The 142,842-nt window shown below is 38.7% G+C and overlaps 7 protein-coding genes and 3 non-coding genes across 20 annotated transcripts; 9 read left to right on the forward strand and 1 right to left on the reverse strand.

Moving 5' to 3' along the window:
• The first annotated feature begins 265 nt into the window (after positions 1-265).
• LOC101168808 (synaptotagmin-like protein 2) lies at positions 266-19,473 on the forward strand. Its single transcript, XM_011483540.3, has 16 exons — positions 266-458; positions 4,362-4,519; positions 6,023-6,137; positions 7,822-7,873; positions 7,970-8,066; positions 10,936-11,460; positions 13,184-14,458; positions 14,679-14,743; positions 15,279-15,383; positions 15,493-15,662; positions 16,847-16,949; positions 17,658-17,819; positions 17,901-17,994; positions 18,077-18,182; positions 18,904-19,109; positions 19,201-19,473. The coding sequence occupies exons 1-16, from the start codon at positions 358-360 to the stop codon at positions 19,350-19,352; spliced, it is 3,486 nt and encodes a 1,161-aa protein (XP_011481842.1). The 5' UTR covers positions 266-357; the 3' UTR covers positions 19,353-19,473.
• Positions 19,474-23,506: 4,033 nt separating this feature from the next.
• Positions 23,507-76,590, forward strand: LOC101168565 (disks large homolog 2). Of its 6 annotated transcripts, none has more exons than XM_020708844.2 (23): positions 23,507-23,648; positions 35,478-35,642; positions 40,595-40,648; positions 42,622-42,672; positions 43,701-43,825; positions 45,392-45,561; positions 45,880-46,016; positions 49,047-49,191; positions 50,821-50,962; positions 53,176-53,328; positions 54,891-55,047; positions 57,160-57,262; positions 57,828-57,942; positions 61,006-61,182; positions 61,340-61,415; positions 64,695-64,740; positions 68,402-68,452; positions 68,830-68,931; positions 70,548-70,571; positions 72,026-72,198; positions 73,793-73,902; positions 74,225-74,316; positions 75,665-76,590. In XM_020708844.2, the coding sequence occupies exons 1-23, from the start codon at positions 23,583-23,585 to the stop codon at positions 75,769-75,771; spliced, it is 2,541 nt and encodes an 846-aa protein (XP_020564503.1). In that variant the 5' UTR covers positions 23,507-23,582; the 3' UTR covers positions 75,772-76,590. The 6 variants fall into 6 exon arrangements, with proteins under 6 accessions (XP_020564503.1, XP_020564501.1, XP_020564502.1 ...); XM_020708842.2 differs by lacking the exon at positions 64,695-64,740 and adding an exon at positions 64,215-64,311 and having other exon boundaries at positions 23,508-23,648; XM_011483536.3 differs by lacking the exons at positions 23,507-23,648; positions 64,695-64,740 and adding exons at positions 31,225-31,503; positions 64,215-64,311.
• A 4,158-nt stretch (positions 76,591-80,748) lies between these two features.
• Positions 80,749-113,161, forward strand: bbx (BBX, HMG-box containing). Of its 4 annotated transcripts, none has more exons than XM_023962434.1 (15): positions 80,749-80,885; positions 82,110-82,186; positions 93,093-93,264; positions 93,340-93,597; positions 95,021-95,222; positions 95,296-95,363; positions 95,469-95,537; positions 95,866-95,946; positions 101,544-101,609; positions 102,770-103,589; positions 103,697-103,823; positions 105,442-105,593; positions 105,829-105,945; positions 107,474-107,663; positions 108,828-113,161. In XM_023962434.1, the coding sequence occupies exons 3-15, from the start codon at positions 93,106-93,108 to the stop codon at positions 108,904-108,906; spliced, it is 2,388 nt and encodes a 795-aa protein (XP_023818202.1). In that variant the 5' UTR covers positions 80,749-80,885; positions 82,110-82,186; positions 93,093-93,105; the 3' UTR covers positions 108,907-113,161. The 4 variants fall into 4 exon arrangements, with proteins under 4 accessions (XP_023818202.1, XP_023818205.1, XP_023818204.1 ...); XM_023962437.1 differs by having other exon boundaries at positions 93,343-93,597; XM_023962435.1 differs by lacking the exon at positions 80,749-80,885 and adding an exon at positions 80,960-81,984.
• Positions 113,162-113,832: 671 nt separating this feature from the next.
• Positions 113,833-118,463, forward strand: tiprl (TOR signaling pathway regulator). Of its 2 annotated transcripts, none has more exons than XM_004076387.4 (8): positions 113,833-113,925; positions 114,521-114,649; positions 114,766-114,945; positions 115,231-115,330; positions 115,609-115,740; positions 117,476-117,571; positions 117,656-117,718; positions 117,847-118,463. In XM_004076387.4, exons 2-8 carry the CDS (start codon positions 114,525-114,527, stop codon positions 117,976-117,978), a joined length of 828 nt encoding a protein of 275 aa, XP_004076435.1. In that variant the 5' UTR covers positions 113,833-113,925; positions 114,521-114,524; the 3' UTR covers positions 117,979-118,463. The 2 variants fall into 2 exon arrangements, with proteins under 2 accessions (XP_004076435.1, XP_020564506.1); XM_020708847.2 differs by having other exon boundaries at positions 113,851-113,925; positions 114,546-114,649.
• Positions 118,464-121,299: 2,836 nt separating this feature from the next.
• ska2 (spindle and kinetochore associated complex subunit 2) lies at positions 121,300-132,224 on the forward strand. Its single transcript, XM_004076386.4, has 6 exons — positions 121,300-121,429; positions 128,290-128,382; positions 129,551-129,727; positions 130,025-130,099; positions 131,164-131,203; positions 131,867-132,224. Exons 1-6 carry the CDS (start codon positions 121,397-121,399, stop codon positions 131,878-131,880), a joined length of 432 nt encoding a protein of 143 aa, XP_004076434.1. The 5' UTR covers positions 121,300-121,396; the 3' UTR covers positions 131,881-132,224.
• mir301a (microRNA 301a) lies at positions 127,916-128,014 on the forward strand. The gene has a single exon (NR_107162.1). It is a non-coding gene; the product is annotated as a microRNA 301a (primary transcript).
• A 2,377-nt stretch (positions 132,225-134,601) lies between the features above and the next one.
• Positions 134,602-136,567, forward strand: rpl23a (ribosomal protein L23a). Its single transcript, XM_004076385.4, has 5 exons — positions 134,602-134,729; positions 135,525-135,705; positions 135,924-136,100; positions 136,227-136,296; positions 136,505-136,567. The coding sequence occupies exons 1-5, from the start codon at positions 134,660-134,662 to the stop codon at positions 136,517-136,519; spliced, it is 513 nt and encodes a 170-aa protein (XP_004076433.4). The 5' UTR covers positions 134,602-134,659; the 3' UTR covers positions 136,520-136,567.
• LOC111948715 lies at positions 135,749-135,817 on the forward strand. The gene has a single exon (XR_002874677.1). It is a non-coding gene; the product is annotated as a small nucleolar RNA Z17 (small nucleolar RNA).
• Positions 136,367-136,433, forward strand: LOC111948714. The gene has a single exon (XR_002874676.1). It is a non-coding gene; the product is annotated as a small nucleolar RNA SNORD42 (small nucleolar RNA).
• A 697-nt stretch (positions 136,568-137,264) lies between the features above and the next one.
• Positions 137,265-142,428, reverse strand: LOC101172600 (baculoviral IAP repeat-containing protein 2). Of its 2 annotated transcripts, XM_023962826.1 has the most exons (13): positions 141,358-142,428; positions 141,063-141,180; positions 140,691-140,971; positions 140,275-140,577; positions 139,862-140,138; positions 139,378-139,477; positions 139,188-139,266; positions 139,057-139,105; positions 138,424-138,666; positions 138,235-138,333; positions 137,975-138,130; positions 137,861-137,902; positions 137,265-137,712 (listed from the first exon to the last, which is right to left on the reverse strand). In XM_023962826.1, the coding sequence occupies exons 1-13, from the start codon at positions 141,538-141,540 to the stop codon at positions 137,519-137,521; spliced, it is 2,124 nt and encodes a 707-aa protein (XP_023818594.1). In that variant the 5' UTR covers positions 141,541-142,428; the 3' UTR covers positions 137,265-137,518. The 2 variants fall into 2 exon arrangements, with proteins under 2 accessions (XP_023818594.1, XP_023818595.1); XM_023962827.1 differs by having other exon boundaries at positions 141,063-142,427.
• Between the last annotated feature and the right edge of the window lie 414 nt (positions 142,429-142,842).

Consider the following 142,842-nt stretch of genomic DNA (forward strand, 5'->3'; position numbering starts at 1 on the left):
ACGTTTTCTCCCCCTTTTCCACAAGATTTGTAAAACTTTGTAAAACTCATGGCCATGTCAAGAACATTACATTCAATGCAACAAGGTCAAAGTAGAAAAACAGGGTGATTAAACTGAAATGAATCTGCAGTGTTTGTTTTTACATGTCAATTTGGTCTAAAAGGTTACAAAATCCAGAATATTTTCATGTGTTTTAGGGAAAAATTAAAAATCTAGCTTGCCTTGACATTCTTTGCTGTTTTATTCTGTTTTTTCGCAAAGCTCAGATGATTCGGCTTGAGGAAGCAGTGATGTCCAGTTATTAGACTAAAAAGAAAAAGCAGACATTATCACCGGACAAAAAGGAAAGGAAGAATCATGATTGATTTGAGCTTCCTAACAGAAGAGGAACAAGAGTGCATCCTGGCTGTCCTGAGAAGAGATGCAGAGCTCAAACAGGCTGAAGAACGGCGCATCGAGTAAGTCCCTCAGTTTAATTTAACTTAAAGTCCACTTATCTTTTGATGTATTGTTTGTAAAAGCATTCCCAGTAGTCTTCTAAACATTATAATGCTGTTTTTTTGAAAAAAAACTGTTGTTTTCTAGGACATGTAGTCTCTGCAGAGAGGCAAGATCATTAGAAATTTACTTCTGAGTTGTGCTTAATTTTATTTAAATACACTTTATTACCAAAAGCATTCACTCACCTGCCTTGGCTCACATGTGAACTGAAGTGACATCCCATTCCTAACCCATAGAGTTCAATGTGATGTTGGTCCATCTTTTGCAGCTATTACAGCTTCAACTCTTCTGGGTGTTCATAAGAGTTTTTGACTATTCTTCCTAAAGCACGTTGGTGAGGTCACACACTGATGTTGGTGGAGAAGGCCTGGCTCTCAGTCTCCGCTCTAATTCATTCCAAAGGTGTTCTATGGGGTTCAGGTCAGGACTCTGTGGAGGCCAGTCAAGTTCATCCACACTAGACTCTGTCCTCCATGTCTTTACGGACCCTGCTCTGTGCTCTGGTGCACAGTCATGTTGGAAGAGGAAGGGGCCTGCTCCAAACTGTTCCCACAAGGTTGGGAGCATGGAATTGTCCAAAATGTTTTGGTATCCTCAAGCATTCAGAGTTCTTTTCAAAGGGAACTAAGGGGCCAAGCCCTGAAAAACAACCCCTTACCACAATTCCTTCTCCACAAAATGTCACACTCTTCACAATGCGGTCCGAAATGTACCGTTCTCCTGACAACCTCCAAACCCAGACTTGTCGATCAGATTGCCAGATGGAAAAGTGTGATTCATCACTCCAGAGAAGGCATCTCCACTGCTCTAGAGTCCAGTGGCGGCATGCTTTTCACCACTGCACTTGACGCTTTGCATTGCACTTGGTGATGTTTGGTTGGATGCAGCTGCTCAGCCATGGAAACCTATTCCATGAAGCTCCCAAGGTACTTTACTTGGACTAACCTGAAGGTCACATTTAGTTTGGAGCTCTGTAACAATTGCCTTAGCAGAAAGTCAGCGACCTCTTTGATACTACACTGACCAAAAATATAAATGCAACACTTTTGTTATTGCTCCCATTTTTTATGGTATGAACTCAAAGATGTGAAACATTTTCCACATACACAAAATAACCAGTTCTCTGAAATATTGTTAACAAATCTGTCTAAATCTGTGATATTGGGCACTTCTCCTTTGCCAAGACAATCCATCCCACCTCGCAGGTGTGCCATATCAAGATGCTGATTAGACAGCATGATTATTGCACAGGTGTGCCTTAGACTGACCACAAGAAAAGGCCACTCTGAAATCTTCCGTTTAGTTTTATTGAGGGGGTCAGCGGACTCAGACAACCAGTCAGTATCTGGTGTGACAACCATTTGCCTCATGAAGTGCGACACATCTCCTTTGCATAGAGTTGATCAGGTTGTCTATTGTGGCCTGTGTAATGTTGGTATACTCTTCCTCAATGGCTGTGCGAAGTTGCTGGATCTTGGCAGGAACTGGAACACGCTGTCGTATACGCCGATCCAGAGCATCCCAAACATGCTCAATGGGTGACATGTCCGGTGCGTATGCTGGCCATGCAAGAACTGGGATGTTTTCAGCTTCCAAGAATTGTGTACAGATCCTTGCAACATAGGGCCGTGCATTATCATGCCGCAACATCTGGTGATGTTGTTGGATGTACGGCACAACAATGGGCCCCAGGATCTCGTCACACTATCTCTGTGCATTCAAAATGCCATCAATGAAATGCACCTGTGTTCTTTGCCCATACCATATGCCTGCCCATACCATAACCCCACCACCACCATGGGCTACTCGATCCACAACATTGACATCAGAAAACCGGTCACCCACACGACACCACACACGCTGTCTGCCATCTGCCCTGAACAGTCTAAACCGGGATTCCCCCGTGAAGAGAACACCTCTCCAACGTGCCAGACGCCATCGCATGTGTGCATTTGCCCACTCAAGTCGGTTACGACGACGAACTGGAGTGAGGTCGAGACCTCGATGAGGACGACGAGCATGCAGATGAGCTTCCCTGAGACGGTTTCTGACAGTTTGTGCAGAAATTCTGTGGTTATGCAAACCGATTGTTTCAGCAGCTGTCCGAGTGGCTGGTCTCAGACGATCTTGGAGGTGGACATGCTGGATGTGGAGGTCTTGGGCTGGTGTGGTTACACGTGGTCTACGGTTGTGAGGCCGGTTGGATGTACTGCCAAATTCTCGGAAACGCCTTTGGAGACGGCTTATGGTTGAGAAATGGACATTCAATTTCCTAGCAACAGCTCTGGTGGACATTCCTGCTATCAGCATGCCAATTGCACGCTCCCTCAGAACTTGCGACATCTGTGTCATTGTGCTGTGTGATACAACTGAAGATTTCAGAGTGGACTTTTCTTGTGGCCAGTCTAAGGCACACCTGTGCAATACTCATGCTGTCTAATCAGCATCTTGATATGGCACACCTGTGAGGTGGGATGGATTGTCTTGGCAAAGGAGAAGTGCCCAATATCACAGATTTAGACAGATTTGTGAACAATATTTCAGAGAACTGGTTATTTTGTGTATGTGGAAAATGTTTCACATCTTTGAGTAAAAGATGTGAAAAAATGGGAGCAATAACAAAAGTGTTGCGTTTATATTTTTGGTCAGTGTCCGCTGACCCTTCTCCATCAGAAAACGTGGTCTACCACTATGTGGCTGAGTTGCTGTCGTTCCCAAACTCTTCTATTTTGTTATGACAGAGCTGACAGTTGACTGTGGAATATTAAGGAGAAATATGGAAATTTCATGACTGGATTTGTTGTACAGGTAACATCCCATGACAGTTCCATGCTGGAATTTACTGAGCTCCTGAGAGCGGTCCATTCTTTCACAAATGTTTGTAACAACAGTCATGCAGACTATTGTTGAATTTATACACCTGATTCTGATCATTTGGATGGGAGAGCGAATATTTTTGATAATGTACCGTAGTGTACATCCGAAAAAGAACGTGTTATAGACACCAAAAATTCAATTGTTATCAGTGTGGGTCAGAGTGTCTTTATATGATATAAGATGGATAAACCACTCAGTTGAGGACCAACATGCCTTCTTTCAACTTCAGCAAAAGTACCGGTAGTGAGATTTTGCTGACCCATTTATTCAAATGTTTCAAATGAGAATGAGAGTCTTTGTGAGGTGCTCAAAAGTTAATTTGAGCAACAAATTAACTTTTGAACAATTACTACATGGGACATATCTGAGAATCTTTTTTTGTCCAGGCGTTTTTCAGCTAGAGATTCTCCCAACAGTGCTGAAAAATACAAATAAAAGTTCCGTTTATATACGCCGTCTCTGCATTATCAACCCTACAGAAATGTTTGTCATCCATAAACTAAAAATCTGCTGTTAAAAAAACAATTGAAACAAACAATTGAATTGAGTAAAAACAATTGAGAATTTACCTTTACAATATTAATTTAGCATTTAACCCTTGTGCTATCTTAAATGACCCCACCCTTGCATTGATGTGTTCTCCCTACCATGACAAAGGTGGAAAAGGTGGAAAGATTTCATGTAATCCATGGACACCAGTGAAGATCACAAATCATTGAAGAAAAAAGGTTCAGAGCACTGTCTAGTGGGTCTAGATGACCCAACTCCCAATGTGAAAGTGCCTAGGATAGCACAAGGGTTAAATAAAACACATGGATCTAAAATCCATTACAGAGACAGTTTTGTTGCTTAAATATCACAAAAGTTGAATAAACTTCCTCTGAGTTGCAGCTTTTTGTTGATTTAAAGTTTGGTAAAATGAGATTTTAAAAAGATGTTTTGAAGAAATAAGCCTTTTTTCGATTTTGATCATTTGTTGTCAGAACGCTCCAGAAAACTGTGAGCGATAAGAGTCAGCTGAAGTTCCTGACTGGAGAATGGTTCTACGAGACCAAACAGCTTCGCCACCAGGACCGGATCCATGGTTCTGACATCATCATGGCCTCCATGGCAGACAGGCGGCATCAGCCACTGACTATAAGTGAGTCAATATACTTTTTTTGTGTTTAGAAACACTGCAACATAACATGTAAGGGGTTTGCAGACCCAAATAAAATAGTTGGATAAATGTTCACGTTTTGTAAAGAAATCAGTTCAAAAACTGAATTTCCAACACTTAAGATTCAAATGTAGATGTTGGTGCCCTACATTGCTCCTTTGATACTTTGTTCCTGTCACCTCCTATTTCTTTTTGCAATATTTCCTTAGTGACATTTCACCTGATCGATGCAAGGCAGCTTTTTGTTTTTCATAGCTCATACAATAACAAACACTGTGGTTATCCAAAGTTACCTTTGACATTTGTAACTCCCAAATATATGCACTTTTTGGCATTATAACAGGTTGGTATTACCTAAATGTCAGTAAAATAAAATAAAGGTTACTTGAAATAAATTATACATTAATCATGTTCACAGTCATGACTGTAAGCCAAAAAAACTACGGTAATTCTAAAAAATACGTTGGAGGGAAGAACTTGAAATGTAGGACTTTTTGTCAATTCTGTCTATTCATAAAGTTATTCTATTTCATCTTAAAATATTAGCTTTATTTAGTTGTGTAATTTTACTAATTCTAAGTTTTTTGTTCTTAATTATAATAGTATTATTGTTATAGGTACCATTTTCTCTTTTTGTCATAATTCATAATTTCTTACATGTATGACAAAAAACAAAAAAGTGTTACAGTTTAGGGGGTTTTATATTTAAAGAGGAGAAAAAAGTAAGACTTAAAAGTTTATTGATTTAAAGAAAGAAATAAAAAGATAAATAAAAAGGTTAATCAACATATTGGGTTAGAGAAGAACCAACACAACTCATGTGATGCTTTCAGCTCTGGAGTCTTGAGATGTCCGATAGTAAAATAGTTTGCTGAATGCAAAATTTATGAATTTAATTCATGAATTTTTTGCACAGAAAACATGACTTAGCAGTTTATAGAATTCATTTGACAATCTACATAACTCCCATGGCTTAATCTACCACTATTAACATTAAAAACAACACAGCTTTAAATGATCTGAAAGTGGCTTTAGTTTGAGACATTAAACTAATTCCTTCTTTGAGTTAGTTCTGTTTAAAGTCTAAATAAATAGAGGTCAGTTTGAAATGGCTGAAGAAAAACATCAATATTCACTGTTGGAGTGGTGAGGTTTAAGGCTTGAACCCAAAATGGCTAAATGCATTGATTGACCTTTAGCCAAATTGATTTTTGGCTAAATTCAAGAGGTCACTGTTAGAATTGCTCTGCAGACTTCTGGAGATTCTTGAAATTCTAAAATTAGTGACCTGTCAAACGTGATCTGAAACTGGTAATAAGTCTTGCTCCTCCACCCTTTGAGGCATAGATTTCAGCTAATCAAAAACACACATCTGCTGATCAAAAATATTTCATATCTTCGGTGCCTTTTGCTCGGTGGCTCTGGAAACGTTGTCTGGATATCTGTCCGATGTTTTTGACAACAACTGTGTCCTTTATGCCACAGTGAAGGCCTCCTATGTGTTGGTGAAAAGCAGCAGCTTCACAAGCTGTGAAAGTACAGAGGAAATCTTTCCTTCTGGGTTCCGTGGATCACAGGAGGCTGAGCTCTGCACTGATGGGTGAGTGAAGACGGGTTAAAGGCAGACTCTTTCCTCCTACAGCCCACATTTTTAGCTAAATATCACGAAACAAACATGTTTCCCAAAAAACTGGAGCAATAAGGCATTGAGAGGTCTTTGCAGCATTTCTGTATTATAAGTGTAGAACCATTCCTGAGACAGACTGTCCAGGGTGCACCCTTGCCTTTGCCCAACAGTAGGGGATAGGCTCCAGTAACTGTGTGACCCCAAAAAAAGGATTCAGTGGTTCAGAATTTGGATGGATGAATGGATTTGGTTAAAAAAAAAGTCAAAAACTTGACAATTTGGAATTTGTAACCAAAAGAGATGCTGCTTTCATTTAAGTGTTTTAAAGAATAGAATATTTATTTTTGTTGCGATCTCTTATTTAATTTTAGAATCACCACTTCAGAATAATGGTCAAATGTTCCAGATTATTGATATTGAGTGTCTCTGTGTGCTGTGGCGTGCTGGGTTGGGTTTTCCTTTCTTTTTTAATGTTGTTTTGAAGTTGCTTGTAAGTTGAGTAACTCCTTCTGTGAAAAAATGCACACTTTAAGGGGTTACCGAGAAAAACGGGCCCCATTGATCTTTTAATCTTCTTTCAAATGTCACATGCTCCTGTTTGCCTCCGCTGCTGAGGACGGACAGTAATCCCCTTCAAGAATGCACTGTTTCCCAAGAGTCAATGTTTCATTTAAAACGCCGTATTGAGAGCCTTTACTGGCCATCAGTGAAGCTAAAAAGTGTCTAATAAGGAAAATCTTCAAAAAAATGAACGTTCATCAAATAATAATAGACAGAAAATGATGGACAGAGACAGACAGACAGATAGATAGATAGATAGATAGATAGATAGATAGATAGATAGATAGATAGATAGATAGATAGATAGATAGATAGATAGATAGATAGATAGATAGATAGATAGATAGATAGATAGATAGATAGATAGATAGATAGATAGATAGATAGATAGATAGATAGATAGATAGATAGATAGATAGATAGATAGATAGATAGATAGATAGATAGATAGATAGATAGATAGATAGATAGATAGATAGATAGATAGATAGATAGATAGATAGATAGATAGATAGATAGATAGATGGACTGGCGACCTTCGCCCACAAGTGACCGGGATAGGCTCCGGCAGCCCTGTGACCCCGAAAGGGAACAAACAGAAGAAGATAAATGAATGAATGAAAAATGTTACTTGTATTGTTGAAAAAAAATTGTGTAAAACAATTAATTTGGGTGTGGATTAAAATTATTGAATTAATTGATTACCTTTTCAAAATAACTGTATGCTGTGAAGAAAGAACCGATTTTTAAAATGAGCAATACATTTTCAAATTATAGTTATTTTCTAAATCAGGCTTAAACAATCTCAATGTTTTCAACAGAATTTAGAAATCTTTGAAGCAACATGAGGTTCCAAAGTTACTTTACTTATATGTGCTCTGCTGATTGATATATCATAAATTTTTATTCATTTTTCTGTTGTTATTATTGTTATTACTCATTCATTCTGTTGCAATTTATAATTTCTTACATGTTGACTAGAAAAAAAATTCTTTAAATTCCCATAGATGCTATAAAAATACAATTTTGGAAGTGTTGAGGTCCAGAATTAGGATTAAATGGAAAATAGTTTTGAAAAAATCTGTTCTATCCACAGATTCCAGAACACTGAGAAGAACATTCAAGCTGGTCTAAGATCTCCTCTGAAGGTGGGATTTTTAATGGCTTACTGACAACAGTTAGTCAAATGACAGTTCGTAATAATTTAGTTTTTTTTTTTTTTTACATTACTGTCATCTGTACAGAAGAGAGAAAACCCTTTTGATGATCAACACTCTCTAAAAAAGCAGGATTGTCAGTTAGAGGATGCAGAAAAGGATCCAGGTCTGACACAGAGAGGCGGTGAGTGTAAATGTCTTCTTTGTCATGTCATATCAGGTGTTAATGTGACTTTCTTTCATGTCAATCTGAGTAACATCCAGGGTTTCCTTTCATCTGTCTGGAGTGAGTTGACAAAAATACACCAGGAACTTTCTCAAGGGCAAGTTTCAGAGCCAGAGTTTATCAGTCAAAGCATAGATTTAGAGAGAAAAACATTCCAATGTGCTAATCTGAACTGTATGACTCCTAAACAGTTAATAAGAGCTCAGAGTATGAAGTTATGTGAAAATCGTCATTCTTAAAAAAACAAAACTAGTTTTTTACTAATTAGGTATGAGACTATGTCATTTGTAAGAAAATGCTTCTTTTTAAAATGATTGTGTTTAAAAAATATTCTTTTTTATGCAAGCTTTACCAATTTTTATTTATTTTGTTTTGCATTACGTTGATCGTGTCCGTTTGAACTGACAAAAATCATTACTGTCTCAATTTGACTCACCAAAGCCCTGTAGACTTTCAATAAAAGAAGTCCAAAAAAGTAAAAATAAAAGAAAAAATTTTGTACTTATATATGAAGTCAAATTAAATTTCGAAAGCACAGATAATTATAACTAATACAAACAAACAAAAAATATGTGGCATTACACTTTTTAAAAAATGATTTTAGGATTCCTACACTTACAGTTTTTCTCAGTCGCTTTAGTACAATTCTCAGATCAGAATGAAATTCCCCAAACTATTTGTTCAATCTTCACATCATGATGTCACTTGTGCACATCATTTAAGCAGTTTCTCACTTCTTTGAACAAGTTGCAATTGCTTTGGTACATCCATGCAAGTGATTATGTACAATTCTCTGTTCTTTGCTACATTATCAATTGTTTATGTCATGTTGATCAAAATGTATTATATAGTTCACTGTGCAATAGTCTTACTCCTCAAAACAGCTAGTCATTAGTTCATCGTATAAGTCATTAACTGCAAAATGGTTGACCAAGTTGTCATAATGTGACAAACATATTTTGGTGCATTGCAAGAGAGAATATTCGCTGTGATGTGGATGAGAATTTGTGGCCTAACATACAGGAACGACAAGAGGTGTAGGAGGACCACACCAATTCCTACTGCACTGCCTGTACAGTTGGACAGAATATTGTCCTATCTTTCTTTTCCCTTTGTGTTACAGTTTTTCTCAGTCGCTTTAGTACAATTCTCAGATCAGAATTGAAGTTTGCAAATACGTGTGTGCATTTCTCAAAACAATTTGTACAAACCGAAAAACACTATGGATTTCTTGCAAAAGCCTGTAACTTGCTCAAAATCTTTAGTTCATCTCTCAAAACTAAGTCTTTATGTCATTGAACATGTCAGTGCCATCAGAATGTCAAGTCCTTCTGTCATTGTCTACGAACAAGATAGTCAAATGACTTAGTCATGTTGTCAATATAACTGTGTACTTTAGAGGGAGGTTCTGATGGAAACTATGGCTAAAGTTTGGATGACAATTATTGTAAAATGTAAGTTACACCTTTTTTGTTTGATTGCAGGAGACTGGACAAGATTCACATTTACACTTTTATTGTTCATATTGTAATTTGTTGACAGACCATGTCATACCAAAATAGAAAAAACCCACTGCAAACAGTAACACAAAGGGAAAAAAAGATAGGACAATATTCTCTACAACAGTACAGGCAGTGCAGTAGGAATTGGTGAGGTCTTCCTACACCTCTTGTCGTTCCTCTATGTTTTGCCACAAATTCTCATCCACATCACAGCGAATATCCTCTCTTGCAATGCAGCGAAATATGTTTGTCACATTATGAAACCTGGTCAACCATTTTGCAGTTAATGACTTATACGATGAACTAATGACTAGGTGTTTTGAGGAGTAAGACTATTGCACAGTGAACTATATAATACATTTTGATCAACATGACATAAACAATTGATAATGTAGCAAAGAACAGAGAATTGTACATAATCATTTGCAGGGATGTACCAAAGCAATTGCAACTTGTTCAAAGAAGTGAGAAACTGCTTATATGATGTGCACAAGTGACATCATGATGTGAAGATTGAACAAATAGTTTGGGGAATTTCATTCTGATCTGAGAATTGTACTAAAGCGACTGAGAAAAACTGTACTGTTTGCAGTGTGTTTTTTCTATGTTGGTATGACATGGTCTGTCAACAAATTACAATATGAACAATAAAAGTGTAAATGTGAATCTTGTCCAGTCTCTTGCAATCAAACAAAAAAGGTGTAACTTACATTTTACAATAATTGTCATCAAAACTTTAGCCATAGTTTACTTCAGAACCTCCCTCTAAAGTACACAGTTATATTGACAACATGACTAAGTCATTTGACTGTCTTGTTCCTAGACAATGACAGAAGGACTTGACATTCTGATGGCACTGACATGTTCAATGACATAAAGACTTAGTTTTGAGAGATGAACTAAAGATTTTGAGCAAGTTACAGGCTTTTGCAAGAAATCCACAGTGTTTTGCTGTCTGTACAAATTGTTTTGAGAAATGCACACACGTATTTGCAAACTTCAACTCTGATTTGAGAATTGTACTAAAGCGACTGAGAAAAACTGTAAGACAGCTGGCGTTCGCTCAAGAGACACCAGGGGGCAGATGTGAGCCGCAATGTCAGATTCTCCTGGCAACAACACAATCTGAAAGAGATGAAGGAATAGGAAAACAGTGGTCCTCTCATTTTATATTTAACTCATGTCTAATAGGTTAAGTAACTTCAAACTAAGTTTTTGTAATTATTTGATATTAAATTAGTGGATTTGTATTTACACACGGAAGAAAACTTAATCCTAAAGCTAATGTCCTTTATTTGTTTTTCTTTATATTTTGCTTCATTTAGAGACCAAAATATCAGCTGACAGCTTCATCTCAACTGCTGCACAGAATAAACAAAAGATCAAGGATTACACAATCACAGAGGATGCATTTGTTTCATTTCCTGTTCCTGAAAAAACCGGGTCAAATATGAATTCTCAGGATGGATCACGTGGCAGAAGTTTTACTGAAATGCACATCATCCTTCAGAACCTGTCTGCTTCCAGCTCCACGGTGGCTCCATGTTCCTACCTGGACGCTCCGACTCCAGTCAGCCAGGAAACAGACAAGAAACAGGACAGTTTTGAGTCTGGTGGCCAAAGTGCCATAAGAGACCTGCAGAATCTTCAAGAACAGAGTATGCTAGGAATCCAACCTCTCACTTCTTCAGAGACAAAAAACACCAGCACTTTTAAGATCAGTACAGTCACTGGCACACGCAGATCCTGCCTACAGCAGAGTCAGGAGGACTCACAGGAAGGTGAACTCCCCTGCAAACATGATGCGAATGTCCAGAAGCATCACATTTCCCATCATCAAAACCTTGGTGGTAAGAATTTTGTTTGCCTGCAGATCTAAAAGTTGGAAAGAACGAAATGTCTCAACAATCAGGTGTCTAACAACTATTCCTGTTTTAGTATTTGACTATTTAGCCTTTTCGTACTTCTGATGAATCTAGCTGCTTTCTGCAATTTACTTCAATAACTTTTATAACAATCAATGGATAATTGCTTTGTTTGTAATATGATAAGAATTTACTGATATCATATTGTAGTTATAGAAATCTACAGTCCTGTCTTTTAGGTTTTAAGTTATTTGAGACAGGGTGTAACATGTGAATAGTTTTTGCGGAGGGTGAAGTCCCCAAAGCAACGTCTCACCCGCAGTCAGTCAGAGGTCAGGGTGCTTTGACAGACTGAGAGCAGCCTTCTAGGACATGCTGACTACTCATTTGGCTGTTTTGCTGTAGAGGCACTCTATAGCTTTTGCACTAAAATCTTAATTTTACATGCCTTCACACTAGCTTTTGTTTTTTGTTGATACAATATTAATTATCTTTGCACTCATGATTCCTCGTCCGTGTTGAATTTAAGCCCCTTAAAATCCGTCGCTGAATTTGGAACTGATCTGAAATTATAAGATGCTGTAATTCCGTAAATGACCACTGAAAGCTGAAAACATTTTCAAATGATTCCCAGATGGCATTTAACAAAAATTGACTCAGTAGATTTAGTTTGAGCTCAAAGTTGTGTGTGTCAGTGATTGCAAGGTGGGTGTGGGTGGACTGAACAAAACTCAAGAAAGTCACACCACACTCTGCAATGCATGTTCAAGTGGCCACTTCCTGTGAAAAAAGTCTAAGTAAATGTGCGTTTTGGGCTTTCACTTTCAAAACTCTTGCATTCATGCATAGCTGTGCAACTTTCCACAACCGTTTTTGCACTCTGTAAATGAAACATGCAACCATTGAACACACGTTGAGTGTTAAATCAGGTTCAACTTTGACCAATCACGGACTTGGACGTGATGTATGCATAGCATCCCCTTTAATTCATGGAATTGCCTTCCATTTGGAAATTGATCAGGGAGGAAAAATTAATAATTGACGTTTGTTTCCTGACGGAATTCTATGACACCAAGTCTTTCATGTCTCAGAAAAGAGCTCTGAAAAGAAAACGCTTGGAGCAAAATTTGGGAAATTTATACTGGCCCAATATTTTGCACTGAGCCTCTTTCAACTATAGGTGGCGGACATGCACTAGAATCGGGTAGTGACACTTTGTGCTTAACGCACGTTCAAGAATGCAAGTTTTGCGTTTTCTTGAACAAGCATCACATGCCTGGTATGAACATAGCATTATACTTTAGTCCGCCCCAATGGCCCATATTCGGAAAAGCTTAGATCATTAAGGGGCTATAAATAATTCTGCTAATATAGGCATAACTATCTTACAGAAAATTACTTTGAAGTTTTGCAAAAGTAAAATAAAGTTAAGAAAAAACAAAATTATCCCTTATCTTGTAGTTTCATCAAACAGAACTGTTAAAACACAGACTAAAAGTGTTCATGCTTTTTCCGCAGACTCCTGGCCGGTTAAAAATACTCCTTAATTTATGAAGTCGCTCATACTTCAGATATGAAACAGTTCTGAATAGTAGAACAAATAAAATCCCAACACTGGGTCACACATGCACACAGAGAACAGTTGGTACTTCTGCTGTCAAGTATTTAAAGGGTGAAATATACACGAATAATCCGTCTTTCTTTGCAGATGTCTGTGAGCAGTGTTACTTTGAGTCGATAATCCCAGCAGCTTTCAGCTTTGTTTCTGCTTTGGAGGAGGTGGAGAAACGTCCCTTCCTCGCTAAAGCCAGGAGCAGTCCAGACGAACGCTCACCTGAGGACAGCTCAAATGCCACCTCAGGCCTCAAACACAGCTCTGAAAGGTCACCTCAGGTTCCTCCCACAACGTATGAAAGCAGACTCCACACACTGGAGCAGGAAGAGATGGCCTGTACACCAGCAGAAGATGAGATTGAGAAGAAATCTCACGAAGAAGAAGTACAGACAACTCCGATCTCCCAAGTCAGGTCACTGCAGCTTGCTGTGCTGCAGAACCGTCCATTCAAAGAAACACTGACATTATTAGATGTGGATAATCAACAAGAGGGGTCGAAGAGCCAAGCTCAGGTCATGAAGAGAAAATCCAACTTGAAAGCTTCTTGGATGACAGAAAAGACAAGTGTTGATTTATCCTCAACGGGACAGGAGGTGAAACACAAAACCAAGACCAAGATTGTTCATTTTTACAGCTTTCATAAAAACCCCAATGCGAAAAACAACAGCGTCTCACCTCAGATTGGAAATCAGGAGGACACAACAGGAAGACCCATAGAAAAGGATATGCCATCCCAGATGGAGAATGACACGATGAAAGACGATGAGACGTACAGAGCCAACCCAGTGTTCATTTATGAGGATGACGCTCTGTTGGCAACAGAGTTAAAGATTACTGAGCCAGAGGACAGCCAGGGCACGTCAGGACATTTCATGGACAAGAAACTCTCATCTCCAGAAGAAGCTTTGAGCAGCTCCATTTTCACGAACAACCCAGTTTTTTCAGAAGATACAGTAACATCTGGGGAGGAAGTGGATCAAAACAATACTAAAGAGCGTCCCCGTCCAGATGGCTCACAAGTAAGCAGCTTCAGATGTGGGGAAGTTCAAGAACGTGACGCCAAGGCTGACACTGAACAATCCCCAAATTTCAGTGAATGGCAGATTCCGAAATCAAAAGACAAGTTTGAAAAAATCAGAAAGAGTCCAAGTAAAACCTACCCCCCAAACGATTTACCTCAAGAATCCTCATGTGCCAAGGAATTTAGGCTGAGAGAGTCTCCATTGAAAACCTTTCCAATAGACATCGTTCCCGAGGTGAAAGTTGCACAAGAGCCGCAGCAGAAGATAAAGTCAGAGTCCAGACAGATGGAGAGTTTCTCTCCTGTAAGAAAGCAGAGGGAGCTACCCAACACCAACACTGATGAGGGTATGTCTTCCTCTTCACCTGTTGCTAAACAAAGTCGAGACAGGGTCACACGATGTTTACTTTAAAAGAAAATAATTGTAAAGTGAGTAGGAAATGATAAAGAATTAGTGTCGATTGGATTTAGAAGCAGTGATTTGCAATGTCTTTAAATATTGAACTTTTGTAATGTTGTAAAAAGCCTCTTTTTGTCATTTTTTTCTGTTTTATCTTCCAAAAACAGCTATAAGTTTCTCCAGGTCAAATAAAATGAAGACCAGCTATTCTCTTCCTCTTCAGCTGGATCAGGTAAATAAAGTCTAAATGTTTTTTTTCTTTGCGCACTTCCTTGTTAAGTTGTACTAACGGAAGTTATGTTGCAGTTGCCTTCATTGGATCAATTCCAATCCCACCCCCCCAGAAACTTAATTATTGACTAAACTTCAATCACTCCCAACAAAAAAGGCTGCATGAGGTTTTGTATTTAAATCTTTGACAGAAAGACTAGATTTTGTGTACAAACAGAAAAAACATCAATTCAAACAAAGTACATCTGAATAATTAAATACACAAATGTGTAAACTCACACATGTACACACTCACACACACGCTTGAATGAGCAAATGTAACATGTACTGTATGTATGGTTTGATTGTGTGAGTCTGAGCACATTGAAGTGGTTCCTTTGGGAGTTTTGTGCATACATTGTGACATAGTTCTGGGTTCAACTTGGAAGACCCTCTTTAAAAAAAAGAAAATGAAATGTTTCCTACTTGTTCATAGCACAGTTACAGGTGAAATCGTATTCTCATCTTATTCGTTTGTTGTTTTGTTTTTTTCATAGAGAGCCAATGACAACACGTTTGAGACCAGCTTTGGACACAGGAGGAACACCAACAGCTCCATCTCTGACATGAGCTTCTCCTCAGAAATGGACTCCATGTCCCCTGTGTGTTAACAAACCTCACTGAAATTCTATTTATATTTAAAAAAAAAACGAGTCAGAATGAGTTTAATTGGTTCCCAAGCATTTTTTCTGTCTTGTTATGAATAAACAGATGAGCAGCAGCCTGAACAGCATCTGCCCTGCAGACGTCAGAGACACTGAGGTCCAGGGCAGCATACAGTTTGCACTGACCTACATCCAGAAGCTCGGAGAGTTTCAGATCTTTGTGGTGCTCTGTAGGGGTCTGGCTGTGGCGGACCCCAAGAAGAACCGTACCGATCCGTAAGTGTTTCTCATAAATGTTACGCTGAAAACAGAAGAGTATCTGTGTTACATTTTTTTGGTAACATGAAGCTTGTCAAAGAAAATATGGTCTCATCTGAAGTCATCTCCTCATACATGTCAGCTGATCATTTCTGCCAAAATACTAAATTGACTGGATTTTAATTCAAATGTTTTAAATTAATATTAAGTGTGATTTGACACAATTTCATTAAATGTCAATTCACGTATGTCAATTTTTATGTCCATTTGTGCTTTTCCACTTCATCATGCTCATTTAAGTTTGTTTTGTTTTAAACAAAATTGATGTGATTCAGTTGTTTATAATGTAAGCATGTCAGTCAATGAAATCCTCCACAAATGACTTTCATACAGTAAATTCTAATATAAATGGAGAGATTCTCAAACTCACTATTTTCAGAGACCTAAAGGATGGAGGGATGGGGGGATATCTACTGTATATGGATGCATAGATGGATAAATGTAATTAATGTAGAAATTAAAATATAGCTTTATGTGTTAATAAAAATAAAGATGCTGTCCTGGCCCCTCTGTTCCAAATGCCAGAGACAAAAATCTGTCTCAACACAGAACCCAGCAACCATAAACTCAATAAAGCCGACGCACTGAATGTGGATCGGGTTAGATCCAGCTTCTCCTGAAAAGCACAAAGGTTTGTGGGATGCTGGAAAGCAGTCAATGTACGTCTTCAGCCTCACACTCAGTGGCACTCTCATAGTAGCACTCTCAATCCGGCCTGCGTAAAGGGATTAAGATTCCACTCCAACTCCACTTTGTAAAACCATCTCACTCCTTTAAGCAGCTTAACCTGCTGTATTTCCCCCAATGGGAGGGGCCGGACCATTATACACAATGTAGCAGCAGCTGTCTAACCTCCCTGCTGCAGGCAGCATACAATAATTCACACCAACAGCTGGATCCTAGCAGGTCACATGTCTATGCTGCAGGCTAAAGCAGGTGTTTATTTTGTGTATATGTCTTTGAGTGTCGATCTTTTTCTGTGTAATTGTGTCAAAATCACCTTCCTCTTTGTTTTGACCCTCGTAAATAAAGGGAACAACCAGTTTTCTTTTTTTTTTGTCATCGAATGTGCTTTAGTGGGTTGACAAAGATGGCTGATGATCATTTCTGATAATAATACTTACCCTATCGTGCTTTTGCAGATATGTGAAATGCAGCCTTCTCCCTGACAAAACAAAGCTGGGCAAGAAAAAAACCTCAGTGAAGAAGAAGACACTAAGCCCAACCTACAATGAAGTCCTAGGGGTGAGAATACGTCTCCAATTTCCTTTTAACCCCCTTGACACCTATAGATGCAATTATGGACCAAACAACTTCAGCTCCAAAATTATCTTAATTTGCATCCAGATGAAAGCAAAAGCGTTAATGTTTTGTTTTTTTTCAGAGATGGAAATAAAATTGGCGTCTCTGAGTTAAACTTCTTATAAGCCAAAAAGTCATTCTTTTGCCACCAACATTTTGCCGTCTACACAAAAGTTTCCCACTTTCTGACATGCCAAACCAGGGTCTTAATGTGCCCGTCCCAAGCCCAGATAAATACAGGGGGTTCTGTCAGGAAGGGCATCTGGCGTAACATCTTTGCCAAACCAAACATGGGAATCAGAACTATGATATTCATACCAGATCAGTTTAACTACGACCAACATCAGCACTGTTCACCGAGAGGATGCTGGTGGAAATACTGTTGGTTGAAGGAGAGCTGAAGGTGGTTTTAGCTGGTTTAAGAGTAGACTCTACTCTAACACCAGCTAGCTGGAGATATTCTATTTTAAACATTTCGGCTGTGAACTGACACTTAATCAATCAAGTAAATTAAGTTTATGTAAATTTATATTTTGTGAATTAAATTAAAAAATAGTGGAGAATTTACAAAACTCTATCAATGTTGCTACATTATAATATATGGAGGAGAGAAATACTATTAATATGTGTTGATATCTTTTGATTTCATAGTTTAAAATCCCAATGGAGGTGTTAAGAATCCAGCATTTGAACATCACTGTGAGTCACAAAGACACGTTTGGGCGGAGCAGCTTCCTGGGCGAAGTGGACCTGGATTTGTCTGTGTGGGACTTCAGCAACACTCAGATTAACGAATTTCCACTTAAAGCAAAGGTGAAAGCTTCTTGTCAGTGTATTAGTCTGCAATGTTGCAGCACATTTTAGAGTTTTACTGACCCTAGTTGCACAATTTAGGTTCCAGTGCAGGTTTTAGCGGTATCGAGCTCTACGATGAACAGCAGAGGAGAAATGAGAGTTGCTTTACGATTCCTGCAGCAGCCCCCACAGAGTGAGTCTTTGATTGATGTCATTTGGTTTCCCGTTTGTGACGTAATCAGGTCTACCTTTTTATGAGCTGTGTGTGTTCACAGGCAGTGGAGCAGCACGAATAGAGATGGGTGAGGTCCAGATTTGGGTGAAAGATTGCAAGAATCTTCTTCCAGTGAGAGGATCCATGATTAACCCGTTTGTAAAGTGGTAGGAAATGAAGACTTTCATGTGTTGGTACAAATTTGCATTGTTAAAGTAATGAATTATACAAAACTGAGAGCAACTAATACACGTTATGATGTGATGCTGATAAGCGGTCAATAGGAAGACATCTATCTAATCCAATGCATCATAAAGAAAGAAATATATAGACTAAAACAGCATCTTAATGTTACCAGAATGTGAAAATGCTGATTTTGTCATAAAACAATAAATGGCAGATGTGTTAATAACTGTTAATGTTAATTTAATCTGTGATTATTTAAATTTAAACATTGAACATTTCTGTTGAAAGACATCATTTCAAGGGCTTAGTGGAAAAAAAGCTTCAAAAAGTCAATTGCACTACATAAAAGGAATTTGTACTAAGCATCAATGAAAGACCGCAACCCTACAAAGATTACTGGATGAAACAATAGTGGACAATTACTAAGATGTACTTTCCCTTCTTATTCTTTATTTTATATTTTTCTAAAAATCATATTTTCTGAATTTCTCTGACAGTTCTGCTGGAAAAAAAATCTATCTTTATCTTGAATTACACAAAAATACAAAATTAGGGAAAATAAATACTGTTTTACAAACTTGTGGGCCAGACAGATTATTCATAAGGTCATGACAAATTATTCGACATTTGTCTTTTATGTGTTTTTTTTCTTTCCATTTCCCATGCAAGGGCCTCTGAAAAACATGTTTTGTTTTTTTCCAGCACTGTGCTTCCTGACATGAGCAGTAAAAGTCGACAGAAGACACGCGTGGTGAAGAGGACAGTCAACCCCATGTTTAACCACACTATGGTGTACGAAGGCTTCAGACTGGACGACCTCAGAGAGATCTGTGTGGAAATCACTGTGTGGGATCAAGATCACCTGAAGAACTACTACATAGGTGGACTCAGGCTTGGGCTGGGGACAGGTGATTCATTACTGTTCCTCATTCACACACAATAACACAACATTTGACATGAATGTGCAACCAAAACTATATTGTGTGTTTGTCTTTGCAGGCAGAAGCTATGAAGTCGACGTGGTTTGGATGGACTCAACAGCACATGAAGTCAACTTATGGAACCGAATGTTAAAATCTAATGCTGAATGGGTGGAGGAGGTTCTGCCTTTGAGGTTGCTGGCAGGAGCAGCAAACAGTGTGTCAAAGTGATGCATGCTGGGATTTCTGCTCATGCTCATGGGAATGGGCTGACTTAACTGACGTGCAAATCACATCAACAAATCACTTGACGCAAAAACATTTTAAAGATCACAACAACAATTAAAAAAACGAAAGAAGTAATCATTTAAAAAAGCATTGCATTTAAGAAAACAAAACAAAATTCCAGAAACCTAAACGTAAAAACCAAAAAAAATTCTGAAAACAAAAGTAATTTCCAAAAAACATAATGAAATTTTAAAAAACGAAACATGAGAAACCAGAAAGGATAGATAACATGGGACATCGCTGATTGGATGATGATACCCGTATCGCATCGTGCTGCATGTTTTGTTTTCTAAAACGCTATGCTGTTTTTTTAAATATTTGTTTGGCTTTTTAATTGTGATCTTTGTGTTCTTGCGTTGAGGGATTTGTTGATGTGATTTGCACGTCAGGGCCACCGCACTCAAATTTCAACAAATTGAATCAAATTTGTAAAAATTGAAATTTTTGTTATGATGTCATAAAATGTATCTTGAATTTGATGTCACTAAATTTAAAAAGCATATATTTTCAATAATTACTGAAACAACACAAAATGAAAACTCTCTGGTTGTGTAGAATGAGATTCATTTATTTTTATCATGTGGTGGAGCCAACCTTTATTTAATGAATACACATTGATTTTGCAAAGGACTGAATCTTGCAAGCGGCAGTTTGTTTTAACTCCTTATTGCAGTTCTGTTCATCAATTGTAGGCCCAGTAGAAACTGATGAATGATCACCATTCAAAATATTTTAAACCAGGGTTTGGTTTACTTTGATGGAGACACCCAGCAATATGTTTAGATACTATGCAAAACTCAACAGAATTCAAAGATGTCTTTTTCACCATTGAGAGATTATGTTGAAAGTAATGGCTTTTAGCTGGTTGGCAGCTGTCCTTTAAAAATGCACCTTAAAACTAAATGAAACAACTTAACAGGACATTAAAAAACACACATTGGAACAAGAAAACAACTAAAAGTGCCTGTTGTAAATTGATTATTTTCAAAAATCTGTCAAATTATTTTCTAATTTCCACCACAAACAAGTCAGAGCATTTTCAAGATAGATGCAGTAAAAATAGTAAAGCTTTAAAAAGAAGTTTAATATATTCTCCTGGTGGATTTCAAAATGTATGTATATTCACAACATATTTTTATGCACTTAGATATTTAATCTGCTCACTGAGACATGTATGCCCTAAAATGCAGCTCGTATCCCTTTTTCTTCCTAAGGATTATTTAGTTTTATTATGGATTTCATTAATAGAAGAGGATTAACAACATCTAAGTCTTTGATTTGTAATAAGTTTTGCTCTAAAACTGTAAACTCCAGTTGTTTAAGAACAAATCATGACAATTTTTGAATTAATGAGCAGCTTTTCTTTTACCTTGAGTGGCATGACAAAAACCCAGACATTTAAAAACTCCCAATTAATGGAAACCTTGGGTTTAATTGTCTCTAATGATTCCTTTGCAAGGAGCTTTGGTCAGAAATCAGGCCAAGACATTATTTATAATCAAAATTATATTTTGCCTCGTTTTTTTAACCAATTAAGCAAAATTAAAGTTTAAAGATGTTATATCTGTGCCAAATTTGATGATTCAACATATAACTTCATTATTGTTATGATTTCATGTTTTACAATAAAATAAGTTTAGTTTAAAATAAATATATGTAAATAATTTTTTACTTTTTGTGTTTACTGACTGTAAAGTATGATTATTGTAATAACATTTACCTCTAAATAAATACTTTCATTATTTTTTGTTGTTATGTCAAGTTTAATTAAAAAAATGTAAATAAGGGCGAATTATGTTCATATAATATAGCAACACTAATGCAGTTGATGTTAGTCAGGTACACCATATTACCAAAAGTATTCGCTCTCCCATCCAAATGATCAGAATCAGGTCAGAATCAGGTGTCCTGATCACTTGGCCGGGCCACAGGCGTATAAATTCAACAACAGTCATGCAGACTGTTGTTACAAACATTTGTGAAAGAATGGACCGCTCTCAGGAGCTCAGAGAATTCCAGCGTGGAACTGTCATGGGATGTTACCTGTACAACAAATCCAGTCATGAAATTTCCACATTTCTCCTAAATATTCCACAGTCAACTGTCAGCTCTGTCATAACAAAATGGAAGTTTGGGAACGACAGCAACTCAGCCACACAGTGGTAGTCCACGTTTAATGATGGAGAAGGGTCAGCGGATGCTGAAGCGCATATAGTATCAAAGAGATCACAGCGCATGCAGGATGAAAACTGCGTAGCTTTGTGTTGTTGTGGTGCAACAACAGTAAAAGCAAAGTTGTCAACAACAAAAATGGAGGTCATCCAGCAGCTCCTTTTTTCCGCTTGGCTTTTGATACATTGTTTATACAAGTCATTTAATGTTGAGAGACGAGGGGCGGCTAAGCTGAATACGCTGGCACTGGTTTGGTCGTTATGACCTTCCACCAATGGATGAGTTTTATTGTGTGATGACAGTACCTCCCCCCTAACCTACGACCTATGGGGGGCCAAAAACGGTACGATTTCGGTCCAGCTTAATGGGTCCAGACCATACCCGTTGGAGGAAACCAGGCTTTGGAGTAGCCAATCAACCCATGAGGCATGTCTTTGGGCTGTGGGAGGAAGACGAAGTGCCCGGGAAAAACCCACACATGCATTGGGAGAACATGCAAACTCCACACAGAAAGTTTTCAGCTTGGATTTGAACCTTCTTGCTGTGAGGCCAAGGCGCTAACCACTACACCACCGTGCAGCCCTATTTTACTATCAGGTTTTGTAAAAGAATTCAACAACTGTGTGTTAATGTGAGAAAGTGATGTGACAAACTCAGCGCTTACCTCTATTTCTGGTCCTTGCCTCATGTGGAAAGTCTATCTGTGACCTCCCAGGTTGTGTCAATGGGCCAAGCTCTTAAACATATACATCCCTTGGAAGTGATGTGAAGATACTCTTTAATTGGATCAGCTGCGTGTTATGCCTGAAACGCTTCCCAGTTTAATCAAGTTATCAGGGAACCTGTATTGGACACAATTTTTCTCCATCAGAGCAAGAAATAAGCCATAGAAAAGGTCAAATGACTGCAATACTTTGTGGAAAAGACTCACATATTTTCTCTATTTTCTGAGATGGCTTCACCTTCAAATCCTTGACCAATCTATGTTTTTGTTTCTGTTACTCATTTCAAAGAAACGTCACATACTAGGCACAAAAACGTTTAAACTCATTAAGATCCAGGCTTTTTGGAAGAAACTAAAATTTTTAAGAATGTCACATGCATCAAATTTGAGAAACATCATTCTATACATCTCATTCATGTTATGTTTACAGAAGAATGTTTCCATTATATGGGAAAACTGCCTATTTAACTTTATTTCTACATCACAGGTCCTCTGTTGATGTGTGTCACAGTATTTCCTGTTTTCCATAGAGAACCCCAAAAAGATCCAATGGATGAGCTGGAACAAAATGCTAGTGCTGAGAATGCCCCCCCCCCCCCCCCCACACACACACACACAAAAAAAAGTTCTACTTTTGTGTTTGTGTTATCTTAAGCAAAAAGAAGTTGTGGTGTTTTGCACGCATCCATTCTGGTTAACCTCCCTTTGCGTTGCTTATTGGACACTGCACCACGTGGCATATCTTCTCCAGACAGGAGCAATTCTTAGCTCCATAATCTGAACAACAATGAGGTCACCAAACTTAAATGAGATTAACAGATGCAAAGAAACGTTAACCAGCGCTATCTCCACTGAGATGTGTGTTTTTGTGGTGTTTTAATCGCACAAAATGAATTTTAAAAAGCAGAAATTTAACAAACTATATGACAAATGTCTATGATGAGATGAGAGTTCTCATTCATAAGGATTTTAGAGCTTGTAAAGAATTAACTTGGCAAGTCCGGACAAAGTTACATAAAATCAATTAGGAAACATGTCTGTGTTGGTCCTCCTAGGTAAGTTAAAATGATCTCACACTGGCTACGTAAACCTGTACGAGTGGCAGCCCCTACAGAGGAGTGTATGTCATTCATTCACTTTAACGAGTTGAGACTGCCTGAGCTGCATCACTTGAAAAGATTAGCCCTGTTGCTCCGGTGAAGGAAATCCAAGCTGGTAACTGTACTCAGTTAGAGCACCTACTCACTGGGAATACAAGCAGGCCTCTTTGCACACAAATGAAGGCAGTCATCAAGGTCAAAATCTGCAACACAGATCTACACCAGGGTGGCTCTGGCAAGCAGGTACCAGGAGATTTCTAGAGGAAAACTGTTTAAACATTTTTCCCAACTTATCCTAAAAAGCAAGGGTTGTGTTATCCGAGTAGCTGAGGATCTTAAAGGTGATTGTGTAGCAGGTATTTTGATGCTTGGTTTGTAGTGCATTTTTAAAGACAGTGATGCTCGATATCTATTTGTGAGCTGCAGCTGACAGAAAATCTTTGTGCGGATTGTCGTGCTAACTGCTGTTACTTTTTAATCCCTGGTCTACTATGCAGTGGAGGTGATTTACAAAACACACTTAAATTGGACTTTACATGTAATTTTCTACCATTTTTCCTGTTCCAGAGACACAATAACATTCAGTGTTAGCTCCCCCTTCAACTGGGAGACAGAGTTCATGGGGCTAATATACTTTAGATTTTTGTTTTTTCACACAATGGGGACTGACTTCTTCTATTTGAGCCAGGTTCCGGCGTTGCCTGATAGTATCACAGTTTTCCAGCCCAGAAGTCATCAAATAATCACCTGACCTCACAAAAACCTGTTAGCTGTAATTAGCAACTTTGTTAGTACAACTTTGAGACCATTTTTAATATTACATTCACCCTTTTCCAGTCAATCAAACCAAACATTAAATAATGAACTGGTATTGTACTTTATAAATGACCGCACAATCTGGCAACACTGAAAGGGAGAAACGGGACCGGGTCAGTAGGTGGCCTATCTGTGGTCAATTTAAAAATCCATGACTACTATTCATTTTTTTAACGTATTAACTTAATGAACATTTATGGGTCGTAGACTTTTGACTGAGATGTAGTTGCTGAATTATTAGCTTTAGAACAGTCAAATTTAGATGTGTTTCAATGACAATTGGGTTTTTCGCTCTGCCTATTTGGCAAGTTTGGGACAGGTCCATAGTTTTGGGACGTATCTAGCCAAACACAAAGCTGAGAAACTGGCTTCTAATGCGACAGTGAAACACTGTGAGCTGTAGTCACCCCATGCTTTGTCTGTCCCTGTGGTGCAGTCTTAGCTTTCACGGTGACATAGATTGCTGCTGTGTGAAAAACTGATACAAGTGCATGTGTCTAAAGTTGGAAGCATCTTGGTTTGAAATGTCTCAAAAATCTGTCTCCAGGCGTTTTCTTTCACAGCTCTATTCCGATAAATAAAAAACTTGGTGTCACATAAATCCATCCGGGCGTAGAATGCAGAAGCACAAAGCATTGGTTCACGTGCGTTTACAAAGTCTTTTCATTAAAAGTGGTCGCTTAAACTTGTGTGGCATTCAGCACATCACACATGTTCTACAGCACCAGAGTTTCTGCAAAATATTTCTTCTATAAATCTATCCATGATCTTTCCCCCTATACCTTTCTGACCTTGTTTATGTTGCTACACTGGCCCATTCCCTCAGACCGTCCTCCTTCCTCTAATAGTTGGTTCTCCCCTCTGTTTGTCTCATCACTGTGGGGAGCATTTACCTGTTTTGCCCCCCAGTTTTGGAACTCCCTTTCTCCCAACCTCTGAAACGTTGGTTTGTTCTTCACTAGCAAGCTTGAAGACCCACTCTGATGAAAATTGTGTTTTTGGTGTTTTCAACGTGTTTTTGCAGCATTTTCCTCATGATTCAGGACATATGTTAAGAAAACTAAGCTTAAAATTGTATTTCTGAGTTTAATATTTATTGAAATCATTGTCGATCAGCAGCAGACGAAAAACTGTGTTTGAAAAAGTCTATGACGTATTTACTGGGCGGGCCACAAGCTTCCACTCCACAATGGTGAAGGGAAGGGGGGTGGGCTTACTCTGCGTCAACAGTCCACAACTCAGAAGCAAATTTCGAATGAAGTCCTGCTGTTCTGCAGAAACTAGGTCTTGGAAAACGACACAGTTTTTGATTTTGGCTAATGATGGCCAAAATCAAGAACAAAAGATGATCATCTGAGTCTTTGAATTTCACCTTTTCTGACTTGTATACTGTCCTGAAACTAGAATACACTTGCCTCTTTTAAAACTGCATATTTTTAACTGATCCTGTGTTTTTTAAGTCTTTATTTTATTGTACTCCAAACAAATGAAATATATTAATATTGTTATTTATAAATAATTGATCTCTTACCCAACACTGGGATCATGTTGCAGACGTTTTCTAGATTGAATTTTGACATATTGTTATTATCGTCTGACAATCAGTTCCCCCAAAAGTCATATTCTAGAATTAGATAAAAGCCGATTTTATTTGCCCTGGAAATAAAATCTTGCTGTTTCAGAGTCTGGTCAGTAAGAAGATGACTCCACAACCTGCTTATTTTTTGTTTTTGACTCTTTTAATGTATTTGTGCTCTAAGCACAAATCTGCAGGCTTTAGACATTTCCACCTTTAACCTTGGATGATATGCAGCTTAATGCAGCCTGCTAAGTAGGCTCAGTGTAAGCTTTGATCACACACTGCACAAGACTTCAATGGCAGACAAGTTGCCTGACAGCGGCTTATGAATTACTGTTCCATAATACATTGCAGGCACGTACAGCTGCTGTCCCGACCAAGGGAATCTAAAAATGGACTAGAAAAGTTAGAATCTCCTCTTTTAATCCTGTTGCGTATGCAATAAAAACATCGTGATGGGCCTTAATTCAAGCTATATTAGGTACAAACATAATGTTGTGGGCTATAATTGATCACAGAAGGCTTTTAGATTATTTATCTGTAAAAAGAAACCAGTGTTACTTGATATTTAATACTTCAGTAGTTGTGAAAAACTTGATTGTGGTTTGCATTCAGCTCACTTAAAGGTTTGAGAGGAAATAATGTGCACATCAAAGTTCAGCCCTTAAATGCGTTATGAGTGTGTACAGAGTTTAGCATCACAGTCACAACAGTGGAAAATTTCTGCTCTGCGTTCTTGTGGCTACCTCATGGGGGATAAATTTAGACTTTGGGGTAGGAGACAGAGACTGATGGGTTACTTGTCAAATGCTTTCATATTGTTCTTTAAAAATCTGCTTTTAGTGAGAAAAACTTGTTTCTACGACAGAAAACTCTAATTATCATTTTCAGCCTGCAAATGTTTCAAACGGTTCAAACGTTTGATGCAAGGCCACCAACTTTTATTAAGACATCTGATTGGTTAGTTAATATAATTTAAATAACTTGAGCTATAGCAAAAATATCATGAAAAAAATAGGATTTCCCAGAACATGTTAATGAATGTAGCAGAGCACGAATGGTTATTCTGACGGATGTAATGACTGAGTAACAGCTGTTAATTTTCTCTATAGAAGTCTATGGAATTTCAGCTTTTTGGAACCAGCAGATACTTCCTATTCGGAATGCGGGGGGAGGGGTTGTTCAGTCCAGTCCTTATTTAACTATCACTGGCTGTAAGCCAGCTGGAGAGAGTGTAAACAGATGGATAACAGGAAGTGGGGACAGGCTTACTTTATGCCAGCATTTCTGCCCACAGCTCAAAGGCAATGTCTAATGAAGTACTGCCGCTCTGCAGAAACTATGTCCTAGAAAACGACACAGGTTTTTGATTTAGCCTACAAAGAGCATAATCATATTTAAAAGACCCTTGGGAATGCTTTTACAATAGTTTAAAAGGGTTTAAGGTGGGACTTTAAGGCCATTCTGGGAATTGTCTGTACCTTTTTGTCTACATGCATGATAATTTTGAATGGTAAGTTCTTGGTATCCACCATTTATGTGTAAAAAAATGTGAACTGGTACCTTTTAAATTTAGATCATTGATTTTTTATTTTTTTTGTTGTAGTTGAAAAACTAAAAAATTTTAGTGTTTTTTTCTGCCATTAGAAGATTAATAATAGTTTGATAGAAATCTTTTTTTGTCTTATCATTTTAGTACGTGAAACAAAAACAAGACATGATTATAGCAAACATTGGCATTTCACAAGTGTGCTTAAAATGTGAAAATGAAAATTATTCTACATTGTTAAACTGTCATAATTGAAGCAAAATATACTATTGCCTTCAATGTTTTCTGCTGTGTGCTTCTAACTGTGTGTAAATATTCACTTGCAGATGCTCAAAATGCACTAACAAAAAATGGATTTTGATCCATTTTTTCATCTATTTATGGCACTTCTTTAGTGCCATCACTTTAACTCCAGTAGCATGTTGAATGAGGATTTATGGTTTTGTTTTGTTTGAGGACATGTCTAAAATATTCCTCCTTTGAGCCGTCCAGAACCTGCACAAATCAGAGGGGTAAACCATCTGATATTTAGGAACAGCAATATATTCCAAAGTCAAAATGAGCAATCTCCCTTTTTGCAACAGCAGCAGGTCATGGCCCTAAGACTTTAAAGGACTCATTATTATTCATCCAGCTGCAAACTGCTTAAGGTCTCTATTTGATTGAGTCAGGGTGAATGCTGTAGCATGACTAAGCTTCTCCATGGAGATTTTTCCCAAGCCTCTGCTGCTGCTATAGCATCTTTTTGCGGCTGTGATTAATCTGGATCCGTGCTTATGCGCAGGTGTTCAGAGCTGCAGTCACAGCAGCAGATTGAGTTTGAGCATGCTCATAATTGTGTCTCCTGCAGATGAGGAGGGGAAGCAAAAATGAATCAGGCTACAAGTCCACTACATGGACTGGAAAATCAGGGTGCTGTATGAATAGGAAGTTATGCAAATATCAGCAAAACCCAGCTAAAACTTGAGTAGGACTTTCATCTCTTTTGTCGGTGCAGCTGCTGAGCAGGAACATGTTTAAAATAGGTTTCGGTTATAAGACAAACAAATGTCTCTGGATAAATGCTCTTGTGCCAGCAGATGACATGAATTGAAAACTATCAAACAACAAAGCAAATTTATCTATGAATAATAATTAACATGCAAAAAACGTACATTTACATACAGAAGCTTGTGCAACACAAAAGTCATACATGACATGCAAAACAACATATCTTTAAAGTGCAATTTTTGGCAATTATTTTTACAGCTTTTGCATTTTTCTATTTAGTAATGGCCTAATAAGATTAAATATAAGGAAAAAATAGGTCTTAAAATCGCTAAAACATTTATAGAATGGTATAAAAAAATAGGTTTTAGATATTAAGATGAAAAAACGTTTTTTTAAAGCAAATAACATATTCTGTTACAACATAATACTTTAAGAAAGTTAAAAAACTTAACATTTGAATTATCTTTTTGGTGGAGAGCTATTAGCTAACAAATAGCATTTTTTTAAGTATTCCAAGCTTTTTTCTATTTATTTTAATTTACATGCAAAACTTTCAGATTAAAAAACAAAACATAATTAATATCAGGACTCCCCGAAAGGACCCGAATCTTTTAATATCAGAATTAATGAAAAAGGAAAAGTGTGCAGAAGTTTTTGCAAGCCAGAAAAGAACATAATGAAAAAAAATCTCATTTATGCTATAAAGTTTTCAGGCTATTGAGTATCTTGAAAACAAATATCACAATTAGTCAAAAGATCTTGCGACAAATGAAACCCAAAGGAGACGCGACGTGCAAAGCATGTGCAGTGTTTTCAGTAGGTTGTGTAATTTGTACAACCCTCTTCTGCACAGTCAGCCAAAGATTATTATTAGAACACATTATCACATCAAACCAGTAATTATTGCTGCACATTGCAGTCTGAGTAAAGAAAATCAACAGTTTATTAATTTTAATTTAAAACATTTCAGTAATCATTATTGCACATTACATGATGTGATACTGAGTGATGAGTTGTAATTAAAAGAGCTTTGATTATTTCACCACAATCAAGTTCACGCATGTATTTGGACTTATTAAAAAAACCTGTTGATCTTTACCGCCTCTTCATATCATGAAATCAGAGTTTCTTTATACATTGAATAGTTGAACATTGTTTAAGCTCATTGCTCAGCCTGTTCCAAATTTTAGTGCTGCACACAGACACACAGAAACTTGTCTTTGTTTTTCTTTTCATTTGATCTTGAAGTTTCTACATCCCCTCAGTTTGTAGCCTCCTTCATTTCCTAAGAACTGTTTTTGGATATTGCATGGTAACGATTTCCCACTAGCTCTGCATAGAAGTTGTGAGATGTAAAACCAACAAGGTCATACCGGTTTGAAAACTTTCTGATGGCTTGTTTTTAGAGTAAAAAGAGAGGATTTAGTGAACTCTTATAATTATCCCCCCAAATCTTTATACAGAAGGTGAAATGTAGTTATAATAAGGAGCAGTACTCTACTTTTGTCTTCTAATATATGTTTAGATTTATTTATGATTGAAATATTATTTTAGACTTTAGTTTGTGTTGGATGTGTAGCTTCCAACTTAGTTTGTCATCAATAACAACCCCTAAGAATGTGATTTCTTTAAAACTTTCAATTGAGACATTATTTATTTTAATTGAGAGCTCAGTATTGGCATTATAAATACCAAAATATCACTTTGGTTTTATTGAGGCTCAAAGATAATTTGTTGTAATCCATTCATGATTTTATTTTGCTTTGTTCACCACATTGATAAGTTCCCGATTGTCTGTAGAACAGATTATATTTTTATTATTGGGAAATACTATTTGTAATGAACTGGCACGCTGTTGGAGTTTTGTCTTTTTCCTCATAGATGGGTAGACTCCTGGCAGTAAAAATGTTGATATCAAAACTGATTCAAGAACTACGATTTCCATAGGTCCAAAGTTTTGTCAATGCAAATGCTCTAAGATCATGGATTTAACACTGCAATCAAGCCCCAACATCTGAACCCCACCTGGAAATGATCAAAAGCTGCATTTCTTCATATGACAATTGCAGGGTTGTTTCATAAGGCAGTCTTCCAGTTTTGAATCTTTTTATATGTTTATTACTTTCTAACTTCATTCTTTATTTTTGCCACACAAAATCCTCCAGGTGATGTAAACTAGTGTCTTGGCATACAGATCTTAGTTTTGGTCGACCTTTTAAAAGTTCCTGTTGAGTCAAACAATTTATAGTTATATGACATAATAACTTTTTAAAATTATAGGTTGAGTGCCCATGCCTTCAATAATGTCAAGGAAAATTGTTTCTAAAAAACCATAGCTATTGGCCAATATTGTACTCCGCACTGATAAAAAAAAAAAAAAAAGTTAGTTGAATTTCTGGGGTGACTATATGAATAGAAAAAAAAGCTGAACCATTTTGTCAGAAAAAAATCTATTACTAACCCTGAAATTTGTCTTTGATTAAAAAAAATACTCTATTTTGTGTATTAGTACATTTATGATTTTTCGGTGGATTAAAATGTCAACAATAGAAATGACTACTAATAAGAAGCTTAAAAAATGTTTTAACAAAAAGTTGATATAAATGAATTTGTGGTTAGTTTCAGAACTCTTTTTGTATCCTCCACATTACCTTACATTGAAATGAGGGAATATAACATTGAAAAAAATATATGTTTAATGCTTTTAACAAGAATTAGTGAATTAAACCTTAAATTAGGCTCAGAGACTATATATTATTTCAAATGTTGATAAGATTAAAGTAAATTACATGTTTTGTTCTTTCAACTTCTATTTCCCGCGCTTGTGTAACTCTGTGAAACGTCCGGGCTAAACGACTACAACCAAGAATATGGTTCCTACTTGGCTGGGGGAAAAAAACGCTACAGTGGGGCGGGGTGTCGGGGTTTTGTCGCAGTTGGCGATGCAGCATTATAGAAATAGTTCTAACACAACACTGCCTGTGTTTCCACACACATTTTTACTCCGTAGACTTTATGCTGCAACACGGTGGGCGGTAGTTTTCATGTGAGTACTTTTTTTCCTAGTACCGGGCAGAATTTTCCGCACGCAGCCCCCCCGGCGTACCCACACAAAAAAAGCTTGATGTACGAGCATGCAGGAGGAGAGGGGGAAAAGCGTGGGGGTGAGTAAACACTTTTAACAGTTCGGTGAATTTCGGTTCGTGTTGTCCACGTTTTTGCTGGGGAAGTGGCTCGGCGGCTGGGTTTGAGTTGAAACTGCAGAAACTAAAGTCTCTTTCTTCCAGTCTCTTCTCCAGCGCATCAGCCCCCTCCCCTCCCTGCTCCTGTCAGCTGAACATCCATTCACTGATAAGTGCGTGGAAGCCGTTCATGTATGAGGGGGGGCTGCTTTGTGATGCGGTTGGGATGAAACGGGAACTCCTGTGTGGATGAGACTGTGGGAAACAGGTGACGGGGAGAGGGATGCTCTGTTGGAACATCGCTGTTGTGTAATTGACTGAAGCGACTGCAAGAAAAGACCATAAAAACATTGGGATGACAATATGGCTCTTGATTATATAGAATCATATATATAAACAAAAATGCTCATTAGTACTTTGAATAAAACCGGTGATGCACTTCCTGCTTCTTTAAACCATTTATTAACTGGATTGTTTTATTAATAATGTGACAATAAATATATTATTTAGGTTATTTTCATTTTTCAAGACTCACTCCAGTGAAAATTTGTGTTTTTGTGGTGTTTTGAACATAGTCTTGTAGCATTTTTCTCATGGAGGACATACATAAAGAAAATTGAATTTCTGAGTATTTCTTCGTTGTGAATCAGGAGCAGATGAAAAAAATGCAGTTGGACAAAGCTTGTGGTTGTAGGCCACAAGCTCCTTGCTCCGCTGCATTCCGCTGCATCCACTTGCAGGTGAATAGATCCATGTAGGTCTTTGTTTTCGTGGTCCGAACTGGCATCTGGCTCAAAACTGTGGGGCTGGATAGCTGATGAGGAAGACGTAAGCTAGCGGGAGAGAGTGCAAACAGATGGATGACGGGAAGTGGAGACAGGCTTACTCGATGCCATCAGTGTCGCAATCAGAGGTGAATTTCTATTGGACTCCTGCCGCTTTGCAGAAACTATGTCGTAGGAACACGACACAGGTTTATTTTGCCTACAAAGATCTTAATCATAGTTAATAGACTGCTGGGAACACTTTTAAAGTAGATAAACTGATGATTGGATTTGGCCTTTAATGGGATGTTTCTTTAAAATGTGAAAATTAACTAAAAAATTGAAGTTTTCTCATTTTTAAGTAGGTGATTGTGGTTTAAGAGGTGGGGTGTTTCCCCGAACAACAGACTAGATTGGAAATGTAACCCTGAAGTTGTTTATGAACTAGAACAAAGCACGCTCTATGATGTAACAAAGGTTTTGACCCTTCCGTGTTTCCAGAGAGGTATTGCATTTCTTTCACAACAATCATAAAGAGGCCATGCAGTCTTCTGCCACACTCAGTGATCCTAAGAAACTGACTGTTCCTCAGTAGCATCTTTGGCTGATTGTGCAGAAGAGGGTTGTACAAATTACACAACCTACTGAAAACACTGCACATGCTTTGCACGTCGCGTCTCCTTTGGGTTTCATTTGTCGCACGATCTTTTGACTAATTGTGATATTTTTTGTCAGGATACTAAAAAGCCTGAAAGCTTTATAGCATAAATGAGATTTTTTTTCATTATGTTCTTTTCTGGCTTGCAAAAAAATCTGCATACTTTTCCTTCTTCATTAATTCTGATATTAAAAAATTAAAATGTTAACTTTTTTAACTTTCTTAATTTATTATGTACTAACAGAATATGTTATTTGCTTAAAAAAATATTTTTTAACTTAACATCTGAAACCTATATTTTTCTATAAATATTTTAGCAATTTTTAAACATTTTATTCCCTTATATTTAATCTTATTAGGCCATTACTAAATAAAAAAATGCAAAAGCTGTAAAAATGATTGCCAAAATATATTTTAAATTTGATATATTTAACTAATTTATAAAATTTTCATTTTTTAGCATATCATCGTTAAAGCTTTTGCCCTTTTTTTCCCAGTGGCCAGTAAATTAATTGTCTGTCTTTAACTTTGTTTGGGATATTCACAACTTTTTTGTGGCTTATTCAACTTTAAGCAAACAGTTTTCAAATTTCCTCAAACGTAGCGTAAATGTGCTCACTTCTATTCTGATGCATTCAGATTCACAGTTGCATTTGATTGAGGCTTCCTTCTTAAAAATAGCAGAACTCGTGAGCTGGTTTGGTTTTAAAAAAAAAAGCGTATGAAATGCATGGAGGGAAATTGCGAGATGACAGATGCAGGCTTGTCTGTGCTCCTCTTAAAAAAAGTGTAGAGTTCTGCATTACTACACTGCTTCTGTGACTTAGAAGAAGTTACTTTTACTGAATGATTTCAAAACATGAAGTCTGACTGATGTTTTTGTAAACTCATAACATTCTTCTGGCTTTCAAAAGTGCACAAATGTGACCTCAAACGAGCCCTAAAGTGAACCCTTTTCTTAGTTTAGTGTGTACTAAGCTTCTTTTTTACACCCTTTATGATGGACCCTTTTAAAAAAATAAAGATTTAACACAGTGCAAAGTAGGGCTGCACGATAGGAAAACTATGGAAGCATATGTGTCCCATATTTCAAAATAAAAGTCTATACTGGAAATGCTTCTACATTTTCTCAATGCAACTGCATCAATTGACTCAAAAATTAAATAAAAAATGCAATCCCCTCTTTGCATTATCGCTTGAATTACGTCACAGAGTGAGTGGTTTTGAAGTTGAAAATGAAAAGGGGAGGATTGATTTTTAATTTGATTTTCGAGTCAATTGATGCAGTTACATTATGAAAATGAAAAAGCATTTCTGGTCATTCATTTTAACTGTCAATTCAGATATTTCTAATTGAATATTGCTACACATTTACTAGAGAACTTTTAGAAAATCAAAGATCAAATACCATTTTCTTATCATTTTATTTAAGTGACAGAAGGAGGGGCGTTGAAGAAGAAAAAGCCGATTGGCGGATTTATTTTTAATTTTATTTTTGAGTCAGCAGAGATAGCTTTATTGTGAAAATGAAAAAGGTATTTCCGGTATTGACTTTTATTTTGAAATATGAGTCAACTGTGCTTCCGTAGAAAGTAGCGATATTAGTGATCAATATTTTGATATATGAATGAATGGTGAATAAAAAAAACAACAACTAACATAAATTGTACTCCAAATGACCCGTCTTTATAGGAGGCAGGGGTCTAACATCTAACATAAAAGAAATCTGCTTGCTAATATGTAGGGAGTTTTATTTGATATGTTGGATACTTCAAGCTGGCATGAAATTGTATTTGCATGTCACATTTCAATTGACCATTTACCACAGTTTGTGTTGTCTGTTACGATATGCCTGTCGCACAGGGTTAGTCACAAGCATGAGTCAAATCACAATGATGTTTAATGCAAGTTAAGAAAATGTACTAAGTTAATCGCCAACAATTTGGACAGAAAAACTCAAATGAATAGCAGTAAATACAAATGCTTTTCAGTATCTCCGCATTCGACGCACAAGAAAAGGGTCAGAAAAGTCAGGAGCTCGGTTAAAAATCTTAAATATTTACTGAGCAAGTTATTTCTTAAAGTCTATGACAGGACAAAAGGAAGTGAACAGAGCAAAGATAAATAATAAAGTGAATAATACAATAATGATTTTCTGAAAATAGCACATTGTAGTTTAAATGAACTTTTTAAAAATTATAATCTGACTTGTAACTTTCTGGAAAATATTATTTATAAAACAAAATAAATTCTTTGTTGTATTGTTAACTTAAATTATTAAAAATTTCCATTATTAATAGTAATGATTATGTAGTTCTAGTATTAATATTAGAAGTATACACTTTCCAAATAATACTACTTTCATCACAGCAAGTGATCAGATAAAATGTACAGCCCAATAATAAGTCGATATGGGTTAGTGTTTTTTTGCCTGAGATTTATTGTGTCAAATTCAAAGCAAGGGTATTTTATGCGTTACCAGCATTGAGATCCTATTTTTTGTTCTTCTCCCTTCTCTCCCTTTGTATTCATAGCAACTCCACTGCCAAGAAGAGGACCCTCTTAGTCCTGGTCAGGGGTTTCCAGGACTCATCAACGAGTCGCACGCTCCAGAGCTTGTGCACGTTTCAGAGAAAAGTCTCTCTGAGATTGAGAATGTTCACGGATACGTGTCCCACTCACACATCTCCCCTCTCAAGGTCAGAACTCACTCTAAATCTGTCTTTTTTATTGTACTGTACAATCACTGTAGAGACACTGCTCTCTATCCTGCTATCATCCTGCTAAGAAGGTTTCCCACACATAAGTTATCCTTTTTATTCATCGTCTTTGTAGTTTCGGGGCAGATAAAACAAGTTTGAACATGTGCGCTTTAATGCGCCTTCATGCATCTTGGCTTTGTTTTTCTTTAATCAATGAGATGCCAGAGTGGATTTCTAGGTTTCAGCTCTAAAGGCTTTGTTTGCTCATATCTGCAAAATAACAGCTCCACAAACGCGTTAAAGATTTTTGTATGTGAAACCGAAGGCACAGATCACAGGCCTGCATATTCAGTGTACATAGTCAAACAGTAAAATAAAGAGATCTAAAAACCGTTTTTACTCACATGAATTTTATCACTACAACAGTTAATATCACTAAAAAAGAGAGAAAAAGGAAACCTACAAATCCATCAAATCCCAATCTTCCAAATACTGAGCAGACACAATGCAGTGGAGAACTGTGGAGTGGAACGCCTCCTTTCCAAAGTCCCACTCCGATCATCCTTTGATCTATTTCAAAAGGGTTGCCAGTGGACCTTTAATTAATATGATGTTGTTTTTAGGCAAAATCAAAAAGCCTGTATTGTTTCTAGAACAGGGTTTCTGCAGAACGGCAGTACTTCATTTAAAATAATGACCGTTCAGGGGTTGACATAGCCCAGAAATTTGCACTGGCCCACAGGGCCAGTAGTTTTTGAAACTTACTGGCCCTGCCTGAAAGTTACTGGCCCGACACCGCGCATAGCGGGACCCGCCGCTCCGCAGGTGCTTGCAACTTTAGGGGGGTCCGGGGGCATCCCCCCCCCGGAAACTTTTAATATGGTGCAATTTGGTGCATTCTGGTGACATCACTTATTACTACACTTTTCAATGACTGAAAATAGACCATATCAAACTTAAATCTGCTCTAGTCTGTTTCAGATGTTTTGAAGAGAGCACTGCAGTGTAGTAGGTAACACTAGTTCAGAAGTTTTCATGGTGCTTCTAATGGCAAATATCGCAATAAATCATAAACCTTAAATGTGTTAAAACAATCTAATGGCAGCTTGAACCATTTAACGAATCAAATAAATCCCTTAATGCATTTGACCAATCGGATGGACGCCTTCACATTGTTGACCAATCAGATGGAGCCCTGTTATGTTAGATGTTTGTAACCTATGTCAACGTGGGTCATTTGGAGTATAATTTTTAAACTGGGAATGGTTATTTGGTTATTTTGCTGTTTGTTTATATACCGCAAATTATATCGTTATCGCAATTTTAATCTCTGATATCGCATATCGCGAGTTTTCCTCATATTGTGCAGGTCTAACTGAGATCATTCAGCTAACTAGAAATACTTACTGCTTACAGTGTTGTAAAGAAAAACAAAATTAAGTAGTTTAACATTCTACTGCATTTGAGTCTGAGATTCAGGTATTTGGAGTTGCCTTTAATTCTTTGACATTCAGCTTAAAGCTTAGTGCATACAGTTTCATCTTCAATGCATTCATTAAATATCTTGCTGTCCATACTACTAATTATACCCACTACTCCATCCAACATATTCCTATCTATTCCTGCCATGTCTTCCACATCTCTGACATGCTTCAGTCTCTCTTCAGTGACGGTGTCGGATTTATAATCAAATGTAATAATAACCCACTGGCTTGTGCCTTCGTTGTTGCTGTTTAACATTGTTTTGTATTGAATTGTTACATTCAATAAAGTTTGAAAAAAAAAAGTAGTGAGCGTGTGCCGCGTGGTGCTCGGCAGTGAAAGCCGCGCGCGCGCAGGCGGGAGAGAAGGAGAAGTGATCAAAGGTTTCCCATAGAAACCCTTGAAGTCTGAACACAGGACTAGCAGAAAAACTAAACTATGAAGACGAGGTAAATCTACACGTTTTCGCAAAATTTACTTTATTGAAAAAGGTGAAGAATGTATAAACCGTTAGATATTTTAGTGGCCCGAGCGGACAAGTGAAAAGTAAAGTCTTGTGGTCCGCACTGCTCGAAAAACAGGACCGGGCCAGCGGACAAATGGCTATGTCGAGCCCTGCCGTTGTAGAGGTGCAACCCTTCTGTTTACATGATCTCCTGCTAGCTTACAGCCCCTCACACCCCCAACCAATCAAAAATTATACAGTGGAGGACAAAATTGTTGGTACCCTTCAGTTAAAGAAAGATAGTCCACAATGCTCACTGAAATGACTTGAAACGTTAAAAAGTAACAATAAATTAAAATTTATTGAAAATTAAATAATCAAAATTAGTCATTAATTTTGAGTTGTTGATTAACAGAATTATTTAAAAAAACAAACTAATGAAATAGGGCTGGACAAAAATGATGGTGCCTCCAGAAAAGACTGAGAACTAATTGCCCAGGGGGTCATGATGAACTCAGGTATGTCCTTTAATTGACATCACAGCTGTATTCAAACCCATAATCAGTCAGTCTGCCTATTTAAAGGGAGACAAAGAGTCATGTTGCTGTTTGGTGAAAAGGTGTGAACCACACTGAACATGGACAACAGAAAGCGAAGGAGAGAATTGTCCCAGGAAATTAGAAACAAAATTATAGACAAACATCGTACAGGTAAAGGCTATAAAACCATCTCTAAGCAGCTTGAAGTTCCTGTGACGACAGTGGCACACATTATTCAGAAGACCACGGGAATGTAGCCAACCGCCCTGGACGTGGCCAGAAGAGGAAAATTGATGACAAATTGAGGAGACGGATAGTTCAAACTGTATCCAAAGAGCCCAGAACAACCTCCAAATACATTAAAGGTGAACTCCTAGATCAAGGTACATCAGTGTCAGATCGCACCATTCGTCGTTGTTTGAGCCAAAGTGGACTTCATGGGAGACGACCAAGCAGGACACCACTGTTGAAAGGAAACCATAAAAAAGCGAGACTGGAATTTGCACAAATGCATGTTGACAAACCACAAAGCTTCTGGGAAAATGTCCTTTGAACAGATGGGACAAAACTGATGCTTTTTGGTAAGGCACATCAGCTCTATGTTTGTAGACTCAAAAATGAAGCATACAATGAAAAGAACACTGTCCCTACTGTGAAACATGGAGGAGGCTCAGTTCTGTTTTGGGGCTGTTCTGCTTTGCTGCATCTGCCACAGGGTGCCTTGGAGTTGTGCAAGGTAAAATGAAATCTCTAGATTGTCAAGACATTCTGGATAGAAATGTGCTGCCTAGTGTCAGAAAGCTTGGCATGAGTCGCAGGTCATGGGTCTTCCAACAGGACAACGATCCAAAACACACAGCCAAAAAACCCCCAAGAATGGCTCAGAGAAAAGCGTTAGACTATTCTGAAGTGGCCTTCTATGAGCCCAGATTTGAATCCCATTGAACATCTGTGGAAGGAGCTGAAACATGTCATTTAGAGAAGACACCAGTCAAACCTGAGACAACTGGAGCAGTTTGCTCATGAGGAGTGGGCCAAAATACCTGTGGACAGGTGCAGAAGGCTCATTGACAAATACAGAAACAGTTTAATTGCAGTGATTGCCTCAAAAGGTTGTGCAACAAAGTATTAAGTTATGGGTACCATCATTTTTGTCCAGCCCTATTTCATTAGGTTTTTTTTTTTTAAATAATTATTTTAATCAACAACTCAAAAGTAATGCTGGATTTTGATTATTTAATTGTCAATAAATTTTAATTTATTTTTACTTTTAATCGTTTCAAGTCATTTCAGTGAGCATTGTGGACTTTCTTTCTTTAACTGAGGGTTACCAACAATGTTGTCCTCCACTGTAGCTCTGCAGAAACAGGAGTTTTCTACATAACAAAACTTCATCTTGATACACGCCTTAAGCTGAAAAATCCTACTTTGCTTTTGTTATTTCTTGAAAAAAGTTCTCCAAACTGCTTAGTCTTCTCCATACAGTTTTAAGTGTATTAATATTCTTTAAAAAGAAAATGTACATTAAAAGAATTGGTGGATGGGGGTACTTTCCTGATACTGTTGTTTACATGGCAGTATTGCCGTCAACTGCTAAATATACAAAGGTTGTCTGATGATATGGTACAAAAAATAGTCACGTACAAGTTCAATCGTATGAACGTAATTCTAATGTGTGACCACAAAAAAGTCAACAAACAAAACTCTTATTTAAGGCCACAAAAATGGTAAAATTGTACAAAGGAAATACTAATGTGTTGTTTCTACTTTACTTTAATAAGACAATATAACATTGGACAGTACATTCTGAGATAAGCCTGCTTTATGACTTGGACTGAATGTCTCGCATTACACTACCATAAACCACGGCAACATTTGTGCCCACCCAAAACATTCATTACAGACACATTCCTTAAACAACTCAGAATCTTAGTTTTTCTGGGAGTCCCTCCTTTTTATCATCAGCCACTGTGCCAGGTTACATCAGCTCTACTTTGATAGAAGTTAATTAAGGAGGCTTCACGTTGAGATTCTCCACCATTTACACCAATGTTTCTGTACATGCATGATGCAAATGTCTTTTTAAAGCATAAACATATAGAGTTACAGTTGATTTTCATCATATTTTAAGTCAAGCTACCAGTCAGAATGTAAAGGGAAGATAGGTGGTTACAGAAAGAGCTTGAGAACAGAGGAGAATGACAGAAACACATTGTTTTTAAAAAGACATACTATGACCATGAAACATGAACCCAAAGACTTCAGTAGATCTAAGAGGAGGCAGGTGAGTGAAAACCAAATAAAGCTATGTTTGAACAAAATAGGGAAAACCAATAAATAAGTGCAATTAACGCAACCAAAATCCCAGATACATTCTCAATTTTAAATTTCCTTTTTGATTGATCTGCAGAAGTTGCTTCCCATGCTCTTATATTTTTGTATCAACAACCACAGCAACTGCGGTGTTTCTGTCTCTCTTACAGGCCAGCCCAGCTCCAATAATTGTCAACACAGAAAACTTGGAGGCACTTCCTACTGTGAGTGTGTTTCCACAACACTTTAATCTCTTCAGGCGCTCAGCCAACGCCTCCATTTGATGGAAACAAAGTCCCAAACAGTAGAAATGTAACTACAAATTAAGTGAGGTCACTTTTGTAAGATATTTTTTTTTTACTGTTTAGACTTCAGTGGTCACGCTGTGTTTATTAACAAAGTTCAGGGCTGCTGTCGAAATACCAGGTTTTTTTTTTTCTCTTGGGATGAGTCTCTAATATTAAAGACAAGAAAATACCGTAATTTCCGGATTATAAGCCGCTACTTTTGTCACACGCTTTCAACCCTGCGGCTTATTCAATGATGCGGCTAATTTATGCATTTAGTTCTTTCTATTTTTTTAATGCCTTTTTTCTAACGACCGCAAGGGGCGCTCGAGCAGAAAGGGTAAGAATGAGCCTGGGGGAATACGGTATACAGTAATCCCCCGCCCATTCGCGGTTTAATATTCACGCCCTGCCCATTCGCGGGTGGCCGCAGATGACGTGACGTCACAAGCGTGAGGCGCAGAACAGCGCTCATTCCGGAATTTTGAAAAACTCTGTACTTTACTGTAAAGTATTGTTTACCCGTTTAAAATGCCATCCAAACACCTTGCATCATCTCCAGCTTCTGGAAATGAACCCAAACGGCAGATAAAGGTTCTGACTCTGCAGAGGCTCTGGCTCTGGGAGTTTTAAAACAGCGTCAATTATTCGTGGATTTTAGTTATTCGCGGGGGGGGGGGGGGGGGGACGTAACCCCCGCGAATACGCGAATACGTGAATGTGTCAAGGAAGACGCAAGTTTAATGTAAATTCTTGCTTTGTGAATGAATAGCAAGAACAGACCCTCATCATGGAAAATGCAAGAAGAAAAGCAATCGTTAAAAACAGTGTGAAAAAATCCACCATCACCGACGGGTTTGGAAAAGCCGGTCTGCTGTGTGACGGAGAGGACAGTGCAAGCTCAGGAGTGAATTTATCTCAGGATGAGAGTGACACTGATAGCCACAACAAAGAAGAGACCGAGAGAGAGTGTGGCGAAGAATATCTGACGCTATTCCAATCCGACACTGAGGAGGAAGACTTCCATGGTTTCAGTGCACAGGAGGAAGATGAAGAAAGCTCTCAGTGACTTTTACGTTTATGTTCTTTAAAACAGCCCTGTTAGTGCTGTGTTACGGAGTGTCACTGTTGTGGAAGAAAACTTCTGGCGCACGCGCTGCGCAGCGCTTGCCTCTGTGCAGAGGTGCTTGCCTATCAGTTACTGCTGCTCTCAGTGACTTTTTTTTTCTTTTTTTCTCAGTGACTTTTACCAGTATGTTTTTTAAACTACCCCTGTTAGTGCTCTTACTACATATTGCTGCCGTGTTACTGCCGCTCACAGGCACTGTTTGGAAAGAAAAACTTAGGTATATTATTAAAACTTTGAAAACTCTTTCTGTGTACCGTTTTTCTTTGTAAATATATCATGTGTTGAACCTTTCCTGCGATTGTTTTTTTTTCTTTCTGACGGTGGTCAGAAATTGCAGGGGAGATCCTCTCCGCTAAAGGCGGATCTTCCTTCGGTTGTTCACTTCCCTGTTCGGACCCTCAGAGCCTCCAGAGCGGGTTAATAAAGAATTATTCATCTTCTTCTGGTGGAAACCTTCTTTTATTACAGTTCTCCTTCACTCTGTCTATCAAACATGAACGCGCACCCCCAACACACTTCCGCTGCACGCGTTCCCTCCTTTTTCTTACACACAGGCGTGGTTTCAGCACATACACATCCTCATTCTACAGCACATGTTTCAATGTGGGCACATGCGGCTTGTAGACAGGTGCGGCTTATGTATGTACAAAATGGTTTATCCTTTAAACATGTAATGGGTGCCGCTTCTAATCAGGTGCGCTCTATAGTCCGGAAATTACGGTAATTCAAGTTTTGCCATATGCTGTATGTCAGTCCTGATTGTCTTTCCTTCTTTTGTCAGGTCAATGGCATAGAAACACAGTATGATTTTGAAGAGATCACTTTAGAAAGGGTGAGTATTTCAGATTCACAGTTTCTCATGAAGAAATTTCCAAGAACACAAGAACGGGAAGACATCCCAAGTCACTCGTGAATAATTCTGTATACATTTTTCAAGCTAATATTGTAAACAGGTGTTTAGACCATCTCAGTATTAATCAACCAATGATCAATTTCCTTTTATTTATCTTACCTTGTGGAAAAGGTGGATGAAGTTTAAATTTTCCATTGCATCTTTATGGAAAACTCTTTCAAAAAAGTTGCTGTTACTTTGAGACCTTTCCAGCAATATCATGTTTTCCCCTGTCGACTTCGAGATTCAGCAACAATTTAGACCCAACAGGAACACCATCAATAGGTCTTAAGGGTGCTGCAGGGCCACACAAGGAGACAATCACACTCACTTGCATTAAAGCACCAATTCACACAGTGTATTATTGCAAAATTTAAGAACAATCAAACTGGGCAAAAGTTAAACCATTCATTATAATCCTGTTTGGTCCAAATAGGACCAATAAGGCCAGCCCTTTTAAACTGCATGTTAATATTTGCCAAAGTTAGCAACATTTGACATCAAAGATGTTTCAGTGAAATTCCTGTACTGAGCAAGCAGCAGCTGACTGTAAGGAGAAAAACTCTTTAAGGATGGATGAATCCAAGCAAGAATTTAATTCATGGATTTGCAGTTGAAAACCTGGACCCCAGACTTTGGCTGCAAATTAGCCCAACAATTTACAACTTCCTCTTGATTTCTAAGAGGAGCTGACTCTGATTGGTTAAATTCTGTTTTCTTTGTTTTTTTGGTGAGTTTATTTAATTATTAGTTTATATACAACTTACACTGCTTCACAAAATAGCTCTTTGGCCCATTTGAGATATCTGGATTCTTATGTAAATGCTGGAGATTCATATGCAGGTTAAGTAGATCAACTAATATTTGCAGTTTTACGCTTAGGGTTTTCTCTGTTTGATCACTTTTGACACGTATAATTCAGCTTCTGCAGCAAAGTTGTTGTAATTACTAAGCGTTTGTATCTGCAGAGTAACTCAGGGCTGGGCTTCAGCATAGCCGGAGGGACTGACAACCCCCACTTTGGGGAAGACCCTGGCATCTACATAACCAAGATCATCCCCGGTGGAGCTGCAGCTGAGGATGGACGCCTCAAGTCAGTCTTGCTCATTTCTCTGTCAACATTACGTGCAGCACATGTTTTATCACATGTTGGTCCATGTGGGCTGGTGTTTTGTTCAAAGCATATGTATGTGAGAAATGTTTCCAAAACTTAAAAAAAAAAAATTTCCATCAATAATTGTGTCATGTACAGCCTGCAGCCTGTAAAAGAATACACTAAAAGGCAGAGAGTTATGGCTCAGAATCACAACACAATGAGGAGCAAAGTACATAAATAAATGCAAGATAATTATTATTATTATTATTATTTTTACTTCTAACTGTCCAACAGCTGAGCAAACAGATGAGAGCTGAAGGCCTCTTGTGTTGGACATATTTCACTGTTACAACAGGGGTTATGAATCTTCTGACAAACCAGAGGCATATCTGAAAAAAACCTTTTGTAATTTAGCCTAAGCTTTATTCATCTTAATTATATTTATAACATGTTATAATGTTAGGGTAGAAGATGTCCATGATAGAGTGAGGTGGAAAACGATGATTCGCTGTGGCGACCCCTGATGGGAAAAGCCGAAAGAGAAAGAAGAATTATATTTATAACAGATTTTTGTTGGACCGGACGGAAAAGAAAAGGAAGGAAGAAGAGGGGGGGATAGGAGGGTGACTATGGGGGGGGGGGGGGTAAAACCATGAAGCAGCATAAAGCAACAAGTTGCTGGATGGTTATAATCATTACAGTCAGGTTCAGATGTAATAGAAGGCTAAAAGGGGCGGGGCCTGTACACAATACAACTAACGATCACACACATATTTATGCATTCAGACCAACACACATGAAACATTTAATTCAGTTACGCAAACTATTTGAACACAAGAGCATGGGAAGGAGCCTCTTCTAAAAGCTCAAAGATTGTTACAGATTCCATCAGTCTTTATTGGAGCAGCATCCTTAGACCCGGTTTATACTCCATAGCGATTTGTAATCGCTCAAGTTATATTGGTCGCAAGGCCATCGGAATAGAATCGCCCCAATCACTGCAAGATGTGACACAAGCTGATGACATCATCCATGACTGTAATTTTACACCTGTAGAACAGTCGCATATGGCGCCATTAACCTAAACTTATTAAGAGCGTTTAAAAGACGCTACGGTGGAACAAACTTTAAAATTTTAAGTAAAAAAAAATAAATAGAATCTTTGAGATCTCTTTATATCACTATAAATAAAATACCTCTGAAACGCTGGAAACAATCGCATCATAAGGCTTAAAATGTATAAACGCCTATTAGAAATTGATCAGTTATCATGGACAGTCCCCAGCAAAACCAGCCAACCTTGGTATGAACTAGACTGGATGATTGTGGTAGGTTTGCGATGCAATTGATGCAATGGCCAATCGCTATGAGATATAAACCGGTCTTTAACTTAAAGTAAACGTGTATAAAACGAGTCAACAAAAATGATGCAATGACACACAGTATAACAAGTGTGTTTACAAGCTTTTGTTTCTATTTATTTTATACACAATTACAGTTAGACCTCTAAATAAGATGTTCTCAGTCATGGTTGCTTTGTAACATATGACGCTGCTGTTGCAGAGTAAATGACTGCATCCTTCGGGTGAACGACGCAGACGTAGCCATCGTGTCCCACGGCAAAGCCGTAGAGGCTCTGAAGGTTGCAGGTTCTGTGGTGCATCTGTACGTACGTCGACGCAGGCCGGCTCCAGAAACTGTCGTCGAGATCAAAATCACCAAAGGGCCGAAAGGTGAGTTCATTCATAAAAACTGAATTTCTTATAATAATAATGAAGTAAAGACACTCTTTTTGTCTAATTACAACACTTTAAAGAGAAAATTTGATTTAAGGAAATAGTAAATATTTAAAGAAACATCAATATTAACTACTTGTAACTTTTTACAGTTAGCCTCTTTTTTACTCCCCTAACTTCCCTTATATACAAGCTTTGATTATTTAATTTTGACAAAAAAAATTAACATGCACCTTCAGCATTTCCTGTATGCAGTGAGACACATCATGGTTGCTAAAACTAACAATCTGTCCTCATGTGTACAACTGCGCACAGGACTTGGTTTCAGTATTGCAGGGGGAGTTGGAAACCAACACCTCCCTGGAGACAACAGCATATTTATCACCAAAATCATCGACGGGGGGGCGGCACAGAAAGATGGCCGTCTGCATGTTGGCGACAGGTTATTGATGGTGAGCAATGTGACTTTTTTTTTTCTTTATGACATTAAAACAGCTGTACTTAGTCTTTGTGCATCCCAGAAAAAGTTCAACCCTCTGGTTATAAAAAGAAGAATAAAACTACAGTCTGAACAAAAACCTATAAAAGGTTGTTGAAAGACAGGTAGATTTTTAAGTTGCAGATAGACTGCAGTCAAAAGCTTCAAACAACATCAGGGATAAGACCGTCTTTGGATTGTTGGATATTTTTAAAGACTCAAGTTTAAATGCAGCGACATCAGACTCTCCTGCTGCAAAAAATAAATAATTGGATGGTGAAAAACAGACAATCTCATCCAAATCTTTCTTTGTCTGACTCAGATATTCCTTTTGGATGGTCTTTTATTGATAAAATTGAGCACAAAAAATTAAGAGAAAACCAGTTATGAGATTAGCTAATTTAATACAGGATCAAATACAAACATTTAGGCTATACAGATCAATAGTTTACCACTAACCTGCAAGTCCAATGTCTGCAATGCCTCTTAATGCTTTAGTCACAATTAGTGATGGGCTGATATAATTTCTTCCAGCCAATACTGATAACTGATATTTCCCCTGCAACTGCGGCTGATAGCCAATATTTGGCGATACCAATACTTAGGTGTCTACAGTAACACAAAGTTTAGATTTCCTTTTTGTTTCTTTATTATAAATGCACAAATTTTCTTAGACTGGACAATCACACTGTACTTGACCTTTTTAACATACAGCAAAGGTTCTCATGGGAATAAGTATCACCTTAATACTTTCATATACAGTAAATAGATCTGAAAGTATTTAGGCCATTTATTGAATATTGGACATAGCTGTAAACCATAAGCTCCCCATTGCCAGGGATCTATTAGGAACTACTTGTATCCCTATCAAAAATGACATTTACCTAAAAAAACAGTCAATTACTGACTATAACTGTAAATGTAATCTTTCCAATCTGTCAGAAAGAAGTATACATTTCAAAACTAAAGTGTTTCTGAAAACAGTCGGTGGAATGTTTATTATCGGACTGATACGATAAACTTAAATTATGCAAATATCGGCCGATACCGAAACTGCCACAGATATATCGCCCACTAGGGTTGGGCGATGTCCCTTAAATTGGCCGTTGACGATGTTTGCTGTCAACCATCGGGATGGACGATGACATCGTCGGGGGGGGGGGGTATTTTTACATTTTTCGTTCGTATATAACTGCTATTCGTTTTTTTGCTTTTTTCATTTTATTTCCCAACTAATGACTAATCCGCGATGATCCAGTATAAACTGAGGGAAGTGACTTTAACAAAAAAAGTAACAGACAAAATAGAAAAGAAGTAGTCCGCTCCCGCACTTCACTAGTGAAGTGGACCGGCGGAGTGCGGACTTAAAGCTTTGTGTTTTATGGGAAGGGGGGGGGTTGTACATGAGCGGCATGTGTGGGAGATTTAAGACTGCGATCCGTCCCGCAGCTCTAGGGGTACAAGCAACTTCCCTTACAGGTGGAGACGGGCTGTGTGTGAGCAAAATAGGAAAATGCACACAGGTGGCCCACACAGGTGACCCATCAATGAGCTATTAAAGATACGGTCATGCTGCTGACGACGGGTGGCAGCAACACTTATCATGCAGCCGGTGAGACGCAGACGTGTCATGTAAACGTTTCATTTTTTCAAAAGGACGGAAGAAGAGTGAGGGAAACCTGGGCACTGTGGCTGTTAGTGCTGTTCACATGATAAGTGTGATTTGGACGCGTGTGGCAATTGCACGCGATCAGGAGCTGGTCAGGAGATCCTACTAATGACTAGAGCAAGGGTCGGGAACCTTTTTGGCCGAGAGAGCCATGAACATCACATATATACACATATATAATTTCGTGAGAGCCATACAATATTGTAGCGACTCCTGGTGCTGCATGGTTTTGCTGATGGTCTTGTCTGGTTAATACTTGGTGAGTTTTAGCTTCATGCAGGCGTAGTGACTTTCATCCGTTAAATGTAGGTTGGTCTTAATGTGTCTTAATGTTCTTTAGATGTGGGAAAGACTGCTCACATGCATACGTGGAGCCAAACATTGTCAGTACAGCAATACTCGCACGCTGCAGTGTGTGTGACGGGAAGCGTGTTCTAAGTTTTGACAATCCGTGCGCAGTTTCACCTTGCTGCCAGTGCCCACTACCCCTCCCCTTTTCCTACATCCCGTCCCTGCAGCTGCGTGCTCCTTCTCAAAGACGGGAGCGCTCAGCTGCAGGCACAGCAATTTGCAGGTTTCAGGCTGTTAAAACTCTGTGATACACCAGACAATAGTAAACCGATAGTGGCGCAGATTTTTCTCTCTCCAAGCACCGCTACTACTGCATGCCCCCTCTGGCATTGCATCACCCCCAAGAAGGACTGGTCTAATGAAACATTCTTTTTATAATTAAAGATTTGTCTGTGAGCCAGATGTGACCATCAAAAGAGCCAGATATGGCTCGCGAGCCATGGGTTTGTGACCCCTGTAAGTGCGTGTAACTTACATTATCCTATACTTCACGATACACTTACCACACACGACAACAGTATGTTCCATTTTCATGATGTCCCTTTAAGTGTCCCACAAGGGAACAACTGCAAGACACACCTGCGCTCCCTTGAAGATGCAGCCGCTCCTGTCCATGATCCTCCACGGGCCCCGGAGAAGCCAAAAACCGACAGCAACCGTGTAGCTAAGGCAAAAGGAACAGACACAGAGTGGCCTGAACGTGAATTAGATTTCCCTTTTTCTTCTCTCGAGCGGCTTACTACACCCCTTAGGTCGTCTTCATGTATGGATCAGTTGTCAGTGTGTTCGAACCCTGCTGGAAACTAAGGGTCTGATTCTAATTGGTTTATCAGGTATGTAAGATACCTATAATGGTAGATCTGAACCTGGATCCAGAAAAGCATTAGGGAGAGGATAAAAATACATTATTTTAGTCATAAAATAATACATTCTATAACATTCCCTTTGAGAAGCATGTTTGTACAGTTTGAACTGTGTCCGCAGGTGAATAACTGCAGTGTGGAGGACGTTTCTCATGAAGACGCTGTGACCATTTTGAAGAGCACATCAAATGAAGTCTTTCTAAAAGTGGCAAAACCCACCCAAGTCTACCTGTCAGATTCATATGGGCTTTCCAATGTCAAACGATGTAAGTCTTTACTTCTGTTGGAAGTGACCTCTCTTTATCCACCAGCTTTTTTAATCTAGTTTAGACATTTTACTGTTGAGCGTTTTGAGTGTCTTCCAGATAACTAGAGCTATGACTGGATGGAGATGCTAATTTTTTTTTAATATCTCACATTTTTAAGCAGCTAAATGAAATGGGGCAGGCTGGAGATTTTTACATTTTACTCATTGGTTGTGTCCGAATTCTTTCTATATTCACTACAGAGTGCACTAAATAGTCCGTTGGCCATTTAGCAGTGCTATCCAAATCTACAATTCCAAAATCGAGTGTCCTAGAAATTTCCCAGAAGTCTCTACGAAAAACCAGTGTGCATCGATGCTCACTAGATTGGCGAATATAGACCTTAATGCATTGCATCGGAACAATTTTTGCCCCAAAAAATGTACTTAAGCCTATGTCTGAATTCCCACCCTAACCCCTATTGACTAAAAAACTATATAGTGTGGCACTATGTACTGCCCTGTATTTTAAAAGCAATTCGGACACCATGCTCACTATTCTTTTTTAATATGACGTCATCGATTTAACAAAGTTGAAATCTAATTTATATGAGCGCTTTGCAACAATCATTTATGAGTCCACTGTCTTCTGAAGATAAAAACTTTGATGGTTTATCAAAAAAAATTCATTTAAATAAAAATGTTGGCAAAAATTGTTCTGACGCAATGAATTGTGGTCTATATTCGCCGATCTAGTGAGCATCGATGCACAATGGTGCAGAGACTTTAAGGAAAATTCCATCGCACTCAATTTTGGAATTGTAGATTTGGACAGCTCTACAAAAGGCGAACGCACTATATAGTGCACTATGTAGTGAATAGTGAAGAAATTCGGACACAACTACAATTCCAAAATCGAGTGCCCTTGAAATTTCCCAGAAGTCTCTGCAAAAAATCTGTGTGCATCGATGCTCACTAGATTGGTGAATATAGACCACAATGCATTGCGTTTGAACAATGTGCGCCAAAACATTTGATCAATGACGATTTATCGTATTTCGGGCAGATACTCGCTGCAGTGTTTTACAGGTAAATACCCTAGGGCGGTTCAGTCAATTAACTCACCTGCTCAGCGTCCTATTTAAGCCCAGGTGCGCAGTCGTTCATTCTCTTTCTTACCTTCAGCGCTCATTCTTCGCCCCACCCTCCTCCCCGGCTTCCACCTGTGGGCTCCGTAAAGGGGGGGTTTTGTTACCCGAAAGTGTTATGGAAATTTCTCATGGAATTGAACGGAGCCTTATGCCAAACGAAAATATGTGAATGCCAACTTAAAGAATGTGGAAAATGTCAAATAAATATTTCTTACTGCAAGAGTTGTCTGACTGAAATTAGATTTTACTTAGTGAAATCGATGACAACATATTCGCTGTTAAAAAAAAAAGTAGTGAGCATGGTGTCTGAATTTCTTTTAATATCTAGGACACATCTAATTACTAACAAAAAAGAGGCTTAAAAATGCAACAAAAAAATTAATAAGTCAGAACAAAACAAAGTCCCGCAGCAATAGATAATAAAGTTATCGTCCTCACCTGCGCTGATTTTCTTTTTCTCCTTTTTTTCTTTTTTTTACAATTTTCCCGATGTTCCTTAGCGTTTTCTCCTACAATGGAAAGTCTCACCTCCTCCCCCATCATCTTCCGCACACCAGACTTCAGATCTGATCTTTGCTCCGCCTCCCCCACAAGTCACTCCCACCTCAATATGCGCCTGCAGGATGAAGATGAGATAAGCAGGTTAGATTGTTTTTTCAATTTTTTCTACTGTTGAGTTGGAGGATCTATAGTTAGAAATGTGCACCTGCTGTTTCGATGCATGCTTTTAAGAGCTTTCATATTTTCAAAAATTATTTTTGTAAAACACAAATATTCCTTAAGTACAGAAACCTATTCTTGTCTCTAATACTTAGTCTGACAAAGAAACCAGAGGAAAAATAAAATCACATTTTATCTCAATTTTTGTTTGGATATTTGACATTGATAAAGAAACAAATTAGGGTGTGACCTTTTGAGTGACAGGTGAAACGGGGGCGTGCTCTAATGATTTTCAGGCTTGCTTTTTAAGCATATTTGTTCATTTTTACTCAAATATGAATATTGGTGTCATATGCAGTAGATTTTTCAGTTGATCCAACCCTGAGCTTTTCTGTCCGGTCTTTGTTAAGTGTTCACCTAACATAACTTTATTTTTGAAGTTCTTTAACTCAACAGAAGCTGCAGCAAATGTTGTACACTAAAATTATAACAAAAAAGAGGCTTAAAAAATGCTCCAAAATAATGAAATAAATCAGAACAAAACAAAGGCCACAGAGAAAATTTGATTTTGTTTGGATGTTTTGAAAATGGACAGTGAAGAACCTGTTTTGTTATCAGTATCAGTGGTAGATGACTATGACTCATCTGTTGCTGGGGTAAGATGTAATTGAATTTATTTACCATTAATCACTTTACCAAGGTAACATTGACGGACAGGACATCGAAAATACATGAGGATCCCAGAGAGTTATTTTTTATTTCAAAAAGGCAACATAATAAAAGCGGGCAGCAAATATCAAACTGTGCACATTTTTGTCTTTCTTCTATCCCAGGCCTAACAAAGAATAAAATAAAATGGATTAAAAAAGCAAAAAGTAACTGTGGGGCAGAAAAGTATTTAGTCAGCCACCAATTGAGCAAGTTCTGCCCAGGTAACGAAGGATGTTGCCCATCGACGGCCCCAAGCCATTACTGCTCTAGAGGAGATCTGCATGGAGAAATGGGCCAAAATACCAGCAACAGTTTGTGAAAAGTTTGGAAGACTTTCAGAAAATGTTTGAATGCTGTCATTGCCAGCAAAAGGTGTACAACAAACTTTGAGTTGAACTTTTGTTATTGACCAAATACTTATTTTCCACCACACTTTACAAATAAATTCTTTAAAAATCAGGCAATGTAATTTACTGGATTTTTTTTCTCATTTTGTCTCTCATCGCTGTGGTTTGCCTATGATGAAAATTACAAGCCTCTTTCATCTTTTTAAGCGGGAGAACTTGCAGTTTGTGGCTGACGAAATACTTTTTTTTGCCAAAAAGTGCTCCTCCTCCTCAGACAGAAACATCACAAACGTAGACATCTTGTCTTTGGTGGAGGAAGAAAGGATTCAAGTGGACAGCTGCCTGCAGGGACACCGACGGCTTCATCCTGGACACCACCATCAATAAATAAAACATTAATAAATCGTAAATCAAACAAATGAACTTCCAAACATTTGGAGCGTTATCAATAAACATTCAGCTCACCTGTTCAATTGAGTTTAGTGGGGCAGTCTGCTGCGTGCTGTGCGGCGTTCACTTGCCGCTCTTTGATCACCTCCACTTTAATATCGTAAAATTACGAGGTTTGTTTTCATACATTTACAACTTAAAATCTCTTAATTTTACGAGTTTTTTTCTCGTAAATTTACGACTGAAAATCTCGTAATTGTACTTTTTTTTTTTTTTTTTTTGGTGTCCCTAAAACTCCATCGTAGTAAAGAAATCACAGTGCTTTTTGTGGGTGTAGGATATTGACCTGTGAAACGACTTGCTGTGCAAAAAATGGGAACAATTTGGGATTTTATTTAAGAAGTTTTACACTTCATCTAATGTTTTTGTTGCACATCAGTTCCAGATTTGATCCTCAGCACAAAACTGAAATGGTTTTGGCAGCTCTGATTCTGCTGCCTCCACAGACGACTGAGGAACTTCTGATGAGGGGCATTGTGATCCTGACGCTGCAGTTCATGTTTGCTGTCAGCAGGAGTCCCCATAAATGCAACAAACGCTACCTCATTAAAATTACTCTGTGAAACCTTCAAAATAAAGTTCATATGACCACATGATGAAAGTCATCAACTGTGTTTATCTCAGATCCTTTCTTACCCCATTTAGGGACCCGATTGTCTTTAACTGTCTCCTTTTCCCCCACTTTAGGCCTCCAGAGCCGGTTTACAGCACTGTGAACAAACACTGTGAAAAAGCTCCCTCTCCCCGACACAGTTTCCCTGCAGACTTCAACCAAAGCCCCGTTCACTCCTCCCCCCAACCTAACTGTCACTTAAACCCGCTCCCTGACCCAAACGCCAGGTACTCTCCACTACCTTCATCACAGCCTTTCATTACCCTCTATGTTCTTTTCCACCCACATCCTCTTCTTCATTCACTTCTTCTTAACTTCTTCATTAGTTTCGGTATTTACCAAACATTCCAGACTTGTCTTACTTTAGCCCCTCCCCTTTTTGAGCTCCTCTTCCCTGAGTGTTTGTTCCCCTGATCATCCATCTTTTAGTTCCTCTTCATCCAGACAACCTGCATCTTTTGTTTTCATCTCCTCCATTTCTCTGATGACCTTGGCTTAGTCAGCAGCAGTTTAAGTAAAGGGTTTTAGACCCGTTTTGGTTTCCAGATCCACAAGTACAAAGTTGTCGACAACTTCAGAAAACCTGTTTGTTTTTTTCCATCTTTGTAATTTTACAAAATGCTTGTCTAACAAGATTATTCCCCTCAATGGTTATCATCACTTTGCTTAATCAGAAGTTTAGATGAACAACTAGTTGGCCTTTGGCTTAAAACTGTTTCATTAATTTTACATCAATATTTGAAGCATCAATGTTATAAAATGATCTATTTGGGAGGCAAATACGTGTATAAACTTTGATACATATAAACCCAATTCTGCATGTTATTTTACACATCATTTTGACAAAACAACAACAGTTACAGTTTTTACATTTATTTTTTTAATAAAGTAACATTGGATAATCCCCAATTTGCAGATGATTATTGATTCTTGGGTCCCAAAAAGTCGGGTTAGGCCTACATTCATTTGTTGAGAGAAACACTGATGGAGCACACAGCTATGATACAGATCAGTGAGGAGATGGTGATGAATTTGCAGGAAACAGGAAAATGAATCCAAAGAGCATATATAACTGGAGGAGTAGCAGAAAGAAATAACACCTTATGCCTTAGTGACTGTATGGGGGTTGACCCCCTTTTAAAAATGTTCCCTATGAGCCGTAGCCCCCAGCATGCCTGTTTTCATCATATGGGTTCACAGAGTGGTCTAGGTCCATGATATTTTGTGTGTGCCACCTGCCTACAGGTTTCCCCACTTTTTTGCCCCCAGATAGCCACCAGGAAGAGCAGTTGTGACCAAGACCTTAAAGAAGCTTTTCTGGTGCTGTTTGGTTGATCTGCCAGAGCTTTTTTAGTCATTTTTAGAGTTGGTAGAACCTCAGCTTTCAGTCCACTCCAGTCACGCATTTCTTAACTTCGTGGACCACAGTCAAAGCCACACAGGTGGTATTCTGTCAGGTGATGTTTTCATTGTGTTTGCACTATTGCCTCTGTATGTAATGTGAACATCGCATGCTTCTCTATGTGTGGACAAGCGTGAGACAGACAGAAATAGAAAGTGTGTGTGAAAAGGTTCCTTTCCCCCTCAGTACTGAATTTGGGCCAAGCCATCGTAAGTAGAGCACCGTCCCCCTGTGGTGCTCTGACATTCTTTGCTTTTGCCAGAGGAAAGTTTCACAGAGGATCTCGCTGCATTGGGATCTTTGCTCGCCTTTGTGACGCCAACTCGGGAAGATGCTGCGGCCCACCGAAGCTCCAGACATGATGTTTTATCTGGACTGTCTGTACAGGGAACCCAGGAAAGTGGTTCTGCACAAGGGCTCCACGGGCCTGGGCTTCAACATTGTAGGTGGTGAAGATGGAGAGGGGATCTTTGTCTCCTTCATTCTCGCCGGAGGACCCGCCGACCTGAGCGGCGAGCTTAGACGAGGCGACCAAATCTTATCGGTAAGAGACAGATTCACACTTTCACTTGAAATGTTTGAGTCAGTCCGAAAAAAAGTCAGCAAATCTGGGAAAATGTTGCTACCTGTTTGCTTGATAAGATTCAATAAATTGTTCTTTTTTTTTTGTCTGGTTATATTCAACTTTTTCCTGTAAACGTATGTCATCTTTAAACTATTGATCAAACAGAAATGTTGCTATTTAAGCAAAATGTTAGATTTAACTAAATAAAATAAAATATCGTGTTTAAGAGGTCCCTCTCTCAGAATGCACCATAAAAACTAACACCCAGAGTTTAAAACAAAGGAAAAGTTGATTTAAATGAAGGAATTATGGCAATAAAGATGTATTAAATTAAACAAAACAAAATTAATGTGTATTTTAAAGTACAATATTCTTTACAATCATCAAAATAGACAACCTATATATCCATATATGTGAGAAACTACTTTAAATCTGTAATGATAAGTTTTATCATTTCAACTTAGAATTAGTGCTATTATTTAGGGAATACACACTTAACCTAGGTAGCTGTCCTGGTTCTATCTACCACACGCTACGCTGCAGGGTTACAAAGGTTAAAGTTACAGCTCTGTTGTCAAGTAGGATCTATTAATCTGTCTTTGCCATCACGTCTCAAATATATTTGTTTACAGATAAGAGATTTGAGGGAATTTTCTGTTCAATTAACAATTTTACCATAATTTAATTTTGTTTGATTTATTATTTCTTTTGGTCCAACTGTCAGAAACTGAAATGTGTGCAGCCAGATGGGGAAAATAAACAAAAGAATTTAAAGTAAATGTGCAACTGTGTGCAAGAACTGATCGGTTCAACTGGAAAATTATTATTTTTTTATTATTTTATTATTATTATTATTATTATTATTATTATTATTAAATTTTACTGGTTCTTAATGATTTTCTATGTTTTTTTTATTGAACAGCAGCTCTGTTCAAAAAAGTCTTAGAGAGCATCTGGTATTCTTAAAAATGACTAACAGTAAAAAACAAAACAAAAAAAAAGTTTTGTGTCAAATTACTAACCTACATTTTCTTTGAAATCAACATCTTAAATCCAGAACAGATTTTTTTTAACCCTCGTCTTGTCCCTGCTTTTAATTTGCGCCCAATCGGCTTCTTAATCCACCCAAATTAAAGAAAGTAATTATCATTTCCACGTCGACCTGGTTTTGAAGTCTAACAATAACTTCTCCACCCCCACCCCCCACCCCCCCTCACTGAGCATGTCTTTTTATTCTGTGAATTGAAAAGATACAGTCTGAAAACAAAAATGTTAATAATAAAATGTCAAAGAAATGCCACAACAATCCATTCATGAAGACTAAAATGGTTGTTTTGATTTTCAGGTTCCAACTTTTTCCTACTTTTTTTAATATGTATATTTGGTGGACTTCCCAGTGTCACACTTTAGTCTGTCGTTCCTCATTCTCAGACAGTTGCAGAACTAATGGATGTTTTTTATATTGTTGTGTTGAGATGATTCAAACACCGATGCATCGCAAAAACATATGAATTTACCCCAGTCCTAAAAATGATTAGTCCTCTAAAGGTTCAAATATCTTGTATGTGCATATGAAGCTTATCTCAATATTTCACTAAAAAGCAAAGTCAAGAAGGGAGTAGGAAAAAAAATTCCAATGTTCCCTCGCTGCATCGTGGTTCACCTTTTGCAGTTTCACAGATTTTCCTTTTTTTTGTACAATTTTGCATGTTTTATTTAATCTGCTATGTTCTGCGTTCTGATTGGTTGCTGACCTTGTGAATCCATCTCCATGCCGTGTCTATCATGTTTGCCACATTTACATAAATCTGTGATTGCTAGCAGATCTTTGTTTTTCATTCTGTCACACTGGACGTGTTTTTCTAGAAGGTTTAAACTTTGAGTGTTTAAAAAAGACAGAAAAGTGTGAAAATGTTTATTTGGGTCTGAGAAAAGTGTATAAATTGTGTAGTGAGAGCCTTGAAACATTTATAATTCTACATCGTGGATTTCACCTATCGGGTTTTATTATTTTTATTTTTTTTACAACGTAACCTCTGCGATAAAAGAAGGAGAACTATGTATTACTTCTAATGTTTTGTTTTGAAACAGGTGAATGGGATCGACCTCAGAGAAGCGACACACGAACAAGCAGCGGCAGCGCTGAAGGGGGCGGGGCAGGTGGTCACCATCTTTGCCCAGTACAGACCAGAAGGTAAGTCACCGCCAACCAATCGCTAAAAACAGAACATAAGGGATGGGAAAATGGTGTAAATGACAGATTTATATATCTATTTCAAACTAAATTAGATGCAACCCATTAATAGCCTGGAATCCCCTTCTGATATGTCCTAGTCTGTAATAAGATTATAAAAGGGAATGGGTAAAAAAAAGAGCTATTTGTCTTTACACACAGGATCCAAAATATTTTCATGGAGTATGAATTATTTTACCTTTGAAACCATTTATTTTAACATTTTTCAGGGAGGAAAGAGCTTTTATGCAAGTTTTTAAGACAACAATTCATCAATTAAAAAGAAAACGTTCACCTTTGTTGAGTAAAAAACTTTTTTTTGTCAAACAAAAGAAAATAAATCTTTTCATAAATTATGACATATTTAATTGTTCCTTTAATTACACAGCTTCTTTATCAAATTGTTTCTGCAATTTGGGAGTTCTGTTATTCCTCTTAAATTTTTTGCTTCTGACTAAAATCCACGGTTGTCATACACAGCATTAAGCTGAGCTTTTTCTTCTAATTTTCTCGTTTTGTCTTTCAGAATACAGCCGCTTTGAAGCCAAAATTCACGACCTCAGGGAGCAGATGATGAACCACAGCATGAGCTCAGGGTCTGGATCTCTTCGAACCAATCAGAAAAAGTCCCTCTATGTCAGGTTGGTTTTCTTTGAATTCCAGTTTGAGTTAAAGCTCATTTCTGAAACTGGCAAAAGAAATGAATGTCTAATGGCACCGTCATTTTATTTTGAAAGCACATTTCTACAAGTTTGAAGATAAAATAAAATGATCTGCAACTTTTGGGGGGGGGACAATTTTCATTTTTAAAGTGTGTTGATTTGAGACAATTTTAATACAACAGTAAGTTAGCATTTGCTGTGTGTACCAAATAAGCTGAAATGATTCTCCCTCTGTTTGGTTCTGGCTGCTGGTCCCAAAGCTGAGCTGTTTAATGTTTGAATAGTAGATCAGAAAATTAGTAGGACTCCATCTTTCTAGCTTTTTTACGGAGCCCCTAAAGGGCCATTGATAGGAAAAAAAATGGAGGAAAAAAATTTTTTTTTGAAGTAACAAAAATTTTTTTTGAAGTAAAAAAAATTTTTTGAAGTAAAAAAAAAAAAAAAAAAAAATCTAACTGGTGCGCACCAGTTAGTTTCAGGTGCGCACCACTTAGTATCAGGTGTGCACCAGTTAGTTTCAGGTGCGCACCAGTTAGTTTCAGGTGCGCACCAGTTAGTTTCAGGTGCGCACCAGTTAGTTTCAGGTGCGCACCAGTTGGTTTCAGGTGCGCACCAGTTAGTTTCAGGTGCGCACCAGTTAGTTTCAGGTGCGCACCAGTTAGTATCTGGTGCGCACCAGTTAGTATCAGAAGATATCAGATAGTTGACCTGCTTGCTCATTGTGCACCAAGTAGCTACAGTTGTCTTGAGAATGGCTAAAGTTGAGGATATGGACCTTGTAAACTTTCTGAAAACACCAAATATTACTGACAATGTCATAGGCTACGTTCACACTGCAGGCTGAAACGACCCAATTCCGAATTTTTTGCCCCTAAGCGGCCCAATTCCGATCTTTTCATGACAGTCTAAATGACACAGATTCGATCTTTTCAATTGCGACCCAGGCCCCGTGGGTTTGCCGTCCTGATTCCGAATTGTAGCCGTTCTTTTCAATTGCGACCGCCGTCTGACCGGCCAGGCGACTTGATTCCGAACTGTACGTCATCGACACGCAGCAAACGTCATCATTTTGCGTTAAAGTAGGCGGGAACGAGAACGTAAACATTAACCATGGTGGACGATGCTGCTGAGATCAGTCAGTGGAAGGGAAGCGAGATCCCCGATTGGATTAATATTTGGGCTGATCGCTCTTTTCAAGCCAAACTCCAGGGCTCTTATCGCAACTGGGCGGTTTTTGAAAAAAATTCCAGCTAAATGGCAGAGCGTGGTGTTGAACCTTTACCGCAATAACTTTTTTTTCTTTCTCCCCTTTCCACCGTGCTCAGAAGCGCGGGGGACCCGAAGCGATCCTCCTCCTCCTCCCTGTTCTGATCCTTAGATTCTCCAGAACGGGTTAATAAAGAGTCCATAGCATTTATTTTGGGGGAAACCTTCTTTTATTACCGCCCTCCGTAACACACAACATGAATGCGCGCACACACTGCCCCCCCCCCCCCCCCATTCTCTATCGCGGCACGCGCTTGCACACACGCGGGCGAGCGGCTCCAACACATACACATTCCTCTTCCACTACAGTGGGTACAGACGATCCCGACTCCATTGCCTTCTTAAAATGAGAAGATTGTAATTGTGCTGCTCCTTCGTGAAAATAAATTTAATATTACAAAAAGAGCTCCGCTTTTGACAACACTGTTGTTGACATCTGCTCCGCAAACAAGTGACGTCGTTCACCGTTGAGTATTCTTCTGGCTTCTGCGCATGCGAGTCTCGTTTGGGTCGTGTCACGGTCACACTGGAGATCACAAAAGTTCGTATTTACTTGGAAATGTGAACGGTCTAGCAAACAATTCGGATTTTTTCAAAAAATCCGAATTGAGCATTAAGCCCTGCAGTGTGAACGTAGCCATAATGTCACCTGAATCTAATTGGTGCGCACCTGATACTAACTGGTGCGCACCTGATACTAACTGGTGCGCACCTGATACTAACAGGTGCGCACCTGAAACTAACTGGTGCGCACCTGAAACTAACTGGTGCGCACCTGAAACTAACTGGTGCGCACCTGATACTAACTGGTGCGCACCTGAAACTAACTGGTGTGCACCTGATACTAACTGGTGCACACCTGAAACTAACTGGTGCGCACCTGAAACTAACTGGTGCGCACCTGAAACTAACTGGTGCGCACCTGAAACTAACTGGTGCGCACCTGAAACTAACTGGTGCGCACCTGAAACTAACTGGTGCGCACCTGATACTAACTGGTGCACACCTGAAACTAACTGGTGCGCACCTGAAACTAACTGGTGCGCACCTGAAACTAACTGGTGCGCAATGTTTTACTCCCAAAAATTTTTTTTTTACTTCAAAAAAATTTTATTCCTCCAGTTTTTTTTTTTTTCATCAATGGCCCTTTAGGGGCTCCGTACTTTTTGAATCAAAAAGGTAGAAAAAGATTTAAAAATATTTCTTTTTACTTGATTATATTTGTAAGGATTTCTTACCAGGATTACAGAGAAATTATATTTTTCTTTTGTCAAAGAATTAAGGTTTTTTGCACTCTGTGTACATATGTGGGTCTAAAGTTGCAAAAAGAGAAATTGAACTTCCTGTTTGAAGCCTGACAGCTCAAGCAAGTCACTTAATATTAAATGGTAAAAGGTCTATACTTTCTACCTTCCTCGAAGGCCCAAAGCGCTTTACAGTCACAAACCCATTCACACACACACATTTACACACTGATGGCGGCTACGCAGATGAACACTGGCGCCATCCTCTAAAATGTTAGGTAAATATATCTTTATATTGTTTTAAGGAATAAATAATGACTAAAAAGCTAAATTTATAAAAAGGTTTACAAAAAATGATATAATAGGGAGAGTAAAAAAAAAAAAAATTTTTCCTTTACCTATTAGAGTCTCGTATGACTACATAAAATCTGTGAAGAAATTAAGCACAACTCTACTGATTTATGTAAAATGACGAATTAAGTTTTTGTTTACTGTTGAATGCCATGTCTCCCCCTGATGCTCCTCTGTTTAGAGCACTGTTTGACTATGAAAAGTCCAAGGACAGCGGACTCCCCAGCCAAGGGCTCAGCTTCAGGTACGGAGACATACTCCATGTCATCAACGCCGCCGATGATGAGTGGTGGCAGGCCCGCCGTGTCACCCTGCATGGAGACAGTGAGGAAATGGGTGTCATTCCTAGCAAAAGACGGTGAGCAGGAGATTATAATCTCGTTTTGACGATGTTTGCCAACAAAAAGCTGAAATAAACAAACCTCAGCAGCTGACTTGATTTTAACACTGAAATTAAGTTGTGCTTAGTGACATACGTCCTTTATACCGATAATAAGGAATAGATTTCTTTGCAGGGTGGAAAGGAAAGACCGTGCACGCCTTAAAACTGTGAAATTCAACGCAAAACTCGGGTCTTCTGATTCAAGAGCGGTAAGTGCATTACAAACATGGCGATGTGAAAACATACTTAACCGACATCATGTCATAGATGAAGAGACTATTTCCCCTTCCAATCTGTTTGATAAAATGAAATCTGAAAACATCTTAACCTAATGCCCTCATCTTAAGATCCATCTCCTTTATCACTGCATGTGTTTTTTTGTGTCATTGCTTCTTTGTTTTCAATCTGATTCTTTTTTTTGTGTTGCTTTTCCTATAGCATGACCTCAATAAACTCCTGCCTCATTTTGCTTTTATTTGAAATTGTTTTCAGCCAATGGAATGATGGGAATACCAGTAAAATGTCATTTCTGTTGAAATTGAGAAAAAGAAGAAGTAGTGATGAGAATCACTAATACCGTGGTCTGGGTGAATATTCGATTCTGATTGGCTGCTGGGTGTACATTAAAAAGTGATAAACCACAGTGATAACCACACGGTGAAAAAAGAAGTTCCTAGTTCCCACCTAGCTTAAATGTTTTGTATCACTGCGGCGGCTTCTTTAAAACAACCTTTTGATTCATCATCTGGACAAAAACAAGCGGTAAGAGGTGAACTTTCTCTCTGAACTGATGCTTTATTGAACCCATCGGAAAGATCAGCATATATATATATGTATCGCCGAATCTTTACTGCAGCGGTGGTGCGGCGCGACGAAAACAAGAATTAAGGACTAAAAACTGGTTAATATGTTTTGCTTTTGTAAGTGACCATGGTATAAGCGGGTTAATGACCTTCAAAGTGTGCATTATTACTTTTTAGCGCACTTCGCGTCGGACGGTTCAAGCTTCCACGGTGTGCGTTAAAAAGTAATAATGCATACTTCTTCGGCCATTAACCTTTACTAATACCTATTTGGAGGTGACATTATTTTGTTGTTGTTGCTCTGCTCTGTTGAGTCGCTGAATTTTTTTGGAACAGCTCAACTGGCCCGTAGGTCAGTTCTCAAAATATTACTAGAGAGCCTTTGAATGGATCCCTGCCTGTTTTCCAGCTCTCCCTTCACTACTTGCTGCTGGTTACCTGGATCCAGGTGTGTTGTGTCAGTCGGAATGAGGAGACGCCTCAGTCAAATCAGCAGAAAACCGAGCAGGGAGAACTGAAAACCAGGCAGGGTGGTAGATCTCAAAGACGGTTGGACAGTCTTGGTATAAAATATTTAAATAACCTAACAAAAAAGACATGTGAAAGACCTGTATGCTGATGACCTAATGCTATTTCACATGGTAGTTATGTCTAAAAGTGCCTCATTGTGAAGGGTGAAAAAACAAACCTTTCTGACTGCTATTGCTGTTCTTACAGAACACAGCACTAAAAGTTGTCACGTGGTCTACTGCCACCTAGTGGTGTCAGGAAGTTGAACATTTTTCAGTCCTGTTTTAAGTATCAACAAGATGTATAAATATTTAAAGACCTATTGTCTGCCTACAGCTTTGGAAATAAATTAATCATAGTATAAAAAAAACCCTATAGTGCGTTTGCCATTTTATAAACCTGTTAGAATCTAAAATTGCAAAATCGAGTACCCTAAAATTTCCCAGAAGTCTCAGCGAGAAACTAATTTGTTTCCATGCTCATTAGAGTGGTGAACATGAACCACAATGCATTGCGTTTGAATGATTTTTCAAATTATTGTCTTATAAATAGTCTTTGTAAAATGTTCACATTTGTTAGGCTTTTACTTCGGGAAGTAGGGCAAATGGGCACTAGATGGGGGCAAGATAGTATCACATTATGTAGTCTTTTAGGGGTTATGGAGCAGTGAGGGAATTCAGGCATGGCCATTGTATCTTAACTGGAACTAGTTTTTTCATGTACATCAGGGGTGGGCAATTCCAGGCCTCGAGGGCCGGTGTGTCTGCATGATTTCCAGACATCCTTGCCCTAATCATGGCTGATTACCTGGTTCAGGTGTGTCCAGCCAATCAGAACATGCCAGAGCAGGGTATGCTGGAAAACATGCAGGAATGCGGCCCTCAGTGCCCACCTCTGATTGTACATGTTTAAGAATTGTGTGCATCAACCAAGACAAGAGTTGTTAGCCTTGACAGCAGGTCACAAGACGACCAGATACTAATGCTAGCGGGGTGTTAGATAAAAATGTTTTCTTCTTGCGCACCAGTTCTTAGGGGAGTTTGTCAGTGCACACATGACATGGTCTGAACAGTTTCTTTCAGTCCAACCCGTGCTTCTCAGTTATAACTTCTCCACATGAGAATGTTTGCTCCAATACTTCTGTAGGAAAACTTCACCTTTTCTAAACATCAAATCAAGGACTCAGTATGTTTCATGGTTCATGTGAATACTAACAAATATCGTTTTTTCATTGAAAAGAAGAGCTTTTGGAGTTTTTGGAACTAACGATGACCCATTTAAGATTTATCTCATTTATTTTAAGTTTAAATTTGTTTTATTCGTCTCACATAAACTTTTTTTTCTTTTCATTTCAACAAATGCATTTTTAGTGGTATTCCTATCATTCTGTTCAATGCAACTGCGACACATCAAGCAGTACACAAAAAATGTATTATATAAATATAAGCGCAAATTCAAAAAAATCTTTCATTTTCAGTCTTTTTTTTGTCATAAACGAACATCAGAGGTGTGGAGGGAAACAAGATTTTAAAAGTAAATTGGATCGGTTTCATTGACTCTCAGTGTCGTCTACTAAAATAATTTTAAAAAGAAAGTTGAAAAACTTCTTGATGTCTCCCTTTTTGCAAGTTTATACTTTGCTGCATGAACTTGACAGATGTGCCTGTTTGCGCCATCCTTTCTCTGCCTTCACAGTCATTCACTGACACGCATAAAAAGAATTTCACCTTCACACGAAAGTTCCCATTCTACAAGAACAAAGAGGACGAGCAGGATGGCAGTGATTCCCAACGTAAGTATGCCCGCAGACAGAACCGTCTGAGCGTTCGTTTGGACCCAGCGAGCAAACCACAGCGTTTGACGCGCAAAGCATCATGGGCAATCATCCTTTCCTGAGGTTTTTTGGTTTTGTTTTGTTTTGTTTTGGGGGGGCGGGTACCATCAAAGCTCAGTGTAGCTCATCCGCTCCATCTGAATGATTCCTTTCCTGTCGAGTAACAAGCAGGTTTATTCCAGGTTTGATCTGTAAGTCCGGTTGTACTTGGCTCCCCCTGCTGGCGGCTCACTAACATTGCAGGAAAGTGTTTGTGGACTCGGTCTTTTGCTTATGTTGCGGCTGTTTCCCTTCCTTTTTATTTTTCTTGTCTCATCCGGCTCATGTGGCTGGACCGATAGGACATCCTGGGGATAGGTGATGATGGGTATGGGACAAAGATTTCCAGTAAGTTTGTGCACACTGTAGCCAATGTGGCACACTCTTTTTCTGAACTTGTTTCCGCTGCCTGCCTTAGTGCATGTTGTGGTAGTTGGATGTTGCTTCTTGCTTATAAATTAAAAGACAAAATTATGCTCCTTAATCTCAGTTTTTATGCGCATGATGTTTTAATCTGCTTGATGGTCTTGGATTGTTGTGAGTCGATTAATTGCTAAAAACTATAATACTTACCGGTAGTCGTCGAAATTGTTTATGTCGGTAAATTTTAGTTTTTATTCTTGCTTAATCACTGAAGTTTTGACTTTTGCTGGTATAAGAAGTTGTTTTTGTCCAAAAAAGTCCTCGAAAAAAACAGGAAAATCTCAAAGACAGGCAAGTCGCAATTTTTGAACCAAATAAAAAAGATCTAATATCATAGATAGAATCAACCAATTTTTTTTTTACTTATTGCTGTTTTAATCTCCTAATGTTCTGTCTTTATGTTTAGTGGTGGCTGCCTCTTGGCCAGGAGGTTTATAATTTTAATGGAAATATTCTGGTTAAAAATAGGTTAATAAAGTAAAATGAATTAAAGAATTATGGTGTTAGCCAATATGCATCTTAATGATTAAAATAGTGGTATTAATCTACTTTTTTCAGCTAGAAATGAATTATTTAATATTGATATAAATTGAAAATGGTAAAAAAAAATTCAGTTCAGTCAAGTTTCTCCTTTAGTGGGCCACAGAAGATTTAAAGAACCTTGCAGAATCAAGCCGACGTGCATTTATAATTTACAGCCATTGCTAAAATGATGTACGGGTTTACTTTTACTGCACTTTTCTATCTTCAAACACAGTCACTCACTGAAGGCCTTACAGTGGCGTCAACCTATACCCACCAGCATCAGTTTGGGGTTTGGTGTTCTACCCATGGACGCTTTGACACATGGGCAGGCAGGAGGGGAACCAAATCAACAATTTTCTGATACGAGGTTGACCGCTCTACCTCTGCACCATGGCTGCCCGCGTTTGTCTTTAATATGACAAAAGATTTAATAAAATACAGACATGAATTCAGATGTACAGTGCCTTGCAAAAGTATTCATCCAGTTGGATGTTTGTCCCTTTTGTTGCTTTGATAAATCACTTATGGTCATTAAAATTTGTCTTTCCTCACACAAAAAATTATCAGAAAAAAATCCTTCAATGTCGATGTGAAAACAGAATTCTACATGAAATGAAATATAACTGTTTGCATAGTTATTCACCCCCTTCAAGTCAGTGTTTAGTAGATGCACCTTTGGCTGCAATCACAGCTTTGAGTGTGTGTGGATAAGCCTCAGTCAGTCTTGTACATCTGCACACTGGAATTTTGCTCCATTTGTTTTTGCTAAATTGCTGAAGTTCAGGTTGCGTGGATATCAGGCATGAACAGCCCTTTTTAAATCCAGCCACAAATTCTCCATGGGATTTAGGTCTGGGCTTTAACACCCCCCCCCCCCCCCCCCCCCCCCCAGAACATTTACCTGGTTCTTTTTAAACCGTTCCTGCGTAGCTTTTGCATTATGCTTTGGATCATTGTCTTGCTGAAAAATAAATCTCCTCCCAAGCTGTAGTTTTCTTGCTGACCGAAAAAGATGTCCTCCAAGATTTCAGTGTATTTTGCACCATTCATTCTGCCCTCTACCTTTACAAGCCTTCCAGGGCCTGCTACTGAGAATCCTACCCACAGCATGATGCTGCCATCACCATGCTTCACAGTGGGGAAGGTGTATTTTTGATGATGTGCAGTGTTTGGTTTCCGCCAAACACATCGTCTTTTCTGATGGTCTCATCAGACCAAAGAATCTTCTTCCACTTGATCATGGAGTCTCCCACATGCCTTTTGGCAAACTCCAGTCCAGATCTAATATGCATTTTCTTCAACAGTGGCTTTCTCATTGCCACTCTCCCATAAAACTGTGACCGGTGAAAAACCCGGGCAGCAATTGCTACATGCACAGTCTCTCCCGTCTCAGCAGCTGAAGCTTGTAACTCCCTCAAAGTAGTCTCCTACTTGCACGGTTACTCCGTTTATGGTCTGGGCAGATTCACACATGTGCCATATTCCTTCCATTTCATGTTCAATGCCTTGGAGTTTTTTTTGTATCCATCCCCTGACTTCTACCTGTAAACAATCCTTTCTCTGAGTTGCTTGGAGTGTTCCTCTGTCTCCATGGTGAAATAGTAGCCAGGAATACCGCTCCCCCAGTCTCTGGACCCTTCATAGTGACTTGGGACACACCCACACTACTCAGGTGATCTTCATTTCACTGATTGTGAGGCTATTGCCACTAATTGGATAGACTTCTATTGAATTAGACCATTACATTTAAAAGGAGGTGAATAATTAGGCAAAAAAATTATATTTCATTTCATAATTTTGTTTCATTGACATTACTTTGTAAAATTCCGTTTTCACATTGACGTTAAAGGTTTTTTTCTAGAAAATTTTTGTGTGAGGAAAAACAAATTCTATTGACAATGAGTGATTTATGAAAGCAACAAAAGAGACAAACATCCAAGGGGTGAATACTTTTGCAAGGCACTGTACCTGATAATGGATCAACAAATGCAACATCCCAAAAAGTGTGTTGCACTTATATATATATATATATATATATATATTTATTTATTTATATATATATATATATATATATATATATATATATATATATATATATATATATATATATATATATATATATATATATATATATATAAAACTCAAAACATATATATATATATATATCTATATCTATAGATATAAATATATATAGATATGTTTTAAAATGTATTTAAAACATAAAATAGGGTAAGAATGAAAGAAAAACAGTGATAATTACAGCTGTCACTATTTCATCTGGTCAGCTTCTTGTGGAACTGCTGCTGGAACATGTTTTATGTGTTCTGTAGTTTTATTCATTCACATTAGGGTTTTCTAGACTTGACGGTATCACTGTTTGCATGTTCTGGATGTTGGTCACCGTTGTTGGTCACAAAGTCTAAGGCAGCAGTTTAGCTACTCCATAATGTCACCCAGGAGCTCCACACACCTGCATGAGCATGCTGATTCTTTACCTGAGTGTTCTGCAGGGATGCACCTTCCTGGATGGCCTCTTCAGACCTAGATCAGATGTATTGAGTGTTTGCATGATGCATCACCACCAGAAATGTTTGCCTGTTCGCATGTCAGTGTGAAGTGAAATAAATAATCTTTATAATGATGCAAACATGGATGCATATCACATTGTTATTTTAGTAAGACATAGTTCAGATATTGTTTCAGGGTTTTTTTTCCATATAGGTATTCCTAACTCAACCGTTATAAATAAACTGGTTATGTTAAATTAGGCATGTCACTAAATTTACCAAACTTCCTGACTTTTTCAAAATGTGTTTAATGTTCTTCATTATTTTTTTATATCATATGTTTTATTTTTTCACTTTCTGAGTTTCAACAAGGATGAAAAACGTTAAAATAGTCTCATTCATTTGGATGTAGTTGCAGCTTTGCCTCAGTGTTGCAAGCTGAAACTGAATTCTTCTGTTTACATGCCATTTTGATAAACCTGACAAACTACTTCTTATATTGTTTTATTGTTAAACACAGAGTCCCTTTTGTTTATTAATCTGTTTATCACCAGGAAATAAAGATGAGGGGATTCTGTCATATGAATCTGTGCTGCGACAAGAAAGTAAGTAAACAGACACTGTTACTGTTATTATTCACTTTAATTTGTTTTTTATTGTTCTTAAGAAATGTTCAAATAACTGTCTTGCCAAATTTTTATTTTTATTTTCATGTAAAGAGTTTTGAAGCAAAAAGTCCAGGTTTGATTGTGTTAAGTAGCTGAACAAGCCAACCAATTTTTTAATATATAGTTAAATTGGACATTTTCAAATGTTGGTTGGCAGAACAAATCATTTCAGATGTTTGGTTTCCAAACAAATCTTTTGACTTAAGCTGAATAAAACCCATTTGAAGGCATTTGTTGGGAAAAAAAAGGATTCCATTTTTTTGGTGAAAAACGTAGCTAATCGAGTAGATATCCTGGTATTCTTTTGTTTCTAGTTGATTATGCCAGACCAGTCATAATCCTTGGACCGATGAAGGACAGGATCAATGAAGATCTGATATCAGAGTTCCCAGACAAGTTCGGTTCTTGTGTTCCACGTAAGTACCACAGTCAAAGTGAACAAACTTCAGCAGATTTCAAAACAAAACAAAAAGGTTTTAGAAGTATTCTAACTTGTACCTTAGGTTTATCATGATTTCATGTAGAGTTAACATTTATTTATCATTGCCTCAACTCACAGTACGTATTAATTCCAGCATCATCTGATGAAACAATTTAAGCCAAACGAACCAAATTAATAAAAAGTTAAAAATGTACAACTGTGTTTTTCCAATGACAAATTAGTTATTATGATCAATAAATGTGTTTTTCCTGATGCTACATTCACACCGAACCCAAGTTCTAGAACACGCTTTTAGCATAAGATGTTCACACTGGACTGTCGCTACGTCAAATTCAAATACGTTTATTTCTAAAGCACCGTTCATGAAAAAAGAACAGCTCATGGTGCTGTACATAAAAGCAAACAAGCATGCAAAAGCACCAATTCCCACTCATGCAATTAAGTAATAGAATAAGTCCCACATAATGAAATAAACAAAACAATCACAAACAAAAGAGAAATGATTATGAAAAAGCTAAATAAGAGAGAACCCAGAAGGCGCCGTCCGCCCTATCCTCCTGCATATGAACTTACAGTTGGAAGAGGCTAATCCAAGTCCCTTTTTGGTCAAAGTTCGACCTGGTTTAACTTTGAACGCATGTTCAATAGCAGCACATTTTGTATGTATAGCGCAAAAATTGACGTTAAAAACTCGAGTAGCGACAAGTGAACTTGAAAGCCTGAAATGCACATATAGACGCGCTTACATAGACCTTTTATTGACAGTGGTTACCTGAATGCGTGTTGCTGAGGCCAGCGTGAGTGTAGACGATTGCATTATCCGAGTGTTTTCAGATGGTCTGGAATGAAGACAGGGAGGACTGTAGAGTTTTTGACCTGACAGCTAGTTTGTGAAGACTTTAAATTAGTGCTGATCTTTAGAAAATGACAGTAGGGTTTTTTTCTGAAAATGGTAAAACTCCTTGTCAAAAAATTTCATCCATTATTTAGTTAGCACTAATGGTGCACCGACTAAAGAGCTGTGAATATTACAATTGATTGTAAATTTAAATAAAGTACAGAAAATACAAAAGTTAGAATTTTTTCTATCTTAATACTGTTTTTCAGGTCTTTACAGTACAGGAGATCCTCTATCCCCCAATTGATGAAAAGTCCTAAAGGCAAATTGTTGTAAAAAAAAAAAAAGTTGGATAATTTTGTTTATTTAACATATTTTTTTATTTGTTCACTTGTTATTTGTCAAACCAATTTTCTTTTGTTCATCCAGGATCACATAGAAAAGAAATGTACTTATTTTATGTCTAAAGTTTGAACAAAAAACGTACCGTAAGGTTCTAGAAGTAGGAAATGTAGCTTCACATAGGGAAAAATGATCAATTCTAAAGTGATTTATTGATTATTAAAGGTCTTAAATTTTGTAGCTCAAATTATTAATTTGCTTTAACAACACCATTTATTATGACAGTTTAAAACAAAAGTAAAAAATCAAAGAATCTTTTCTTTTGTAAACTTGTCTGCATTCACCTTTTGAGGGCATGTTTTCATTTACCAATCTCTTTTATTTTATTTCACCTCTTAAACCTTTGAAAGCTGCTAACAGTTCAGATTACCAAGGTAAGTAAGCAGCTAAACCAATTTGACATTTTATCTTGAATTGCAGCAACATCATCGTTGTACAGTCACTTCAGGGTGAGTTTTGATTTCTAGTAATATTAAAAGAGTCATGGTAGCAGTTTAGTCCTCAAAGTAAAATTAAAAGAAGAACAACGATGGAAACTTGATTCGTCGGATTTGGATACGACTACAGCCAAATCTTTGTTTAAATCCATTTAGAGCAATCCTTTATTTAAGAATAAACAAACCGAGTCATATACTGAGTTTAGTTTAGAAAGCTGTTCTTTATGAAGCAGTGGGACCAAACAAAACCTTCAAGAAAAATAAACTCCCTCCACTGCTGCTTGGCATGATTCTTCTTTAGAAAAAAACTGTCCTCGATATGGAGCCAGTTGAGGTGGCTCGTGCATCTGGTCCAGATGCCTCCTGGATGCCTCCCTGGGGAGGTGTTCCGGCCAGGTCCCACTGGCCCCGGGGAAGACCCAGGACATACTATAGAGACAATGTCTCTTGTCTGGCCTGGGAACGCCTCGGGGTCCCCCCAGAGGAGCTGGAGGAATTGGGTGGGGAGAGGGCATCTTTGCTTAGAGTGCTGCCCCCGCAACCCGGTCCCAGATAAACAGAGGAAGATGGACGGATGGAACAACTGTCCTTTGCAGCCAGAACCATTCTTTTGAAAACCCAATTAATCACGGAGAATCTTCTGCTAAACAGCACAACTGGAACACTTAGAAGTTTCACCGCATAAATGTTGAGACATCCAATCCTGCAAAGTTCTGTCCTGCCTCCTGCTCACAACTTGGTGCATCAAGGCCGGAGATTTTCTGGCATCTTTGGTTCTGAATGTTTTTTGGAACAAGGTCATTTCACAGAAGTGGGAGCAAAGAAACTATTGCAAAGTCATTCTTGGAAACACAACAGTCGCAGAGTTTTGCTTTTTGACCGTGATTATTGTAGACATAATTACATTAGATTTTTACTTCATAACCGCCTAAAAAACCCTTTATAAGTCTTCTTTATTGGGATAACTTGTGCAGATTGAGCTTTCAAACACATGTCCTGCCAATTTAAATAATAAGAATCAATGGCTGCTTTTTACTTACAGTAATCACTTGCTAGCATTTTAGAGTAGCTGGCTTCAGTTTGCTAGTTGCACATCAATGTGTTTTAGTTATAATGGATTTTTGGCTTATAAGTAGCTGGCCTTTCTATTTCTTTTGATGGATCAGAGGATTATAAACTCCAGATTATTAATTAATCAGACTTGGTAGCGTGCTTTGGTGAGAATAAAGTCTTCATCCTCTTCAATAGAATCAGTTTTTCCTCTTTTTTGCAGCACTTTAGGTCTTCCGTTTTTCTGTTTGCTTCTGTTAAACAGTGTCACAAATGTTATATCCACCATTTTATTGTTTAGTTCAGGCATTTCTGACATATTGCTTTTCTTCACCCCAAAGATACAACAAGGCAAAGGAGGGACGGCGAGGTCGATGGGCGGGACTACCACTTTGTGACATCCAGGGAGCAAATGGAGAGAGATATCCAAGAGCACAAGTTCATCGAGGCGGGACAGTACAATGATAATCTATATGGAACAAGTGTCCAGTCTGTGAAATATGTGGCTGAGAGGGTGAGAATCTTCCTTTGGGACATTTAAAGCCTTAGTCACAACTGCTCTTAGGTATGGATACTAGCGGTGTAGGGAAAAATCGATTCGGCAATATATCGATTTAAAATGCTTTGAGGACGATGTTTATTTAATTATGTATGGCGTCCTTTAGCGTCTGACTCTTGTTTTCCACTTGAACCTCCGACCTCTAGTTGGCAGCACCGCCCACTGAGCCTCGTTGAGCAGCTCTACACCGCACAAAACAACCACAAGTTCTCAGCAAAAAAGACGTGCACTACTTAGTTTTACTTAGGATGGGTACCGAACCGAAACTCTGAGCCATGTTGCTGCCAGTATCCTATAAAAACGCAGATTGTGCTAAGATAAGAATGAGTGAATCAGTGCAATATTGCTATATGTATCGTATTGTAGACGCGTATCGGGATAGCTACCACATCGCCAAACTCTTGCCGATACACACCCCTAGTGGATACGTGCTGTCTGCGGTTGAAAAATGGGCAAATATGTACAAAATTTCAAAGTCGTAGGCTGCTTGGTGAGCCTGTGGAGCAAAAATGTTCATGCACAATTTTTCTTTTGGCATGCTGGGGGGGACAGACACCTTAACACCTATTTTTCATTTTTCCCTAACCCTGCCCACTGTGCAAGGGACCCATTAGTCCTGTTGAAGTGGGCACTCCATGCGTGCAGCCTGACTGTTAGAAATATGGAAATTAGACAACCAGACCGCTCTTTGTGTGTCTATCCTACGGGCGTATCACATGCACACCTCATCCATGCAGCATTTGGGCACGCTCAGTAAGGAATCAATACGACAGCATCACTCGTATGTCATCAGTGCGTGTACATTTTATTATGCTTACAAATAATTCACAATACACTTAACCACACTGCAATGGTACGTTACATTTGATGATGTCCATTAAGGTGGACGCACTGAAATACACACCTACGCTTCCTATATGATGCAGTTGCTCATGTTGATGACCCTCCACGGCCCCAGACAACCCAAAAACTGGTATGGGTCAACCCCCGGGTACATGTGACTAAGGCTTTAGTTCCACTTGGGCCACCTCAGCAAAAGTACAGGAGTTTTAACACTTCAGTGAAGAACAGAAAGGTGGTTCACTCATCACTAGGCCTGCACAATATACCGTAAATTTATCGTTATCGCAATATCAAGCTGTGCAATATGCATATCGCAAAAGACAGCAAATTTGCAATAAATGATTACCTTGGATGTGGCCAAACAATCTTATGGCAGCTTGAAGTGTTTAATGGATTGAAAGAATCCCTTTCTGCATTTGACCAATCAGATGGACCCCTTCACGTTGTTAACTAATCGGATGGCGCCCTATTATGTTGTATGTTCGCCTCCTATGTCAACAAGGGTCATTTGTAGTATAATTTTTAAGCTGTTGTAATGGAATGGGAATAATATTTTGGGTTGTTTTGCTAATTGTTTATATACCGCAAATTATATCGTTATCGCAATATTAATTACTAATATCGCATATTGCGAGTTTTCTTCATATCGTGCAGCCCTACTTGTCACCATATGATGTAGAAATGATTTGTTGCATCTTTTCTTAAGGGTAAACACTGTATTCTGGATGTTTCTGGAAACGCTATCAAGCGACTTCAAGTAGCACATCTCTTCCCGATTGCGATCTTCATAAAACCAAAATCTGTTGAATCCTTATTGTGAGTATTGTTCAAGGTCTTTTATATTGACTTTCAATGGCATACCATTTGTTCCTTTCAATAATATTTTTTTATCTCATCTGTAAATTCCACATGTATTTCATCCAGTTAACCTCTGATTGATACCTCCAGAATGTCCAAACATAGCTTAAACACATTACGATCTTGTTGTTTCATCTGACACATCCACTGAAGTCACATACAGTTTTATAACAGTTTACACTTCCCTTTGTTCTGATGCATTTTTATGTTGGGATGATTCTGCTTATTCTCAAGGAAAAGGAAATCTTTAAAGTTTTGTCTGTCTCTGCTGTGCTTGCAGAGACATGAATAAAAGACTTTCTGAGGAACAAGCAAGGAAGATGTTTGACAGAGCAATGAAGCTGGAGCAGGAGTTTGGCGAGTTCTTCACAGGTGAGACACTAATTGGAGCTTGAATGCATCAAAATGTTTGTGGAGTCCGTGCCTCAGATGTTGTCTCTTCAACCAACTCTTAAAGCAAAAAATATTTTCCGGTAAGTACACCACTACAGTGGTGTAGTGGTTAGCCCTCCCGCCTGGTTCAAATCCCAACTGGAACCTTTCTGCTTAGAGTTTGCATGTTCTCCTCGTCCATGCATGGATTCTCTTGGGACGCTCTAGCTCCCTCCCACAGACCAATGAAATGGAGTGTAGAATTTCTAACAGGGTTAGAGAATTAGATAATCCAAGGTACTTTGTTGACATTCTACAGGCGTCCTATTAGCATTTGCGCAACATGTGAACACCCTGAGTGTGCAGAATGGTACCAGTACTTGCACCTTTTTTAACGGTTAGTGTGGCGTAATGGCACTGTACGACAGCATCATCCATATGTCATAAGTGCATGTAATTAACATTATCCTTACAAGTACTTCACAATAGACTTACCCCACGCACGGCAGTGGTACCTTCCATTTAATGATGTCACTTAAGGTAGCCACGCAAGCCTCAAAGGAACTCCAAGACGCACCAGTCCTCCCTTTGAGATGTAAAACTGCTACTCTATACTACTTTCTACAGGCCTGGACAACACAAAAACCTGCATCACCCTTACGGATCAACCCCCCATACGGGTGCATGTGACTAAGTTGTTACATGTGTGTAACAGCCACTGTGTAACGGCACGACTTATTTCCTGCATTTGGTTCAGACGCAGTTTATTTTTGTCTTTGTTGAAGAGATCCAGAAGTTCCTGTTCCAATGCCTCAAACTCTTTGCAGGGGTCAGTCACTGCATGACTCTTGAGGAGCAAACCTGAGGAAGATTAGAAATGGGAGCTGGCTTTGTCCCGTTAGCATAGGACACAGAAAATTTGCTGTCACTTTAGTCAGCGACTTCTGGGTGTAAATATCGTCTCTTGCATCTCATCAACTGACCTGTGCCTCTTTGTTACTCTTTATGTGAGCTTGTGCTCCTAGTGGCCATGATCCTGTTCAGTTTGTAAAAACATGCCTAAGCATATGCTTGTTTATTGAAGTGGAGATGCTCTATTTATTTATTCATCTTTTTATATTTTTAAGACTAAAGCCACTGCAGGGATGTGTTTGTACTGTCATAGATGTCATTCAGCATGTTTGCACTGTAAAAGTAGTTAAACCTCTTGGTTTTCTTGGCTAAATTGGTGTAAAATATCACGGCATTCTGACAGACTAGAATTGTTTGGCTTCTAAATGCAACAGGGTGGAAAATTCTTTTTGAGTCCTGGTTTCATTTTAAGTGCATCTTCCTTTTTGCTTTCCAGCAATGGTTCAAGGAGACTCCTTAGAGGACATGTATAACCAATGCAAACAGGTCATAGAAGAAAATTCAGGGCCCTATATTTGGATCCCTGCAAAGGAAAAACTATGACTCACCCTCCTTGAAAGAAACCAAGACTGCTTGGAATTAGTAATAAGCTGTAAATAAAAAATAAGAACTGAGAAAGAATGGATGTCTTCCATTTATACTTGCTAAGAATAAGTTATTTTTTATTTCTTTTTATGCTGTTGTTTTGTTTTTCACTAGATGTGGATGTTTAAAGATAAAGTTGCAGATGGGTGGGGTTTACATACAGAAGTACATACAGCTGTAGCACCTTTTTTTCTCCCGTCACACTGCAACAAGCAAATAAAACACACCGATTCCAATATGCCTTTTGGTTTTGTCTCAGAAACCTTTTTTCAATCATAATCTTGAAATGGAAAAGGAAAATGTGTCCTCACAGGGGAAGAATAGCTCCTGTTTTAAACCCTGAGTAAAAATGTTTACATGTAATTTTGTTATCAGACTTTTGCACACTCATAAAAGCAGATTAACTGCAAGCAAGATCATTTCAAATTTGAAGCTTTGGGGAAATGTATCTGTGAAGAGGGCGGAAGTTTGAGCATCACTGCACTGTGCTGGAGGATTTTGGCGAGAAGACATCACTGATCCGGACAGGAACCGCACCGTATCTCAAGTCACAAATCCTACGACGCCGAAGCGGAGCCACTAAGGTGTTCTAGCATCTGTCCTCCACTTCTGAAGCTAGTGTCTTATTGCATGCTTCATATTTGCAGAATGCAGGAGGAAAGCTTCATGGGTTTATACCTGCTACTCATACATCAAAATCTATACAATGTCTCGTATTTTTTTCCAGACAAAATATCATGTTTGTGAGCATAATAAAACCATAAAAATGACTATAAAGTGATTCATTGTATTTTTATTTAACTTGAAGTTGATTGTATTTTTTGTGGGGCGGCTGTGTTGCAGCGTTGAGGCAGTCAACCTCTGATCGGAAAACTGCAGGTTTGATTACCACCTATATGTCGAAGTGTCCTTGGGCAAGGCACTGAACCCCACCTTGCCTCTGGTGGAAAGTTGACGCCAATGTTCGGCAGCAGAGCCTCCATCAGTGTGTGAATGTGTGTGTGAATAGGTAAATGTGACTGTAAAGCGCTCAAGGCCTTCAAGGAAGGTAGAAAAGCGCCATTTACCATTTTTTCACAATAATAAAAGAAAAGGGAGTTAAGAGAAGACTACATTATGAAAAAAAGGATGCTCGTTATTTCTGCTGTGTTCAACAATAACTTGGAACAAAATATTAAAAATAAATAATTGATGGAGCTTTAAGGATTTTTCTTAAATTTGAGAATTACTTAAGTGTTTGCATTTAGTTAAATTTGCTTCAACTTTTTTTTATTACTCAGAATAATGTATTTCTGCAAAAAACAAGAAGAAAAAAACACAAAAAATATATTTATAAAAATATAATAAAATGGGTGGTCATTGAAGGAGATAGCTGTTCAAGTTTATAACTGTAGGATGTTCAGTATTTGTTCTCCCTGGTATGTATAGTGGAAGAAACCGCTTGGTAAAGCTACTTTATTTTTGGGTGTTTAGTGTAGTGGATCCTGCTGGAAAACTAGTTCAACATGATTCTTTTCACATTCATCTATAGGAGCTTTATATCAACCCAGATCTGTCAGGACCTTCACTTTTTGGATCCACTGGTTCTGACTGTTACCAACCAACAAACCAACATTTGTCCCTTCTTTGGTCTTGACATGAAGAGTACTAAGGAGAGATCCAACCCTTGCAGTTTTAAAATCCCGTTCTGCAGACTCTTTCAGTCGAAGAGTTCATGACTCAAAGCCAAGCCTTCCATGTGGCAAGGATGCTCCACCCTCTTGACATTACCACACCAGTTAATGCAACTTAATTTTGACATAATGCAAATCACCGAACAAACCAAAAAGTGCTTCACTGATTTTTGTTTAAATCCATTATTTTTTTAAATACCAAGAAAAATTTCCAACCATTTATAAAAGTTGGAATGTTAAAGCTGGGAAATTATAAAAAGATACAAGTCAATCAGTTATTTATACAAAATCAAGACACACATAATTTGTATGTTCGTAAAACTTGAGTAGTAAGTTTGGTCCAACTTTTAAAAATGTGATTGATCTGGTTGGAAATTTGGTAAATAAATACTTAAGCACCAATATAAACATTAGGTTTAGCTATTTTCAAAAATCATTTCAACGATAACTGTACCTATCTGGGTTATGGAGCCCTGGGCATAACATTAAAAAACAGTTTTGTCAAATTAATAATTTTGTGGCCAGGAATAAGTGAATTCTGTTTAGCAATTAGTATATTGGGACTACAAATGAACATTTTGTGGGCACAAGCTTGTAATTTGCACACACAAATTAGCATTTTTTGGCCATGGGTATTTTGTGGCTGAAAATGATGTTTTTTATTGGCATTTTGTTGGCACAATTTTGCTTTTTTGTGTGGGGGGGCACACATTAGCATTTTGTGCACACAAATTAGTGCACAAAATACTTATTCTTGGCCACAAATGGTTAATTAGAACCAACAACTTATTATTATTTGTGTAAAGACCAAGCAAGGCGCCGTACTGGACAACTAAAATAGTGACAGAAAAAAACAAAAAATGTGTTGTGTACTGCATTTTTCGTTTTTTTTCCATAACTTTCAAACTTAAGGTGAGACAGGGGCAGAACAGAATGTAAAAGTCTAATTCAACTGATGATAACGATAACTAGTTTTATTCATATGTCATAAGCATGTCCATTTCTGGTGTCCGTAAGTACACCGTCCCAGCATGCCATTTTTCTGAAGCGTTATGTAGACTAAACACATTTGTGTTCGAAAGTTTGCAAACTGCATTGACTTCCGACCCTCACCTAGCAATCTAACGAGGCTTCTCGTTGGTGAATTTGAACTGTCCATCAAACGGAGAGTCCACTCACAGGCAGCATTGTATGGTAGGGATGGGTTTTTATCACTGTTACTGTGCTGCAAAACTGTTGACAATATCCCAAGATTGATGATTTAAACAATAGTCTTCCCGTTTGCTGCGTTCACGGACAGGTACGTACTACTGCTGGCATACATCTCAGCCATATTTTCGGTCACGTTTGTAGAAAACGTACACGTTAAGCACCCAGGAAGTGTAAATTAGCCCGACAAAAGGTGTCTAACAATCATCTCATCGGATTATAGCGACAGTTTACTGTTAGTTAAGTTTTGTGCAGGTTCGGTGAAACAGGCTGGAAGTTGATGTAAAGTCTCGGTGATGCGGCGTTTGAAAGCCTGCTCAGAGCCGATGGGATTTTTTCCCCCCCACATCGGGGTAAAATGAAAGTCATTTCTGTTACATTGTGTGACTGAACTCGTCGTTTTTTCGGACCAAACGAACTCACGGTAGTGTTACTTTTGGGGAGTGGGGTCGTTAAATGTGTCGTCTTTGCCGACATTAAAATTCATCATCTCCGAAAGCTTCGTTTCCGTGACAGCATTAAACTGCACAAAATTACGACGACTTCCGCTTTACGTTTAAAAATAAAAGTATGCCCAGATCGACATGTCATTCTTTTTCATCATGAAGTGTTGGATAATGTTGACAGAAACACCACAGAGCACGATTTACAATGTATTGTAACATATGCAAAAACTCATTATTTTTCATTCTTTCCTCGTTTTTTTATGCTTAGGCGGATTGAAACCGTTTTTAAAATTGTTTTTTCGCTCGGCTGCATTTCATACAGAGAATTTTGTTCTAAGATAAGCAGAGGACGTGGACAAATGAATATAACAATAACAAATAAAACAAACATTTAGGAATAAAAAAAACCCAGATAAATAACAACAAGAAAAAGTTTTGAACTAAGCCCGGTAATTTGCTGTAAACAATCACTACTCCCCTGGGGAAAAAATACATTTTTTAAATGTATTTTATTGAGTACTGTATACTGGACAATAACTATAGCAAATAAAAAATAGACCATGTACGCGTAGTGTAGGAAGTATAGCCTACTAGCTGAATACTTCTTAAGACTAAATTCGAACATGTTTAAGTCACATTCAAATCATGTTTTGATTTATTTTAAAATCATTTAATTACGATGATTCCGTTTTTAGCCAAAATATTTTTTTAAAGAAAAAAACAGTGTTGTTTTCTAGGACATAGTTTCTGGAGAGCAGCAGGAGTTCATCAGAAATCTACCTGAGCTGTCAGCTGGAGTAAGCCTGCCTTCATTTCCCATCACTCCTTTGCTCTCCCGCTAGCTTACAGCCTGTCACAACCCCAACCTAACATTAGTGGTGCAAAAAAAAACTTGCAACCAATATCAAAGCTATCCAGCTGTACGGCTTAGAGCCAAATGGGAGTTCAGACGAGGAAGACGAAGACGTACATGGATCTAGTTGTCTACAAGTGGATGCATTGGGATTGAGCCCCGGTTGTAGAACACTGACCACCTAGAGTGTTTTACAGATGGCAGTTTTTCGTCTGTACCTGTTTCTCAACCATTTGAAATCAAAAATTCAGAAAAGCAGCTTGAATTTTTTCCGTTAGAAGAAAATTTCCCAAGAACATGTTAAAAACACCATAGAAAGTAGAAAAGTAACTAGAAGTGTATTGCATCACTTTTAGTATAAGGATACTTGAGGTTCGCATAAATACTATAATTTATGTTAAGGGTGCTGAGAAAACTATTTGTCAGATTAACCATGACTTTCTCGCAGAAGGTTTCAAGGTGATTCTGAAAACTAAATAGTCTCGGAATAAAAAAAAATATTTATATACATACATACATACATACATACATACATACATACATACATACATACATACATACATACATACATACATACATACATACATACATACATACATACATACATACATACATACACACACACAATTTTGTTATAGGGGTGTAATAAACTCTTCAAAATTGTCTGAAAACGAGTTTTTAAATGTTACTCTTTACTTGTGCACAAAGCATGTCGGGAGAAAAAATCTCCAACTTATTTTGATTGCGCTGCTCCAACTTCCTGCTCGCGGTGGTGTTCTACTTGACACAGCTGTTCCGAGTACAGCAAGTGCTGAACTGTTATCATGTGTTTTTAAGTTAAAAACGCCACCAATGATGAGAGGGCCCCCCTGGTTTTTACGAATCCTGCAGGTGAGTTCGTCACAGACAAGTTGTGCGTTTATTGCTTAAATGTGCAAACGCGCTCGTGCCTTTTATGTCAGCCTCTCAGCCACTGAAAAAATGTGTTATTATTGCAGCTTTGGACATGATGTCCGCCCGTTGGCTCCCTCGTCTCGGTTTGTTTTTGTTTACCGTCGCCATTTGAGCATTCGTTGTCGACTGTTTCAGCCTCCATGTCCTCCTCAATCCTCCAACTGTCGTGTGAAATAAATGTCGGAGCTTCTTCTTCTTACTGAGGTGGTAGGACTCCCCCTCCTCCTCCCCCTTCCTCCTCCCTTCCTACCCGCATCACACAGCCCCCCACGCGAGCCCACGGTTGCTTGCTGTAGTCGAGCACGGGGTTTGGGGGTGACGGTGGAGTCGGGGACTTTTTTCCACCACCGGTCAGCCAGCGGACGCTGTCGGGGAGAGGATCGCCTGCGCGAGCCGCGACACGTCCAGCTAGCGGGAGGCAGAGCTAGCAAGCTAACTAGCCACTTTATTCCTGGTAACAGTGCGAGGAAATGGAGCTGCTGCCCGGCGAAACCTCCTCCACGGATGCACACGGCTGCATCGAAGAGAGCCACTTTAATTAACCACTTTTTAACCGTTTTCGCGGGGCTCGCAGAGAGGCGGACGTCACCGGGGAGTTTGACAGCAGCGAAATCCCCCCTCCACTACTGTACTTTGGGTTTTCTCCTCCAAACCGAAGCAAGATGGACTCTCATTCGGCTTGTCTCGTCAGAGCTCGGATCGACATTTTGCTATGAGTTTAAAAAAAATATGCATAAAGGTTGGAGCGCAGTATGTGGGAGAATAGATTTTTAATTGGTAGCACTTTTTGGGTTTGTTTGTTTTTTTCACCGTTATTGCGCGTGCGATGCTCGGCACAACCGGACAAGACTTCCCCTCAAGGCAAACAAACCGATCCGGCGTCAGCAGTTTCACCTGAACGCACAAATATACGTCTGCGCAGCGAAATAGCCCCCGCAGCTTCGTCTGTCTGATGGGGACCGGTCAGTGGTAGATGTGTCGCTGGGTTTCGGCCTACATGTTGTGCTGCTGCCCACAAGGGCGGATCGGCTGCACGGTGAGTGATCAGGTCCGAAGCGCATGACCTGTTCAAAGTGGCCCGCGCGCGCGCGCGCGCATCTCACCTGCAGCCCAGCCCAGGTCCGTAGCAGATGACTGAGGGAGCTGTCTTTTATTTTGTAGGTCATCATCATTGTATGACAGAGGCTGTGGCAGATTCATCCCCATCATTCATACAGCATTTCCATAGTTTTTCTCGTGTAAGTATTCCGTTTTTTCCCCCCATAAACACAGACACACACACTTACCTATGCAAAACAGCCATTGCATCATTCATTAATTCATGAAGCCCATTTGTGCCTCAAAGTGCAAACACGCTCTCAGTAGTGATGCAGAAGGAGTTGTCATAACTGAGTGTGCATTCAAACACACATAAACCATCGTAATTTAAAGGGAAAAGACACAATACATTGACTATAAATACTTTTTATTATTTAAAATCATATTTCTGTTTGAATTATTATTTTTCTTGTTTTTTGAACTTGTCACACATTTTAATAACAAGTCTTTCGAAAATTAAGTTAATTTTATAATGATACTACACCTGACATGTTAAAACTTTATTTAAAAGTTAAATAAAACATTAAAAAAATAAACTTGTGTTTAAAGACCCATTCATCTTTTCAGCTATTTTCAAAGCCGTGGTTTTTTTTTTTAAATTATGATTATGCCGTTTTTAGTGAAGATTTTTTTTAAATGTCGCTTTTTCAATCACAGTTTTTGCAGAGAGACAGTAGTTGATTAGAAATTCAACATGGAATTGTGGGCGTGTCCGTTGGCACAGAGCAGGCCCCCCCTCCTCCCCTTCCTATTGCTGAGAGCTCTCTGTTTATGCTTAGGGATCCACTTTCACCAAGATTCGGTTCAAACCTCCATTTTTAAGTCACAGCTTTGATTTGTCTCAAAATATGATCACTGTATTACAAAAGAACAATGAGAGACAAAAAATATATTAGAAAGCTTTATTTATTTATTTATTTCATTTCCTAATTAGCAAGGAACAATGACGAAACCTTTCAGTTGGCTTCTACTAAGCCTAGTGTCATGTAATAAAAAATAAATATCACATTCTTCCTAAATTAAGTACAACACGTGTTTGATGCTTTAAATGTAAACATAATGGTAAGCAGTAGGGATGCAGCGATTCCCTTTCTCCACAATTCGGTTGAATGGTTGAACATACATGCCTGGACTACGTGCTTTCCTGCTAGCTTACAGCCCCTCATACCCCCAACCTAACATTACCGGTGTAACGAAAAAGGCCAGCAATATTGGAGCTATCCAGATGTAGAGTTGTGAGCCAGATGCCAGCTCGGACGAGGAAAACAAAGTTGATCTACTTGTCTGCAAGTGGATGCATCAGAATGGAGCAGAGCAGGGAGCTTGTTGCCCACTTTTCTGTCACACATAAGCTCTTTTTCAAACAGCATTTTTTTTCCTCTGGTACTGATTCACATCAGTTCAAAATAAAGAAATACTTAGAAAAGCATTTTTATTCTTTTTTTTCTTGATTTATACGTCCATTATCAGAAAAATGCCAAAAACATGTTTAAAACACCAAAAACAGGATTTATCGGAATGAGTTTTTAACTTCAAATAAAAAAAATAGTTTTACACTTGAACCTGTTATCAGACTCCAAAAATGTATGAAAACGTCTTAAAAAGTTACTCTCTGGGTCTTTAATCAACATGTAGTTATTTCAGTTGAAAAATGAAGAAATGGTTTATTAAGCAAACATAAATGTTCTTGCAAATAGATAAATAGATGATGATATAGGAGTAGCACAAAAAGACTCCTAGATGTTTTATTTTCCTTCTTTTTACCATAAGCATGCTCAGTTCCCATCAAGTGCTACTTATACTGCTCTGCTATTTAGACTTTTCAAATGACATTTGACGTCTTTAGATAAAACTGCAAGAGTTTGATCTCAATATCTCAGATGGACTCTCATGTAAAACTACCATTTAGTTAACTGTTGATAAGATGCCCTTTCCACATCTGTAATGGATTAATTTGCATATTTTTGGTCAAAAATGCACAAAAAGTGTTTGTATTATTTGACATAATCTATATTTTAAAGTGAATTGTCACCTTTTAAATGTAATTTTTCTAATATTGTCATTTCTTTCTTGTTTTTGGTGTGTGGTGCCTACTTCCGTTTTTTTTTTTTAGTGGGGTCCTGGATGGAGCAGTCACTCAAATCACTCTGATAGAGTCAATTTCTTTTTTAATATATATATTTAAAGCAGATGCAGCTTTAGATTGACATTTAAAGGCAGAATATAATGAATTATTTACATGGCAGTGTTGATTGAAGGATTTACTGGAATTCACAGAGAATCTTAAGGAAACACTTCTTTACAATTTAGTTAGCTAAAACATGGATGCATAGGAACATCATTTATATCATTTTGGCTCTACAGTAGATCAATTTTGCTCCCCTTTTTTTTGCTTCCAGATCTTTAGTTCTAGGTTTTCGTTGTGAGCTCCAGACTGGACATTATTGCCACTTTCTGGTCTTCATTATGCAGACATGTATGGGTTTTGTCTGCCTGACTTGCAGCGTTTTAAAAGTATCACAAGTCTAAAGACTTCACACACCTCCAGCACAGTGCTGTGTGGTGTATTTACAGCGCTCAGAAAAGAACCAAACACTCAGAACATTTAGAGCTGAAGTTCCAAAATAAGTAGAACTTTGATAGACATTTTAGGTCAATCTAAAATGTAATATCAGCAGTTAATGTGTAGTGGGCGTGTGCAAGAGAAATAAAGCAGGGTATTTGATCACATCAGCACACTCAAATGTCTTCTACTGGGAGTACAGCTGCAGGAGCGGGTTTTGGCCATAGACATATGTGTTCTGAAGCAACAACCCCAAACATAACTCACAGGATTCCAAACAGCAGAAATTAGACAAAGTGTGTGTGTGTGTGTGTGGGGTGGGGGGGGGGGGGGGTCGTATTGACTGTGATGTGCTTGGATAATTTAGCAACCTTCTGAAAAGGACACAATTTCACATCACCAAGCTAAGTTTGAGTTTTGTTACGCCCACAACTCCCAATCGAAAAGGGACACCCCTAATAGTGGACTAGTTTAAGAAAATCAAAGCAGCTGATCTGTTGTTACAAGCCAATTTGACCCTTTATTACCAGAGATGTCGCCGGCAGCATGAAATACAACACTCTTCAGTTGTTAACGTTATTTCTATAAATCTATCCGATTCTAAAGCGGAGGAAAGCAGCTTCGTGCCGAGCTTCTTTTCTTCCCGTAACTACATGAAATGTTGCACATCAGTGAAAAGTTACTATCAGTGAAAAGTTACTTTTCGCCGCTTCAGGATTTGTGGCAATTGCATTAATTTTGTAAACATTTGAAGAGTTACAGTAGTTTGAATAAAGGCTAAACTGGAGCTAAAGCTCTGGTGTTAGAGAAAAAAGTTTAAAAATTGTGTTTTTGGTGTTTTTACCAACGTTCTTGTGGAATTGTTCTTATGATGGAGGACAAATATAAAGAAAGTAAATCTTAAAATTTATGGGTATTTCTTAATTAAAATCATTGTGAATGAGGAGCAGACGTTCCCTGCTCTGCTCCATTCTGATACATCAGACAAATAGATCCATGTACGTCTTTGTTTTCCTCATCTGAGCTGGTATCTGACTCATAACTGTACGGCTGAACAGCTCCAATATTGCTCACCATTTTTGTTACACTGGTGATTATAGGTTAGGGGTGTGAGGGGCTTTAAGCTATTTGGAAAGTATGTCAACAAATGGATGATGGGAAAAGTTGAAATTCTGTTGAACTACTGCCGGTATGCAGAAACTACGTTCTAGAAAAACAACAGTTTTTTTGATTTTGGTTAAAAACAGCATAATCTTAATTAAAAGCTTTTAAAATAAATCAGAAGGTGATCAAAGTGGAACTTCAAAGGTTTTAAGTGACAAACTGAGAATAAAGGTCTTTGAAATTAGTCTGCACAAAAGTTCCCTTTTTAGTTTAGGGTTGGACTTTCTAACATGGGAGTCAATGGGAAAATGACTCCTACTGAAACCAGTCTCTAGTGGCCAGTTGGGGAACTGCAACACTTGGCTTCAAATTCAGGAACAGAATTCTAGGTTTTAAGAATGTTTGCATTTGTATTTTACACGTGTAAAGGTTGGAGTGCCATGGCTTCACCCACTAAATCCACATTTGGAATAAGGATGTAAGAAAACTGATAAATAGAAACATTAGTTACTAAAATGTTTTTAAAAAAGTGGTGCATTTTTGCGTAGTGATTAGCACTCTAGCCACACAGTGACAAGATTCAATTCCTGGCTGGGATCCTTCTGTGTGGAGTTCGCGTGTTCTCATGCACGCGTGGGTTTTCTCCAGCACTCCAACTTCCTCCCAAAAACAGGCTTCATAGGTTAATTGAAGGCAATAAATTGTGTGAATGTGAGTGTGTGTTGTTGTGTGACCTTGTGACGCCCTGGCGACCCCTCCAGGGTGTACCCAGCCTTCTCCCCAACAATGGGTAGGCTCCAAGCAGGTTTAGAAAATAGACAGCAAAGAACTGGCAAATACAGCAACACAAAAGGCGAAAATGTATAAATATGCTAAAAAAAAATAAAGTAAAAGAAATGGCTTAAAGTTGATTAATTTATATTTATAGTTACTCTTTAAAATTTTTAGATTGTGTCCTTTTTTGTCTTTCATGCTTACTTACAATACTAATGCCGATCTTTTAAAAATTTTAAATGCATTCTTTATGGAGGGCTTCATTTATGGAGTCTCTCTCCAGTGGAGACATCAGTGGCAGTTTGGGGATCGGTGTTTCCCCAAGACACTTAGGGTGAATTCAAACTGGGAAAACCATCTTTTCGGGACCCAGTCCGCTTACCGGTAATGTGGTCCGGTTTGAGCTCTGAACCTTGCATTTTGGTCTGTATTCAGACTACCGTCAAGCGGCCTTTACTGATTACAAAGCTAGTAAACAAAACCACTTGAATAAAAATCTCTTTGCTCATTGGTCAGGAATTACAAGGGCGGGGCAAAGCAACAAGAGGCAGAAATTATGGAAGTCCTGTGCTTTTAGTTCATTTAAACCTTAGATTTTGCTGACCAATTTTAAATGCCTGTATCAACAACAAACTTGGCAATTTTTACTCACTTTCCTGGTCCGGTGGAGACAGGCTGCAGGGCGGTTAGTGGTAAGAAGACGTCTAAGGAGGTATGCTGATAAGTGTTTATGATATTTAGATTGTTGGGAAAACAGTGAGGATCAATGTGTATCACAGTAAAAATTATTTTGATGAGTCTGAATTCATTTGAACACATTTCAATGAGTCTCTGTGTCTCATTGTTGTGGTGTTGCGGCCTTATTTTAAGAGAATTCTGTTAAGGAACTGTAAGGTAGCTTTTATGATGACGTTACAGCAGCGCATGCCGCGTAACGAGACACAGAAAAGCATGTAAGAAGCGTTTTCAATGGTTTTACAATGAATGTTGAAACAAGTAAACAGTTGGACTATTTTTTTCCTCTTTGATAACACGACAATCGTCGTTTTACATTTGTCCGCACAGCTCATCTGTTGCTACATTACCTACTCTGTTTATGCCTTCTATGTTGGCCGTTTTGGTCCAGTTGTTCCGAGGACGGATTGTATTCAGACTGAGGAATCTCAGAGCGAATCGAAGCTCAGTCCGATTGGAAACGAACCAATACCACCTTGAAAGAGCAGTTCCTGATCCCGGACCAGGGTCCGCTTGGGTTTATTCAGACAAAAAAATTTGTTCCTGAGTATCAGAGGAAACAAACTCTGGTTCACTTAAACCGGACCAAATGTATCCAGTCTGAATACACCCTAAGACTCACAGACTAACAGACGACCACTCTACCAATAATCAGCTTTGTCTGATTATTATTACAGATTATATCACATTTGCTCATCATTGGGTTCTTTTTAACCTTTGCTAAAATGGTTTATGTTTACCAAATGGGCATTCGAATTTTTTTCAATTGATTCTAGTGGGTGTTAGTGAGAGTGTGCATGCAGGAGTCCCTTCATCCCTGCTGAGTGATGATGCTACAGTCCTTGCCAAGGCCCTGACGGCCTCATATGAAAGAAGATATCTGGCAGCTCAATCTGAAAAGCCCCACGCTGTCACTAAAGGCCTCATCCAGCCAGCAAGCAGCTCCACAACATGAGTAAGAAAAAACAGCCACACATGAGGCTAATCCTTTCACAAATAAAACATTCGTAAGGCAGCAAGATTTTCTCTGGAAATCAGCAAACGCACTACTTATTTACTCGCAGCTGCAAAGAAGCATTGCATGAGTCATTTTTCAAATACTGATTAGCTTGTCATTGACTTTTGGTACGTGTTTAGAAAGCCTGAGATGCATGGAGCTGAATGAATGTGTAAAAAAAAAACAAATAGAGCTGTGAACAAAAAGCAGTAGAAAGCAAGTTCCTGGAGCAAAAAGTGCAGCAATCTTTTTCATGCACTTTTTTGTCACAAGCAATCCAATGTACATCATTGTTTGATTGTAAACAAAAACAAAAAAGTTCACAGTGGCCTTTTACCAGCTTTCCACAAAGAGTCTGAAATACTGTATCATAGTGTGGTATGTAGGGTTCCCCACTGCAGACCAAAAACACACAAATACTAGTAAAAGCCAACAAAAAGTAAATCACAGTTCGCCCCTCTTCTTACATTTGCGTTAAAAACTCTATCTTCATCTTAAAACTCACAACATCCTTCACATGACTTGTTTGACCTGTCAAGTAAAGGAACCCGGGGGTGATGTGTGTGTAAATGTGAGTGTTTGTGGGGGGGGGGTGTCACACTAGATAATTGACGGTTTAGTTTGTGGAACCAGTTTTGTGTGTGTGTGTGTGTTGTTGCTGACTGTAGCCTTGAATTTTATCCACTGTTCTTCCCAAATGGATCCCCTGTGATGTAAGAACCTCATGTTCTCAGGTAAAGGGGTTTACGGTCAAATATGGCCGCTCTTTCAAATACAGCAGGAACGACACACCGGCCACATTCAGCTGTAGTAGGAATTTTCTACTCGGTCGTCTTTTGTTCATGACATGCAGCTGCTTGTACATTACCCCTGTAACTGCAGCTGGGTTAAATAAAAAAGCAATGAAATGATATAAAACAAGTCTAACTTAATAATGTAAAGTCTAATCTATGATTGGAATTTATTTTGAAGCCGTTGTATTTTCTCAGAGGAAAAATAACAACTTTTTCATTTTGTTTTTACTGTTAGAATTCTCAATTTTGCTAAGACAAGATGTTAAGTTAAGGTCATTTGTTAAATGAATACAGTTTTTAATAAACTAACAAAAATAGTTTTAGAAAGAAAATTGGACAAATGAGACAATATTTAGTAAAAATGTGTCCAATAGGGAAGCAAACTGGATTGTAAACAAGTAAATCAAACGTTTGTTGATTTAGTAATTTGACAGTAATGCTCAGTCATATTTTTAGCCTAGACAGACAGTTTGATGAAGTTTCTGAGCCAGAGATCTATGAGTGAGTGTTTGTTGTTTCACGTTATCTTTTTGAACAATCAGAAAAAGTCTGGAGTTTTGTCCCTTTTTGCCGTTTAATGTGAAGAACGGACTCTGAACCCAAACCAAACTGATGTGAGAGGCAAAGCTGTATCAAAGATGAAACACAACTTAAAGAATTATGAGAAAATTGAGCAGTTAAAACAGTGAAATATGTATTTTGTGGTGTTTTATTTTTGTTTTTATGATCTGGACAAAAACCACAGATTGAAAAACAAACCAATCTAAGGAACTAAGCTCACTAAATTCAGAGCAGATTAGAGATAAAAAGTAAAAAAAACAAATACAATTTTTTTTAAAGCCACTGGATAAAAAAAAACATGTCTATTTTAGGAGGAAGCCTGTGCTTTACATGAAGCGTCTTGATCAGATCATGCATATTTAACTTGGAATGAGCAGAAGAGAGATGTAAAGACAGAACAGAACTTGTTATGATAGTATTCATTGTTAAACAGGAGCTAAATACAACATTGGGCAAAAAATGTAGAACGGTCCCTTATATTGTGTCTAATAAATGCAAAAAATGCAAATGCATTCATCTCCCCATCATTTATTTGTCTAAGAGAGCAGCTATGTGGTGATGGGTTACATTATTTAGTCCCCACAGGAATTCCCTGTTGAGTGCAGCTTAGATTCCCAGTATAAAACACAGCGATAAAGTTCATCAAAATAAAATTCTTCCCAAAATTATCGTGTGTTTGAGATCTAACCATAGGAGAAAAAATGTGATTGAGCAACAGTATTCTTGTTTCAGAGATGTGGCTTCAGCTACTTTCATTTTTAAAGTCTACATTTAAACTCAAAAGACATTGAGTTGTGTTTTGGTCGTGACGCATTGGAGAGAACATCCGCAGCTTGAGCTTTTTTTCTGTTATTTTTTTAAGGATTTGTAAAAAGAAAAGGTTTGGATAAAACTTTTGAAAATGTTTTTTTTTTTGCAAATTGGTTTTATACTAAACCTAAAGGTACATTCAATAGGAACAAACCGCAATATAACATTTATTGTAGGGATAAACCTGTTCAAAACCTGCGCTCTACACCTGTTTTTGATCTTTCCCGAAACATTTGGGAAAATGCTTCTGGAGTTTTTACCCAAATAGTGGGCTTCTTTGAATTTTTATCATCTTGTTCTGCAAAGGTGAAGTCTAGTTAGTGCTCACTATTCATCACTACATTTAACTAGGTTAAGACATTAAAGTACAATGTAGGTTTTTGTGTAAATAGAATGTTCTTCAGTCTATCCATCCTCCCATCTACATCCTAAAAGGGGTCACAGGGGTCACAGGGTCTGTCCCATCTATCACAGGCCATAGGCAGGGAAAACCTGAGCATCAACGAAAAAGTAAATCATTTTATTACATGTCAAGACCATATTTTAGAAGCCACTAGGTCATAAAATACAAATGCATATAGCAAAATATGTATATTTTTGTACAGCACGCCCATAGGGCTGCTAAGGGAAAACATCTGACCCTGTCTTGTGTGGTTCTAGCCATGGGCAAGTCCATTGCAGTAACATATAGGCAATCATTTTCATCTTTTCTTTTTTTTTTTGCCAACAACCTTGTAATCCAACAAACCTGCAACATTCTGTCCCAACTCCATTATTTCCTGGAATATTTCTTTATCCTCTTATAGTATCTTGATAAGTTCATTATTTTTTGCATCATTGTGCTAATGTAAGCTGCAGGAGTGTACAATGACGACTCCTAAATCTGAAGCCAACACCTGTAGATGAATGAATAATGCGTGCATGCAGTACAAGCCAAATACCTTCTGCTGCAGCCCAAACCGGTATTCATGTACGAAGAATATCAAGAGAGGATACATGCACTCTTCAGAGAAATGGTTAATTACCAAGTGTTGGGAGTGACAATACTGGCATTGGAACAAAAACTACATCTCTCCTCAACGGTTGTAATAGTTGTTGATCTCATGGACCATACAGGTTTCTAAAGACCCACTCCGATCCTCTTTTGATCAATTTTCAAAGCGTTCTTTTGATTATGATTTTGCCGGATTTAGTCAAAATCAAAAACCTTTGTCGTTTTCTTGAGCATAGTTTCTGCAGAGCGGCAGGAGTCCGTTGGCCCAGAGTAAGCCTATTCTGACTTCCTATCATCCCTTTGTTTACGGTCACCCGCTAGTTTACAGCCTCTCACAACCTAACATCACTGGTGCAACAAAAATGGTGAGCAATGTTGGAGCTATTCAGCTGTACAGTTCTAAGCCACATGCCAACACAGACATAGTATGGAACCAGTGGAAAACAACGACGTACATGGATCCACCTGTCTGCAGGTGGATGCCTCAGAATGGATCAGAGCAGGGAGCTTGTGGCTCGCCAACTGTATCACCTACGTCACAACTACAAGCTTTTTCAGATGGCATTTTTTCCTCCTGATTCAGAACAATTTGAATAAAGAAATACACAGAAAGGCAATTTTAATATCAAACGTTTTTGTAGATGTCCATCATGAGAAAAATCCTATAAAAACATGGTAAAAACACCATTTTCATTGGCGTGGGTCTTTAACATCATCAAGAACAGCCGTCTCAAGGCGACTTTTAGATAGATAGATAGATAGATAGATAGATAGATAGATAGATAGATAGATAGATAGATAGATAGATAGATAGATAGATAGATAGATAGATAGATAGATAGATAGATAGATAGATAGATAGATAGATAGATAGATAGATAGATAGATAGATAGATAGATAGATAGATAGATAGATGACTTTATTAATCCCACAATGGGGAAATTTCATAGGCATGCAGAGGTTTTTTAGCTAAAGAGATAACGTGCTTCTTGTGTATATCTGTTTCTCCGTTCTGATCATCTCATTTGATAATCCACACATTACCCCTGTAACTGCAGCTGGGTTAAATAAAAAAGCAATGAAATGATATAAAACAAGTCTAACTTAATATCGTCTAATTTATCATGGATAGACATGATAATCCATGATGACTTTCCCCCCATGATTGATGTTTTTCCAGTTTGAGCTGATGTTCTTTGAACCTTGTTTGAGTTTGTTGTTCTGAATTCAGTGCTGATAGCTCCTGCTTCATCTTCCACGGTTCCTCCAGCACTTTTGTTTTGTCGCTACCTGATTTAATCTTTCAACTGTTCAAACAAACCACCTCACATCATTGTCTTAAATGGATTTTATTTGCTTAACTTTACTGATGAGGGGCCCAATTTCACAGTTTGTACAGTCCAGGTTCCTTTTGCTTTTACTGTTGAGCCAACAGATAACAGAGGGGGGAGGCATTTCTAATTAAAAATGGTAAACTTTCCTATTTGTGCACTCGCAAGATTATTGACGTTAATGAAAAAAAAGCACACATTAACACAGCTTTCTGCATTTCTACATATACCGGTACATTTATTCATATTTTTAAATATTACACAAAAAAATTAAAAATCCAAAATACATTGAAATTTAATTGTTTGCATTTGCCATTGTCAATGTGAGGTTTGTGTGTTGATAAAAAATAATGTAGAGCATGGATCTGTAATTTTGTTTTAGGTACGGTAGTACCATGAAGAGTGGAGGAAGGAGCAAGGAGCCACCTGTCGCTGGGGAGATCACCGGCAAACGTCCCAAACGCAAATGTCTGCAGTGGCACCCCCTTCTTTCCAAGAAGGCTTTAGATTTCTCAGAAGAAGAGGAAGAGGATGATGAAGAGGAACTGGAGAAGGTGAGTGTGCAAAAGGACGCCATGTGATGGAATCATGGTGCATGGATCCTGACACTTGTTCAAATATGGACCCAGCAGCCAGGGCTGTGCAGTCCCAACCAGGACCCCCAGGTGCAGAGTGGAAGCACAACAGAGGAGGTTGAGGAGGACTCCAGTGAGCAGCGGGCGCGCCGGCCAATGAATGCCTTCCTCCTGTTTTGCAAGCGCCACCGTTCCTTGGTGCGGCAGGAACATCCCCGACTGGACAACCGAGGGGCCACCAAAATCTTGGCTGACTGGTGGGCTGTGTTGGAGCCCAACGAGAAGCAGAAATACACTGACATGGCCAAGGAGGTGGGACGTTTGGTCACCTGTGCTTTTGTACCAACTGTCCTTTTAGTAAGATAACAATTTAATTTAAGTTCCAGTAAGGCCTGGAAACTGAGAAAAAAAGGGAAAATAAATGTGAATTCACTAATACACAACCAATAAAAATTAAACAACGATTTTAAATTGTTATTTTTACAGAGTTGATTAAAAAATTGCTAATGAAACAAGCTTAGGCAAAAAAAATGGTTCCCTTTACTGAATATTTTGCTGCTATATCTTTTTGGGCTGTAAAATGTGTACAGCTTTTGTCTTTTTGCACTTATACACTGGTAAAAAAAAAAAAAAACAGGAGCTCTGGTGCAGGTTTAGTGTCTCAGCAGAAGTAGGGCACCTTGACACGAGTTCTGATAAGACCACCACCAAGTAAAATTGTTTCAACTTGTTTTGGCTTTTTATGAGGTCACTTCTAGTAAAGTGTTTGTGAATGTTCAGTTAAGTACTACTGACTGGCATGTCATACCTCCCAGCAGCAGGAGATGCTGTGTTTTAGATGGCAACCTTTGTTTTTTTAAAGGATTTAATGACATTCCTCCCAAATATAGAGAAATGAGTCATAACTATTGACTGAATATGGGAACTGGACTGAGTGACAGTGACATCACCCATTGAAAACGGTTTACTTCTGGCTCCGATGAAATGAAGTCAATTCAGTTGCCATTTTTTTGTAATGTGGACTCCGCCATGTTGGGGCCAGATGACATCTGTGAGCAGTGATTGGGTCAATCTTAGTCATTTATATTGCAGCCACTAACCCCAACCAGGAGAGAACTTGTTAGGAGGCCACACCCCTACCAATTGAAAGTGGGCTCGGATGAATCTGTCAATTAAATGGTTTGAACATTTGATGTGAGACCACATGCTTTTACTGAGGCATCTGATTGGTCAGTTTATAACTTAAATACCTTGCAATAAAGAAATCATGAAAAAAATAGGATTATACAACATTTTTAAAAAGGTATTAAATCATGAATGGTAATTCTGACAAATATGATACTGAGTAATAGCTGATGACATCTCAATAGAAGTCTATTGGATTTTTTGCTTCTTGGTACTTCTTGTTTGAAACGCAGGAGGAGGGATATTTCTGTCCAGTTCTCACATACTGTCATTGGTCGTAATGTACAAATATTCTACCATTAAATAAACAACTATATAATTTGGAATAACATCTTGCTTTATGAGCGGGGTTTTGTCTTCCATTTAAATTTAAGATGACACATTTTAAGCAAAGGGATCAAGCTAGATGCTCACTTTATTTGATGAGAAATATTTACTTTTGTGATTAGGTTCATTTATTTTGCAATGTGTCTAATGATCTAGACATTGTTGAAAAACAGAAGTATTTCTGATAAATGTGGTTTTCTCCCCAAATTGTTTTTTCTTGCAGTACAAGGATGCTTTTATGAAGGCAAATCCAGGCTACAAGTGGTGTCCGACCACCAGCAAACCGGTCAAAAGCCCTTCCTATCAGACGGTTGGCAATCCGCGCAAAAAGGTTTGGTCCTTTTCCTGCAACTCACCCAAGGACTCCACTGCCAAAAAAGTGCCGAAAACCAACAGCTTGCCGCAGCTGAACTTTGCCATGGCAGGTGTGTATTGTGCAGTTTTGCAGTAACATGTTGAACTGTTGGATCATTTTTGTGTGTGTGTCATTACTGCCAGATCCTACAAAGATGGGAGGCCTTAGCATGCTGCTGTTAGCTGGTGAACACGCTCTCACAAACAGAGAGGTGGGTGCTTGTCACAGATGTCATTTTCTTTTTTTTTAAATCATTTTTACTGTATTTAATTGTTGTCCAAAACAGTAACTAAGCTCAAATATGTTTATTTTCTAGATCCCTTCTAAACCTAGTTTACCTGACATAGCCAATGAAGGAGACTCTTTTCCAGACGAGAAAGAAGAGGTATTTTTCCTAAACTTGATGCTCTATATTTGATGGATCAGATCTTTTAGAATTTTATTCTTTAGAATGTATGACTTAGCATTCAGAAAGTATGATTATTTTATTATTATGGTTACAGTTAGACTTTCTTGGGCCTGTAACATGAATTCATATTAGATCGTTCTTTCATCTAGAACATCAAAATGGCTAAGTGTTGAGGTTTTATCTTGTGTAAAAGAAAATGTTTGTTCATTTAAAATGATCCTTTGATCCTTATAATATTATTGTATAAAAATATTAATAATGAAAATCATAATCTTATGTTCTTTTATGGTAATAATGCTTTCAGATTTCGTCTCAGACCATACCAAACAGAGTGCCTGACATCACTGAAAGCAGGGTCGAGTCGGCCCTTTCCCCTGTGGCAGAGGTACGAATGAAATATTATGATTGCACTGAAACCAGCCGTGTCTATGAGGATGTACCACATTTGCGATTATTTTGGGAGGGGGAAATAAGTTTTATCATGTTTAAGGACAATTTCTGTCAGGCCAGGGCCCCCCTAATCTATTTGATCTGATTCAGCAAATGAAATGATGACATAAATGGCGCCTGATGTGGTCTGTTGTTACTGTAGCAAATCTAATTAAAGGTTCCGTGTTCAGTGTGTTCATTGATTGTAGTTAGATATTTGGAGTTCCTCTTCCTTTACCTCTCATATCAAATCAGTTTTTATTATTCTTAGACATGTATCAGCAAAGCATTTTTGCACAGAAAGCTTCTGCTTATTGTACATTTCCTGTTTTTTTTAAAGCTGTGATTAGCTAAATAACAAAGAAACACAGACAAGCCTCTTGTTAGACAAGTGGTTTGATATTTTTTTAGGAAGAAAATCAAAATACAATCAGTTTAAACATATTGAGTGGAAAATCTGAATTTTATTTTACTCAAAATACCCAGCAACAACCAGTGTGTCAGCTCGGTTAACTGGTTTATCCAAAAATGACACATCTGACTGCAGGTTAGCTGTGCCTGCAGCCATCACAGATCTGTGAAACCAAGAGATAACTTTGAGGGGAAAATCCTAGATCATAATTATCACTCTTGATTTCATCGTTTGATGTTAGTTTTTACCGTAGAAAAAATCAAATCCTTCAAAGCAATCATTCTGGAACACAACTAAACTGCCTGTGATGTGTGTAGAAGTTGTGGGAAAGAATCTTTCGGCTGAGCAAATACCAACCTCAGACTGTGAAAATGAAACCAAAAGGAAAACAGAATGTAGACGACGTCTGGTGTTCCTGTATGGAAGCAATTCTGTAGCATTAATAAAAAGCAAAGTCAAAACCAGAAATGCTTTTTCATTTTCAAAATGAAGCTGCATTTTTTGACTCAAAAATAAAATGAAAAAGCAATCCACCAAAATGCTTTTTCTTTTCCTTCCTCAACAAAGCTTATTCTGTCACTTAATTAAAATGATAATTAAAATGGTATTTGACATTTCATTTTCAAGACGTTCTCTGGTAAATGTGTAGCATAATTCATTTAGAAATGTCTATTTTGACAATTAAAATAGATTAATAGAAATGCTTTTTAATTTTCAAAATGAAGCTGCATTTTTTGACTCAAAATTAAAAAGAAAAAGCAATACTTCAAAATGCTTTTTCATTTCCTTCCTCAACACAGCTTATTCTGTCACTTAATTAAAATGACAAAGAAAATGGTATTTGACATTTCATTTTCAAAAAGGTCCACGGTAAATGTGTAGCAAAATTCATTTAGAAATGTCTAATTTGACAATTAAAATGGATTAACAGAAATGCTTTTTAATTTTCAAAATGAAGCTGCATGAAATGACTCAAAATTCAAATGAAAAAGCAATATTTCAAAATGCTTTTTCATTTTATACTTAAAACCGCTTATTCTGTGTCATAATTAAAACGAAAATGCAAAGAGGGGATTGCATTTGCATTTTAACATCCACCCTGGGAAACTTGTAGCAATATTCATTTCGAAAAAGCATTAGCAGAGGGGAGGCGGGGCGATGACGTCACTGCTTTCTCTGTGTGTCCGGCTGCTGTCGCTGAGATACCTGGTGTGTCTGTGTTCGCATTGAGATCACCTAAAACCGGGTCCTGTTCACAAACCGCTGGACTTGGACTGCTCAAACCTGAATTCCTGGATCTTAATGCGAGAAATGCAGCAGAATGTTCCTTTATCTCCCTCGCGAATCAGAAGCTGTGAATCGCAACCCAACTTCTTCAGCGTCGTCTGACCGCACTGATTTAAAAACATATGATTGAGCAAAGCAGGCCCTTAATAATAATCATGACAGTAATAAAAGCACATTATGAAGATAGTCTCCTGCAGCTTCGCGCTGAGTGAGTGTTTTTGGTCCAACCAGCAACGTTTAGCATGGAGAAAGAAATCTGCTATCTGTTGATGGAGCTCCAGCTGTCATCAAACAGCAAATTCAGCGCGAAGCTGCAAATAAATGTGTAAATATGTGGGAATTGCATCAGTCTTTATTTTGTTCTGGACACCACTGAAAACACAAATTCATATGATGGTTTCTCAGATCGTAGCAGCATTTCCGCCTTCAGCGATCATCGGGAGCTTCGCGCTCCGCTGTGCGAAGGCAGCTGGCGGTCCGAAGAACAAAAGCTTGTCCGCGGTGCGTCAGGAGGAGGACCGCAGAAGGCGGACATGCAGCTATGTAGTCCTTAGAAGCTGTGGAAACTCATCAGAAGTTCACAACCATCACAAAACCCTCGTCTCTGCTGCTAACACAGTCTGCTCCTGGTGCGCGTGTGTGCGTCAGTCAGCAGCCGGACACACAGAGAAAGCAGTGACGTCATCGCCCCGCCTCCCCTCTGCTAATGCTTTTTCGAAATGAATATTGCTACAAGTTTCCCAGGGTGGATGTTAAAATGCAAATGCAATCCCCTCTTTGCATTTTCGTTTTAATTATGACACAGAATAAGCGGTTTTAAGTATAAAATGAAAAAGCATTTTGAAATATTGCTTTTTCATTTGAATTTTGAGTCATTTCATGCAGCTTCATTGTGAAAATTAAAAAGCATTTCTATTAATCCATTTTAATTGTCAAATTAGACATTTCTAAATGAATTTTGCTACACATTTACCGTGGACCTTTTTGAAAATGAAATGTCAAATACCATTTTCTTTGTCATTTTAATTAAGTGACAGAAAAAGCTGTGTTGAAGTATAAAATGATAAAGCACTTTGGTATATTGCTTTTTCTTTTAAATTTTGAGTCATTTCATGCAGCTTCATTTTGAAAATTAAAAAGCATTTCTATTAATCTATTTTAAACGTCAAATTAAACATTTCTAAATGAATTATGCTACACATTTACCATGGAACGTCTTGAAAATGAAATGTCAAATACCATTTTAATTTTAATTTTAATTAAGTGACAGAATAAGCTTTGTTGAGGAAGGAAAAGAAAAAGCATTTTGGTGGATTGCTTTTTCATTTTATTTTTGAGTCAAAAAATGCAGCTTCATTTTGAAAATGAAAAAGCATTTCTGGTTTTGACTTTGCTTTTTATTAATGCTACAGAATTGCTTCCATAATCCTGTGGCTTTAGCTATGCCACTTTTTGCAAAAGTAGCGAGAGCGTGTCGTTTGTACTACCAAACAGCCAAAAAAACCTGCTTTATTGAAGAACCGTTCATCAACTATAGATTAACAGGGGAAAATGGAAGGATTTTTAAATAGAACCTTTTCCTCTTTGATTGTATTTGCTTCATCTTAGGACCCAAATTATCAATAAACCTTAGTTGTGTTTTAATAAAACGCACATAGAAAAAGAAAAACACAGAGAAACACAGAAATGCTAAAAAAATCTTCTACATGTATTTTATGACAAACATAAACAAATATTAAATAAATTTAGTGCTGTTGATTCTTCGGATTTTCCCTTTTTAAAAGACTTTTCTCCTGGCACTTTACATGTCACATAACATTTCCATTTCCATTCAAAAAAAGGGAAACTACTCCCATTTAGATTTGCAAATGCTTTCTGTCTGTTTAATTCATTAAATCTCCAAAAAACAAATAACAATATCCATACAGGACAGAGTCTAAAAAAACAACACAGCTGTATGTTTGTGAGGTCCTAGGAGAATGATGCCGGAAATCAGCTAATTTTAAAGAAAAGTAGCTCTAATGCTTCCATTATTATTGACGTTAGTACAGTGGACCATCCTGTGAAAAAAGAGAGAAGATGATCTTATTTCATAATTCTTTGCCTCATAACATTCAGAGGAAAGCAGTAGCTTTCATTACAGCCAAGGAAAGTAACGTGTTCTTTATTTTGACGAGCTGCTGCTTTGATTAAGCAGCTTATGAAGCTTGATTGACAACAGGCTACAAAAAATGTATAGATTGGCGCCACAAAATAGTTAAATCCTATAAGCGAAGTATTAATTTGTGGCCACAAAGTAATTAAATAAATAAAAAATTCTAATTAGTGGAAATTAAATAGTTTAATTGCATGAATGTACATTAATAGTAGTTTGTATCCACATAATATTTAAATCGACGCATAAATTACTTATTTGTGGCCATAAAATAGTTTATTGTACTAAAGAAATACTAATTTGTGGCTATAAAATTGCATAAACAAAATACAAATGTGTAGCCACGAAATAATAGAATTGTTTGCATAAAATACCAATTCATGGTCACAAAATTGTTAATTTGGCCCAAAAAACCCCGAATTGGTTGCAATAAAATAGTTAATCATATGATAGAAATAGTCATTTGTGGCCAAAAATAGCAAATATATACAAAGAAATTACTAACTTTAAAAACTTAAAAAGAGATTCATTAAATTGCTAAATTGTACAAGGGAAACACTAATTTAACTTCAAGATTCAAGATCAACTTTATTAATCCCCGAAGGGAAATTTAGTTAAAATTTAGTTAGTTTAGTTCTTAGCTTTCAATGTCCTTTTTAAATTTCAAAAAAGGTCATAGGGTCACTGGAGCGAACCCCAGCTACTGTTGGGCAAAGGTGGGGTACATCCTGAACATTTTAATGATTTTGTGGCAACAATTATTAAATTATTTTTGCAGCCTGTCATCAAACAGGCTCCACAGAAGCCAAACATGCCAGCAACCAAAACACAATATTTTAACTAGAAACAGAGATAAAAGAAATGCTACAATAAACTACACGTTTCACTCCATATCAGAGCAGGAAACTTTCATTTTCCCTTTAATATGTGTAAAGTATTTAGGTGTCATTTATCATAATAAAAAATATGAAAAAATGTCAACCTTTGTATTTTTAAACACAAACAATAAAATAGGGCAAATCAAACCCACAGATTATCAATTGAAAATGTTGATTTTTTTAAATTATTTTTTTTATTTGTAGCCATCTGATCTAGCAGTCATTTTTTGGTAGTATATTCTTAAAGCTGTTGTCCAGAAAGAGTAACACACTTTTAGTCTGTGTCTCTGCAGTATCACACATGCAATATCAGCTGCATTTAATCGCAGTTTTTCGTTTTCCTACAGCTGAAGATGAAGCTCAGAGCTGTTGATGCATCTGAACTCAAACAAAACTGTCTGTAGTTTGTCTTAATAACACACTTTAAACTGTGATTTTTGCAATCTTTTCACACAATTGAGACGTAACTGTAATGCTGTCTCCAAAAAAAAAGAGAAATACTTTCTGATATCTAACCTCTGAAGACAACGATGTTAATAAAAGAAAAAAGATTGATAATTGTAATAGATAACAAAATTGAATTTGGTAAATGCGGTAACATCTTGTACATTTAAATGCTTTTTTGAAAACCTCATTGGATTTAATGGTAAGTTTGTACTTCTGGTCATGCAATTATAGGTAAGTTGGAAAAGTTAGTTTGTCAAACCATTTGGTTTTCAAATCCGTATTAGAGATGTGAAAAGATTTAGCTTCAAATGTATGTTTTCTAATATTAAAGCTAAGTAGGGTGTTTGATAAAGTCTGCTTTCATGTCTCCACAGTCTTCCCTGTCTGTGGCTCCTGAAGGAAAACCATGCAAACAATCTGCGCTTTTCCAGCTCGCAGAGGTAAGCAGGTTTGGGTTTTGTTTGTGCTTTACTTTGAGTTAATTTCTTTCAAATTTTAGTTGTGGATGGGAGTACGGGCAGGGAGCAAGCCTGCCTAGATTTCCCATCATCCCCCTCTCCCAGTAGCTTACTGCCCCAATTTAAACCCCAAGCTAACATTAGCTTTGGTTGTGAGGGGCCAGATGGCTGCTCAGACTAGGAAAACAAAGATGTACATAGATCTATTTGTCTGCAAGTGGATGCATCAGAATGGCGTGGAGCAGGAAGCAACTACTTTTTCAAACAGCCCTTTTTCATCAGCCCCTGATTCACAACAATTTGAATAAAGAAGTACTAAGAAACGCAGTTTGAGAGCGTTCCGTGTCAGACCCTTAACCATGGATGTAGCTACTAATGCGCCTCGACTTTCCTACGCAACGTTATTTTTCTATACCCACTAACACTAGTAGCACACAGATCCGATTCAACAAGCTCTTAAAGGCAAAATGAAACTTCTTATCATGCTATAATCTTACATGTTCATCTAAATGTATCCATTTGATTCAAAATAATTGTCTGGTTCACTTAAAAATCTGCTTTTCATAGTAAGTCTGTGTGGGCCAAAATCCCTTCTGCAGCGTGTCCAAACCTGGTGAAAAACTACAGTAAAGGTTTGGCAAACAAAGGCTGCTGAACCAAATATTAACATAGATTTTCTCAGGTGTTGAAATACTTATGTACAGCAGTAGCATGCAAATCATTCTTTTAAGAAATCATGCAATGGGATTTCCAGATTTCTTTTAGATAATGTCTCTCACAGTGGACATGCACCCAAGATGCAAATGTCAAACTCCAATTCTTGATACTTAGAGGAGTGACATAGTGTTACGTTTTGTTACGTATGTTTTGTTTTGTATGATATATCGGTTGATCTTTTGGAGCTTGTCGTCTCAAAAGTCTCAAAGAGCGCTGGGAACGCTTAGAGAATAGATCAAAAGAGGATCAGATTGGGTGTTCATCTTACTAAAATCAATTCTGTTGATTTGAACTATTAAAGCTCTTCATGCTCTTAAGTTTGTAGAGGTAATTGTGCAGACGAGATGTATTTTAAATTGACTTGGGGGGGGGGAACATACCGACATCCACTTATGTAAGCGTCTGTTTCTGCTGTGTTTATAAAGATGTGTTTAGCGTCCGAGGCTGGAAAAATGGACGCTGTTGCATCTCCTCCAGAGGACAGCTCCTCCACAGCTTCTCTGCAGCAAACTGCTGTCAAGCCTGATGTGAAAGAGGAGGGATCAGACCCTGACCACTATCCCCACATGCACACATCGCCCCTCTGCCCTCCCTCCCCTACTTCTACCTCGACTGACGCCACGCCCCCTCAACAGAACAGGCATGCTTCACGTGTCAAAAAGAAGAGCAAGAAGAAAGAGGCAGCCGAGTCAAATCACAGTGAAATCTCCAGTTCTCCGAAGCAAGTCAACAAGAAATGCAACCACTCAGAGGCGAACATGGACAGCATCTTCAGCACTATCGAGGCAGTGGCCAGCGGGGCCTGGGCTCCCACAGATGACAAGAACAAGAAGAGGATGCAGACCTGTTTGGGCAACTTGCCGAAAAAGAAATGTAAGACCAAAGCTAAGGCGTTTGTCAAAGAAAAGGAAGAGGAGATGGACGAGAGCAGTGGGCAGCTGGGATCCCCTGACGGAGATGTGAAGGAAAGGATGACTGACATGGCCCCCAAAACGGAAGCCGAAGAAGATGCTGCAGAAGGAGTGGACATCCAGGACTGCATGCCAGAGCCTCGTGTCTCCCAGTGCAATATTTCACCTGCTAAAGAGGAAGAAAGGGGAAAGGAGAGCCACAGCGACCCAGCCTTTGAGCTGAACACAGAGAACCGTGGCTCCAGGAAGTCAGAGCGGAGCTGCAAGGGGGCTTTGTATAAAACGCTGGTCTCTGAGGGAATGCTGACGTCACTGAGAGCAAATATTGATCGAGGTATCCCATAATGGCTCAATGATTACTCCTGTCATGGACCACATGGCAGGACACTTCGAATTCATGTTGTTAATCTCTTCATTTGTCTGCTTGTAACTCGTCTGCAGGGAAAAAAGGTGCTTTCCGTGCTTTTGATGATGCTAACTGGAGTCACGAGAGCTGGACCATGTCAAACATAGGACCTAATAATCCCAAGAAACTCAAGAAGTCCAAGTCCAAAGACGAGTCACAGAGGTTAGTCAGGTTTGCGTGCATTGCTCTTGATTTACGAAAAAGCATCAGAACTGATTATTTTTGCCCTTTGGGAATCTTTTGGGTGGTTTTCATAAACAGTGATCTCTGATTTATTTAATCTTGAAGTCGCTCTTTGTTTTTGCAACTTCCATCCTAAGGACTTTATGAATCATCTCCTCTGAAGGACTGACTTCTTCTGCAAACTTCTGGATCCCTTGCTCCATTCTGGGACTTCCAGTCTCAAGGGCTCATAAAGCTTCTGACACCACTGTTGCCGTAAACATTCACACCTTCTGGCCTTGGGATCATTTGTATTTTTGATCAGGATCGAGCATCACTTCTCTCTCTGATGCTACGTTCACACCGCCCTCGGCAAAGCGCGTTTAAGCAGCCATTTCCAATTAAAAGTCTATGTAAACGCGTATAAATGTGCGTGTCGGGCTTCCGTGTTCAAAACTCTCACATTCATGTGAAGCTATGGAGGTTTTTAAGATTTGGTAGAGATGAATGGATGGTGTCCTTTTTAATTTACGCAAGTGTCAACTGTTTGAAAATAGATAATGAAGGGGAAATGAATAAATACTGTTTGTGCCCGTCTGGAACTCTATCACACCAAGTCTGAAAGAAAGAGCCTGGACAAAGACTTGCTAGATTTTTGCCGCTTCAGCATTTCGCACCGAGACTCTTCCAACTGTGAGTGCATGCACTTGCATGGCATACAGACAGTGTGAACACCATGTGCTAAACGCACGTGTCACCTGTCTGGTGTGGACGTAGCTTTAGTTGGATGACTTTCATGCGTCTTGCATCATGGTTCCTTCTCCCTCTACTGATCCTTCACAGGTTCACAGCTTCCCTCAGTCGCCTTGACGTTCTGTTCTTTCTTTGAACTTTCTTGTGCTCAGATCGGTGGCCTCCCTCTTCTCCACCTGCAGCCAAGTTATGACATCACTGACAAATTTGAATCTGGCTCTTTGGCTATTTGTCATTCCTCCTCTTCAGCTGGTTCTAGAGGACCTGTCCTTATGACAAACATCGTTCATAGTTACCGATTGCTGTGGGTCTCCAAAGTAAGTCCAAACATGAAATCAGACGTGATCATCTCGCCTCTCTTTGATACCTGTGGTTTAGGAAAACACACCCAAACAACTCTTGAGTTTCCTTGCTTGGAGATCTTGCTGAAGTGACATGAGTCCATGTTTCATACATTGCAGACATATGGTTTGATGTTCACCGTGCGATTGCTTCACTTTGGAACTGATATATTTTTAGCCTCTTTGTGGTGATCTGGCTGATCCAGGCCTCTGCAGAATAGAACTTAATGCTGGTTTCGGTCTTAATAAGGATTCCCACTGTCACGTCAACGTTTCAAAGACATCTAAGGAGTTTTATGCCTCCCAGCTCTACATATTGATGCCTCACTGGTTTGCTGCTGTGGTGCTTCTTCTAGCATACCTCTGCTATATTGAGCCTTACTGATCTCAGCACACTCTGCTCAGACACTGCTGCCCCCACAGAAGGAGCAGCTTACAGAAAAAACCCAAGCAGCAGTTGGACAGCTTCTGACGTGGCCCTGACATCTGTATGACCACAATAACGCGGCTTGATTTTTCTACAGCCTTGGGAAACTGGAGGAGGAGTTTGAAAAGAAGTTCAACAGCCTCCCGCAGTTTAGCCCGGTGACCTTTGATAAGAAGGGGATAGCAGTCGCAAAGAAAAGAAAGAGTGACGGCTCGACCAATCAGGAGGACACCCCCAAAGCTGGGAAAGGTACGAATTAAAGTCGACTCTAATAAAAGCTAAACCAAATGAAAACGTTGATTCTAGACTGTGAAATATCCCACCATCTCACCTACAATCTATTTTGAAAAATAATTCAAGCAAAAGACATTTGAATGTTTGGAGAATCCATGAATGTCTTCTGGAAATACTTTTAATTTAGCTATTATATTTTAACTTAATGTTAATGTTTAGAGTCAAGTACACTCTGCCTCTCTGTTCCTAGATGTCCAGGCCCCGTCTAGCATGGAGATGCTGGTTGGCAGCCAGAAGAGGAAGGCTAGGAAGACCAAGATCACTCACTTGGTTCGCACGGCTGATGGCAGTGTGTCTGCAGCAGAAGGTGACGGACTTTCCTCACAAATAACTTCCACTGTAGGCCCTTCCTCTTCCTGTTCTTCATTTCTTGTCAAACTTCACATCCCACCCCAGCAGAGTGAATCATCTGATTTTATTTATTTCTTTCCATTTTTATTCTTTCCTTTTGGTTGTGCTCCCTTGGCTTTGCAGCTCCCCCTCCATTAGGTAGATTGATGGACAAACACATCCATCAAAGGTCCTATGCAGTTCACATGTGTGGTTTCTATCCTTCATTTTTAATGTTTTCAAGGTATAAAAAGTGCTGAAATTTTATAATAGCTGCTAGAAAAAGCTAAAAATTGTGCCAGCACTTTACTGCAGCGTTTTAATTAAAAAAAAATAGCTTTAAACGAACAAAAAGCTGTTCTGCTGAAGATAATAATAATAAAGTTTTTATTTTTCTGTTCTTACAAAGTACAGTTTTTTAAATTAGCAGCATCACTTAACATCATCACTAGTTTCATGAATTCCCAGTTTACCACAGCTGCTTTAGTTAGCTAAAAGTGCTGTAAAGTGGGCCCTCAAAGCTCTTAGCATTTGACCAAAGAAAAGTATAGACCTCTGATATGTGACGTCACAGCCCCTCCCCCATTTTGTGAGTCAGATTTCAGGAGTGAGTTGCTGCTACAGATCTTTGATGTATGATCTAAGATGTATTCTTATATATTGACACAATAAATAGTATTCATATTTCAACAATGCAATGAGCATCACAAGTATCAACATTGCAAAAACAATTTATCATACACATAGTGCGGGTGAAGATAACAGAGACTGACAGAAAAACAGCCACATTCCGGCTCTGCAGGAACCTGTGATGCTGCTTCCTCACATGTGCATCTTTTTGGGAAACGTTTGCGTCTTTTTTCCGTTATTCCTTTACCGTTAAAGACAACAAAAAAGTTTTAGTCTGCACCCTTTTAACACCGGTTTAAACCCTAAGGGTATCCATCCTCTACATATGTATCACTTTTAAGACAAACAGAACGGTTTAACCATAGGCCTGCCTGACACAAAATGTTCACTGCAGAGTCTGCTGGCATCTGTAGGCTGCCATCCTTCCCTTTTCTGTTTTCATCCGTGGAAATTGCTTTAAAAAAAAAGAAAAAAAAGAGATGCTTGAATTTGGAAATTTTCTATTTTTTGTACAACTAATAGCAACGCATCTGCATTGTAAGAGATTTGGTGGCTATTCCTCTACACCAAAGTTGCAGATTTAACTTGTCGGATGTATCCTAAAACGGTGGACAGTGTTGCACACATGACGTCAGTGCAAGGGGTCTATATAAACTGGATATCTAACAATAGGATTTAAATTTAGGTGGAGTGGAAGCTGCCACAATAAAGCCAGCATTTAGAATGTCAGTTTCTAAGTGACCCGTAGGTTTAAGTATGTGCTGTCGACCTCGAGACGGCCTGTCCATGATCTACAGCACCATGTCCGTGACCCGCTACAGACATGTGTGAGTGACATCAGATCCTTTTTCTTTATTGACTGTCTTTGGCTGCAGAGGACAAAACAAAGGACCTGAACCAGGAACAGGATAAGAAGCCATTACCCCAACAGAATTTATGCAATGAAAAAAGGTGCTACAGTCCCCGAGCAGAGGAGGCAGACAGGAGCACCGAACCACAGGAGCTACCTACATTCTTCAGCTTGGCGGCTCTTGCTGAGGTAGCAGCCATGGAGAACGCTCACAGGTAAGGAGTGTGGCATTTGGGCCTCCACGCCCTACAGCTGTTCGAAAGAGCTAAAGCACACGCAAAAGTCTGAGAAAAGTATCATATTCACACACAGAGTTGCTGATGAAGGATCAAAGCATCTTAAACTTTATACTGATGAAGGTTATACACCATGTAGGTGAGCAGTCTTAAGACTATCATCGCCTAAAGTCTGTTTACAGACTAATTCTGTCACAGGAAATGCAGCTAAAATACTAAAAAGTCAATCGTGTAATATTTCTGTTGTACCTATTAACCCTAAAAATCAACACACTCTAATTAAAGGGCTCAGGCCCAGAGTCCGGTCCTTATGGCCAATGTGAGAAGCCACACCTCCACCTAAAACCTCATACTGTGTTCACACCGAACCCAATTTGTCCAAAAATGTTTTCATAAACCTGACGTTCCCACCAAGTGTCGGAGAAGCAACAGTCCAGACTTTTTAGCTTCATCACTACATGGAAGTATTAATTGTATATCTTTGTATCTCGTAAACGATCAAATTCTTTACCAAAGTTCAGATATTTGAGCTCTGGAAACATTGTGAAGCACAGGGAAATATTTGCCGTGCCACATGAAAAGCGCTGCTGCTAGACCGCCGAGCTCGACACTCCAAACGCTCATTGACTTAACGTGGAAGCTGAACGCCCCTGCCACGCAAATCCCATTCGATGTGAATGTAGCTTTAGTCATAGCACCCTTACGGATGGGTACGGGGGGGGAAATGGGCATCCTATGGTGGCCCATACGAGATATCAGTTACATTTCACCTGCCCACCCCGTGTGTGCATGTACCTGTACCGCACTAACAACTGAAGTGTGGTGTAAGGGCACCATTCAGCAGCATCGGCTACATATCATCAGTATGTGCAACTTACTAATACTTCATGATACACCTACCACACACGCACAACAGTGGTTCCATTTTCATAACATCCCTTTAGGTTTCTGCACGAGCCTCAAGGGAACTGAAAGACTCACCTGCACCTGCACTCCTGTCCATGACCCTCTGCTGCCTGAAGGACACACTTTATATTGAGAGAATGCATGCAGCAATTCTGTTTCACGTTTGTTTTTTTGTTGGGGGGGGGTGTACAAAGTGTGCCTGTCACCTGTTAAGTGCTTTGTAATGTCCTGTTTCAGAGGCCAGAGGAGCTTGGCTCCGAGTCAGAAGAAGGAGCTGGCCCAGACTCCGGTCCTCATCTCCTGCGCTGATCAGTGAGCGGCTTTTGACGGGATGAGGGGGGGCACCCGGACGGCAGCAGAGGCGCTTTCACGTCCTCCTCATCGCTTGCCGGGGAGGGATCGAACAGACTCCAACTTCCTTGTTGCAGAGAATTCGCTTGAGCTTGGATCCTTTGGAGGCGAGGGGGGATAAAAAACAAAAACCCCTCCCCAGCTCCTTCTTCTCCCTGCTTGTTGGTGTCTGTGTGTCCTTCTAAGCCTTCCTTTGGTTTCAGTGATAGGTGTCTTTCTCACGGGACAGGAGGCTTTTCTAAACTGGGCGTATATGAGGTACTTCTCTACGGTCAGTGTGTTACTTACAGGGGGGCCACGGTTTTATTTTGGAGGAGCAGTCCTTTATTATGAAACAAAAACACTTTTTAAAAAAAAGAAATCAACAAAATACCTTTAAATACTCAATCATCCCATGTCGGGAAATATTTATTTTTTGACTTAAACAGTCTAGAAGTCGTGTCTTTGTTGAAAAAAATTACTTAAAGATTACTTAAATTATTGTATTTTTTAGGTGGTGACATTTCTTCTTCTGTCAGCTAATCTATGCACATGGACTATTATAAAAATTATACATGTCAAGTCGGACTGCTTTCTGTTTGTAATGAACTGACTGGATGAGTATCTCATACAGCCAAGCTCCTGAGATGGTCCCTGGGAGCTAATGTCAACGCCCCGCGGACGCCATTTTTTAAAATGTGGAGTTAAAGAATCTTTTCCAAGGGAGGCGGGCGGGGGACACACATTAGTGCGCTTGTTTTTCTAGAAGAACCCAGGTTTTTTTGTCACTTTTTTTACCTCACACACATGCCTGCTGTAGAGCTCCCTCTTCCATTCCCTCCAGCTTCAACCCAAAACCTCTTCACCAGGGTCAATTGTTGCTATGGTTCACTTTATGGAGAGAAATCCATTTAGAAACGCTTATTTTATATATATATATGTATACATATATATATATATATATATATATATATATATTTTGTTTTGCACCTCCCCTGTTGTACACTAATGCGGTTTTACTAGTTGAAGAAATCACGGGTGAGCTTTTCGTGTGTCGATGTGATGCTACTCCAATAGAGTATGTGGTAGCAACGAGTACTAATAGACTGAATGTGAAGACGTGTGCTTTCCCTGGCGTTTGCAGCTCGCCACAGCCGTGGGGGTTTGTGTTGTTCGTCCGTCAGCCGTGTGCTGAGCGCGTGCCTGCTCGCTGCGTGTGTGTTAGTGCGGATAGCCGGACAGACAATATAGCCTTAACTTTCCCCGTTCGCCGCCATAGTCGTCTCAGCCTCAATGAGTAGAAGCAGCTTTGATTAGCAGAATGCCATTTTTGTCTTGACATTTTGGATTATTTTGTTGTTGTTGTTGTTGTTGTTGCTTCATGTTCCTGCATTTTTGAGTAGCAGTTACAATCTTAATCTCCGTGTTGTACTTTTTAAAAATTCCATAAAACCTGCACTAAATCCTAGCTGAACTGTAATTTACTCGTGAAAGGCTAACTTCGTCGCACCACTGCCTGTCTCAGGATGAGCTGTACGTTCCCACAAGTTAGGTGTCACAGCTCTTCTAACGAAAAGAGCTTTTTTTTATTGTATTGTTATGTGAGTTTCATTGAAGTATTAATTGATTGTATTGAGATCAGATGTACTTTGGTTCCTCGCAGAACCTACAGGCATTTGTCGGTTCCTCCCATTAGCCTTCTGAGATTTGATTGCTCTCAGTACAGCTCTGCTCATATGTAATCATGTTTTTCTTTTTCCAGTATTTACAAACGTATATGAACTATCTTCTGTTTCTCTTTAGCCATTCCATGTTGTGGTGTGCTCTTTACCTTCAGAAGGCCAGAGGGTGGCAGTAAAGCTGTAGATTTATTGTCTTCCCTGAACGCCGGGAGGCTGGTGGAGGCAGGATGGCGAGCGTTCGCCTCCTCAGCCACCAGCCGCTTGTTCCTCTGTGTAGATCAATACTTTTTAAGCTACGACACGGGGAGCAGCTCCCTTTCGTTTGCTTTTCTTCCAGGCGCGTGCGTTTGTGGGGGGGTTGTTTTCTAGTGTTGCCTCCCTCAGTCCTGGATTCAGGCTGTCTTGAACAGTCGCCACCTCTGAGTGCGTTTGTGGTCACCTGGAGAGCTGAACTGCGCCGTCTACAGACGCACAAGCCGTTCAGACTCAGACTACAGACAAAGTGTTTTCTGATGCACAAATGGCTTGAGGAGTACAATGTTTTTTTTTCTTGAAATAGAGTATTTTCCTAAACAGAGACATGATATCCTGATCATGTGTTGTTTTTTTTTTTTTTTTTTTTGCTAATCCTTGTGAGCTAATAGTGCTATACACCCAAGAAACCTACAAATCCTTGTTACACTTGAGCTTAAAATCTTAACAAGCTGCATGTTTCCCCGTTAAGCAAACCCACAGTCCATTTTGTGATCATGTAATTGAAAATAACTCATGTATGTGCGCGTGCTTTCAGATGAGAGGAAGTTGCATTACAGACGCTGTCATCCATGTAGTCCTTCGACTGAGGAGTAAAGAAATTGTCTTCCCAACCCCGAAACACAAATGTCTGCTTAAAGCAACCGAATTCCTTGACATTTTCCAAAGAAAAAGGAAAGGTGCACTCGCTGAGCACTTCATTAGGGACACTTTAATCAGCTGTTGGTTAACAGAAATCAGCCAATCACATGGAAGGGTTTTGATTAGTCAGATCTGACTGATTTTAAGTGGTTGCTTTTTTTTAAATTTCTTGTGACAAGGTTTTTTTTTTTTTTCTTGCCCAGCACCCAAACCTTCGCTAATTATGTTTACGTTTTTAAAACTCAAGAAGGTAGATCACAAGTTTCTCAACCATTTAAATGATGACATCATTTCAGGTCTGCTCCAACGCTCAGTTCGGAACTTTGTCGGCTCCCTTTAAAGCAGATCCGCTGCCATGTGATTGCCTGATGAAATGTCAGCTTTAAAGCCACACGTGTTCGCTAATATGGTGCCCAGTGAGCGTATATATGTGTATATATATATATATATATATATATATATATTCAAAGGAGCATTAAAGACAGCTAACAAAAGTGTTGTGCTGGATTTGTCAGGTTTTCTGAGTCTTCAGGTAATAAAATCAGCACAATTCATCCTGAGTTTCCAGTGGGATCGTGCTTTCTGGCAGCAAAAGGGCACCTCTTTATATATTAGCACCTTATGACCCAAACCAAAACGATCACGGACTTTATTTATATATATATTTATCTAAATATATATGAACTAAATCCATGTGTCCAAGAATCCAGTCATCAACAAAACCAAGAACAGCCATAGATGCATTATGCTTATCACCCTTCCACTTTTCTATCCGGGAGATGCTTATATACTGTTTAGATTCCTATATTAGTTACCAAAATGACTATAATACCCTTTTGTGCTAGTACTGTCTTCTTGAATGTAATCATTTTGTACCTGTATTTTTCTAACTCAGTCATGATTGTACTGTAGGTGTGCTGTGATGGTACGCTGCTCCTTCTGAGCGTTGTCTGCTCCCAGCAGCTCTCGTCGGAGGATTGCTGCTGCGCTCTGAACTCAGTGGCACACAGTGTGTGTGTTTGCGTGTGTGCGTGGGATGGGTCAGGAGGACTAACTGTACCATGTGAGCATCCATGATGAGACTGATAGCTGAGAGACTGTTACCCTCTGAGTGGTGGGCCAATAGCATTCCCTTGGTTTGATTCATCGTTTTTTTTTTTTTTATATATATTTTTTGTTTGCTTTTTCCTCTTTGCAGTAACAGTTAACATCTGTTCAGGGCAGTTTGTAAAACTCTATGATCAGAACTATTGAATGCTTGAGTTTCGTTTTTATTTATTACTGTTCCTTTTTCAAAGTTTCGACAAATAATAAAGAAAAGCGACAAAAAGCACAACTCAATATGCATCTGTTTGTACACAGACATGTAGAAGAGGATCTGCCCTTTACAGGAATGTAGACCTTTTGTTGTGACGATGTTCTGCTACATATTCCAAGTCTCTTTCTTCTGATATCATGTGCTTACTCTAATTTGTGTAATGGATGTGTGTCAAGTGTGCGCGTTTTTTTCCCTATTATTTGATGCAGCCTTGCCTTACTGGAATCCCTGCTAGTGTGGGACCCCTCAGCCAAACGTAGTCCTTCCCACAACTTTGTCATCACACTGTCTGCTGACACAAGTATCACTTCTCTAGCACCTATTAAATGACATCTAATACATCTGTCTACACGTGTGGTGTCTTTTTTAATCTGTTTTTGATTGAGCATATTTATTCTGGGAAATCGACATGTCACAGGAATCATTTGCCAAACAACGCCAACAAATAGCACTCAACTATTTACAGGTTTTAGGTATATTCCTACATTAATGACAAAGACTTATCTCACACGTGCTGATATTAACTTATTCACACAGACGGGTACACACAAGATTTGCATAACCATCAATAAACTGGTGTCAAGCCAGCCCTCTCTTCATTCCTTTTCTTGTTCTTTTTAAATATAACCGTTTTTTTGTTTTTTTTTAGAAAGTTGAAATTTTAAGATAAAACTTGTTTTAACCTTGTGTGCGTAAGTCTGCCGTTGATTAAAACGTAATTATCAGTTGTCAATCAAATCTTTACTAATGCGTCCATAAAATTCCATAAACCCGCCATTTCTGTTCTTTAAATCGAAAGCAAAAACCATTAGTTTGTTAACTAAATGATAAAATGCTTAATGTATTCAAATAAAAATAAATACATCCGAACGAAGTGGTGCTACGTAAAACATATTGGCGGCCGAAAGTCACATACCAGTACCATCATAACATATTATATGACGAAATAAAAAGCTTCAAATTTATGCTATAATAAAATAAAATAAAAAGATTTAAAATTGTTGAAAAATGTTACAGGGCATGTGGAACCATTTGTTCGGAACCCAAAACACAGCCGGACATATTAAAGTGACGCTCCCAAGCAGCATTTGTGAAAAGTAGCAAGATCGAGGTAACAATTTGTGTAAATCTTAATTTTTCACTTCTTTTAATACATTCAGTTTATTGCTTACCTTTATAACCGTTTTAAACTATCGGATAGTCGCCGGAAAACCTCCAGAACAGCGGCTTCCGCTGAATGCAGCCCTAATCAGGAACATTTAACAGAAAACTGCTTGTTAGTTAAATCAGGAGAGGAGGAGTGTGTGTTTCATTCATTTCCACCCAGTAATTAGAAACAAAATATAAGTGTGATATTTTAATGACTGATAAAAAAGCGGGGATTGTAACGGCTTTGAAAAGATACACATTGTTGTTTTTTCTGTTGCTTAATTATAGCTAATTTCGAAAATTTCTAACAAAACAGGTGAACTCGTGCACAACTGTTTAAAAGTAATAATCAAATCACTTTAAATTTATTGTTACATCATTGGATTTATTTACATGGATCTTTGTTCTGAAATTCAGTTTCATGATTGTCTGATAATTTTACAATGAGTATTTTAAATTTTCCCTCACAGCAGAAATATAAAAACTGATTGTAAAAAATTCCATTAGAACTTTGTGGAATTTAAAAAAACGTTTTCAAATGAGAATTATTTCTGTAGCTGAATGCTGGCGTCTGTGTCCAAGATGATGTCGCACGGCTTCAGGAGCAGCAAGCAGGACTTTATGTTTGGACCGTGGAAAGTGACGTCCGCCAAAAACCACATAATGAAATCCAAAGATGTGGAACGGTGAGATGCTCAGCCTAAAAACAGCTTTCTGAAAAATTATTTTTATTTCTCTCTCATAAGACTTTTTGGGATGCTTTTCAACTGTTCTTTTTTTTTTGTTACCTTCTTTGTCCCAGGTTAGGGGAGGAGATCAGCATGCCCTGTCTTCCAGAGATGCTGTTTGGAGACAACGTCCTGCGCATCCAACACGCAGACGGTTACGGCATCGAATTCAATGCCATCGATGCCCTTAAAAGAGTCAACAACATGGATGATGCTGTGAAAGTGGCCTGTGCTCAAGAGTGGCAGGAGAGCAGGCAAGCCCCGAAAACCCAATTCTTACCCACAATGCCTTTTCAAAAAGAACAGCGTGCACATTTTGTACGCAGTGTGGAAAAATACTTGGTTTGGAAAATCACAAACATGCATGAATTATTCATTTTAAAAACCATTCAGTTAATGTAGTGCTGACGTTGTATAGGTAAAAAACCCGTTCTGGCATTTCTACATAATAAAGTCTTACTGAATAAATACACAGCTGCAGATAATGGGATATTATTATCAAATATTTATAAATCTTCTTAATGTAAATCTCATTTCAGAGCGGATTCAGAGCACTCCAAAGAGGTGGTAAGGCCTTATGATTGGACATACACCACAGACTACAGGGGAACCTTACTTGGGGAGGAATTGCAGATGAAGGTTCGTATTTATTTTTTCTTTGACCCTTGTGCTATCCTAGGCACTTTAACATTGGGAGTTGGGTCATCTGGACCCACTAGACAGTGCTCTGAACCTTTTTTCTTCAATGATTTGTGATCTTCACTGGTGTCCATGGATTACATGAAATCTTTCCACCTTTATCCACCTTTGTCATGGTAGGGAGAACACGTCAATGGAAGGGTGGGGTCATCTAAGATAGCACAAGGGTTAACAGAAGATGGTTTTAGTGAGTTTGCTTTAATATTTTTTTCGCAAAGGTGACGGAGACGTCGGAACGAATCGACATGGAGAAGCTGAAAGCCCGCGAGAACATCATGTTCTTCGACGAGGTGTTGCTGTTTGAGGACGAGTTACACGACCACGGCGTCTCAAAGATCAGCGTCAAAATTGTGAGTTTTGTCCCACGCGGCCGTCAGAACTATCACATCCACCTCCATTTGGTCAACGCTTAGAAGTTTGGTGAACGATCAGAGTCGTGAACGCCATTTCCTGATCCAATCAAGGCTCTGCCACAACAAGAGCTTGTTGGAAAATAGTGAGAAATATTGACATTATTTTCCTCTTCATCCTACTGATTAAAGAATGCAAAGAGCAGATTAAGAGAAACCACAAAAAACTTTATTTTGCTAAAAATATCTAGACATGTAAGTTTTGCTTTACACAGATAAAAATCACAAAGTTGTAATTTTCAACAGTTTTCATAAATATGACAGCAGAAAATAAAAAAGGGAAAATCATTTTAAACCCTTTTTATTTATTGAAAGGCTTTTTAGAGACTGGCAGTAAAAAGAGCTTGTTTTAGAGAAAACAGATAAGAACCTAAGCTATAACTTTCTATCTGATTTACAATCAAGTACAAAACAAGCAGCGACTAATCCAGAAGGAAATCGTTCTAACTATGATGCAGTAAAGTTACGATCAGTGATAATGTTCATTTTAATGACTATTGTCTTTAATCTGGTTGATACGATGAATAATGATTATTTGTGTTTGTACTTATTTGACGTCAGAACATCAGTTGCCACAACCTCATCATCATGCAGACTTTTTCGAGCTTTTCACGCTAACTTTAGAGAAATTGACTTTAAAGTTTTATTTTGTATTTCTTGTCCCCTTCTTCTAAAGTCTTAGAAATAAAATTAGTTATTTCACCGCACCTGAAAAGATTTTCTTTTTTTAACTTTATCTCCAACGCAAAAAGTTTTTTCCTTTAAAAAAAAAAAAAAACCTTTAAAAAGTTAAAAGCAAAAAATGTGTGCATTGTTTAATGTAATCTCAATAGTTTTTCTATTCTTTATTGTAAATTTGGACATCGTTGGATCTTTAGTGCATAAATGTTTAAAAAAGTCTAAATTGGTCAGGTCATGGGTTGTGTGTGCTAATAACAATAAAAAAAAAAACACAAAAATAATTAGTGTTGTTGTGGTCTAAGTGTTAGGCAGGCAGGATATACTTAATGTTTCTGGAGTTCTTTAAAAAGAAAAAAACATCTTTTGTCTGCAAATATGTGCATAACTTTGTACTAATTTGTTTTTTTTTAATAACTGCAGCTAAATTGAGCCAAATTGGTTCATTTTTACACCATTCACCGCACCGTTTTTGCTGCAATTTAGCATTTAAAGACCCATTCGATCATCCCTTTCCCGTCACCCATAACTGAGAGCTCTCTGTTTACATGCTGTCCCACTAGCCTTTCAGCTACCTACCACCCTCAACCTAACATTACAGATGCAGCGATAATGGTGATCAGTATGGGAGCCATCCAGACGTTCAGTTTTAATGCAGATTCCAGCTCAGACGAGGAAAACAAAGACGCTCATGGATCTATTTGTCTGCAAGTGGCTGCATCAGAATGGAGCGGAGCAGGAAGCTTGTGACCCGACTAGCACATTTTCTACATCTCAAATTGGCTCTTTTTCAAGCTGCATTTTTTCATCTGCCCCCGATTCACAACAATTTTAACAAAGAAATACTCAGAAATACAAATTTATTCTTAATGTTCTTTAAACGTGTCCTCCATCATGAGAGAAACAACGTGCTAAAAAAAATAATTTTCATTGGAGTTGGTCTTTAAAGAATCTTCTTGATCGTTTATGTCTTTGGTGTTGTTGTTTTTTTATGCAGAGGGTGATGCCCACCAGTTTTTTCCTGTTGATGCGGTTCTTCCTCCGCGTGGACGGAGTGTTGATAAGAATAAACGACACTCGGCTGTATCATGAGGCAAGACGCTGTGAAGGAGACGATTCATCTGCAGCCGGAGTTCATCCTTTACAGTCAGTCATGGTTTTTGCTTTTGTGTTCCAGGCTGGTAAGGACTACTTACTACGAGAATTCAGCACAAGGGAAAACAAAATAGCAGAACTGAAGGTGAGAAATGACAAACTGTTATGTGAAAAAATATATATATATACAGTCTGAGCAATATTTCAGCGACGTCATTTCTAGTTTAATCAGTAGGAGTCCTTGGAAGTCACGCACGTTCCTGTTTTGTCTAGCACGTTCCCTCAGGAGTTTACGCGGATCCCAACGAGATTGCCCAGTATTTGACCCTGAAGCTGACGGAGTACGAGAAGCTGGAGCTTCCAGAGACGCAGCCTCAGAGTGACCAGGAAGAAACCATCCAGTGACCACCCCTCCATGACGTTTCCACTCATGTCTGATCATGTTTCAGCTATTCACATATGTGTACAGGGATACCTTATACAAATAACGCTGTTGAGGAACTCTGAAACTCACTAACATGCTTTTAGTTGAGTGGAACATTCTGTTTGTGTACAGCTAGTTGATTCTGGAAGAAAATCTCTGTAAATACGGCTTCTGTTTCTGTTTTTCAGGTAGAGAGTGAACACACTTTTTCCATTTCTTTTATCGTCATCTGTCTTTAAATGTTTGTAAATGTCAAACGCATAACCGCAAATATATCATTTGGGTTTTTGTGTGTTTGATAGATTTTTAACTTCTTGTTATAAACAGTCATGTTTTTTTTTTGGCTGTAAAAAAATATTTGCTATTATTAAAACTATCGTAGATTTTGAATGACATGTAAATCCCTTATTTTGTATTGTATGAGTGGCATTCTTCTGCCAGCTTTTAATAGTAAAAGAGAAAGTAGTGAAAAAAAAGAACAGTTTTCTTTACTTCTTAAGAAAAAATATGGGTTAATATTTCATTGAAGTGTTTTACAATCTATGTGTGAAAAAGATGTACAGGATGTAGCAATATTGAGACTTATTTATAAGCAAATATTTAACAATGGTCAAAAAATCGGCCGGCCAGAGTATTGAATATTTTGTTGAATCCATCTATTGATCCATCGTAATAAAAACACCTTAACCCTTGTACTATCCTTGGGAGTTGGGTCATCTAGACCCACTAGACAGTGCTCTGAACCTTTTTTCTTCAAAGATTTGTGATCTTCTCTGGTGTCCATGGATTACATGAAATCTTTTCACCTTTATCCACCTTTGTCGTGGTAGGGAGAACACGTCAATGTAAGGGTGGGGTCATATAAGATAGCACAAGGGTTAAAAATTCACACATTCCAGCTCTAATCCAATCAAGAAACATTGAATTCAAAAACATTGAATCAAACACCATAAGTATTTTGAACCCGAAATTTATTCTATTTTATTGAACAATTGGAACATGACAAGCATTCGGCATTTACTCAGGAGACCTGTCAGTCACATTTATTAGATGAAACAATGCATCTGGGAAGTCTGTGGTAAACTGTATCAAAAAGAGTCGTATCAGGGAGAGTCAGTCCACATCCCTGCTCAGTATCACATCCTTCTTGCTCTGTTGAGAACAGATCCACTCCAGAGGAAGAAACCCGGGTACGGGGCCCCAGTTCCTGCTCCAACAGGCTTGCAGCTTCCTCTGCACTGGACTCCAGCTCCACTGAAATCAATGACAGAAAACTATCAGCTGCTGCTGGTCTTTCATTCAGGAAGAAGTCAAGTTCATCAAAATGAGGAGAAAACATCTTATACCAGAAAATCCTTAGGGAGGAGTCAAATGACCAAACTCAGATTAAATACAAACGTCTTAAAAATATACCATCTATAAGTCTGGTATTCCTCCTCTGCCTGAAACTCTGTAATATTTCAAGTACTTTAGTATGCTGCATATCAGAACCTACAGACCCTTCCAACCATTACTGACACATCTGGACACGTCTGATGATGTTCACATCCCGTCATTTACTGTCATGTTTAAGTGCAATAAAACACTCTAACGTCACAGACCTTAATAGGTGTGAATAAGAAGCATTCATTAATGTAATTAGTATTTCTGAGACACAAACTGCTGCAGTTTACCTGACACATTCATTATGTTTTCAGAAATGTTTTCATTTTTTTACATTTCGTTTTTCCTAAAATGTAATGCTGCTTTTTATCATTTGCTTTGTTTTTGGGTTTTTTTAAATTGTCGTTGTGATCTTTAAAATGTTTTTTTACTGAGTTTAATTTGTTGAATGATTTGCACTTCATGGGCCACCGTAGTCTGAGGTAAAATCAAATCGACCAATTCGATTAAAAAATAATTTCAAAATGCAATAAATCAAAAATCCAATTAAAATAGGAAAATATCATTTGGATTGAGGTAGGGCTGCACAATATGAGGAAAACTCACGATATTAGTGATCAATATTGACGATGACGATATAACCTTCGGAATGAACAAATAAGACAACCAAAAACATAATTTCCATTTCACTGAAATAGTTTAATTTAAATAAGAGTCAACATAACTTAAATTATACTCCAAATGACCCTCGTCTACATAGGAGGTGAGCTTTTAACATAAAAGGGCTCCATCTGATTGGTCAAATGCATGAAAGGGATTGATTTGATTCGTTAAAAACTTTAAGCTGCCATAAGATTGTTTTGGAGCATTTAAGGTTACTATTTTTTGCAATTTTCATTCTTTTGCGACATGCATATTGCACAGCTTGATCCTGTGATAACGATATACTCGTGCAGGCCTTGATTGAGGCATGGTAGATTTATTTTACTATAATGTAAAAACAACCAAGTGCATCAGAGCGGACACACATGTGATGTCAGCAAAAATGATTATCATTACAGTTCAATGTGTGGAAACACTTTGAATTTAGCAAAGACATGACCATAGAATATTCTAATAATGCTCCCTTTGGATTATTTTCAACAAACTGAACTATATGAAACTAAAATTTGAATGGATTTAATTTTTCTTGTTTACTTGTTTGTTTGTACTCATATCTATTTTACACTTGATTATCTTGCAAGAAATACAAGGAATCTGGAAAACCTCACCTGCACTCTTCAGTACCAGGTATTTATCTCTGAGTAACACTGTTTGAAGTTTTGGATAAAGATCTATTGTCAAATTAACCAAAATCAAAAAGAAGAAAAAAATAGCAAACACAAATACTAAATTGAATCGAATTAATTCAAATAGTTGTTAAAATGAATCATTACACCCCACAGTATAGCTTTTCACCTGTTGTTCCACAAGGCAAGGGACTGGTGAAAAATTACAAACATAGATTATTTTTCGGTGGAGAAGAATTTGTCTGTGAAAATCTGATATTTTAACTGGTAATTTGTTAATAATGGAAATTTGAGAAGAAATTCCTGAACCGGAATTATACGAGTTAGTTTTGTTTTAAAGTTAATACAGTCAATGCTTCCACCTCCTCTAGTGGTAGTTTCAAGAACTGCAACTTTTGGGCCTTAGGGTTAGCTTCAAATTCGGGAACGTAGGTCGGGACCCACAATACAGTGGTGCTTGAATGACACAATTACGTTTTTTTTTTTAACTTTGGGCATTATGGTGGTATTGGTTTAGTAGAATTTACCTGTGGCTTTAAATGTTATTGTCATGTTCTCCGAGTTCATTTTCCTGACAAGAGTTTAAGAATTTCGACTTTTCACTTGGCCCTTAATGCAACTCAATGCATTCCGTAACCTGTCAGGTCCTCTTGAGCTGCCCAATCAGCTGTTCTCTTTCTTAACAACTATCCAATCACAGACCTTGTATCTAATAAAACTATTCAACATGGAGACGACGGTTGAAAAGCTAGAAGCTATGGTAAGTACAGCGAAAGATGTCTTTTTCTCGGTAGAATGTGTGTTTTAAAATGCACGATGCTTAGATTTTTATATTGGGAATCGTACTGTGACACGGATTTTATCAATGAAAACCACAACAAAGGCTTTTTGTTTATGTTAGCAAAGAATTTAAACTCTTTAGTACAAATCTGACTGCAGGCCTCCTCCGAGTCCTCCTACAAGTTCCAGCACGGCTGTGTCGTTAGATGCTTACTTTTCGTGTTATTGTTTAAATAAACAATCACAATCACGTGATCAGTAATTAATACACATTTGTTACTGCTTGTTATGCGAATTTATGCCTCAGCGAAAAGACATTTTAGGAAACAAGAATGCAGTCAGCAGGGCCGGTCAAAGCTTATGCTGGGACCAGGGGGCCACATTTACTTAACCAACAATTATACAGACTTTAAAATCGAAATGACTTGCAAAAGGGCTATTAGCCCTTAGTAGGCAATTTTGTCTTAGTTTTGTTACTGAATGATTAGTTTTACCAATTTTTCTTTTGAAACAGTTTGTGGCGATGCTTGGTTTACTCTTTTTATTTTCCTTTTTTCATAGAACAGCCCCAAAGTTTTTTAAACAGATCGTTTTTCACCATCCTACACAAATAACCTGAAACTGTAAAAAAATATTTCAAGTAGTACATTTTTGTCTTTTTTTACTGTAAAAATTAAGAATAAAGCATTTTTACGTTGTATATCAAAGATCTAAACTGTAAAAAACAAATTATAAATGTATAAATCTCAAAAATAAAGAAAAGGTTGGGTCAAAACAGTGAAAAATGCATTTTTTTAAAAACGCTACGTAACAATTTAAAATGTTCCAAGGATTTATTATTCCAAATAGTATCACAATTATGTGCCATAACTTTTATGTTTGTTTTTAATCCAAAAATTTATAAGATAAAAGGCTTTTTGAAAATTTCATGTTAAATTTTGGATGAATTGGATCATTCCGAAATCTTTGTGAACCACCTTTGTGATTCGCACACGCACTGGTGCATGCAGGGGACTGAAGGAATTTATTTTTTGTGGTTCTTATTTCTCCTAGGTTTTTATCTTATCTTTATTTCATTGAAGGTTTTCTTTTAGGTTTACTTTGTGTGTGTGTTCCAGCCATTTCAATTAAAAGGGACTTCCTGATAATTGCATATGTAAAGAGGTTTTGATGCTACAGCTGCAGACTCATCCCCCTCCAGGAGAAAACAGTCTTTGATCTTCTAAGACCATCTGGAAGCCTTAACTGTAGATCTGACATGGACCAGAATTAAATTGTCTCCAGGATTCAATTTAAATCATGGGAAACCCTGGAGGTGCTAACTCGCATGAGAAGGACAAAGGGTTGGGACTGACTGCCTGCGGAGAGGGATCCGGGCGGCTGTGCTGGACCCCCATGGGGACACCGTTGGTGGTCGGACAGTGGTCCGTCTTTGAAATAACCCCCCTGGACGTTTGAAGCAGGAAGCCAGGACCAAATGCTGTAATTCCAAATATGGACTAACGGAGGTAGGCAGGCTCCCTGCCAGCCAATCCGAGCGTCCAGAGGAGGAGTCTGGACACCATGCTGTGCTACGAAGGAGGAGGCTGAAACCGAGATGTTAAAACAGCTGGACGGAGGAACTTTCCTTTGTTCCCAACAGGCTGACACGTTAAGACGTTTGTAATTTGGCGCTGTGCAAGCTCTGAAACTTTGGGAATCCGGATATCTGTTATATTTTGTTTTACTCTGTTTTTAGAAATATTGTTAGGGAAATAAATGTGTTAATCTTTAATCCGGCCGAGTTCCGTGGTTTCTCCTTCTCGACTTTATTGAACATGCAACAAGGAAAGTAATCTCAAAGCGACAGATTATATTTTCCAACAGGACTAATGGGTTAAAATGCAGCGATTGCTTTTAAAAGGGATCCTTTACCTTGTCTCTTCTAAAACAATTCTGCAAGTTCTACGTGCAATGAAGAACAGTTTTTAACAGTCATTTGGTGGTTTATACCTTCAGGCACCCTGTAAATGCAAGAACAAAACCCTTTGTTTGATAAATACCTTTGTTAAGACTTGTACAAAAAATATGCCACCAGAGTATCTGATGAAGATCTAGGTCGAGGAGATGGGAGAGTATGGTTTATTCCCCATCATGGAGTTCGTCACCCCAAAAAGAATAAACTAAGAGTTGTTACAAATACCCTTGTAGGAGTTCTGACAAGATCCAGGAGGGTGATGGCAAACATAGATTTCATGTTCTCTCAAGTGAAGGTACCTGAAGAAGATTCAGATCTGTTGCGATTTCTGTGGTGGCCGGAAGGCGACCTGATTTTAGAACCAGCAGACTACAAAATGCATATGCATCTGTTCGGAGCAACTTCCTCCCCAAGTTGTGCTTCATTTGCGCTGAGAAAGACAGCTGAAGATGGAAGAGACCGGGCTACACCTGAGGCAGTGAAACGATCCTGAACAACTTTTATGTTGATGACTGCCTGAGCTCAGTGTCATTCGAAGAGCTGGCCATCAAACTACTGTCAAAGGACTTGAGAGCATTGTGCATCAGTGGAGGATTTAACTTGAGCAAGTGGACAGGCAACTCCAGAGCACTCATAATGTCAATCCCAGAAGAAGAAAGGGCTTCAGGAATTAAAGATCTCGATCTAGACAATCAGTTACCAACAGAAAGGGCGCTGGGCGTAACAGTGGTGCACAGAATCTGACATGTATAAGTTCAGGATCGAGGTACAGCAGAAACCATGTACTAGAAGACGTATCCTGTCAGTTTTAAGTTTAGCTTATGATCCTTTGGAATTCTTGGCACCTTTTATCCTAACTACCAAGATTATTCTAAGAGAGCTCTGCAAAGAAAAAAGGTCCTAGGATGAGGAATTGTCAGAAGAACAAGCAAAAAATTGGAAAAGGTGGTTGGCTGGATTGCAGAAGGTGTCATCTTTTTGCATCAAAAGGTGGATCAAACCCACAGGCTTTGGTGTGATCAAGACAGCACAGTTACACCACTTTTCAGCCAGCAATAACGGCTATGGTACCGTATCCTACCTGCTGCTGACAGATAAAAATGATCAGAAGTTTGCTTCATTCATGATAGGAAGGTCAAGACTGGCACCGCTCAAGTTGGTTACCATTCCCAGAATGCACTTAACAGCAGCCGTAGTAGCTGTAAAAATTGACAAGATGCTGCAAAATGAATTGCAGTTAGAGCTGACTGAATCCACCTTCTAGACAGACAGTATCAAGTATATAGAAAACAATGCTGCACGATCATCAAAGAGGCTACAAACCTTTCCCAATGGAAGTACGTGAATACGGCAGACAACCCTGCTCATCCAGCTTCCAGAGGTTTAAGCGCAGAAGGCCTTCTTCAGAGCAAAAACTGGATTCAGGGACCTTGCTTCCTGTTGAAACCAAATGGCGAATGGCCAGGACGCCCAGATCAGTTGATTTCTGACACAGAAGATCCAGAGGTCAAAAGATCAGCCCAAGTGTCAGTTATACAAGCTGATGAGAAACTGGATGTAGTGACCCAGTTTGTGACCCACTTCTGAAGTTGGTACCAGCTCAAGAAGTCAGTTGCATGGCCAATGCGCTTTAAGGAGACGTTGCTAAACTTGAGACAAAAAAGGAAGGAGCTTCAAAAATCGCTCCATGTTCATGAAGCTGGGACATCTAAAACAGAATCATGTCTCCAACAGAGGATGCTTGAGTACAAGCAAAGCTACAAAAAAACGAGCGCTTACAACAGAAAACTTTGCCGAGGCAGAGTTGGAGTTAATTCGTCTAAGTTAATTCGTCTAAGATAGTCATATCTTCAAGTTGGATCCCTATTTGAAAGATGGCCCAATAAGAGTGGCTGGTCGGTTGAGTCGAGCTGCAATGTCACTGGATACTAAACATCCAGCTATCCTGCATAAGGATGATTGGATTTCCAAGCTCATACTTCATCACATACACGAAGAGACAGGACACTCAGGAAGAAATTACATTCTCGCGAGACTGAGATAGAAATTTTGGATACCCAAAGCCTGCTCAGCAATACAGAAACTAATTTCTGAGTGCGTCATATGCAGAAGACATGCTATAAGGCAGATGAACAAAAAATGGCTGACTTGCCGGAAGATCGGGTATTGCCTGACAAGCCCCCCATTCACAAATACTGGCGTAGACTTCTTTGGACCATTTGAGGTCAGCAGAGGTCATTGCAGAGTGTAAAGGTATAGTGTGCTTTTTACATGCTTAACCAGCAGAGCAGTCCATGTAGAGGTAGCATACTCACTCGACACCAGTTCATACATCAATGCATTACGCCGCTTTCTAAGCATAAGAGGTCAAGTCTCTGTCCTCCGCTCAGACAATGGCACTAATTTCATTGGCGCAGAGAGAGAAATAAGAGAAGCAATACAAGACCTGAACCAGTCAAAGATCCAAGGATCTATGCTGAAACAAGGAGTACAGTGGATATTTAATACCCTTGCTGCATCCCATCAGTGAGGTGTTTGGGAACGCCAAATACGGTCAGTCAGGAAGGTTTTGAATTCCCTGTTAAAACAGCAGATTATGGATAATGAAGGACTGCAGACACTTTTATGTGAAGTAGAAAGCATCATCAACAGCAGACCCATAACGACAACCTCTAATGACTCCAATGATCTGGAAGCTTTGACACCGAGTCATCTGACAATGAGAATGCAACCAAATATCCCCCCAGGCATCTTCTCTAAGGATGACATCTATGCACGCCGACAATGGAAACCGATTCAGTACATGGCAGATTTGTTCTGGCGCAGATGGACACAGGAAAGGCAAAAATGGAGCCTATCAAGAAGAAGCTACAGCGTGGGAGATGTTGTCCTCATTGTAGACTCCTCCGCACCACAGAATTCCTGGTTGATAGGAAAAATAGTCAAGACCATGCCTGACTCAAAAGGGGCAGTTCGGAGCGTCACCGTCCAGACAAAGACGGGCACGTCGGAGTGACCCATCACCAAGATATGTCTCTTGGAGGAGGCATTACAAGGGTTTATGGACTGAACGAGTAGAGGACATTTATGTTGTGACTTATGCAAATGCCTATAAAGTTTGGTAAATTTGAGTTATTGTAGACAGTATAATGGCTCTTTGTGTTTGTTGTAATAATAGAAAAGTTTTCAGACTTATCAATCAGGGACAGGTTATGTTAGAGACATTTAAACATCCAGCAGTTTTATTGGCTGAAGATGTATGACGTAGTTAAGTGTTTTGTTTTGGGTTTTGTTAGCGAAGCTAGAGAGCGCGCTAGTTTTTGACCGTACTTTAAAGTTCTTATGTTTAAATGTTTTTGTTTTTACATTTTTGTAACAATCTTTTTTGTGAAGTAAAAATCTGAAAACGAAGAACTTGGATTGAGGAAGATCATTCAAGAAGGACGCGTCAACTACTGTACAAGCTCTGACTCTACATCAGAAATTAGACGAATCCTCACTTACACCCTTTAAGGAAAACCTTATCACTCCTAGTTTGAGCACACTTAAGATATGCACAGACGTTGAGTGTCATTTGCACGGGAAAAACCCAGTAATAAAATATTTGTGTTTATAAATAGTATTGAGTCTTTTTCAGGAATCTATTCTGATTCCCACAGTGAAGTCCACAAATGGGATGAGAAGCTGCTGATGATCAAAAAGACTATATATATAGATATATCTATATATATACACACACATACACACTGTGTGTATATATACTGTGTATATATACAGCGTTTGAAATAAGCGGTTATCCTGTTGTCTGAGACAACCAGATTTCACGGAGGACAACCAATGAACCTGATGGTTGTCCGTGTGACAACCTGGTCTTTTATTCAACATTTTGGTATTTTTCGACTATTTTTCAAAGTTTTTGAGAAACCGACATCCGACTTTTTAAAGATAAAACTGAGTGTACACAAACGATGTCACGTGACTTCCGAACAAACAGAGTACGCCCGAAGACATCGCAAAATGACAACAATGAACCTGCATGTCTTCTTTAAAAGATCAGAGTTATTAGTCTTTACTGCTACTGCAGCGCACAATGTAAACATGGTATCATTTACACGTGTTTATTTGGGTGGCCGTGGTGCAGCGGTAGGGGGCTCAACCCATGATCGTAATATTGCAGGTTCGATTCCCGCCTGGCACGCCCATGAGTCGAAGTGTCCTTGGGCAAGACACTGAACCCCACCTTGCCTCTGGTGGTAGGCGGGCGCCTGTATTTGGCAGCGGAGCCGCCACCAGTGTGTGAATGTGTGTGTGACTGGGTGAATGGGTCTGTGACTGTAAAGCACTTTGTCCTTGTAGGAAAAAATATATATATATATATGTGTATATATATATATATATATATGTGTGTGTGTGTGTGTGTATATATATATATATATATATATATATATATAGTAACCAGAATGCAGTTATGATGTCTTTTTGTATCAGACTAAGTCACTGAGCTTTGAAGCCCGAGCTGTTGGCAGGTGCTCTGACTTCATTGCACTACTGTATCAGACATCTAGTAGTGCAATAGTATTGTCAAAGCATTTGAAAACTGCAAAGAGCGGCCACAACGACTTCTGTTGATCATAGATCATAGAATTCTAAACATAAAGGAAATGCAGAACACCATAGGTGATATTTTGCTGTTTTTCCAGAGAAGTTTGTGCGATGCAGGCAAATTTATCATAAATTAGACTGTGTTTCATTTGGACAGCTGCTGTAGACCAGTTATTTCTTACTATTTTACCACTGAATCCAGGCTAATGTCTCATTCCAGTTGCATCTTAACTTGGTCACCTTCAGAACATTTTGAAGTTTGCTGCTGAATGTTTTCACAGTTCCAGAAGTCAGAGGCAGACTTGGATTACCTTGAAAGGAGGCTAAAGCTGGACTTCATCAACAGCACTGCCGAGAATGGAAGTTCTGCTGAGGTTAGGGAGACCCACCATCACCATACCACTGTCATTTCCTTCAAGCCGTATAAAGCTGCGTTCACACCAAACAAGATTTGTGCATCAGGGGCGGCAAATTTCAATGTTAAGTCAATGGATAGATGTGATCAGAGGCAGACGCAGCGATCTGGCAACAGCACGTAGTTCAAATATCTAAACTAAATAAACTTGACCTCAACATCAACTGTGTCTTCAATGCATTGACTGTACATAAGATATATAGTCAATGCTTCCATGGAGCGATGAGGCTGAAAACTTTGGACAGTGGCTCCTCCAACACGTGTCTGCTGTGTTGATTTTATGAAAAAGTTTGACGCACGTCAAAATAAAGATGGCAGACAGGAAGTTGGCGTGCAAATAGCGTTTGGTGTGAATGTAGCGTGAGATCACCTATTTTATGCCACCTTAATGTGTCTACATTTTTAAGGCAAGAGCATTTTTTCCCCACAAAAAGTTGGAAAAGAGAAAATGTTTGCCTCAATTACTTGGGTTATTTGTAGGGATATCAATTGATGTGTGTAGGGCAAGGATACGATCTGGAAGTAATAGAAATGGACGGCACTGCAGTCTGATTCAGCCAAATGTTCTTTTTAGGTCCATTCTTTTCTTTTTTATAATGCCACCACAATTTTCTCCCGAAAATGGGTTCTAAACATTTATCGTCATCTATCCATCAAATACCATCCCCCATTTGTTTCCAATATAGGTCTCAAAGACTAAGACAACATTTAACAACAACACATTTTTGAGGCTGATGTTAGAAAATATTTTTAACAAGATTTAAACCGGAACTTTTTGTTTTCATTTTGAAAATGTTATTTTCTTTTACAGGCTATTACTGTTCCTTAAACCAATATATATAAAACAAAAAAAATGCTATTGACACAACATATCCGTGCACAATATTTTAATAAAGTTTAGGCAGCTGTAAGAATGTCTGTGGATGTGAGGCTGAAAACCCTCTGGTGCGTTTACTGTCCCTCTGACAAATTCAGCACTGAATGAAAGTTGTTTTTGGATACTTCAATTCTCTCAAGGATTTAGACAGTTTAAAAAAATCTGTACAAAGCAATCTTCTGTAAATAAACAGCAACTTGGTGCTAAATGGTCTTATTTTGGCCCCTTGGTGGCTGTCTGTACTTTGTAGGAGAACCCAGCAGTGATGCTGGAAAACCTGAAGGCTGTCAAGGCCAAATACTCGCTGCTGTGCTCTGAGGTGAAGGACATCGCCAACGCTCAGAAAGAGTCGATGGAAGGCATCAGGACCAGCCTCAGCGGCATCATGGAAGTGATCAAACACTGCCAGGAGACGTCTGACGCAGAGGTACCAACACTGCAAACGGCTCTCTGACACGATCTCGGCAATCATCCCTTTAATGAGCATCAGTGTGTTTGTGTCTACATGCTTAAATAGCACTTTTCTGTACATTTAGATCAGGCACATGTGGGCTTGAAGTTACAAGAATGTATTTGGAAGTATTGGAAAAGGTTAAATCCGTTACATTTTTGTCAAGAAGGGCTTTTAGTATTTGGTAATGTAACCTGGGATTTTAGAAAATCTTTCTGACAAAAACTTAACATCTTCTCTGCTCCGTGTTGTTTTCTTTCTTCCTTCCTACAGGTCGTGTCGCTGACAGAGTTGGAGCAGGAGGCAGCAGCGCTGCTGGGTGCTGCTGCCAACAGCCCCAAGACAGAAGTAAGACTCCTTCAGTCATTTTTGACCAATTCAGCCTTTGTCCTGATCTGTAGTGAGCATCAAGTCATGAAGCGCTGAGATCCTAACTGAACTGTTACTGTAGGTGAGCAGGTTAGTTATAAAACAGAAATGTTGATGTTTGGTTAACGTTAACTTTAGAACTGTTAGATGTCATTAAAGCTTGTAGAGAAATGCTTAAAAAATTCAAAATGAATCCTTTCTATCTTACTTATCTTACTATGTCCGTTTTTTTCAACTTTCCTCTGCTTGAGCTCCATACGTTCTAAGGCTTGAAAGGATAATGTTATAATCTTGAATAGTTTTCTCTGAATGTGACACAAATTTATGGAAACAAATGTGCTTCTGTTAAATTGAAGTTTTTCCACGAAAAGGTTAGAAAGAAGCCAGCTGGTTTTATTTATTTATTCATTTTATAAATCCCACATTAAGGCTCCCCATCCTGTCACATGAAAATACTTGTGATCCTAAAAGTCCTTTTGAAACGAAAACGCGGACACAACCTGCTGACTGACTGAAAGTCACCTGCTCTGCAGATTTGTGTTCCTTTTTTCTTAATAGAATAATTAAGGGCTAAACAGGAAAAGCTAAATAATTAACTCCTGTGTTTGGAGTTTATGTGAAAAATGCATTTGAAAGTGCAAACGTGATTCATTTCAAAACAGTATTTAATGAAATTATATATGGGTAAATGGTTATATATGATTTCTGGTTAAATGTGAACTAAAATTCAAAGTTTACTTTGTCTAAATGTAAAAACTGGAAGAGTCATTCGACTCAGTTAGAAAGAAAGAAAGACTTTTACAGTCAGAATTTCACTATTTCCTCCTTGTTAAAAACATTTATGATGATGGTGGAAAAGAAGTTTCGTGCTGCTGTAGACTCAGGAAACCTCTCATCTGCTTTTTTTTTTAAACCATTTGAAAGATTTCAGAAGATAACAGTCAGAAATCTGCTCAGCGAAGTCAAACATATTTTTGGGGTGATTTATGAGAAACACCCCTGCAGTTGGGTTGTTCACATTATTTTGTATTGTTTTCTTGCAGGTATCTCCCTCTGAAGCAGCCCAGGGGCAGCAACCACAATGTGAGTATTTTAGTTTAAGAAAAAACAAAAAAGGGTTTGCTTGAATTTGTGGATGTTTGACCATTTCTGTATTTCATGATCCACCACCTCTTACTAACCCAGTTACACTTTAAGGGTTAAAACATTAAGAAGAGGTTTAAGGTTGCCAGGTTGGAGTAACTAATAAGCAGCATCTATTGGATATAGAGGAAAAAAGACGGCTTGACCCACATCATGGAGCAATCTAAACATTCCCTAGCTGCTTACCTTTTAATTAAGACTCCATTTGACAGAATTTGATGGTCAAATAAGAAAGATTTGATCACGTTAAAAAAAATCTATTTCTATGCCATTTTTATGAATCAACAGTACAGCTGATGTTCTATGATGATGCATTTTAAGACTAAAATTCTTATTGAAAGCCGAAATTAACAAAGTTGGAAATTAAACTAAAAGCAGACAGATAGGAGTTTCATTTAATGCCAATGTAATATAACAATTAAATTGTTTATTTTTTTTAAAGGTGGAACCAAAATCCTAGCTTCTCTTTTTACCTTAAATTTTAATAACAGATGGAATCAGATTTTTACTGAACTGTTGCTTAAAATGTTGCTTGACGACAGTTTTTAATACACATTTGAATTTTAAACTCGTTTTTTTTCATAGTTTTCTTGTCCTTTGCAGCATCCAAGAGGTGAAGTAGCAGAAATGTTGAATGTTGGATAAGTGAGGTTGAGGTGAACACGTCACTTTAACCCTGAGATGGACATTTATGAGGACGACTGCTGGAAAATGGACCCTTGTCACGGCTTGTTCCCTTTTACAAAAAAGAGGGGAAGGAACGTGGAACTATGGAGACTGCTGACATTTGAAAAGCAGTAGTGATGATCTAAGCTCTGTCATAATTGACTGAACTGTGGTCTTCTGGGAAAAAGGCTGAGACACTGAGGCATGGGACTAACGAAGATGTAATCTATTGTCTGCTATTATTATTTGCACTTGCGGAACCTCCTTTAATGAAAATAAAAAAGTTAAAAAAGTTGTTTTTAGTTTTGTTTTCTAATTGGTTGAAATCAAAATGTCTGTTCCTCTCTTGCAGCTTCCCAGCAGCTTCCTTTCTTGCTTTTTTTCTAAGTTGACGCCTTTTTGTTCATTCTTAAATTACAGAAAAAAGTTCCACTGTAAACTCACGAGCCCCTTTATCAGAAAGTTATTTTCTGAATTCGTGTTAATATATTTATGAATTGAGAAGTACAGCAACGTCCAAAACATGATGATTTAAATATTAAAAACTTAGACATGTCATTTTAACTGCTGTTATCATTTTCATCATATTCAAGAGTTGTTTTAAACGAAAAAACAAAAGTGTTTTATTTAAAACTTATACTCCCGTCTTTTGTTCATTCTGGTTCTGATTATCTTTAAAGGATTTGGATTAACCAGCAAACCGGTTTCTTGATGCTTCTTTGCAGTCTGCTCTAACATTCACAATGCTTTTGGTTTAAGACGTACCTCAGGAGATGACATTTCTAATCCTGAATATCTCCCAAACACTGCATACTATTGGTATCTACAAGACCAACTGGGGCTTTTTAGTGAAACCAGATGTGAAAGGGTGGGGCTCTGGGAATTGTAGTTTTAGTGGATTTAGAAAAGATTTTTGACAAGACCCTTTTTTTTTTGTTCTCAGGAAGTAAGGATGGTATTAAACTAAATTCCTACTAAAAGCTAACTCCCAAGACCTAAAGCTGACTTTTTCTATTTTTATTTTTTTAGAATAAACACAAATGTGGTAGCAGTTCACATACTTCCGCAAGAATGTAGAGGTGTGTGGATCTTTTTATGTAGATGTTACATCACAAATGGTCATACGTTTGATCTAATCCAGTCTGATTATGACTCACTTTCCAGATAAACATAAAAAAAGGCACAATGTCTGCTTCTTAGACACGATGCTGTGACTGAACACTTCCTGTAACAAACTTTAAGCTATACATTGGTTTGTTTCTGTACAAGTGCACTTAAAGAAGACCTTTAAAAATAGCAAATACTGGCAAATTTGGACAGCCATTGTTTTATATCTATATTTTCTTTGTACTTGTTTTAAAGATTTTTTTAAATGTACAGAAGACCTCATTGCCACCTAAACTGTTTTATTGGAAAACATTTCCAGATAGAAACAAATGTGCCTTCATTTTTAGAAGGTGTTTTAATGGTGTTCTGATTTTTTGTTTTCTTTAGAAAATAAGTACTGTACATCTTTAAAGTGTACAATATATAATTGTATATATACACATACAAACACCTAGGTACACTGATATTTATTTAACATTGGCCACAATTGGTGTGAAAATCAGACATGTATTTGAATGTGATGCCAATAAAGGATAGAGCACAAAAACATGTTTAAATATCCAACTTTTTTCAGGGATACAATATACGTACATGAATTAGATTGGATTGATAAGATAAGATAAGATAGGACTTTATTGATCCCCGGGGGGAAATTGGGTTGTCACAGCAGCCAAAAACAAGAAAAATATAGCAGTTGGAAAAGTACGAAAAACAAAGTAGCAATGGGTAAGAATAAAAATAATACAAGGTGGAAGTAAAAGTACAGGTCATAAATAACGGATTAAATAAGGCAATAAATAGCAGCAGCGGTTTTCAACAGTCCTAGACCGTGTTGTTGAACAGTCTGACTGCTGTTGGGATGAAGGACCTCCGGTAACGCTCCTTTTTGCACTGGGGGTGCAGCAGTCTCAGGCTGAATGAGCTGCTCATAGTCCTCATCGTCGCATACAGGGGATGGGAGGGGTTGTTCCGGATGCTGGACAGCTTGGTCAGCATCCTCCTCTCACCTACAGAGTCCACTGAGTCCAGGGGACAGCCCAGGACTCTCTTCACCAGCTTGTCCAGCTTCTTTTTGTCCCTTTCATTGATTCCTCCACACCAGCAGCCCAAAGCATTGAAAGTTGCTGATGCAACGACAGTCTCATAGAAGGTCTTGAGCAGTGGCCTGCACACACCAAAGGACCTCAGTCTCCTCAGGAGGTGGAGGCAACTCTGGCCCTTCTTGTGCAGGACCTTTGTGTTGTCTGACCAGTCCAGTTTAGTTTGGGTAATTTATGCCACTGCAGGATCTTCAGGAAAAGTCTCTAATATTTTGGATTAAAAAATCATGCAACTGACCCAACAGCACAATTAAAAGTTTATTTAAAGTATGTTGGCAAGTGGCTTGATAATGGAAGATAATAGTATTTGTAGTTTTTTGTTTTTCTGTGTTGTCATTGTTGAGAATGCATTTGTTACATAAAAGTATTTGTGTCCGTATAAATGTATATATTTAAGTATTTTAATGATCCATAAAATGCATAGAACTACATAGTACTAGTATACATTGTATTTAGACACACCCAACACTGGCTTGACGTCGGTCTCTCACAAGCTATCGCGATACTTCTTGAGCTCTCGCCCATGTTTGATACGCTGGGAAACCCCGTATCCTCTTCCTTTTTCAACATGGCACCGAAGGCGAAGAAGGAAGGTTCGTTATTCTGATGATGATATCTTAAGAAATAGCGTGTTCAGTTATAGAAACATGTAGCCAGGAAGACCGACTGATAATATTGTATACATGGATTGTGAAATACGGTCCAAATGCATCTTAGAATAGTGTGAACGTGTTGATAGTGTGACGAGTATGGGCCCAGCGTGTTTAGTAGCTCGTTGCTAATACGTATAAGCTAGCGCCGTCTCTAAACTCCACAAACAATCAATGTAACCTTTATCATCTTTTGTTTATACGTTGCTTTTATGTTAGTTTACTGTGTCAAAAGTTAGTTTATTGAAAGTTTTCTATATTGGACATTCTTTCTAAAGACGAGCATATGTTCAAAAAAGAATGCTAGCAGCTCATGCTGTTGTATGTGTGTGTTAGCCGGCTCGGTATATTTTATAAACTAAAGATAGAAAATAAACAGTTATGTTGAATCTGAAATGGTGAACTTCATACTCTTAATCGGTGACTACAGAGTCAAACGTGTAACAATTTCTGGATTTCACGGCCATGTTTTGTTGCTGTTTAGCAGCAGTTTGTCGCAGTGGTTTCTGATGGTGAACCTCATCGTGGTCGTAGTTAGCCGTCACTGAAACGGGTTTTTAGGGTTAGTTACACAATTAACTGATGCATATGTATGAATAGGATAATCCAATATTTAGATATAAACAGGAAACTTCTAAAAATACAGTTCACTCAAAATGAAGACTTGAGTAGTTATACGTCCAAAGTCAATAAAAAATGTCATTTTCTAGTCTAACATGTGGTCTCTCTGAAATGCAGCAGTCCCGGCCAAGACTGAGGCCAAGTCAAAGGCCCTGAAGGCCAAAAAGGCCGTTCTTAAAGGTGTCCACAGCCACAAGAAGAAGAAGATAAGGACTTCTCCTACCTTTCGTCGCCCCAAAACCCTTCGTCTCCGCAGACAACCCAAGTATCCTCGCAAGAGTGCCCCTCGCAGGAACAAGTGAGTTCAACCTTAATGTCATGATCTGCTAAAAGGTTTGTTTGGTGCAAATGATGGTAAATGCGATCAAAGTATGAAAAACCATGATTCAGTTTTAAAACACTGATGCACTCTTGGACAAATTTAAAGTTTGGGTTTAAAAAACGTAAACTTGTTAGGATATTTGTATTAAAATGTTCTTTAAAATATCAGGGGCTCAATTACAATTTTTACTATAGGTTGGACCATTATGCCATCATCAAGTTCCCCTTGACAACAGAGTCTGCTATGAAGAAAATTGAAGACAACAACACTCTTGTGTTCATTGTGGACGTCAAGGCCAATAAACACCAGATCAAACACGCTGTCAAGAAGCTGTATGATATTGATGTTGCTAAAGTCAACACACTCATCAGGTGAGTGATGTCACTGAATCCCATCATACTAATGGATTAAAAGTTGACTTAAACTTTGTACACAACTTGTAACGTTTTGAGAAGTGAAATCTTAATTCATCTGCCACTGTTTTTGTCTGTTCTCAGACCTGATGGTGAGAAGAAGGCATACGTTCGTCTCGCTCCAGATTACGATGCTTTAGATGTTGCAAACAAGGTGAGCGTTTAAGGTGTTCTATTATTCATAGTTTAAATCAACACTAGTTGATTTTTTTTCTTCCAAAGCTGTGCATGTGATGTAAACTTAATTTAATCTGAATGTTTGTGATGCATTCAAAGGAACCACTGATGCCAGAACCTTAGTTGAGATGTTTGTTCGCTGCTGATCTTCTCCATCATTAATGATCTTTTTGTTTTATTTTCAGATTGGCATCATCTAAACCGTGTCTGAAGAGACTTGTGGAATAATAAATATTTGTATAAACAAAGCTTTGTGTTGATTATTTTTACGTTTCTGTACATTCATTCATTTAGCTTTACAATGGTTACTATTGGATTAATGAAAGGGAGGGAAACCTGATTTTTAAGGTGTAACATTGTTAAAAATAGTTTTATTTTGTACGGTTATTTTCCTGTTTATACATATTTTACACTTGTAGCCTTTACTGCTAAAACCTAAAAAGGAGTGGAGACCTTTAGTCTTTTGTGGTCAGATCACTGAATCTAATGTAGAGCTATTGAACGGCTCTTCTGGGTTTGGATGACAGTTTTGCTGCAGATTAGCATCAATAGGACTCACTAAAGCTGTTTTGTTGGAGCCAGAATGCAGTTACCTGATGCGGTTTTATTTGCAGTTTCCCCCCCTCTATGATCGAGGGAATAGTGGTGTGGTGTCTGTCCTATGGGGTCAAGATGACCAATGACTTGTTGTCCCTACCATGAAGGTGGAGAGGATTTCATGTAATCCATGGACACCAGTGAAGATCACAAATCATTGAAGAAAAAAGGTTCAGAGCACTGTCTAGTGGGTCTAGATGACCCAACTCCCAATGTTCAAGTGCCTAGGATAGCACAAGGGATAAGATGTCTTGGTCTAACTAGATGTTAATGTATTGAAAATGAAGTCACCTGCCCACAATCTGCATTTGTGGGTCATAAACGAAAGGATCAGAAAGAAATGCAACGTCATTTACAAAGTGAAATTTTAATATATTATGTTTTAACTTAATGTGTGCAAAATATTTTACAATTTGTTTTAGTTACAAAAAAACCCAAACAAACTTGGTGCTAACTTCACACACGGCTCAGCCAATGCCTGTCCATGTTTCTCTGGTATCTTCTGTAACTCACTAAGAAATAAAACCGTCTAAATGAGAGAAGAAAGGTGTCTTCTCTGCCAGTAATAAACAGTGTTGTCATTTGGCTGTGATGCACCGAGGCTAAGACAGGAAGGTTCGGACCGTGCCTTTGACCAGGCCTCGGCAGATCGGGCACTTTCGCAGTGATGGGGCGCATTCTTTGCACACCACTAGGTGTCCACATGGGATGAACACAATGTTGACTTCTTTGTCCATGCAGACCTTGCATGTGCGCTCTTCCTGCAGACGTCGGAGCTGCTCCTCCATTGGGAGATCTGCAAAGCAACAGTTTAGACCATGAAATGATTATTAGGGTTTATATTTGCATCACTTTACTTTTTTCAGAATACATAAAAAGCTAACACTACTTTTCTTTTTCCTTAAAAAAAACGTTTCTCTGTCTCAGGCTAACATTCTTCATACCTGAAAGATCTTGACTTGGAGAGGATGCTTCATTTGACTGAGCTGCAAGTGGGAAAGACATCAGTCAGTGACAGCTGTAGCCATAGGAAACAGTTTGCTGTATTCGACTCTTACCCATGAGATCTCTGAGTAGATGAACATCGTTTTTCTGGATCCAGTTGCGGAAGACTTCTGCAGCGGCGTTTCCCTTGTTCAGGACCAACTCTATTAGTCTTGCAGTTTGTTGTTGGGCAGATGTTTGAGCCAGGAGACTGCCATATTCCTCAGCAGCTGAAATAGTCAATCACATTTAAGACAGTTAATCATTCCAGTAACTTTATGGAATCTGCATTTGAAGTGTATTCTAATATTAATATAAAGGTAAGTGAACATACACAACACGTTTTGTTCTCTTAAATGCTCCAGCACTGGTTCGACGCTCTTCAGACGCTGGATTAGTGCCGCCTGGTGTCTCTTCACAAACGTGAAACCATCTTAACCAAAAACAAACAAAACATTAATATTCACTCTCCAGCTAACTATTGAAATAATGTGAAGCGTTTCTGGAGGCTCACTGTCAGCACCTGATGCCATGGCCTCTGCCAGCATCTCCCGCTCCTCCTCCCGTTTCTGGTCCTCAGCGCTCAGCAGGTCTGAGACCAGCTCTTGAACAGTCCGGTAATTCTCTCCGCTGGTCAGAATCTTGCTCTGGACAGTTTGCTTCACCAGGCTGCGCTCGAAGCCCATCTCTAAAGCGGATTTGATCACAGGAGTGTTCATCATTACGGCATCCTCGGACCGGTCCTCTCCTGGACCCAAATGGACCACTGGCAGGGAGAGGTATCAGCATGGTCAGTAATTTTCTAGTGCAACCTCGATCCCCTTCTGATCTATAGTAAAAGTGTTCCTAGGGGTCTTTTAATTACAGTGACATGGAGCAACCACGCCCCCCTTCCCCTCCCTGTTTCTGAAACCACAGAACAGGGAGCTTGTGGCACGGCCTGAACATTTTCACATAACAAATAAGCTCCATTTCAAACTGTATTTTTCGTCTGCTTCTGGTTCACAACTTGAACAATCAAACTACTCAGAAATGCAGTTTTAAGCTTAAATCGTCGTTCATCATCAGAAAATGCCACAAGAACATGTCAAACCCCTGTTTTAATCGGAGTGGGGCTTTAATGTCTGTTGTCCAAGTTGGTTGAGTTCAAACTCACCAGGTGGATCTACAAACTCTCTGGAACTGTTTTCTCCGTTTGTTAGAAGCTGTTGGAGAGAAGTCACATCAATACAGTGGAAACAATTAACAATAAAATGATAAATAAAATTGGCAGGATCTTCTTCTAACCTGCTCAAAGAGTCGAGGAAAGCGAGCTTGAATCTGATGAACAAAATCTTGTCCCTTCTCCTGGAGCAAATACTCACACCTACAGTTCAGGAGAGAGCCAGCAAACCCATTTAAAACATTTCATAGAGGAAACCCCAGCTTCTACATTAGATGGCCCACAATTCAAAACAGCAAACTGAGTTTCAGTTACCGAGGAAACCATTTAGCGTGTTCCACCCACGGGTCATCTCCAGACTCCCAGCACCGCAGGCCTCCATCGCAGCAGAAACACTTGACGTCGTCGTTTCTTCCTGTGGAGGGGAACCACAGAGGCTTCAGTGGGGAAGTTTCGGGGGGTAAAATTATGACTGTCAGAATTCAAAACTAAAGGGAGAAACTGTCTTTTTTCCCCTTCTGTTGTCTGAAACTACATACATTTAACTGAAGGTTTTTGTTTTAATTAATGGTATTTCTCATTATAGTTCCCATTGAAATTTACCCAAAAAATACAAATAATTCCACAGGAAGATGGTTCATTTCAATAAGAAGGAACCAAGAGCAGAAAATATTCAAATTCTACCAAAAAGGAGATATGACTGGATGACCATTGGGGTTTCCTTCTTAAACAACTGCAGTTTTTTCTGGGTTTTTGTTCATTCTCTCAGCCGGTGACAGTTTTGCAGATTAGTACCTACCTACGTAGTAGAATCCAGCTTTGGCCAGCTGTTCTGGGCGCACAGGTATTCGTGATGGCCAGTTAACAAACGTGAGGCGCCTGTCTTCGCTTTGCTGCATGGACGGGTTGGACACGCTGGTGAGGGCAAGGGCTCCTGAAGATGCAGCCGCCGACAATGCTGTCGCCCCAGCGACCAATGGCACATTGTCAGCTCTGTCCCCACGGACAAACCGGCAGTTGGGATAATGTCTTTGGTGCTCGGACACAGCTCTGTCACCTGGCTCCCAGTTACTCAGCTGCAAAGGAGAAAGTTTCAGTTATTGACCTCCAGCGAACACCAGAGCAGTCACTAAAGCTGACATCAAACTCAACTCACTACTGCTCTAAAGTGCAGTCCAGTGTGTGTGTTCATTTTGTAAAGGAGATACACACCTGTCCTCCACAGCTGAAACAGGCCACTCTGTCATTTTGTCCCAGGTAGTAGAAACCCGCCTTGGCGAGCTCTGCAGGAGTGATAATGGAAATTGCCCATGGCTGGAAGGAATCTAGGCGGTCCTGCTCTCTGCGCATGCTGGGGTTGTGGCACGTCGGCCTCTGGTGGGACAGATCCTCCACACCCCGAGAGGCCAGCGGGCTGGAGGGTGGAGGGGCAGAGAAGGCCATGTTCAAGTAGCCAACTGCCTCCTCACTTTGGCCTCCTGAGGGGTTAGAAGCAGCCGGGCCTTGACCAGAAAGCTAAAAGGAAATGGAGCCAATTATTAAAAGTAACAATAACCATGATGATACTTCAGTACAAACCAAGAGAATTTTGATTTAAAAAAACATAAAGTACGTCTCTCTGAACTTACAGGCATGGCTTGGGCAATGCGGAGCGGAGAAAAGGCCGAGTGAGACGAGGAGAGAAGGTTGGTGGTGGATGGGAGGCTTTGGATGAAGGGACAGGTGGGGGAGAGCTGCCTGTGTTTCTCTGTCGGGCAGTCTCCAGCCAGCCAGCCCTCCGCCGTCACATTACACCTGAAACACTGGACGCGGTCGCCTACGCCGGTGTAGAACCAACCTGCCCTGGCCAGACTCCGCTCTGTGACCACTGAAGTCGGGAAACGGGCAAAGGTGGAGAAGCGAAAAAGTTCTGTGGAAACAAAAACATATGAAATGACACAAACAAATGCAGAAATAAAAGATTTTCCAAGGAAACAGAGTAAAAAAAAAAGCAGAAATACCTGAGGAGTTATCATACTGGAGGTCAGACGGAGGACCATTGCGACAAAGTCCCATCAGAAATTTGCTGTTTTTCAGTTGAACTAGAGTTTCCATGACTGGATTTTTAGAATAGTGATTCTAAGAAAAAGGGACATCCTTTTAAGGGAGTGGGGTTTGAGAAAAGCAGAGGTCTTTCATTCTCACATACAAAACAGTGAAACAGAAACGAGACTCGACAGATGAGCGGGAAACGGAAACCTAAAACACTTTCATTATTACCATGACATGGAGACAAACATTCAATTCTTCACATACATTATATATTGCCAAAAGTATCCACTTGTCTTTAGAAGATCTAGCAGAGGCTTCTCTTTCAAATGAGATGCATTCCAGTTGGGGCATCCCAAAGACCATCTGGATACAAAGTATCGCTCTTTCAGTGGCTGTGATTGCTTTCCTACGTCCCGGGGCCCTTGCAGTGGTGTAGAGGCCTCTCATCACCCTGGCCCCTAGACTCAAGAACAGAGTTGTGGTGCTACAGAGGATCTCACGAGTAATACGGCTTGATACAACATCCTATTCTATTTTGTTTGTTAACTGTGCCTGGGTGCTGCTGGTAAAAATAGTTTTAGTGGAGCCAGGGATGGCAATAAAGCCTTGTCGGCATGGCACAACCCAACTGGTGTGATACAAGTGGGACTGTAAGTGTTTTTTGTCTTGCATTTTTTATTCCAAATGGTTTAGAATGACCTTTTGCAGCTACATCTTCAACTCTTCTGATAAGGCTTTCCACAAGGGTTAGGAGTGTATTTATAGAAATGTTTGCCCATCCTTCCAAAAACTTTATTTGTGAGCTCAGACACAGGTGGTTCAATTCTTTCAAAAAGTCTGCAGAATAAGTCTGCATGCTCAGATGCTTCATTTGTAAACCTGTGGCAAAAGGAAGAGTTCAGAACGTGTAAACTTAATTTGAACGGGTGATTGAATACTTTTGGCAATAAACAATGGCCACTTTATTAGGTCCATCTTGCTAGTACTGAGTTGGACCCCCTTTTGCCTTCAAAACCGCCTTAATCCTTCCTGGCATCGATTCTACGAGGTACTGGAAACATTCCTCAGAGAGTTTGGTCCATATTGACATGACAGCATCACGCAGTTGCCGCAGATTTGTCGGCTGCACATCCATGATGCTAATCTCCTGTTCCACCACATCCCAAAGGTGCTCTATTGGGTTGAGATCTGGTGACTGTGGAGGCCATTTGAGGACAGTGAACAGTGAACCAATCTGAGATGATTCCAGCTTTATGACATGGCGTGTTATCCTGCTGGAAGTAGCCATCAGAAGATGGGTACACTGTGGTCATAAAGGGATGAACATGGTCAGCAGCAATACTCAGGTAGGCTGTGGCGTTGTAACACTGCTCAGTTGGTACTAAGGGGCCCAAAGTGTGCCAAGAGAATATCCCCCACACCATTACACCACCACCGTCTCCAGCCTGAACCATTGATACGAGGCAGGATGGATCCCTTATTTCGTGTTGTTCACGCCAAATTCTGACCCTACCATCTGAATCTTCTTCTTCCACTTTCGGCTTCTCCCATCAGGGGTCGCCACAGCGAACAAGTCGCATGGTAAATTTGGCAATGTTTTACGCCGGATGCTAGCCCCCATCTGAATGCCGCAGCAAAAATCGAGACACATTAGACCATGCAACATTTTTCCAATCGTCTACTGTCCAGTTTTGGTAAGTCTGTGAATTGTAGCCTTAGTTTCCTGTTCTTAGCTGACAGGAGTGGCGC

This window comes from Oryzias latipes, chromosome 14, assembly GCF_002234675.1.
Source record: "Oryzias latipes chromosome 14, ASM223467v1".
Lineage (NCBI taxonomy): Eukaryota > Metazoa > Chordata > Actinopteri > Beloniformes > Adrianichthyidae > Oryzias > Oryzias latipes.

What these genes read in the sequence shown, in the direction of transcription:
- bbx (XM_023962434.1), top strand. Translation starts at nt 93,106, where the DNA reads ATGAAGAGTGGAGGAAGGAGCAAGGAGCCACCTGTCGCTGGGGAGATC. An exon ending in TTCCAGACGAGAAAGAAGAG is followed by an intron (nt 95,538 to 95,865) that starts GTATTTTTCCTA and finishes TAATGCTTTCAG; the next exon opens with ATTTCGTCTCAGACCATACC. An exon ending in TCCAAAGACGAGTCACAGAG is followed by an intron (nt 103,824 to 105,441) that starts GTTAGTCAGGTT and finishes ATTTTTCTACAG; the next exon opens with CCTTGGGAAACTGGAGGAGG.
- LOC101168565 (XM_020708842.2), top strand. Translation starts at nt 23,583, where the DNA reads ATGAAGGCAGTCATCAAGGTCAAAATCTGCAACACAGATCTACACCAG. An exon ending in TTGGCGACAGGTTATTGATG is followed by an intron (nt 46,017 to 49,046) that starts GTGAGCAATGTG and finishes CTGTGTCCGCAG; the next exon opens with GTGAATAACTGCAGTGTGGA. An exon ending in GTCATTCCTAGCAAAAGACG is followed by an intron (nt 61,183 to 61,339) that starts GTGAGCAGGAGA and finishes ATTTCTTTGCAG; the next exon opens with GGTGGAAAGGAAAGACCGTG.
- LOC101172600 (XM_023962826.1), bottom strand. Translation starts at nt 141,540, where the DNA reads ATGAGAGGCCTCTACACCACTGCAAGGGCCCCGGGACGTAGGAAAGCA. An exon ending in GTTTCAGCTGTGGAGGACAG is followed by an intron (nt 140,139 to 140,274) that starts GTGTGTATCTCC and finishes TCTCCTTTGCAG; the next exon opens with CTGAGTAACTGGGAGCCAGG. An exon ending in AGAGTTTGTAGATCCACCTG is followed by an intron (nt 138,667 to 139,056) that starts GTGAGTTTGAAC and finishes TCTCCCTGCCAG; the next exon opens with TGGTCCATTTGGGTCCAGGA.
- rpl23a (XM_004076385.4), top strand. Translation starts at nt 134,660, where the DNA reads ATGTTTGATACGCTGGGAAACCCCGTATCCTCTTCCTTTTTCAACATG. An exon ending in ACCGAAGGCGAAGAAGGAAG is followed by an intron (nt 134,730 to 135,524) that starts GTTCGTTATTCT and finishes TCTGAAATGCAG; the next exon opens with CAGTCCCGGCCAAGACTGAG. An exon ending in AAAGTCAACACACTCATCAG is followed by an intron (nt 136,101 to 136,226) that starts GTGAGTGATGTC and finishes GTCTGTTCTCAG; the next exon opens with ACCTGATGGTGAGAAGAAGG.
- tiprl (XM_004076387.4), top strand. Translation starts at nt 114,525, where the DNA reads ATGCTGGCGTCTGTGTCCAAGATGATGTCGCACGGCTTCAGGAGCAGC. An exon ending in AAATCCAAAGATGTGGAACG is followed by an intron (nt 114,650 to 114,765) that starts GTGAGATGCTCA and finishes TCTTTGTCCCAG; the next exon opens with GTTAGGGGAGGAGATCAGCA. An exon ending in GGGAGGAATTGCAGATGAAG is followed by an intron (nt 115,331 to 115,608) that starts GTTCGTATTTAT and finishes TTTTTCGCAAAG; the next exon opens with GTGACGGAGACGTCGGAACG.
- ska2 (XM_004076386.4), top strand. Translation starts at nt 121,397, where the DNA reads ATGGAGACGACGGTTGAAAAGCTAGAAGCTATG. An exon ending in TTGAAAAGCTAGAAGCTATG is followed by an intron (nt 121,430 to 128,289) that starts GTAAGTACAGCG and finishes ATGTTTTCACAG; the next exon opens with TTCCAGAAGTCAGAGGCAGA. An exon ending in AGAATGGAAGTTCTGCTGAG is followed by an intron (nt 128,383 to 129,550) that starts GTTAGGGAGACC and finishes TGTACTTTGTAG; the next exon opens with GAGAACCCAGCAGTGATGCT.
- LOC101168808 (XM_011483540.3), top strand. Translation starts at nt 358, where the DNA reads ATGATTGATTTGAGCTTCCTAACAGAAGAGGAACAAGAGTGCATCCTG. An exon ending in GCATCAGCCACTGACTATAA is followed by an intron (nt 4,520 to 6,022) that starts GTGAGTCAATAT and finishes TTTATGCCACAG; the next exon opens with TGAAGGCCTCCTATGTGTTG. An exon ending in AATTTCCACTTAAAGCAAAG is followed by an intron (nt 17,820 to 17,900) that starts GTGAAAGCTTCT and finishes TGCACAATTTAG; the next exon opens with GTTCCAGTGCAGGTTTTAGC.